This window comes from Centroberyx gerrardi, chromosome 1, assembly GCF_048128805.1.
Source record: "Centroberyx gerrardi isolate f3 chromosome 1, fCenGer3.hap1.cur.20231027, whole genome shotgun sequence".
Lineage (NCBI taxonomy): Eukaryota > Metazoa > Chordata > Actinopteri > Beryciformes > Berycidae > Centroberyx > Centroberyx gerrardi.
The window spans coordinates 28877247-29021425 of record NC_135997.1 but is presented as its reverse complement, the minus strand read 5'-3'; the positions used below and the strand labels follow the sequence as shown (position 1 = coordinate 29021425).

At 42.4% G+C, this 144179-nt stretch overlaps 4 protein-coding genes and 1 pseudogene across 7 annotated transcripts in view; 2 read left to right on the top strand and 3 right to left on the bottom strand.

Moving 5' to 3' along the window:
- eprs1 (glutamyl-prolyl-tRNA synthetase 1) overlaps positions 1-22374 on the bottom strand; it is a 31927-nt gene extending 9553 nt beyond the window's left edge. Inside the window, exons 1-21 of one of the 2 annotated variants that reach the window (XM_078283181.1) lie at positions 22234-22374; positions 19260-19344; positions 18555-18654; positions 18300-18456; positions 17502-17638; positions 16957-17057; positions 16396-16522; positions 15319-15511; positions 14818-14989; positions 14143-14376; positions 13829-13913; positions 13184-13243; positions 6683-6793; positions 6016-6152; positions 5519-5726; positions 5198-5310; positions 4721-4838; positions 3056-3253; positions 2430-2597; positions 1721-1948; positions 106-393 (exon numbers count right to left, since the gene is read on the bottom strand). In XM_078283181.1, the coding sequence (XP_078139307.1) occupies positions 106-393; positions 1721-1948; positions 2430-2597; positions 3056-3253; positions 4721-4838; positions 5198-5310; positions 5519-5726; positions 6016-6152; positions 6683-6793; positions 13184-13243; positions 13829-13913; positions 14143-14376; positions 14818-14989; positions 15319-15511; positions 16396-16522; positions 16957-17057; positions 17502-17638; positions 18300-18456; positions 18555-18654; positions 19260-19344; positions 22234-22276 (3063 nt within the window). In that variant the 5' untranslated portion in view covers positions 22277-22374. The remainder of the gene's footprint in view (positions 1-105; positions 394-1720; positions 1949-2429; positions 2598-3055; positions 3254-4720; positions 4839-5197; positions 5311-5518; positions 5727-6015; positions 6153-6682; positions 6794-13183; positions 13244-13828; positions 13914-14142; positions 14377-14817; positions 14990-15318; positions 15512-16395; positions 16523-16956; positions 17058-17501; positions 17639-18299; positions 18457-18554; positions 18655-19259; positions 19345-22233) is intronic. The other variant, XM_071922141.2, reaches the window with a different exon arrangement.
- A 1314-nt stretch (positions 22375-23688) lies between these two features.
- tdp1 (tyrosyl-DNA phosphodiesterase 1) lies at positions 23689-33079 on the top strand. Its single transcript, XM_071922142.2, has 16 exons — positions 23689-23692; positions 24990-25574; positions 25752-25795; positions 25905-25960; positions 26149-26245; positions 26455-26489; positions 26913-27005; positions 27100-27270; positions 27736-27814; positions 28798-28974; positions 29277-29325; positions 29642-29708; positions 30563-30670; positions 31299-31401; positions 31850-31955; positions 32802-33079. Exons 2-16 carry the CDS (start codon positions 24992-24994, stop codon positions 32873-32875), a joined length of 1842 nt encoding a protein of 613 aa, XP_071778243.2. The 5' UTR covers positions 23689-23692; positions 24990-24991; the 3' UTR covers positions 32876-33079.
- Positions 33080-36094: 3015 nt separating this feature from the next.
- On the bottom strand, positions 36095-44210 carry LOC139929283 (chymotrypsin-like elastase family member 2A; annotated as a pseudogene).
- LOC139924504 (homeobox-containing protein 1-like) lies at positions 43470-57313 on the top strand. 3 transcript variants are annotated; one of them, XM_078283260.1, is made up of 10 exons: positions 43470-43602; positions 48303-48794; positions 50667-50752; positions 51275-51385; positions 53082-53238; positions 53450-53532; positions 53801-53896; positions 55390-55478; positions 56066-56149; positions 56490-57313. In XM_078283260.1, the coding sequence occupies exons 2-10, from the start codon at positions 48304-48306 to the stop codon at positions 56835-56837; spliced, it is 1545 nt and encodes a 514-aa protein (XP_078139386.1). In that variant the 5' UTR covers positions 43470-43602; position 48303; the 3' UTR covers positions 56838-57313. The 3 variants fall into 3 exon arrangements, with proteins under 3 accessions (XP_078139386.1, XP_078139385.1, XP_078139384.1); XM_078283259.1 differs by having other exon boundaries at positions 55387-55478; XM_078283258.1 differs by having other exon boundaries at positions 55384-55478.
- Positions 57314-70490: 13177 nt separating this feature from the next.
- Positions 70491-122705, bottom strand: kif13ba (kinesin family member 13Ba). Its single transcript, XM_078291251.1, has 38 exons — positions 122636-122705; positions 113207-113300; positions 100948-100960; positions 99993-100053; positions 99734-99826; positions 99003-99183; positions 96648-96735; positions 94748-94882; positions 89638-89750; positions 89218-89329; positions 88141-88353; positions 87377-87487; positions 86785-86919; positions 86005-86135; positions 85826-85912; positions 85225-85415; positions 84681-84957; positions 83933-84095; positions 83652-83807; positions 83135-83284; positions 82315-82440; positions 81861-82034; positions 81044-81201; positions 79552-79684; positions 79226-79381; positions 78912-79011; positions 78649-78775; positions 77834-77889; positions 77363-77487; positions 76877-77152; positions 76125-76277; positions 75918-75995; positions 75253-75303; positions 74878-75034; positions 73829-73926; positions 73409-73468; positions 72502-73090; positions 70491-72031 (listed from the first exon to the last, which is right to left on the bottom strand). Exons 1-38 carry the CDS (start codon positions 122703-122705, stop codon positions 71826-71828), a joined length of 5397 nt encoding a protein of 1798 aa, XP_078147377.1. The 3' UTR covers positions 70491-71825.
- Between the last annotated feature and the right edge of the window lie 21474 nt (positions 122706-144179).

Below are 144179 nucleotides of genomic sequence, written 5' to 3'. Positions count from 1 at the left end.
TCGCAGCAGCGGCCCAAAAGATTCAGCAGTGGCACTACACCAGGAAACACTGGTAGTAGTTAGAGTATTAGCAGCCATACTATTAGTTTCAGTACTTAGTCTCACCTTGGGGGCTTTTTCAGCCTTCAGTTTCCTGACCATTTCTCCCTGGTCAGCGACCTGCTCATAGAGACCAGTGGCAGCTGCGACTGGCGCAGGGCTGTTCTGGACTGGGGCGGGTTTGTTCTGGACTGGGGCAGGTTTGTTCTGGACTGGGGCAGGTTTGTTCTGGACTGGGGCAGGTTTGTTCTGGACTGGGGCGGGGGCAGCTCCAGGTTTATATTCCTGGCCTGTGGCCTGTTTGTACTCTGCCTTCAGGGCTAGCAGTTGCTTCACTGCTGCATCCACCTGGTCCTGGAGAAACAGAGGAGGACACTTGAACTGGAGGGAGATGTCAGATTTCTTTGCAATTAATAGCAGGTTCTATCTCTCCAATTCACTTACAAGCAGAGTTCTGACACTTATTTTACATGTTTTGAATTACATGCCTGAAACTGTATGCTTACTTCTAACATTAGCAAATTGTCACTTAATCGCACAGAGGCTTGAAAGCTAGCAAGAAGATGTTGATGTAAGCTTTGCGTGGCGAGACTGGTGAGAAGTTGAAAATGTCTCGCAGCAACTGTGTTACAGTCTGACCGGTTGAATTTTAGCCTACTCATTTTTGTTGCATTTTTCCATAATACTCCAGTAATTTTTATTTTTCATTTTACAAAAATGATCAGCTTAGTATCAGTATTTAAAATTTGATTAAAATTTAAATTTAAAATTTGACATGATTTTTCCAGAAGTTTCATGACATTTTAAAATTTTCCAAAACATTTCCAGGCCTGGAAAACATTTTCAAATTACATAACTTTTCCAAGATTTTCATGACCATGGGAACAAGGGTGTAACATCACAAAGTACATAATGTACTAAAATAAGGACTTAAATAAACCTGACAAAGGTGTTGCTGAGTGACAGCAATTTTCTGCCATTTTCTTTACTGATATTATGTTATGTTGCATCTCATTGAATGCCACTTCCAATTCTTTCCAATAGGTTACTACACAGGTTAATACACTGGAATACATAAAGTCAAGTTTTTATTTTACACAAGACAAGTGTTCCCTCTTCGCTGATACAGCTGGTGAACTTCCACCATTGCTAGTGAAAATTGAAAAAAAAAAAGACAACACATTTTTCCTACCTCTCCCTGAAACAAAAACTAGTTATTGTTTAGGTGTCCATACCCAGGCAGAAAACTCTTCCCTGCAGTGGCCACAGTGGCTGTGTATTCCAAAATTCAAAAGTTATTTTCCTCACTGAACCAGGATTTTAGCATAGAAAAGAGTCTGGTTGGATTCCTCTCACAGTAGCTGTTAGAGTAGAGCAGTGATTCTCAAACTGGAGTCCAAGGACCCTCAGGGATCCTCAGATTGTCTCACTACCATTATCTTCTCATGTACAATGTAGACAGCAACAGACTTCAATACTAAATCAACAACAAAAAACCTCTTATATGGGTTCTCTGGGACAAAATCTTATCACAAGGGGGCCCACAGGCCCTAATGTGTGTCTGTTTGGGCATTGTAGACAACAACCAAAATGTACATTTTGAAAACATTCATCTAGAGGCTCACGGCCAATCACCACCCTGACCACTAGAGGTGTTACCTCTAAAATTGCTTCATAATACCTTGGGGGCTTTTTCAGACTTCAGTTTCCTCACAACCTCCCCCTGTTGGGCAACGCGCTCATACAGGCCGGAGGGAGAGCAGGAGGAAGAGGAGGTGGTGGTGGCAGGAGTAGGGGCGGAGGAGGCGGGGGTGGGCGGGGTCATCCCTGGTTTATACTCCTGACCGGTCAGCTGTTTAAACTCCGCCTTGAGAGCGAGGAGCTGCTTCACTGCTGCATCAATCTGATCCTGGTACCGTCAACAAATCAGCTTATAGTTGCACTGTACAACTTACACACTGGTAGTTAGAGATAAACTTTACTGGTTATGACACTGGGGACACGAGCAGTGACTGGACAAATGACTTGGGACGTGAGCAGCGATTGGACAAACAGATGAGGACGGGAGCAGCGATTGGACAAACGACTGGGACATGAGCAGTGATTGGACAAACGTATGAGGACGGGAGCAGCGATTGGACAAACGACTTGGGATATGAGCAGTGATTAGACAAACGACTTGGGACATGAGGAGTTATTGGACAAACAGATGAGGACGGGAGCAGCGATTGGACAAACGACTGGGACATGAGCAGTGATTGGACAAACGTATGAGGACGGGAGCAGCGATTGGACAAACGACTTGGAAAACAAGCAGCGATCGGACAAATCAGCTGTGACTGGACAAACACATGCGGCCATGATTAGTGATTGGACAAGTGTCTGGGTACCTTGGGTGCCTTCTCTGCCTTCAGTTTCCTAACGAGCTCGCCCTGCTGGGAAACACGGGTAAATGGGCAGGAGGCGGAGTCTGATGATGGAGTGGGAGCAGCTGGGGCAGAGGTGGGAGGAGCCATGCCCGGCTTGTAGTCCATACCTGTCTGCTGCTTGAACTGAGCCTGTGCAGAGAGAGACATCGAGAGTAAGAACAACTAAGAAAAAAAAAAATCAGTAAGTACACCAAGTACCTTAAAGAGTTATGTCGCACCCAGTTTGAGTTTCTTTCCATCTACTGCGCAATTTTGAAAAAAAGCAAGAAAGTGGTCATGAAGAGCGGGGAGACAATGACATATTTTAGGACAATTGTCCTTGAATGTGGCTGCATCTCTAACTGGACACTGGATGTTCATTTTAGCCACTGGAGGGTGAACTGAGCCAGGATTAGTGAGATAAATTCAGCACCAGCACGTTGCAAATGTTGACAATATGACCACCATTGTTGTATTTCATAACTAAATCGTACTAAATACCAGTTTACAACTAAAAAAAAAAAGGGTTTTAGGTTGGAATTACTCTTTAAGCTGCAGTTTAAGTACTTAAGGTTCCAGTAAGATACTTTTAGTTCCAGTTTAAGTACCTTCAGGGCAAGCAACTGCTGAACGGCCTTGTCCACTTCGTCCTTGGGGGCCTTGGCAACCTTTAGCTGGCGAACAGCTTCACCCTGAGCTACGATGCTGGAGAACACATCACCGGCAGGGGCTGAAGGTGAGGCTGAGGCTGGGGCTGGGGCTGGGGCTGGGGCTGGGGCAGCCTTGGCCTTGGCAGGGGGGGCCGGCTAAAGACAGAAGCAAAGCACATTTAGAAAAGGGGAAGAAGGGCAAGAAGTGTGCCTATGTGTGTTTTTCAAGTGAGATAGCCACCCATCTATAGCCACCCATCTATCCCAGCAGTTGAGAAGAAAACTGCAGCAGAGCTTTTTCTTACCATGCTCCCGTTCTTTGGAACAGTCTCCCTGCTGCGACTAGAGAGGCAAACTCTACTGATGTCTTTAAATCCAGGCTCAAAACCTTTTTTATTTTCACTATCATTTGGTCGACCTTAGCTTTTCACAGTTACTGGGAGTGTCTTTATAGACTAAGGTTAGGCTAGCACTAGCTCGGGTTCTTGCCGATGGGAATTAAGTTTGCTTGTCCTGTTTGTCTGGTCTGTGTGCACTTGTTCACTCATGTTGATCTTGTCTGTGTGCGAGTGGGAGTGAGTGAATGAGTTTGTCTGTTGTGTGTACAGGTGCATCTCCTATATGTTTCAAGCTATGGCTGCAGCTGGGCAGTGCTGCCGCCCTTGTTGACCCAGACTCTTACAATAATGGTGACCGAGCTGCTGCTGATGCCCTGCACCAGATCCAGACGCTTCACCCAAGGGTTCTACTGTGCTTACTTGGTGTATTTTGGTTATGTTCCGTTTTGTAATCAACATTTAATCTTTGTTTGCACATTCTCGGCACCCACGGCACGCCTGACCATCCTGGTCTAAGTAGCCCCAAGGTAGCAAGGTTCCTTCTATTTTTTTTCCTAAGGAGTTTTTCCTTGTCCTCAGTTGAGGGTCTAAGGTTGGGGGATGTCATGTTCATTTATTGTTTCATAATGTGGGCCTTGTGAAGCTCTTTGAGACAGTGATTAAGGGCTATACAAATAAAGTTGACTTGACTCTTCTGATATGCCTGAAAATCCCCTCAAAATAAGATAGTCCACATTATAACATCCTAATCACTGTCAGCTTAGATCCAAAGTAAGAGTAAATGCACAGAACCAACACATCAAACAATGCAAGCACCACCCCCCGATTTCAAGTGCAGAGCTCTTGATAAAAGCTGAAATAGTTTCAACTTGAAACACTTGAAAGCCTGAGCGCTGCAACCATGCTAAGCTCTCAGTGCTGTTGGGGCATTTCGTTTCCCACTGATAACAGGGCTGATAAAAAACAAAGAAGCAGCACTGTAAGGAAAGGATCCCTTAGGACACACAGCATGTAATGCATCTGGCTCAAAAAACTGAGATGAAACTGATGAGTCATCATTATTGATGGTAGCATTGCAATTTTCAAAGCAACTTTGATTCACTGAAGACATTTTTTCAGCACAAAAACTTCAAAGCTCTCGCAAAAAATGGGGTAAAACAACATTCGGTTTAGTTTAATAATGCATCGCAACACGGTGCAGCAGTAAAACATTCTCTCATTGAAATGAATGAGCTTCCACACGAGTGGAAGGCATTGACTGATCTGGGGTTAGAAAGCCACTCACTGTGTTGCTGGAGGCCTGGCTCTTGCTCTTGTCCTTGGATCCAGCAGTCGGCATCTCCTTGGTGTGTCCATCAGGAATATAGAGCAGAACACAGGGACTCTCCTTACAGCTGTTAGGACTACAGACACAACAATGGTTAGACACACAGACCGTAGTACAATCAATACACACATCAACATGGCTGGACAACACAAAGTAGTAGAATGAATACACACACTTACAGATGGTAGGACAGTGAATAGACATGAGCCAGGTTAAATTTGAGTAATGGTCCCTTCTCCCTCAACTACTACTGTCAAGGCACCCTTGAGCAAGGCACTTGACCCCTAACTTCAGTAGCAAACATTAGAAGACTGTGGTGGTACTGGGCAGCTCCCAGTGTGAATGTGGTGAACTGCATGAATGAGAAGCAGGGTGGGGCTCCGTCACCGGTCCCTTAAATAAAATCACCAATGTGCCCTCCCTCCACGGCCTCACCTGATTGGCTCATAGGGCTGGTCGCAGATGTAGAAGCCCCGCCTCTGGAGCTGGATGATGTCACCTTTCTTCAGGTTCCTCAGACAGGGATCACCCAGCATCCTCTCCTCCACCTGAGAGGGAGACAGACCGGGAGAGAGTGAATGAGACAGTGAGGGAAAATAGAAGCTACTGTATGAATGAAAACAGTAACCAGATATAAGACACACACACTGACCAGTACAGATGTACACATACACACACAGTAACACACAATGTCTGACACACACAGACACACTAGCGTGAACACACCAGCACACACACAGATGGCAGAGTGCAGACCTTGCTGTCTTTGTTAATGTATTGCTTGAAGTCTTCCTCCTTGGTCAGGACAGCTTTGGATATGAGGTGTTGGTAGTTGATGCAGACGGTGGGCAGCAGGGGGGCACTGGGCGTGTCGGCCAGCCACGTGATCTTCGTCGTCTTCTTAAAGTCTGTGTTCTCCAGGTTCAGACGAGCATCCATGGACAAAACCTTACCATCAGCGCCCCTGTGTGGTGAGAAAGGGTAGGAGCATGAACTGAACAGCTGCATTCAACGCAAGGCAAATGGCAAACATGATCCCCACCAACATTCAGTTGTCCTCTGGGCAAATCAGGAACAAATATGTCACCTTCCTTTGACCTGTAATTGCAGCACCCACCCTTGGGCCAATCAATTTTGAAAATGTCAGAATACAGTGGTGAGATGCATCACCCGTCCCCAATACTCATTCCTGGGAAAAGTAACAGTATTACTGTAATGTGTCACTATCCAACTCTTCACTAGTCCACACTTACTTGTTGATCTTGGTAATGATGAGGTTGCCCCAGTTGATGAAGGTGACCATCTCTCCCTCAGAGAAGGTCTCGGCATCCGCCCCTTCAACCAGAACCCGAGGGCCGTACCAAACCTCCTTCATCCCCACCTCCGCATTCTGGATGGACACATGGACAGCCTCAGCACATATTTACTGAGAAACACGTCTTCTTCCTCCAATCACTCCAATATGCTCTTGTTGTCAAGTAAAATATTTTTTTTTCTACCCTTCTCCTTAACTCTATTACTGCTATAACTGCATTACTGCTATTACTGCTTGTAATCTATGAACTGAAGCCAATTCTACTGTTGACTTCATTAGAAGTCTCTCTGGATAAGTGTCACAATAATAGTGTTGCAGAGATAGGCAGGATGTATAGCAATGCTTGTACATTTTCAACATTCCAACTGGTTTCCTGATCCATTTTTTTTTGTGATTAATGAAACCAAAATGCTTGATTTGCATCAGGTTTTGTTTACATCTGGTTTGTTTGTACCTTTGTATGTGAAAAAGTGTGATGATTGGCCAAAATTGCATGCGTTCATTATAAGTTAATTTGCATTAATTATTACAATCACAAATTCCTAGAGGGGCTGCTGATCACATCCCTTGTGAGAGTGAGAGGGTGAGGGAGAGAGATGTATGACCTTGGGGTGTTTGGCCGCCTCCTTCATCTGCTCCTTGGCTTCTGCGACGGAAACAGGAACCACATAGGAGCTGGACAGAGCTGTGTATCTGGGAGCTACCGGGTCAATAACCTAACACACAGACAGAGAGAGAGACACACAGACACACACACACACACACAGTGTCATTACAGGTCAGTATAAGGAACAGCAGACCAGCGCTGTAGGATAACATTCACATACACAATGCTGAGTAATGGGAAGACATGATGGACCATGATGCAGCCTCATTCATAAACTGTTTTCTGTCAAAAGAAGAAAAAAAAAAAATGAAAAGCTAAAATGCCCAGACTCTACCAAAGGAACTGGGTTTAAATGAAGATAAGTGAGGATGCAAAGAAAGACACGCAGGAAGATGGGGATGGAGAAAGCAAGGTTGATTCCACTGGTGAACCATGTATAGGAGGATTGTATGCAGGCCATGAAACTAGCTTTTATTCGTAAAAGGCAAAATCCACCAACCACGTTCACCAATTTATCCGCCAGCTACTGTAGATGCTTAGAATAGGACTCCAAATGATGATCGATTACGCGTAGAGTGGGCTAACAGACAAATGTTTCCCAGCCTGTATGGGAGGCCATTTTGTTTAGAGTATGCCAAATTATCAGCAAAGACAAAGTGGTGAACGCTTTTATCCAAACCTCCTTACAGTACAATGAGTGCATAGATTTTCAGTTTGCGTGGCCCCAGTGGGAGTTGAACCCCTAACCCTGGCAGTGTTAGTGCCTTCCTCTACCCACTGATTATCAAAGACCTCTAGGATAAAATGCGACCAGATGAAAACCTCTGAGTCTCTTCATACTCTCACTACAAAATTGTATTGCCATGTTATTTCACAAAAACAATTTTTATCTAGTTAATTATCTGACCGTCCAAAAGTTTATATATACCTCAAAAGTAAGACTAATGACTCACAGAGGTGCTTACTGCTGACTCACTAACATTGCTACCAGACCATTTTATGCCAGTTAGCATTACAGAGTTATCACTTCTTATCATTTAATAGTCTGTTGACAGTGGAGACAGAAAACGAGTTTTGAATTTCTCTACAGGGAGCAATAGAAGAGCACTATGGCTCTGACCCTTGACCTCTTTTCTACAGGTTGCTTGTAATGTTGATCTAGGAATTGAAGCTTATTCGACTGTTACACTCATTGGAAGTCTATCTGGATAAAATTCACATAAATGACTGACATGTTAAATGTAAAGAGGCTTCTCAACAGCTCACTACAGAAGCTGCAATGAATGGAGGATGAAGTGTAAAGTTGTAGATGGAGATGAAGAGAAGGGCTGAGAGGAATTAACACTGGGGATGAATGTCCTGTAAAAATAAAACCCAAGAGCTTTGACTGACTACCATTTCTACTGGATGGACTGCTGAAGTTTTGAATTTATTTGTTGTTTAAAGCTGCACTAGGCAAAATTTTTATGTAAAAATCCACCCGTCTTCCTCCCTGTCTCATCAGCCTCTGACACAGGAAGCGACAAATCAAAACGGTCTCCTAAACAGCAGTGAGTGAGCGCTCCATTCAGGAAAGCTGGACTCACCAACAATGGCTGAACTTCTTCACCACCTCCACCCAAATAGCCACCAAGAAGAAGTTTAGTTTACTGACATCACATTACAGGATTTCTGGGTAATGAAGTATTCAAATTCAAACAGTTACATTCACTGCCATTTCGGGCCACCAACATGTAAAATTGGCTACCATCGCTTTAAGAATCTATTTTTCAAGGGAGACATTTTCCAAGACGGCAGCAGCATGACAAACATAAATGTTGCAGGCAAGCAACGTACAGTAACGTACATGAGCAAAAATACAATCAACATCACATAAAAAGGTAAGAGCAAAGCCAACATTTACTACATAAGTTCTGGAGAAGTCGACAGTCCAGTAGCAGAGCGTCAGGATCAGGCCTGAATAGATGTTGGCTAAACAGAGCATAGACAGCTCCTCAAAGAGTTTACCTCAATATGAGTGGGGGGAGTGATAGGTGAGGAGAGCAGCACACAGGAAAAAACATGGAGGGTGGGAAGATACCATCAAAACTACTTTACCAGCCACTTTAGTAATAATGATTTTGTGCTCCTCTACTATTACTCCTTGTATAGAAACAGTCTTTTCTCTTGCCCCCCTCTACAGGGAGGTCAGAGGTCAGGGTCAGCTACAGAACAGCGGCCCAGTGTGTTGCTCAAGGACACTTCAGCAGGGTGGGGGTTTGAACCCAGGTCCTCTGGCTAAAGGACCACCTCTCTCTAAACACTACACCACCCTGCTGCCCTTTGCTCCCTGTACTTTGGCAGATAATCAACCAGCATTTGGAGTCCCGTGCTACTCTAAACATCTAGTTGGCTGGTAAAATAATGAAAGTTGCTAGTGGATTTTGGGATGAACCAGCCCAGGATGCAAGGATGGAGGGAGGGAGTGGGTGACACTGAGGAAGAGGAGGAGGTGGAGGAGGAGGAGTACCTTCAGACAGCTAATTGGCAGCTTGGAAACAGAAGAGTGAGATGCTGTTTAATGTCAGAAAGGGGGGAGAGAGAGGGAGGGAGAGAGAGAGGAAAGAGCTAGAGACACATTTACACAGAATGGATCGTTACATCCCCTTACCACTGCTTCCTCCATACAACTATTAACACCTTTCTGTTTTTTCTCCCTCATACTCCACTCTGAGCCCAACCCTGATACATGCCTGTCACTCTTGTATGGAGAGAACATAATGTCAAACTCCATCCAAGATGCTATTGTGTAATGCAGCCTTTTTAAAATATGTGTACCTGGTAGAACCTCAACAAGACTGAATCGTTAGGATCCACAGGTACTTGCAAAACACAAGTGATCCACTAAGCAGCTTGTTATTTCAATAAAATAAAAAACTTTTTTAAGTGGTTTGCCTGTTATGCCTTTATCTTCTTTGAGTCCAACTTCAGGTCATAGACATGGAAAATAATGGACAAAGCAGGGTTTCCCATGTACACACATTATAAAATCTAATTTTTCCTTACAGAGCTAACTATCAAAAAAGAAAAATCACTTTTATGAATGGTAGGCTATGCAACTTGATGTGAGAGCACTGTTGTTTTTGTTGCATGCTGGAGAAAGTTAAATGTGACAAACAATTCCAGAATTCGCAAAACCGATGTGCCATCTGCTGATTTGAAATGTGCATTTAGGCCAGTGTAAACATGTGGTCCTTTGATGCGCCAAGTGTTAAGACTGGGTCATGCTTCATGTGGAAACGCACGTGGCAGAGTGCATGTGCTCAAAATGACGTAATTGCCACCAAAACAAGCAGGCGCATTGGAGTCGCACATGAGGTTGTGTACCACGTGAAATCTGAAACAATGCGGCTGGTGGTGCCGCATGGCCTCCATCGGTGAGCAAAGAGGAATCGAACGACTGGCCGATTCCGATGGGGTTATTTTTTCTTGTTGGGTGATGTGGAGAGCTGATTTTTCCTACAGTGCAGCTAACGTGCTGGAGATTTCAGGTCGTCATGAGAAGCACGAGAAGCATGAACACCAAGTTACAAGGATGGCAACATCTGCGCCTCCACATGTCCAGCCACGCAAGAAGCATCAGCCCTTACCTTCATTTCGTCCACGAAATGCTTGCCATATGTTTCACAAAATGGATTTCGTCCCACAAAATAACCTTTGGCAATGTCAATACAAATTAATAAATCTATATCAATAAATAATTACATTTAAATATATGCTTATTTCATCCACGAAATGAAAACCGTGTTTTCATTTTCGTCCATGAAACCAAAAGCCATAAACTCAATTTCGTGCATGAAATGGAAGTGTTGTTTCTGCATTTTGCGGACAAAATCATTCTTGGGTTTCATGGACAAAAATGCATTTCATGCCACAAAATCAATTTTGTGCATGAAATTCACAAGGTAACATTTGGCGCCCCATGGTGTGAGAAATGCTGTACTGCTGGATCATTTTTAGCCCCTCGACAGCGGGGGCTCTATGGATGGCATTGTCGGTCGGTCAGTTGCTCTGTTCACCACTTCATGGGTCATGTGACTGCAAACTCTCAAGCAGGAGACCCGAGTTCGATTCTCGGCAGACACGCTTCCACAAAATTCAACGTTGCGGGGCTGTTAGACTCTTAGTCTTGTTTCCATGGAGGTTTTAGAGCTTGTAACTGGCCTTAAATTACTTTACTAGCATTTGTGTGGGGCACTAGTGAGCACCTTCTTCTTTAAGTAGACATTTTATACAAATACAAGCCGCTTAGTGGATCACTTGTATGTTGTAAGTACCTGTGGCTGCTAACGATTCAGACTTGAATGATGCTCTATGAGGTATGTAATACTAATACAGACCAACACAAGCTATGGCAACCACCAGGGGGTGGAGCTTACAGTGGCTTCCATATGGCTGATGTGTCGGGCTGATCTGATGACCACAGTGGAAAAAAGTCACTGATTTTTTTTTAACCTGGCTTGTTATTCCTGTCTGTTATTCTAGGCTGTGGTTCTGATTAACCAACACTTAGCCTGTGCATGCAACTGGATGGATGAAATGTATACATTAGAAACTTTCAAATAAACTACAGTACTACAATATTAATATATTATAGGTTAATCACTAAGTCACAATCAATCATTCAAATTGATCATTCTGCAGATCATAGGTATTCTGGACCTATTCTCATTGAATTCAGAGTAATTTTTTATTTCCATTGAATTCAGAGTAATTCAGAGCGTAAGCTAGACAGTAGACAATCCAAAACCCAACAACTGCACAGAATTGAATACTAGTGTATACCCATGTACTGGTAAGGCAACACTTTAAATGCTGCCAAGATAAAGTGAGGGAACTCAAACGCAGAGGTTGGCAGCCTGACCACCAGGAGGTGCTGCAACATAAAGCAAGTCCACACAGCAGAGAGAGAGGAAGAACCTGAAACTGCCTGGAGAGGGTAGGGAGGGGTGGGTTAGTTGGGGGGTATGAAGCACTGATGTGTACAAAAAAAAAATAGATGCAGTCTCTTGTTTGTTGCTAAATCTCAGCCTGAAGCCAGTTTTCATCACTACTTCTGCTCTTGCAGATGTTCTACTGTAGCTTGCTCCTGACATCGGTGGCATTCTGGGTAGGAGAGTCCCAAGAGCCTGTAGTCTGCTCCACCAATCAGAAACAATGTAACACTAGCCTGTAGTCAGGAATCAAATCTACTTATGAACTTAAACTGAGGCGATCAAGTAACTAATTTGTGCTTTTACCAGCATTAGATTTACATTAGTGCGTGCTGGGTCTGACCACTACTGCAACATTCCCCCAGTTCCGTGAAATATGTTTTTTTTTTTATTTTTAACACGTGGCTTCAGAGATACGCCTCCTTCCTGATTCTGGGATGAAACAGCGAGTGCCAGCAAGGAAAACACACATGAAGCAACACTGACGTCCAGACAGATGAAAATGGGGAAAACCATGTGGTATGAATACAAATGAATGAAGGACTCGTAACAAAGCAGCTGGTTTGGTTTCTGAGGTTTTCAGTGTTGGGAGTTAATGAGGGGAGAGCGGCGATGAGGCAGGAAATGAGGTGATAAATGAAAGCAGTTAAAAAATAACAGCAAAACAGACAGAAGCCATGCCAGCAGTGAGCCAACAACCAGTTCTCTGACCCTCCGTCGATCACAGGCTGCAAACATTAACATGCAGGCCTCATGTCATGTATTCATGCAATAATCCTATAGGCAACAACAATACTACCTAAATGTGATACCCAAAAATCTATTCAGACTGTTTCAGACTGACATTAATAATAATTGCATTGAGAGATTCTGGGATGACAGAGCTTTGTGTTTGTCCTTCTGGAGGTGTTGTGGGACCACTTCCAAACATCAGTGATGGGACAAGTCCACCTGATAACCTGATAACCTCACCCACCACCACTTTTCCTCTAACTTCCAAACCAGGTTTCTACATAGGCGCTCACCCTGAAAACTAGCTTACTAGTTGAATGCAAGTTTATTAAAATAGGTTTTCAGTTGCGTCTTCAAAGAAGATGCAGTTTGCTTGTCTTAGTCTCAGGCAGATTGGTCCAAAGTTGAGGGGCCCTGATCACAAACGCTCCATCACCTTATGTCTTTTCATCTAGAACAGTCAAAACAGCTTTGTCTGTATATCTGAGACTGCACTGCTGTACAGAGGGAGTTAAATGCACCATAATAAAGGTTGGGGGCCTGCTTTAAACGTAATCAATAAAATCTAAATTTACCTGGAAGCTAATGGACCATTGCAGTTACCTTGTAGGATGACAGAGATGTAATGCAGGGGGGCATTTTAATTGCAGGTATAATAAATATATAATAAATGTGATTAAACATAATATTTGTGTATTTGAGTTGGGCTCACAGACTAATCTGTTGGCCCTACAGTGCAAACCATGCCTCAGTGTGACACGAGGGGGAAAGCAAAGGAGAAAAATCAAACGTACCTTCTTGTTGAAGGCCCAGATCTTGTCCCACTCCATGTTCACCACCGACCTGGATCCACCCTGGGAGGACCAGAAATGTTGAATTAATAAAACTGTCTTTTGTATTCTATATACACTATAAAGTAGCTAAGGTTCCTTAATTTATAGCAAATTTGCAGATTTCAACTAATTTATTAAGTCCCTACTTTTGAGATCATGACATTTAATGTTGTAAACTAAAAATTATACATGATTAATTATGCAGCTCTAGCCAGGTGTCTGCAAGTTAAAATTATGACTAAGACCTATGCCGCAGTTGAAATAAATGTGAAAATGAAAACAACTTTCGATCCCATAAGAATATACGTGTGCATGACTGGGCCGATTTCTCTCCAGATTCTTACATTTCTAAAAACGCAATTTAAGACATAAAGTGCTACAACTTTATGTTTAACTTTATTGGAAGCCTTTTAAGGCCTTGAGTTTAGTATACAATTGTAATTTATAATTTGAGATATTTAAGGACTTTTACAGGACCTGCAGACAGAGTTGAGTGCACTATCACTCTTATATCCTTTATCAACTAGTCATTAACTCCCATCTTTGTTCTATAGAAGAACCCAGGCTGCTCCCCTAACCATGTCTAACCATAACTGACAGACCTACCTGAGCTGCTATGAACTGTTTGAGACCCTCCACAGTCATTCCTCTCCTCAGGACTCCTCTGACCGTGGGGAAACGGGGGTCGTCCCTGGAGGGAGAGGAGAGGAGGAGTGGAAGGAGAACACGGGAGCACAGAGGAGAAATCATTCGATTCATGATACTCAAGGACCCGAAGACACTGTACATTTTTAACAGTCCACCCAACAGTACAAAACCTAATCATCAACAAACATAACCCACATAAAATAAACTCATTGTATATTCTCTAACCAACTAATTATCAACATCAACCAACACATAAACCAAACTAAACCTACCATCCGTCGACGTATCCCTGGTCGACGAACCAGGTGAGTTTCCTCTTGGAGAGGACGGTGTTGTTGAGGTTGAGTCGCGCGTACTCCCAGATGTAGGGCTTCCTGAGGCGCAGGGCGTTGATCACCCAGTAGAACTGGTCGTCGCGGTCGTGGTACTCGGTGGTGCGGAGGGCGTGGGTCACCCCCTCCATGCTGTCCACGATGGGGCAGGCGAAGTCGTACGTCGGGTACACCCTGGGAGAGAAGAGGAGGACTTTAATGGAGGCAGCCTAGAGCTTAGTGAAGCATGCTTATGACCAGAAAATTGGTGGTTCAAATCCACAGCCTGGCTCCCAGACCAGCTGGACAAATGTGCGAGGTCTTAGGTTTTAGGTCTACACAATAATTTATTATATATTTTAGTTTCCACAATTCATATTTGTAGAATTTCTGAATATCTGCAATACTGACAAATTTTACTTTGAACTTCCACTGTAGTTGCAAATAGTCCAGAAGATGATATAAGATGATATTTGATATAAGACAGCGCTCGGCGTCTCTGATCTTAAACTATTGAGATCATTTTCACAGTGATCTTGCAGCCCTAGTAACACTTTCCTTTCCTCAACAATTATCATACAGGTGGCCTTGTACAAGGCACTAAACTCCTCCCCTGATCTTATTGAGGTTAAGTACTTGTAGGTGCTCCCGGTGCGAGGGTGGGGGGCGTTTTTGCAGCGGTAGAGGGTGGGGTCTCTCATGCAGCCGTTGTTGGAGTTCATGTCAATCTTGGCCCTCATACAGCAGGTCTGACCAAACACCGACCCTGCCTTCATCTCCGACCACATCTTCATGTTCTGCTCCACCGCTACAGGGAAGAGAGAAATAGGGAGGAGAGAGAAGAGAAGATGAGATACGAAGGAGGAAAGCTTCAGACACATTTTCCCCATTTTCAAATCCCACAGTGTTCTCAGATTTTAATTTCTTGCCTGGATTTTAAGATTTTGTTGGGTTTTCAATCTGATAACGGCTGACAATATGACTGTCAACTAGACCATATCACTCTATAGCTGAACATTATTCTACACTACTATTTATTTATTGTTATTCAATGTCACAAATTTATACATCGTGGTTTTAACATTCACTGTGGCCAGAGTTATTCTTTCAAGTCGTGTAGTGTGTCCCCAGCCTTACTGTTGCTGCGGCATTTGGACTCGGTGCGCTGCTCCCTCTCCTGCTTCATCTGCTCTGGAGGCGTATCATCGATGTAGGCCTTGCCCTCGGCAAGCAGCTGCTCCGCCAAACGCAGGATGGTAGGGAAATGGTCGCTGGTGTAGGTGAACTGGTCTGGATGGATCTGGAGCATGGCAACGTCCTCCAGAATCACCTGTGAGGAAACACAGACACACAGAAGAGAAAGAGGTACAAATGAGAAAAAAAGCATTCATCTTTTTTACCTTTATTTATCCAGGGAATGTTGACTGAACACTGTGGTCTTTTTCAGACCCATCTGCTTCATATTCACACAATTAAGCTGCCCAGTACAACCACAGTTTTCTACTGTTGGCCACTGAGCAGCTCCACTGGAACAGCTGGAACTGCCTTGCTCAAGGGCACCACAACTGTTATTTTTAGGGGTGGGTAGAGCATTACTCATTTACTTTCCCCACCCACATTTTCCCAATGGTCCTGACACTCATGCTGGTGACCTTCTGGTCACAATCCCATAAGTATGGATTGGAGAAATAAGGTGAGAGAGGAGTGGTGCATTCATGTGCTTACGGATGTTTTGAAAAACAACTTGCCTACTTGGTAGTTGCAAGTGCCTGCAAATTGATTTTCATATCATAATGAAATTAATGGAAACGAATGGCTGAATGTAGGAAAAATGCATTGAAAAATCTAAAACCTTAAGATACGTTTTGGAAAATGCTTGGTAGTAATGTATATGCATGAAGTGTAGTACATGGGCTAAAACAAAAAAAAATACAGTATGGTCCTTTAAGATTTGTTACAAACTACAAAGCCCTTACTCACCATTGTACATTGTATGCTAGGGCTGAGTGGCCATTCTTATCCATATGTAGGCATATCTTCATCTATAAGCTTATTCTAGGCAAACTTGACCCCTTATTTATGCGCTTATATTGCTCAAAGTCTTGGTAAGCATTATAGCCAAAGGTCACATAATTTATTTTTGTTAAATGTCCCCAAAGCTCACACAGAGCTGGGAAAGGAAGCTTTTAGGTTTGTTGCTCGTTGACGCCTCACCTTCTCAAAGTCCTCCTTCTCCTTCTCGGGGTTGGTGTCGTCGAATCGCATGATGAGCTTGCCTTTAAATGTGACCTGGTAGTGTTGGTTGAGCAGGGCAGCCTTGGCATGGCCGATATGCAGGTAGCTGGCCACAGAGACACAGTGAAGAGGTCTCAGGTTAGGAAAGGCAAGGTTTCAGAATGTGAACCAGGCACAAATAACTACAATGTCATTCTGTCCTAATCAAACCCTTAGGTTGCGGACACACTAGAAGACTTAAAATCCAACAACACATTGCATCACACACAGGATTTCACTGACTTTTTTTGTCATTAATATATCTCTTCCACCTCACTGTAACCTGGGCTCTCGTTGACTATTGGCCATTTCTGCTCTTTGATTGAATCTCACTCTTCAGGACCCATCCAGACATTGGTCGTAAATATCAAACATTTTTGATTTCCTAGGGATTTCCCTCCCTATTGTTGGAATGTCCAAATATGGCGTTAATTGGCCCGATAAGCCTCTGATGTATCTCCAACCTTACAGGGCAGTTTGAACCTGAAGAGTAAGCCTCACCCGCTGGCCTCGGGAGGGAATCGAACCACCACCTTGCCCATCTCAGCTCCCGGCAGGTCCACGAACTTCCCAACATCCTGCTTCTTCTCCTTCTCCTCAGACTGGCAATCAGAGACACAAACGGTCACAAACATGATAGGGTTGCATTCATATCCTAGCCATTTCTGTGACTCTCTTACCCAGAGTGACTTCCAGTAAGGTTAACAGCAGAATAAGCTTTAATTCACAGATCACCAACATTACAAGCAACCAATTGTAAAGTAAATACTGGCATGAAGAACTATCAAAAGGATTGCAAAAATCTAGTGTCTATACAGGGCAGCAGCTTGTGTTGGTATTATAAATATATGAAAACATGTGCAGCATATGACAGCTCCAAACTGAACATTAACCAACAACTAGTTTTCCACAGCAGAGTTATACTTGCTCTGCCAAAAGTATCCTAAGGTAAAATTGTATTGTGACAATCCTAGTAGTACAGAATACAATACATATTATGAAAAATTTAAATATAACACTTGTGAATGGTAAAATGACATATTTACATTGGATTTGCGTGGTGGAGCTTTGCTACTGGCCCACTTGTTGCCCACAGCAGTGAAGGGAACCTGGGAGCCCAGGAAGGAAAACCAGCGATTGACATGAGAGAAGGATTTCGCCTGGCCTGGCCATTCCACATGACCTGTAGAGATCAGACAAACAACCACAACCAGTTTAACTCAATTTTAACTTAATTTCTGTTTCATTCCACAATAAGAGAGAGGGTGAGACAGAAATATAGACTAAAGTACTGAAGAGATAGTGCTGGATAGACAGTTGATAAAGATAGGCGATAGAGATGATGGTGATAGAGACAACTGTGACATACTCTGATAAAATTATTGCTGGACTGAAGATAATCACATTACTTAAAAAGGCATTTCCACGTTTTTCTCGTACTTAACATTTTTCAAACGACATTACCATAAAAACCAGTAGATATGAACAACACCTGGAAATCGTGATCCATATTGTGGATTGTGATACTGCCTGGAAAGATTGTGACATTTTAGCCATATTGCCCACCCCTACTTTGAAATATGAACTGACGAATTGGTTGGAAATTGTTTTTTTCCAAAATAGATCTCTACCATTTTAGAAAGAACCCCTTCATTTATATGGAACTTGGCTTGATGAGTTGATGTTCAGATAAATACAGTAAACAACAAAATGGACCCAGAAATTAGATTAGAGATACATCGCCAATAGCTGTTTTTTAATGGTGTTTTAGGGTGTACTTTCCATTTAAGTTTAAGTTCAACCAGGCTGCCAAGTTTAAGTTTGGCAGCCTGGTTGGGACTGACCTTTGAGGGCGGCCCAGACGCAGAGGTCAGCCAGGGTGACGGCGTGTCCAACCAGGAAGGTGCGGAGGGAAAGGGCCTTGTCCAGTTCACCCAGTGCCGCTGTCAAACCAGTCTGACCACAGAGACGCCGAGCGCTGAACTCCAACCAGTGGTCGACCTGCAGAAAACAGACACAGTGTCTCCAGTGAGGACCAAGAACACCAAGCTGTTTCAGAAACCCGTCTCTCTCTCTCTCTCTCTCTCACACAGACTCACCTCAGTCTGCTCCATCATGTTGGCTCCATAGAGGCCAAGGGCGGGGGCCACCCGGGCCAAGTAGCGAGTGATGGAGTTCACATCACTGAACTGGACTGCACTGGGGGGGGGGGGGGGAGTGATGAATGACTAATAACAATAATAATAATAATAATAATAATAAGAAAACATTTTTGCACTTCCTGTAACTTCACATAGGCTATCTGTTTTCTACATATTCTTATATCCTTCTCATTTGTTAGTGTATACTGATATTTCATTAATTTTTTCTTTGTCTTTTCTTTTCTTTGCATTGTTTTGTTCTACTGCTGCTACTTTTCACACCCTCATAATACTGTAATACATATTTTTCATTCAAACATTTCTAATTAAGATGTTCTAGTGTGACCTGTCCAGGCTGTTTCCCTGCCTTCTGCTCAATGTATGCTGGGAAACGCTCCAGCCCCCATGACCCTAAATAGCAATAAGCGTGTACGGAGAATGAATGAAGAAATAAATGAATGTTCTAGTGCTGTAATAGTCGGTTGTGTTGTTTAATACCCTCCATCTGCCCTATTCTAATTTCAGTTCCATTTTCTTTACTGCATCTTATTCACCGCTGCTGCAACGACACAATTCTCCACACGGATCAACAGTTTGATCTCATCTTGAGATACACGGTGCTGTTTAAGCTGGCCTGAGGTATTTGCTATTTGTGTTACTGACTCTGAGACGTGAAGCTTGGTGTCTTTGCCTTCCTCCACTGACAGCTTCACACTCCCCTTCACGTGCTCTGCTGCCAAAAGCGCGCCTGCAGGACAGAAGAGAAAATGAACAGTGTTAGCTAGTGTGTGAGAGTGTGTGTGAGAGACTGGGTAAATGCAGCTGAGCAGCCCGAGCCTGCTGGCTGAAAATTTGTTTCTCTTTTGTTAGAAAACCTGATGAACACGTCTTATAACACAACAACCACACTGTAGTATTTTACATATTATTCTGCTCAACATTTTAGGTATTCAGCACACACTCTTATCCAGAGTGACTGAGCAGGCAGGCGTTCAGTTCAACACTCAAGTACACTTTGGATGACTACCCTCACATGCTTCAAGTCATTCAATAGTTGAATCCTAATCCCTGCTCTGTTGACTGAACAGCACAAGAAGGAATGTCTCATCAAACTCCATTGTGAGTTCTGCCTTGCTCATCAGCAAACAGACCAGTAGGCTACATACTAAAGAGAATGGTGGCAGCCTGAAAGCAACATAATCAGAATCAGAATCTGAATTCTTAATAACAGCAGCTGGAAGACCGCAGACGTGCATACAGATAAGGAAAGGTATAGGCAGATAGGACTGTCCCCAGACATCCCACCCCCTCCCAATAGAAAGTGGTGCAAAACATTAAGGTACGCAATGGCTTCATCGGCCCCAGGGCCAAACAGAGTCTCCGACTGGTTATGTAAAAGCGCACCAGACGTGTTGAGATGTGGAAGTTAGACGATACACCTGGTGTCTTAACCACTGTTTAGCAGCAGCAATTGAGAGCAAGCGAATAGAAATTAATTCATCAGCTGACAGGAAGGAAGCTAGTACTAGGAGTAAAGATTTTCTAGGCAGGCACATTGAGCTTGATTGAGCTTACAGTGGGAGGATACAGTAGATGAGGCATATGGAAGGGGAATGCTTAAGTATACTTGGTTGGTAGCAGAGGTGGACCAGTGGGTTTGGAAGCCTAGACTACACCCCTTGGAGGTTGGATGCCGAGGGATTTTTAGCCAAGTCCACTTTAAGACTTAGGGTTGGGCCGATGTCTGCTCACTGCATCAGACAATGTGCACCTCCAAAACCTGCCTCTCTGTCTCTGACCAGCAATCTGCTCGGCCATCTTGGGTGTCAAGCGGGGTTATGGGACACCAGAAATCACTGTTTCTGGCCTTCTGGAGGTGTTGTTTCTGGCCTTCTGGAGGTGTTGTGGGCCTAATTCAATGAAACATCTGTGATGGGAGATGTTGGTAACCCCAGTGACATACGCGCACTCACACACTCATTACACTGCCATGGGAGTGGACCATACACATGCAAACAGCTGATTATTAAAAGTTTAAAATATAAATGGTATTTGAATGTAATTCAGTGTGATTCAGCGCAAAACTAAATACTCAATCTGAAACACAATTACAAATACATCTAGAAAATGTGGTCAGTAGAGCACAGACCTCCACCATGTCTGACAACACCTCGCAAGGCTTCACCCAGAGACATTACAAAAACCGTAAGAAGGCATGGCCCAGTGGTTCTTCCCTGCACAACCTTTTGTCAAAGTTGTAATATTATGTGAATCTGTTCTGAAATGCACCTTTGTGTGGAAGACCACGCCCACCACGATTACCCCTTTTAGCCAATTGACATGAAGAGTTAATCAGTTCTTGGCCCATAACCAACCTTCATACCAAGTTTTGTGTAAATCCGTGCCCAAAGTTTTGGGGATTTCCTGGTAACGGACGGACGGACGGATGGACAAACACAGACACGGGTGAACACATTACCTCATTGGCGGAGGTAATTAACAAAATATAAACAGATAAATTTACAGAGACAAATCTTCAAAAACAACCCTCCTCTTCTCCACGTTTCAACATGCTTGCATCAGCTTGCTGTACTCATTACAGACGCATGATGGCGCTGTTTGGCCGCTTTCAAAGCTAGTCAGTGCTTTAGCTTATTCATGCTACAAAGCATTAATCCAGTAACCTAGCAAGCCATTACCAGACCGAAATGAGCACTGTGCAACGCCCTGTCAGATATTAACCAAATGAGTCCAGCTATAGATTAATTTTAGATGTAACGCTACACATGATCAACCGCTAATCCATCCAGCACAGAGCTAAAGTAGCTAATGTCGGCGTGTCAATTGATCCATCATGTGTTGTCCATGTGTAATCTTCAAGTTCAAAAACGACTTTATGCAAATAATGAAGAATCATTTATGAGAAACCCAAATACGAAGCTACAATTCAATTGTAAAGTGTACGCTAAATGCTGACACTTGGCTAACATTTTAATGAACTCTTCAAATGTTAGTAGTGGTTACGATGTGCCACGACGACAAGCTAGCTAGTTTTAGCCAGCCTATTACAGCAGGCTAGTATGGTTAGCTAACCCCTACGTTCCACTCGCCCTTATATGGACAGAACTCAATTAAAAATGCTGACAGTTTAATATTGCCTTGTTCATCTGCAAACGCAAATATCTCGTTTACTTAAGAAAGATTCATTAGGATTCACCCTTCAATTCGGCATGCATCCATTACACCAATCGGCACTTATTTAAATAAAAATTCAACTTTTAGAATTGGTCCGCCTCGTATTCCAACAATCTTCCTCCACCAAAACACACAGAGGAGGTCGGTAGCGAACAGTGTGCACTAACTCTAAAAGTTGAAATGTTAATGAAATATAGTACTGCTTGGTGGATCACATGCATGCCGAATCTACCACAAGGTCCTAATTATTGATCAGAGGTCTTAATTCATGGTATACGAGATATGTACGTTTGACTATAAACAAATGATCATTAAACTGGAAGGTTTTGACGTTGCGTTCTGTCAGACGAGAGGATGACAGTGGCTAACCGGCTGTCATTGGGTGCCGGCGCTGTCGTCTGGTTAAAAAGTATTTATCAAAATACTACAGCCTGTAACTCACCTAGAGGCGGGTTGTTTGTGTTGATGGTGAGGTTTAACGCCATGCTCTATACAGGTGGTGATACCTTTTCACTGTTTCAGCAACTGAACTAAAGTCTGCAGGCAAAGTAGCTCTCCAGACTCCACCAGCTCTGCAGCGACAAGCTCACTACACGAGTGAAACCAAACACCCAAGACGCCTTCTTCTCCTTTTCATGTTATGACGGTTGGCAAACAACTCATTGGTGCACTACCGCCACCAACTGGACAGGAGTATAAACTGTGCTGTGAACTCATGAGTTTCATTTCTGATGCATCTCTTTCCCAAACCCATCCAAAGCTTCTAGTCATTTAACTGCTTTCCTCCCAGCATGGATCTGGGATCAAGTTTCTTCCTTCTCATCCTTCAGTGCATGAATTCTCTTCTACCTCTACCCGTCAGGCTGGTATTGGAGTGGTTTTGTGGGCTCCACAACAAATCCTCAAGGCCCAAGCTTGAAATCACAGCCAGCTTTATAAGGTAACAGCTGAGTCAGTTAACAGCTGAATCATCTCCTATTTCCTTTTGTGATAAAAAAACAAGAGGGTTTTTTTTCTCTACAGAAAATTTGAAACCCCATTTAAAAGACCATTCATGTAGGACTCTATCAATTGCTCACAATATATTCTGTATTTCTTCCTCTTTTCCACAAAGCCCCATCACATGTCATCAGTCTTAATAGAAAATAACAACAGCTAATCACACTCCCCTGGGGCATACCATTCTCTACCTGATAATTTAGAGAAAGATTTTGGCCTATTCTCACTTGAATGGACCTCCCAAAAATAAAGTCTCAGATCCAATTTATCTTTCATCTCTATTTAAAATAAATAAATCAGTGTAAATCTCACAGGCCTGTTTGTTAGCCTGTTAACACTGAGCTGCTGAAGAAATACAACGTCTTTGTATAACTGCTAAGTGTTTGGCGTTGACTTGTTAAATAAAGTAGGCTAAATGTACTATATTAGTATATTAATATTAGCAGATATACCAGAACCAAAGTTTACTTTGAACAATTAGCTGCACTGAGCAAGCTGTGTGGAGGGAAAGTCTGTTAGCTAGGACCGTTTTTTCTTCGCGGGCTGCTCCTACCCATGGATTTGTGTGACAGGAACTTAACAAAAATTTAAAGACTTAACATCTTCATTATGTTGTTCTGGAAGACAGGCAAATATGTTAGGAAGTAGCCAACTACCTTTAAGCCACCAAGAGGAGGAGTTAAGGTAGTTAGCCATGTCTCTCGACTGTAACTGAGCTGAAACCATTGGACGGCTAAACACCCGCCGTAGTAGCGGAACAACAACAGAAGACCGAGTTGCAACCCGGTCGCATTTTCCATATGCACCGCCTAGATTCAGGTTTCAGCGGTGGATTGTGGATTGACCAGAGTTTCTACCTACAGTCACAACAGTCAACCTGTGTTGCTGCTCAATCAGACCTGGTAATGCAAATATCACGCACAGATTGCACATACTTTATGCTGTAAACATCTGTTTTCTTCATGCTCTCCTATCCTTCTCGTGTGTAATATATTGCATATATTATGTACATATCTCTCTATAGTTTCATAATTTCTCACTAATTTTATACTAAACATGTTTCCTGTTTTGGGTATGTTTTCGTATATTTTATATTTTTGGTGTGTTTTCATATCGTGCATATTTTTCATTGTCTCAGTATGTTCTGCTGTTATTTAGCACACCCTGCATACATGCTGTAATTGTTAGATTTAGTGTTACTGTTGTTGCATTATGTTTAATACCCCCATTTGCGATATTCTCATTTACAGTCTATTTTTCTACTATATCTTGCTGCTGCAACGACCTAGTTTTCCCACGGGGATCTGATCTGATCTGATCTTATTTATCTTATCTTGATTTGTGCAGATTAGTGCCTCAATCTGTTACTGCTACAACTAAATTGCATGCATTTGGTTTGCAGCAACAGAGCTAAAATAGACATTATTTACATCTGTTCTTTGCATAATCTAGTTGAGCAACACATCGTGAGAGAGACTCGTGCAGCCTGGCAGAGTGGGCGTGTCCTATAGGCGCCTGGGGTAGCATACAGGCAACTGGAACCCCAGCAAAATCAGGATTAGTTTAATTTCACTATTATTTATCCCCATAAATGCTCGCTCAATGAGAGGATGTGTAAGGATGACTATTCTGGTCAGAGGTTTCACTGTCCCCTCTCTAGTTATCACCCCACTTTGACAATTCTGTACCAAATGATATCTAACCAGAAAAAAATTCTCAGTTTGCTTGAGACAAAGTCTTATCAAGTCTCTTATCAAGGCACATCAAGTCAAGGTCTGTGGACTAATGCAGATATAACAATATTAACAATAATAATAATCATCATAATAATAACTAGAAGGTACTTGGAGAGCGCAAACCTGTGCCAACGTTGAACAATTCTCTAACTTCCTGTTACACCAAAAGACATCATTCCTATCACTTACATTTTACATTAAATTGATTTCTTGACCCTGCAAACATGCCCTTGGCCCAAGGTCCAATTTAATGGAAATCCATTCATAAGTTTTGAGATCTCCTGCTGGCAGACAAACTAACAAACTAACAGGGTGAAAACATGAACCTTCTTGGCGAAGGTCACAAAGTGGGCAAAGTCAGGGCAAAATTGGAGCGTCCTTGGCATGAGAAAGCTTTGGAACGTCTGTACACCGTCAGTCTCTGGCGGCACCTCTGACCTTCGTCTCCCACTTGTCTTGCCAGGCATGTCTCAGGACAGTCAGCACGGCAAGTGGTGCATCTCCAGCAGTGACGACGATGACGAGGATCTTCCTCCATCTCAGCCCCGCCCACCGGCCGACTCCAACCACAGCTCCCCCCAGGCTGACTCTCCCCCCAGCTCCAAACTGGAACCGGTAGCGGTGGTGAAACCAGAACCAGTTAACGCCCCTCCATCCTCGCTTGCCATTGGCTCTGAGGCTAGACAGGCAGCCCAAGCCAGCCAGTTAAATCCGGTGAAGTATGAATCCAGTCCGTCATTGGCCGGAAAGCGGAAGAAGGAGGCGACAGACGACGCGGGCTGGGCTCTCTCAGACAGCGATGGTGATGATGATGGAGGGGAGAAGGGGAAGAGTGTCAAAGATTTACCCAGGAGTCCGAGCCCCAAAGCCAAGAAGCCGAAGGTGGAGGAGCGCCCTCCCAGCCCCCACGGCCGGCTCTACTATATAGACGAGCCACAGGACTTCTTTGAGGCCAGTGTTCCTTGTCTGAACGACACCTACAGGTTCTACCTCAACAAAGTCACAGGGCTGGACAGGGAGTACAACACCGGGGCTCTGCACATCAGAGGTGAGGAGAGTTCAGTTTGGTTTGGTTTGGTTTGATTGAAGATAAAAACAAAACAGCCAACAGGCCCATTTGGGGACAGTGGTAACCTAAAGATGATAGAAGCAGGATTTTGACCTCTTGCCATCAGTCCTTTAAACATTAGCTTGTCTAATCATCTTTATTTTGTCATTCATCTAGACATCCTCTCTCCGTTATTTGGGACGTTGAAAGAATCCGTTCAGGTGAGCGATAATACACACTATGGAAACGCTGTTTTTATTGTCTCTTTTTACAGCTATCTGCCAGGTATGGAGGAGATTCCTGTCATTTACCTTCTTTATTCTTTTGTAGTTTAACTACTGCTTTGATATTGCCTGGATGGTTCAGCAGTACCCGCCAGAGTTCAGGTAAGGCCTGCTTTCTCTCTGCTATCGTCGTCTTATCACAATACTATCCTCATTATGTTGATTATGGGGATGCCGGTGATGTGCCAGTGAAAAACAAGTACAAGTTGAAGAATTTGAACATGGTGATGCTGATGACAATGATGCTGAAAATGGCGACTCAAAACTCTTGGTTCTGGATGTGTTTCCAGGGATCGGCCGGTTCTGATAGTCCATGGGGATAAGAGGGAGGCCAAGGCCCGGCTGGTCCAACAGACTCAGCCCTTCCCTAATGTTCGCCTCTGCCAGGTAACGACTCACCGCCACAGGTTTTCTGAGTCTGCAGCTGATACAACACAAACACATGATTTCCTGCTGTCTTTTTAATGTTTATTCTTATTCTTATCAATGTGGGCGATGTAGCCTAGGGGCCAGCTGCTGCCCTTTACAAGGGACTATTCCTTGAGGGTTTTGGATTCCCCCTTAAAGTGGACTAATGGTGTGATTTTCCCTTACAGGCCAAGCTGGATATTGCTTTTGGAACTCACCACACGTAAGCGTTACCCTTCCTCCCTGACATTATTCCTGTCATCTTCCCCATTAGTTTTGGATGTTGAAAAAGCTGCGTTTTTTCTTCCGAGCTGTTTTCCTGATGTCCTAAACTGACACACAGTGGGTTTGACACTTGTAAGTCAGTCAGGAATAAGTCTGCATGATTCTGACTAAAATGATAATCAGATATTGTGATCGCAGTTATTAATCATGATTATTAGTCTAAATGATTTCGCAAACAAAATTATTTTACTGCACAAAATGCAAAATTGGGATATACGGTTATACATAATTAATTGGAAAGCACCAGCACTCTTGTCGTCATGGCGACTTATGGTAGATATTAAGGGTCTTGGCTTGATCACTCGTCATTGTTGTTATAGTTATTGTAGCAAATAATCGTCCTCCATCTTTGTTTGTGCAGGAAGATGATGTTGCTGTGGTACGAGGAAGGCTTCAGAGTCCTCATTCTCACCTCCAACCTCATCAGAGCCGACTGGTACCAGAAAACACAAGGGTGAGTCCGTCTGTTCAGTTTTGAACCTTTATATAACCAGGGAAGGGTGAGAGAGCCCCATGGTGATGCTACTGAATTTGTTCCTCCACACCAGGATGTGGATGAGCCCGCTGTTTCCACGGTTACCAGAGGGCAGCCCCGAAAGTGCCGGCGAGTCGCCAACCTTCTTTAAAAGAGACCTGCTGGACTACCTGGGGTCGTACCGCGCACCAGAACTCGCCGACTGGATCCAACGAATCAGAGAGCACGACCTGTCAGAGACCAGGTTAACACTAGACACATACAGATACACATGTACACACAGATATACACGGATACACATATATACACAGGTATATAGACTATACACTACAGATGCACACACACATATACTCACAGACACTTATCTAAACCAGAGTTCACAAAGTGTTTAACAGAAGAAATAGTGCAATATATGGAATAGGAATAAATAAAACAAGGCCACAAAAGAAATGCAAAAATAAAAACAAGTCCCACACACACACACACACACACACACAAAAACATGTGCACACAACCTCCCCAAATTAAAACTTTTATTGCTTTCATGGGAGCTCAGCTCAGGTTTAGACAGCAGTGCTACAGCTGTGTTTAGCTTGTTGTGAATCTAGAAGAGTGTAACATTTAGATTAGGTGGCTGGTGAAAGGGTCTCCTGTCTGATGGTCCTGCAGATTAATGGCGGTGTGGTCTGATGTTATTCTCCGTCATCAGGGTGTATCTGATCGGCTCGACCCCGGGGAGGTACACTGGTTCGGACATGGAGCGCTGGGGCCACCTGAGGCTGAGGAAGGTGAAGACTTCTCTCTATCTTCCTCTGCTCCCCTCATCTTCCCCTCTTCTCTGCTTCACCAGTTACTAACAGCAGCTTTGCAAGCGAGTGAACTACAGAAAGAAAAAGTAAATAGCTGCCAGTAGTTTCAGTGAGGCTGACTACACTGTGCTTGTACTTATTGTAATTTGTTCACACATGGATGGTCAAGGAAAGCCTTATTTTTGAGTGTGTTGTGATCTACAATTAACAAACCTGAAGGCTACTTTCTACTTGGTCAAGTGGTTAGTAGGATAACTTGCAGGTAGACCAATGCCACCAAATAATTTATGCGGACAGAATCGTTACAGTTGTAAGAACTGATTAAATACAAATTTTTAGACCATTGCATTATGATAAAGAATAAAAGTTTTTCTAATTATAGTTTAGATACTCATTTATTTCCATGAAAAATAGTGGAAAATAATGTGAATGTTCACACTGAAAGCTGATTGGTTCCCAATTTGTACCTTAGCGACACTGTTCAGATCACATAGACATTTTCCAAAGTGATATCTATGGGTGTTTGCTTGCTGACAGTGTGTCAGGAACAGGTGTCAGTCCATCAGTCCATCACTAACGGATAGAGTTGCCATTGGAACGGTATTATGGCAGTTTATCGCAGGAAGGGAAATAGTTGGCGTTGCTTGTAGCCAGTAGGAGGGGAAGCACCTGACAATGTTTTCAGTTTGCCTGACTGCATAAAAACAGAACTATTATTAGCACTATTCCTGTTAACAGTTTAATGCAATTATTCTCGTGATTAGGTGATTTGTGTGTGTAAATGTCATCACAGGTTATATTTCCGTGCATTGTCAGTTTTGCTTTGAAATTGACAGAACTGCTCATTGATGAACGGTTTCGTTTAATTTAGTAGAGTAGAAATTCTGTACCATGACGATATGAAAAATAACTGCATTTCATTCTTTTGTTAATGAAACTCCTCTCCTCTTATGTTTTTATAGCTGTTGTATGACCACGCACATCCTGTTCCCAAGGAAGAAAGCTGGCCTGTGATTGGCCAGTTCTCCAGCATCGGCTCCATGGGACTGGACAAGACCAAATGGTTGGCGGGGGAGTTCCAGCGCACCCTGACCACGCTGGGGAAGTCCTCTCTCCGGCCAGACCCTCCCGTTCACTTGGTATGTTTCCTCCAGCACAAACTTGATGCAATCCACTGCTAGTGTGATGCTGCATTCAGGTCCTATTGGAATTCTTTGTGATCCCGGCAACAGCCAGTGTGTTCAGTCTTTGTTGAAGTGTCCTTGAGCGGGACATTGAACCCCTCCCTGCCTCAGGAGCACCGCTGACTCTGAATTTATCCATCTGATGAAATGTGTAACTGTATGTGTGTCTCCAAGAGATATAACAAGAAACTAATCCCTCATTACACTGAGTGGAATTAAGATTAGAGAGCTCTAAATAATTGATTGGTGGCTTGCAGGTGTATCCGTCGGTGGAGGATGTGAGGACTAGTTTGGAGGGCTACCCAGGTGAGTTGAAATGATCCCCATGATGATGATTTCCACTGACACACTAATTCATAATGTCGTGTGTCACATGAGCCATGGAAGTCACATGAACATAGAAACAAGTCTAGCCAGGGTGGGAAATGCCCACCAGCCACCAACCAAAAGCTGGTAGATTTTGGCCATAGAGGGCATGGCCACTTTGGTAGGTTATGTGCTTGTTTGCTTGCTTATTTATTCATTTTGTTCATCTCTTTATTATTTAACGATTGTTTCATTGATTGATTTAGCACTTAATTAGTGTGATTGTGGTTGTGATGTAGCTCCTTCTGTTCTCCAGCGGGAGGCTCCCTCCCCTACAGCATCCAGACGGCTCAGAAGCAGCTCTGGCTCCACTCCTACTTCCAGTAAGTCCACTCCTAATCTCAGAAAGTTTAGTCCTTCTCACAAAAAGTTCACTACTACTTCCAATATGTCAGTCCTACTTACAGTAGGTTAACTCCTGATACTGCTGCAGTCATTGACTCATCTTCTTGGTCTCCACAGAGCAGCCATCATCTTTGTTTTTGCTTCATTTTCCACTATAGAGGCTTGCAGTTGCGCCACAAATCTACCAACTGCTGCCACCATCGTGGTCCATTGGGCTTGTGCTCAACTAATGGCTAAATATAATCTATAAATATATATATGAACATATCTGAAAAAGATTGTTGTGGTGTGACTGTAGGTCTATTCAGTAATGTCCTAAGTAAAAGTGAATAGTCTGGTAATAAGGTAAATTTGTTTCCAAATGTAGGTTACTGTGACACAGTGTTTGTGTCACACAGAGTGACACAAACACTCTGAGTTGTAGCTTGAGAAGACTCAGCTCAGAAATGAAACTGAACAAACTGTTGGTTTTTGGCTTTGCTAACTAGCCAGCAGGCTAATTTAGCAAAGCAACTAATAATAGTGTTAACATGCTGACATACTACTAATTCAGCACAAAAGCTTAGCTGGTGCACAAATCAGATGTGTTAACAACAAGAAATTAGGCCTGTCAATTCAACACTGTTGAGACCGCCAAGTCCCAGGTTTGGAAACCTGTTCTCAGCCACTGTTGCCAAGAGCTGTGGACCTCCACTATGGCTGCCAGAGGGTGCATGACATCACCTGAAAGCCCTCTATACAGTCTGATCACAAATTAATTAAACAGATGAATTAGATACTGTGTGTGTGTGTGTGTGTGTGTGTGTGTGTGTGTGTGTGTGTGTGTGTGTAGCCGGTGGAAGGCGGATTCAACAGGGAGGAGTCATGCCATGCCACACATAAAGACTTACATGAGGACGTCACCAGATTTCACCCAGCTGGCCTGGTTCCTCATTACAAGGTATATATGTGTGTATGTATGTGTGTGTGTGTGTGCTAGTCTCATATTTATTCATTTTTATCTATGTAATTCTGTACTTGTCTTTATTTAAATTTTCTTTCTTTCTTTTTTTCTTTCTTTCTTTCTTTCTTATAAGTACTGGTACTGTAAAGGTAACAACAGTAACAGATTTGATAAACTGTAGCATACTAGAGTTCTTCCAGAACCAGAAATCCATTTTATAGTGTTTCACATCATATTTATTATTTATTAACCTTTAGTAGTTTAAGTTCCAACTCTTCAAAAAGAATTATCAATGGATGTTTGATGGACAACAAAATAGAAAATTAATTTAATTGTGTAATTATTACACTTTTGTAAAAATTATTTGTGATTATGTTAATTAATTAACATCATTAAATCAAAATTGTTTCAATTTTGATTTAATTGTGTATTTGTTGATTGATATAATTATTTTTAATGCTGTGGTAAGAGCTTGGCTGGGCTCCTTTAGGTGCAAAAGTTAAAACACTTTTATTGTCAATAACTAGCCAATACTTATCCACACTGCTGTACTGAAACATCTAACTTTTGTGTGTGTGTGTGTGTGTGTGTGTGTGCGTGTGTGTGTGTGTGTGTGTGTGTTCAGTGCCAACCTGTCCAAGGCAGCGTGGGGTGCGCTGGAGAAGAACAACACTCAGGTGATGGTTCGTTCATACGAGCTGGGAGTCCTCTACCTGCCTTCTGCCTTTGTAAGAACAACACACACACACACACACACACACACACACACAGGTTCAGTTTTTGTATTTTGTGCATACAAATAAAAACACAAGCTCCATTCATCAATCAATTCATTCCGGCAGCAAATTGTAATTGAATACAATAAAGATAAATACAATAGGATCACAAATAGAACAAAAGAAGGTTATATAAACATACACATCACTAGAACGTGTTAAGTAGAAATGTACGGATGGAAGTGTGAAAAGGTATGGATTACAGCATTAAGAGGATGTGCAAAATAACAGGAGTAATTTTTATTGAGACCAAGAAATTGGAAAACAAATTGAAAAATTATAAAAATACCAATCCTATGGAATATATACCAAAAAGAAAAAATCCTCACTTTTCTAAATGAATGGAAGTGTGTTGCTGCACAAAGCTGGTTTACATAGTGTGATGGTTCTCTCCTTCTAGGACATGAAGACCTTCCCTGTTCATAGAAATCCATTTCCTGTCTCCTCCTCCTCCTCTGGTTTCCCCGTGCCCTTTGACCTCCCCCCTACACACTACTCTAGTAAAGGTACAGGAATGTGTGCTGTGTATGTTTGTATGTGTGTTTGTGTAGTCTTCTACATGTAAGCCTATATGTGTATATGTTGGAATGTTCTTTGAGTGTGTTTTCTGTGTGTGTATTAGTGTTGTCATGATCATTTACATTTCAATCCTACTTTGATAACATTGTGGAAGATTGAATTCAATATTGCATTTTGTAAACATGCAATACTTTCACCAAATGTATTCTGCATGCTGAAATTCCATGTCAGTGTCACCTCCAGAGGGCGTACACATTCAGATGGGATGTGGATTGGAATATTTAAAGGAATGTAGCAGTTTTTGGGAGATTGGCCTGTTGGTCAACTTACACATTAAGTAATGAGAACATAGACACCAAAATCATCCATGTGTCCCTGGTAGATCATTGGCTCTGAGGCTCCATGCTAACACTCAACAAACATAGTGTATGCTAAAGTGTTAGCATGGAGCCTACTATCACTCAACATAGTGTATGCTAAAGTGTTAGCATGGTCTATGATGTCATTACTTATTGGATAAGTTGACCAATGGCCCAATCTCCCCAAAACTTGTGTGTTCCTTTAAAAGAAGAGGGATTAGAACAGACAGCAGCAGTCAGCACAAAGTTCAACACCGTCAAACAGCTGAAAACATCAGCTGACAACAACATCAGACAGTCAGCCAGATCTTGAACTGAATCCCAGTCCACCTAAACCTAATTTTTAGATATTAAACTTACTACTGGTATCAAACTCAAAATACTGGTATCCTGACAACACCAGTGTGTATTTGTTCAGTGTGTGTGTGTGTGTGTGCGCGAGTGTGTGTTAACATTTTTTTTCTCTGTTCTCAGATCAGCCGTGGATCTGGAACATTCCATACAGCCAGGCTCCCGACACACATGGCAACATCTGGGTTCCCTCCTGAACACACACACACACGCACACACACACACACACACACGCATATACACATATACCTCTCTCTCTCTCTCTCTCCATGTTTTCTCTAGCTTTATCCCAGAGTTTCGTCCATACTTTAAGACTGCTATGGTTATAACTGTCAGTATTGTGTTTAGTTGTCAGTAGTCATGTTAACATTATGTTTTATATTTTATACTGTACCGTAGACTCACAAGTTTTCTACCAATGAATAAAACCATTTTTCCAGTATAGCCTATTGCGGCGTCATCTTTCACCTTGTCTTCTTGCTGCTGTGTCTTTATATTCAGTGTTTTCTGTGTGTTGCAGTGTATGGAGGACCAAAATAGTCACAATTAAATAAATAAATATGTGTCAGTGAAATAATTACATAAATAAATACAGAATACATAAATATATTAATAATTGATTGATTGTTTTCCTTTAATTTAAAAAATATTAAATAATATTATTTCATAATTATAGTTTTCATAATAACATGACTATATTTAATTGTATTTTTATTTAATAAAAACTAGGTTTGTGCTTATGGACTGCCCTCTTCAATTCAGACCGCAGATTTTCACTAGGGTTCTGGAGACAAGATGGTCATTGCAAAACATCGATTTTGTGTTCCCGTGACCATTTCTTTGATGATTTTGATTTATGTTTATGTTATGTCGTTGTCTGGTTGAAAGGTCCTTCCACGGCCAAGTCTCAACCTCCTGGCAGAGGCAACCAGGTTTTGGGCTAAAATATCCTGATACTTAGTGGAATTCATTATGCCATCGGTCTTAACAAGATCTGGACCACTAGCAGTAAAACAGCCCCAAAGCATGAAAGATCCTCCACCATATTTCACTGTGGGCATCTGGTGCTTTTCCTTGTATGCAGTCGTCTTTTGTCGTCAAACATGCCGATGGTGTGCATGGCCAAAACGTTCCATTTTGTTCTCATCTGACCACAACACACAATTTCAATTGTAGTTCCAGTGATGCTTGGCAAAGTTCAGACGCTTCAGTTTATGGGTTGCACTCAGTAAGGGCTTCTTTCCTGCAACCCTTCCAAAGAGCTTGTTGACATGGAGGAGGCGTCTAACTGTTGATTTTGACACTTGATAACCTCAGCATTCCTCACTGTGCAGTTGTGAAACTGTGATCCTCGGGTTCCTCTTTGCCTCCCTCACCATCTTCCTGCCTGTTCATTGGGACAATATGCACATGCGTCCTCTTCCTGGTGAATTTGCAACTGTTCCAGATTTCTAAAACATTTTGATTATTGCTCTGACTGTGCTTAGTGGTATTTTACCATCTGTCTCCCCTTGAAATCTCATATTTTGACCCCAGTGAAACAGGAACTGATGAAAGCAATACAGTTTCTGGATTCTGAGATCAATAAAAAATAAATATAATTTTATTTATTTTATACAATAAATTTTGCTCATTTTCATGAAGGGTGACAATAATTCTGGAGTTGACTGTATGTATATGTATCATGCAATTCCTGTATGATAATTTCTGAATTTTACAGCTTTTTCTCAGCTCAAAATCTTTACAATTTAACTGCAATAAACAATGCTCACATACCTTGATGGGTCTATAGATGACCCTTTCTCCTTCAGTCCAGTCCATGGATGTTTTGTTACTGGATGACAAATCAACAGCAGAAACAACGACACAATAAAACCAACTACCAAACTCACAACTACAAAACAGATGTAAAAGCACTCAACTACAGAACAGATGTAAAAGCACTCAACTACAGAACAGATGTAAAAGCACTCAACTACAGAACAGATGTAAAAGCACTCAACTACAGAACAGATGTAAAAGCACTCAACTACAGAACAGATATAAAAGCACTCAAACACAGTTGATACTGGTGGCTGAAATGAACTGAGGGTGTTCAGGGAGAAAGTTTCTGTGGGAGATGGAATGGACTTATTGTTGAGTCACTGGGAGTAGAATTCAGCTCTTTATGACAGACAGATTCGGTTTTGGTTCAGCTGTTCAGGCAGAGATGACCAGGGAAAATACATGTCTGGGCAAATATGATCAAAATCGATCAATAAGTTGCCTTTGTAGAAGTGGCAGGAAAGTTGAGACGGACAACTTCTCTCGTTGACTACACCAACTCGTGTGTCTTTTATTTTAACCACAGAGCAAGACAATTTACTTCGCGCTCAAAAACACAACATACGTTGAGCTGACGTCAGACTCAGAAAACCAGACTTTCTTAAAGGGACCGTGTCTCCTTAACCCTGAGAAGCACACAATATAACTGTGTGTTAAACATACCCAAACCACAGATTATGGTGAATAATCTCTATAGAGTCCGCCACACCTTTACATTTTTTATTTAATCACACAGGAATGTCTTTTTGCAAGGCAACACTTGAATATATGTTAATCCTGTGTTTTGACTTGGTTAGTTGGTATTGGGAGTGTAGCCTACATTGCCTTAAAAAACTGCTAGGTGTATCAGCTCTTTTATATCCTTGATACACACACTGTGTAACATTTTGGTCAACATTGCAGGATTACACAGCCCAAGTAGATGGATAAACACTCTCACATTGTCTGCATGGCAACTTCTAATGCTATAGTATTATGCTGCAAGTCTGACTTCAATTCCTGTTGACCGACACGTTGCCTTGTCATCTTCTCCAAAATGTTGCTTGTCACAAGCTTTAGGTCCAAGATGCACAAGCAACATTTTGAAGCTGTGGAGAAGGGAAGTATTGCTTCCAACAGGGATGGGATTGGCAAGCAGGACATGTAACCTAGGAGAATAATGAAAATATTTTACTTACATACTTTACATTGCTTCACAACACTTCCCATGTATCATGGCCCTTATTCCTCCCTCTTACACATTACACTGAATTGATTTATTAAAAAGTAACTTTTACTTTGAGTATATTTTAAATGAGCTACTTTTCTTTTTAATTGAGTAGGTGTTTACACCAGTGATTTTCCTTCTGCTTAAGTAAAATCTCAGCAGACACTTCCACAAAATTCAGCGTGACAGGGCTGTTAGAATCTTAGTCTTGTTATGCTATGGCCTGTAGGTTCATAACTTATAAAAACAAAATCTCAATCTTCATCACTTTAGCTTTCTGGCTAATTCTGTTTACTTCAATAGGTATGTAAACAACAATCAAGTTATGCTTGAAGTCTCACAGGAGTGCAACAACCAACAGCAACAACACAAACCAATCCATGTCTTAGTTCCTGGTCATCACCTAGAAAAAGGAAATCATAAAGAGATGTTCTAAAATGCTATTCCAGAGGGAAACTGGACTGGATTAGCCTGATATTCAGACTGAATGTCCATTTTGTTTCCACTCCATTATTCAGTTTGACATTGCCTCCATGTTAACCGTTTTCTGTGTTTGGGGGTGGGGGGTGGGGGGGTAATGATTTTCCCCGAACCAATCACTAGTGACTGACGTAGCCGGCCACTCTGACGTTATTTTCAGTTACACTGATGCTGGGCGTATTTACTAACTTTACCAACCATGTTGATAGTTTTTGACAAAAATATGTTTGTTAAGGAATGATTTCAACAAATATTATTCTGCCGAAACGTCATTGGCCCGATCATTTTTCCGATCGAGAAATCGCTGTTGAATAGAGCAACACCAGACTCTGAATCGCTCGACCAAATCTGAAGAGTGGGCGGGTCGCGATTCAGGAGTCTGGAACCAGGCTAGGACTGGATGCTTCTTAATCATAATATATCTAATCCACACTCATCTAAGCCACACATACTTAAAGGACTAAAAGTGAGATTTAGATTATATTATTCTTGTGCATATAGTTTATGATAATATGTGTATTGTGTTTGCAATGTATTTCATTCTGGTAAATGACTGTATTTCCTATGCTAAGTTTGAAAGGAGGATTTTATTTGCAACATGAATATTCATGTAAAGAATACATAATAGGGCACTCCTACCACTGACAATTGGTTTTTGAAGTATGCTGTCTAATGTCACTTGAATGACACTTCAATGATAGATATTCTACACCTGTACGGCAGGTGGCACACTCCTACAAATTTTAAGTGTAACTATCTGCCACTTGAGTAGGAGTTGAGTATGAAACTTGGAATTTCATGAACATTCACATTTTAACACTCAAAGATTTCCTTTTAAGTAAAACCATTTTCCTGCTTTTATTTCAGCCCAACTTTAAGAGCCACATAATCACCACCAAGAAATGGCTGCCCATCAATAGCTGTGGGTTTTAACATTAATTGCCTTGTCACAAAGACAGTAAACCGTAAGTATGCTGAATCTATCTGCAGAGCTGTAAGCAATAGAGAGAGCACTGCACTAACACTGTCAAGTGGAGCCAAAAAAACAGTCTATGCACTGTACTGTAAGGTGCTTTGGACAGAAGCGTCCACTAAAAGGTACATATTATATTAACAAATACTGTACAAGCCCATTTCCACTCACATTGTTGATCCAGGAGATGTAGGCGCTGACGCGGGTGAAGACGGAGGGCTAACCCTAGCTGCAGCCCATGCTGGAGCCGAAGCTCACCACACCGTGGACGTCCCAGGAGCCGTCAGGGTTTTGGCAGTTCAGGGGGCCACCAGAGTCTCACTGAGGGGCAACAGAGCCAGACGAGATGTTCAAGCAAAAGATGGCGAAAACATTTAGAAATTGTACATAGATAATTATCATTATGGCACTGTGTAAAACTATTCTAAACTGTAAGGCTGGTATATTTTCACAGGAACTCCATTTCTATATTACATGAGACTGTAGAATAAAATGCAGGGGTTGTGGTAAATGAATGTGACTCACGTTGCAGCTAGCCAGCTGTCCATCTCCTCCAGCACAGATCATGTTCTTGGTGACCAGGCTGCCCCAACAGTTAGGCTTGGTGCAGTTGGAGTGGCTGACCACAGGCAGGAGGGCCTGCTGCAGGATGTCAGCGATGGGACCTCCAGCTGTGGAAAAGAACAGGGCATTCAAATTTAGCGCTGTAGTCAAGACCACCTTAATCGAGTCCAAGTCAATTCCAAGACCAGGTCCTGTTGAGTTCAAGTCAAGACCAGGTCCAAAGGGCGTTGAGACCAAGTCAAAGCCAAGACCAAAATAGGCAATAAACAGTGTACATGTCTTTCCAAATGTAAAAATAAAGCTCAAGGAGTTTCTTAAGGATCAACAGAGATGATAGCTCTGGACTATACCCTTCAACATCCAACTAATTAATGTATTTTTTAACGTCATTTGGCCCATGGGGCAAGACCAGCCTCAGAGCCAGGAAAAATAATTCATTGCAAAGGATTACCCAATCAGCAAGTAGATCCCGCCCCATTCACTTTGATTGACAGACGGCTGAGACATTATGAAAAGTGACATTATGAAATGATAATAGTCATTAGAGCAATGAAAAAAGAAAAAGGGAAAAGAATCACCTTGAAAAATGTAATTCTGAATAATATCATGTAATTGAAAATAAAAGCCATTTGAAAAATAAAAAAAAGTTTTTATGAAATAAAAATACAACTAAATATAGTCATGTTATTATGAAAACAATTATTATGAAATAGTATTATTTAATTTTTTGTTATTATTATTATATTATATATTTCTGTATTTATTTATGTAATTATTTATTTTACTGACACATATTTATTTATTTAATTATGACTAATATGGTCCTCCATAGTAGCGTGACTCAGATTTCAAAGTGCATGCTTCTTAACTTTTCATTGATACGTTTTGATTGTATTATATTTAACCTTTTCTTTATTCAGGTTGAGATCCCACTGAGATTAAGAATCTCTTTATTTTTCAAAGGAGGCCTGTCCTAGAAAGCAGCATCAAACAACATACAAATATGTACATGAGCAAAAGTACAATCAATCACATAAAGGTCTGCATTTACTATATTGGCACTCAATGTGATAAATTATTAGACGTTGGTGACCCGACCAGGAAAATTGGTCCTGAATGCTCCCTGATGATCCCTTGATGTTTTAGATATGGCTTCCAAATACATATCTGGCAATTTCTGCTTAATCTTTGCTCTCCATTATAATGATAAAACCATTACATCCCTAGATAGGGTTGTAGGGAGAGATGGTAGGAGGTGAGAGTATGTTTTCACTTTGCCACTGATTCTTGTCTCCTCTTCGCTTTCTTATTCCAAATAAAAGCAGTTTATATGACACCTCAACAAGAGTAGAGCAATCTAACACGAATTCAACTGAAACTGCAGAGTGACCATATAGGTGTTTTGTAGTGATTATGTTCTTTTCTTGAGGCGTATGTGATATATAAAAACTCTATTTACCCTATAGCGCTGGAGTTACTAATTAGGAGATGACACAATAATTTAGTTTCACTTTTTATTGATGAAATTGAAATGAAAGGATAAACTGTAGTGTGTAAACAACCTTTGGCACACAGCCATCATGCGACAGGCTAAACTGTGGTGGGTCTACCTCCATAGGCACACATATTAGCCTTGAAATAAGTCAAAGGTCACTGTGAATAGTGAGTGATTTGCAAAATGCTTTGTACTGCTACACCTATTGCCAGTCTTATACCTGAACATAGTGTGGGCACAGCCCCCTCTCCTGGTTACTAGTGAGAGTACAATGCTACAGGTCCTGAACCTCTGACATACCTTCATAATGCTCTTCATTCACTTCTTCCCAGTTCACATGTCCCTGCTTAGCTTGAGAAACAGTTTTGGTCCATCTTGCCTTTTGCCTAGTGATGTATTTGCTTTGTCACAGTTCTTTTTTTTTTTTTTTTTTAAAGATGTTCCATGTAGGTTTGCTTGTGCCACAATCTTCGTGCCTGTACCACTTGCAATATAATATTCTTATGTCTAAATGCCAATTATGTTTGCTCAACTGCTTCTTAAGGGGTCCAGTTGCTAGAGCCGGCACTAAACTTCTTATTGTTAGCGTCACCTCTGGGTTTTGCATTTGAAAATTGAAGACTTTATTGCCATTCAAATCAAAGTTTTAGAAATTTGCCTCTGTGTTTTTACAGGATTAAAGCAAAAAGATAGACATGCTTTACATGCAAGTGAAAATATGGTGGTCTGTCCAAATGGCATAATTCTCTGGCCATTAAAAGGTATTGGAATTGGACATGCTTTGGATAAAAAAGTGGGTTAAAATTAAATGAATGCATTGGAATAGGACATGTTCAATTGCAATAGTTTTGAATTGGGTAAAAAGTTATTGAATTGGACCGGCCATATCTCAGCAATGGAATAAGTTAAGAGTTGTGAGATTTCAGTGTTACCATCCCCTAAACCCAGCCTTTCAGTCCTGTGAATTTGGAAGATTGGAGATTGGAATTTCGACCCAAAATGGTCTCAGAGTCCTCTGACTGATTTCTGACCAAAATTTCAACTTCCTCCAATCTTTCAAAACTTTCAATATTTATTGTTGGGTCAAAGCTGAGTATACGGGTGCAGGTTTTGTGGTCCTATGTGGTTCTGTCTGTGCAAATGTGGAGGAATAAAATAAATCTATGACCTTTTATGTAACAAGTGATTCATTAATAAACAGATAAAAACAAATAATTAGTAGTAATCACCATTTAATTATATTCTCCATATCTAATCAAAGTAGATTTAGCTAAAAACGAATTATTGTGTAACCAATTTGTTTAACATATCTACCTCATCTAGGAAAGACCAAAGTTATGTGTTCTGTTAACTACCTGAAAGATTATCTCTGAGTAACATCTGTTGTTCACATAAACCCCTTACCTAACCTGTTTGTCTGAAGACCCTTATTTGACCTGTTGTTTTGGTCTCTGAGACCTCTCATGTATCAAATCCTAGCCTCGACTTGGTTAAAATCATGACCACACATGTGTTACTCCCTGATCCTCACAAGTTGTCTTTGTTCTCAACCAACCAGAAATGATCTCTTTCAAGGTCAAGTGGTCAGGTGATGCTGTTGTTTGTTTCACTGTATAAATTGTCTGCCCTATCTCAGAGGGTCTACCTTGTCTATCTTGTGAGATCCTCTCGCTCTACACTGTCCCATGCACATGGGCACTCCTAACCCAAGTCTGAGTTTTTGCTGATTTCCTCAACAATTTGGTGCCGTGACATGGATGACAGCATATCTTGAAGGTGACTCTTTTCCAGACGGCAAACCGGCATCAGTGACTTCAGGCCTACTGAATCAAAGGTAAGGGATCCCTTTAAAAATCCCAATATTGTCACGGTATGTTAGGTTGAATGTCTGTGTTAGAGTGCTAGAGAAGATTGACGTCATCCGATTTTATTGAGTTGTCCACTGTGTGTTTAAAGAGAATAGAAGTGAAAATGAAGAAGAATGAAGAAGAAAAGGCCTAGAAAGAAGAAGAGAAGATAAAATAGAATAAGAAGTAAAGAAAAGAGAATAAATGTAGAAGTAGAAAAAGAGATGAAAAGAAAAGGATCCTAAAAAAAAAAAAAACAGAACAAGAAAATGGGAAATAATAGTAGTGAAACCTCGGAAGGAGGGGGACCTGATAAAGAGTTACCAGGACCAATAAAATACACGCTCCATCATTATGGAACTGAAGGCATTGGGCAAAACTGACTCTTTGACTGTCAAATGCAATCTCAAACAGAATCATTGAAAAAACAGAAGATGTAACAGCCAGAATATGTAACACAGTGAACAATCTAGTCGAACAGAAAATTGACCTTTCACCTCTAGCTGGCTGCAGACAGCGAAAGGATGAGACACCCATAGAATTTAAGCCCAATGGAGACATTAACCCATCAGTGTGGTCTGACAGAGACTCAAATAAACAGCCTACCCCCTGGTTATGTACAAAATGTGTTCTGCCAGGGACTGAGTACCAAAATAAAAGAAAAGGTTGTTTGAAAAGGAATGGTCGTCAAAAGAACAAAAAGGGGACAACATCATTATGACAATCAACAGACGAAATTGGAGAAAGTAGGAGAGATAGCAACAGTCATCTACAGTCCCTAAGAGGTCTACCCCGATGGAGTCTACCCCGATGCCCTGTGGTGCCTAAGTCCTGGAGATTCCCTCAAGGCCCAAAGGTGACTACTTTTCACCTCCTGAACAGGGCGCTGGTGAAGTATGGCAATCCATACAGAAGTCAATCCTGGTACATAACTACACAGGAAGGGTTTAGCCGTGTGATGGAGGAGCCTCCAGTCCATGGAGGAGGTGTCAAAAGGCCGGACATCCCTGCAATCCCAGGCCCTGTATGTAAGTGACGCTATGAACCTGTTGTTGCACCTCAGGGAATTCGAGCCTCAGCTTGACCTGTGTTTGAGGCCATAACCCCACCTCCACCAGTTACTCAAGAGGCTTCAACCATTGACCAGGCCAGCAGATCCAGGGGTCACAGAGGTCAAGAGAGAGCAGAGTTATACCCTCCTCCATTAGTGGCCTGCTCCAAAGGTGGAAGCAGGGATTTCTGCACCCCTGACTGAGATGTGATCGATGCTTCACCTGCTGAGAGCAAGGGGGAACCGTGACGGCAGCCTATCAGCATTCAGCAGCACCCAAGATTGGAAGAAGAGCCTCACTTAGAGAAATATGGATTTTCCCTTGAGTGAGGCAGAGATACATTTATTACTTTTATACAATAATGCTAGCATTGCAATCATAAACAGTCATAATTTAATGTGTATTGTGTAATCATACTGTGTAACTATGAAGAAGTTAAAACTGTAATGCCAAGAATCATAATATTGTGATCATGTTGTTAACTTGTTACTTTGAATCAGTGTTATGGGTCGATTAAGGTCAGTGTGGAAAATTCCAGTAATAGTAACACCCTAGTTATAGATAACTTAACTGAACATTGAGGATTAACTGGGTAATGATAAACAACTGTAAACTTCAGGAAACATCTGTCACTACAAGGGAAGTTAGATGAATGTTACTTCTCTAAATTTTAGGGTGAATGGGTGACTGGTATTGATTCACCTGAGATAAAATTACTAACAGCTGAGCTCAGCAATGGAAACTTCTGGAAATGGATAATAGTTTGATTGACCTTATGAGTTTGCCAAAAAACATGTACTTTTGATTTGGATGACAATTTATAGTGACTCTTTCACTGCTTTCCAACAGACTAACCTCTTCGCTTGGCTCTCCTTGACGGGCATTACGCCGCGCGCGCGCGCGCGCGCGCACACACACACACACACACACTAGGCAGGGGATTCACTACCATAGCTATTTGGCTAGTCAAATGGTGACAACTGTCTGGTGAGTTTTGGGATGAACGAGCCACTGTGGCCGGTGAACTATGTCACTCTCGACTATATCAGATTCCAGACTATTTTATTTTTGTCCTCTTTGCATCTTGCTGGTTTTGTAGCGTTCTCTTGGTTTCTGTTGTCCAGTTCACCTGTATCTGCATGTCGTCCAAATTTGTATTCTCTTTTATTTTTTGGTCTGAGAATTTTTTAGAAACCTCTGGGCGTTTCTTGTCTCACCTCACAGTTTGTGTTCCCTCTCAACTAAACTAAACTAAACTAACTTCGGAAAAACTGCAACACCCATCGTGCTTTGCGTCATCGTGTCAACATGGCGCCTGTCTGTCGGACAAAAGGCGAATCAGTCTGACTGTGAAATGAAAGCCAATTAGAAACAGAGGAGACATTTTGGGGAAACTGACCGTGTCCGTGTTTGCCGGCGCCTCCAGGCAGCAGATATATGGTTAAATAAAATCTGTGGAGGCTCTCAGACTGGAATATTAAGGTAAGACCTGCAGCTTCAACTACTGCTGGGTTAAAACCTTCCTGCTAGCCCGATACGTTCCCTTCTCTCTTGTATGGAGAGACCGTTACGCTAGACTCCTTTGAAAAATCCGGTAGTTCAATGTCGTTTTACTTATCGGCAAGCGTACATACCCCCTGGAATATGAATCAAATGCTTTTTTGAATGGTAAAGAGCCATTCTACCATTCGGCATAATATGATCCACAAAGACGCACTTAATTACAATAAAATGTCAACTTCTAGAATTGGTTCACATTTAACGCTACCGCCATACACAGTGTAACAGTTAACGTGTTTTAGTGGAAGAAGATTGTGGGATAACAGGCGAATCAGCACTAAAAGTTGACATTTTATTGTAATTAGTGTTGTTTGGTTTGTTGGATATATGCCGAATTAGAGAGTGCCTCCTAATCATTCATGTAATGTCTTAAGTCTCGTGCTACCGGGTATGCATATTTTCCGCTAAGAGTGACAACATTAAAATACCAGATTTTTAACGGGGTTTGACACTCAAAACACTGTATCGGGGTTACCTGCCGGCTGGAGCAGATGGTCTTTGCACTGCCACAGTGTCGTCTCTGGTCTCATGTCAGCCTGTTTCTGCGGGAGTTACATGGCCAGTTACTAAAAAGTTGCCTAGTCTAGTTAAATGAGTTTTGTCTTTGTGCTTTGCCAGCGTCTGTCTGCAACCGGGAGTCAACTTCTACCACCTCTGGTTTAAGAGGTAGTAACGTTAGTCGGTTGTGATTTGGACTGATGGGCGTTGGGTTCAATAATAATAATAATAATAATGCATTTGCAGTTTTCCTTCGAAGCAATAATCAAAGTGCTACAATACAACAAAAAAACTAGGTAAACAAATAGGCAGAGAGACAGCCTGGTCGTCCATAGTGTGGAGTTTAGTCCAGGAGCAAACTTGATGGTGGGAGTGGAGGTTTGTGGGTGACAGTAGAGTCAGCTGGAGAGTCTCTTGATGTGATCCTCTATTGCTACCTGTAGGAAAACCCTCTTTTCTCTCTTCTCCCTCCACAGGGAGGTCAGAGGTCAGGGTCAGCTGCAGAGCAGCAGCTCTGGAGATGGTAGAGCCAGCTTGTCTTGCTCAAGGACACTTCAGCAGGGAGGGGGTTTGGACTTAACAGTCTCTGTAACCACTAACTGCCCTACTGACCCAGTTTGGGCCCACACAGCTGTTAAAGCTTTACATTGCTTATAACTTGTGTGTTTTTTCATACATATCCATTCTCCATGCTTTCTTCCCCTGCTGTTTCTGCTGAGCAGAGATCTCTCAAGGAGTTAGTTGACCAGTGCCAGTCAGCACTATTTGACTGCCTGTCTCTCTCTCCCATCATGTCCAGTGTCCAGGCCAGCTTCTGAAACATAAGACTGGTCAGAAAGAAGAGTTCACATAATCACACATAACACACAATCTCTGTTCCAGTGTCATCACTATCAGCGAAGGGAGTTTGGCTGCTGTTACTCACTGTTATTGTGTTGTAGACACGGCATGAAACTAACTTCTCTCACCACCGGCCAAGGTCGCTGCATCCTAATCCCAAATGGATGTGAATAAACTAAAGCCTAAACCTAAAGCAGATCTAGGAGCCACTGTGGTGGATGGATAAGAGTTAGTTTCCCGCCCTGATGTAACTTGATGTCAAGGAGACATGGAGTGTTGGTGGGATTCACTGCTGTCTTCAAGGCTATGATGATAATTTAACTTGTCTGAATTTTTCTCATGGCAGAAAACAAAGTTCTGTTGCCTTCTGGTCGCTTGTGGTAATTTCCCACACTGGTCTTGTTGCTGTATGTACAGCAAAGTGCATAGACTGTGTTCAGGCAGACAGTGTTACATCCTTTGCTAGCCTGGTATTACCATGTTCAACTGTATCATTTGGACCCTTGTCCAGACTAGTTGAGTGCTTTTAGGGTTAGGGCTAGGCCGCAGGCAGTTGTTGGCCTCAGAGAACTAAGAGAGCTGATTTGAACTATAGCTGGAGGCAGAGATGAGGTCAGTGTTTTCAGCAGTTATCTAATCCTTTGGATCTAATGTTGACTGATAAGCCAATTGACTTCCATGCTGATTTATAAGCCTGCTGTGTGTGATAGTGATTGATAAGCCTGTGGTCCACTGAAGGAACACAATGTCATATTCTATGAGCAAAATGTCATGTTTTATATAGTAAACACAAGTGTTTGTACACTAGGCCTCTTGATTTTAGGAAATTTACTCCATATTGTACATTACTATCTGACTCTGTCTGTATCTGCTATCTGATCATGGCCCACTGGTCCAATAACACTGTTTGACTCATTTACAGCTGCAACCTACATGATTGCACTAGTATCGATACCAGAATTTTGAGTTTGATACCAATACTAAGTTAAATGTAGAAAAATTTGATACTACTACAATACCACAGCAAAGGAAAACTATCAAGCAGTGTCACAGAGCAACAGTCACTGAGATTTTTTGTAAGCTTACTTGTTACCACGCTTGACTTGATGGCTTCTTAGCAACTTTGCTACAGGTTTTAATGTCAGTTGGGTGTCAGTTCTGTAAGCGAAATCATTCCATGTTTTGCTCTGGGCAACAGTTTGTCAATTAGTTCAAGTACGCTGGGACTCGTGGTGGGGCAGAATGAGGCGGGGTGAGACGTAATGAGGCGGGGTGGGGCAGAATGAGGCGAGGTGGGGCAGAATGAGGCGAGGTGGGGCAGAATGAGGTGAGGTGGGGCAGAATGAGACGAGGTGGGGCAGAATGAGGCGAGGTGGGGCAGAATGAGGCGGGGTATACATTATATTGTTTTGTGAGATGTAGCTGTGACGATCATCTTTCTTTTTTTGTGTAAACAATTTGGAAGCAATTAAGCAAACAAGTCGGGTATCACTGTTAAAAATCACACTGCAGAGTGCAACATGCACATCAACAAGCTAGCTAGTTGACATCAAAATGTCAAAGATGGACGCAGGTGGCGAGCCTAGACAGCTAAAAATTCCACCCTTTTTTTTATACAAAGTAATGTTGGAGAAATGGTGGACGCTGCGAGCTCCTCTGAAAGTTCAGAGTCATCTGCAAGTGCAAGTCGGCCAGCATCAGCCACTCCTTCACAAGCGGCTGGTGAAGAAAACAGGCACACCTTCCATAGGGTCTCTTTTCTTTTCTCCTTTTTTCGCCTATTCCCCTATTTTCTCCCAATTTTGTTGTTGCCAATTCCTGAAGGTCTTCACGGTCCCCGTTGTGTGACCCCCTGACGGCTGGGGAGGGTGTAGACTACCATGTGACTCCTCCGATACATGTGGAGTCCCCAGCCGCTCTCTCTCGTGTGTGTGGGTCTTGTCACTCTCCCCACAATGTATTCATAACGATGTAAAAACAGTAAAGTATTTCTGCATGTCTATGCTAGCTAAGATCTTTCCCCAGTGTAAACATATGTTGCACATGGAAGCTGAACTTCAAAATAAAAGCCCCACGTATAGTGCACCTATTTGCCTTACTGACACAGGTGATTTCGGGTTGGTATTACAGGGACGATGAAGAGGTATAAACATTGACCAGTACAGCTTTTCATTACAAGAATGGCTATCTCTTTGAAAATGTTGTTTTAGTTCCAAAAGGTGGATCATTGTATGTCATTTGGAGCTACTTCGGTTTTAACCAGATGACGGAAACAAATACAGACTTTCTAGGTGCTGGAACTTTGAGAAGTACTGCACTGTTAATAATTAAAAAGTGAAAATATATGTTAAGGTGCAAAAGTGCAATAAAAAAATGTTTCCTGAAACCGAGACAAATAATTGTAATTAATAATCATGATCACAATATTAATAAAAATAGTCTGAATGATCAATTGTGCCATCATTGTGCAGCCCTATATCAACCCCATATATCAGTCTGACTCTATACACCATGACTCATCCTCCTCTGCCTCAGAGAGAGAAAGTATGGAGCTTGGCTGCCTGAGATGGAAATTTTTCTTGGCATTTCTCCAAGACACACAAACACATGCACACACGCACACAGACACACACACTCATGCACACACTCCTCCTCTATATCTCTATATAAGTGTTGACATGCCTGCTGACTTTGATTCTCTACTGCGGCCTGTTTTTTTCTCTGCATCAAAAAGAAAAGCTTAGAGACAGATGTGTTATCTCATTCCCCCATTTCTCTCTCTCTCTCTCTCTCTCTCTCTCTCTCTCTCTCTCTCTCTCTCTCTCTCTCTCTCTCTCTCTCTCACAGTTCAGTCACTTTATTGTCATGACTGTTTATCAGAAATATCACAAAAGCAGTACTGCATTACAAAAAAACACCAATCAACTGTTTACACATTAAACCCTTATTGAAATGAGTATGTATTTGGTTTGAAAACATGTACTAAATAATAAAAGTAGCCTATATAATAGATATTTTCTTTAATCTGACAGAGGAATTCATTTCATATCTGGATAGCAGCTGTTTGCGCAGTGTGTGTGTGTGTGTGTGTGTGTGTGTGTGTGAGAGCTGTGAATCTGCAGGCATGAAGCTACCAGGCCTTACTTCCATTCTATTTTGTGATCATCTCATTGGTCATGTGTCTTGGGATGTGTGATCCTATTGCTACTGGCACCACCCATATTACAAATGTATGCACTCATGGTACTGTTATGGTGTCCTCCTCCCGTCCTGTCCTCCTCCAGGATGTCCCAGCAGTGTGAGGAGCCTCGTTTCACCATTGAGCAGATTGACCTCCTCCAGAGGTTGAGGAGGACGGGGATGACCCAGGCTGAGGTCCTCCACGCCCTGGACACCCTGGACCGCCTGGACAGGCAGCATGGACACAAGTCAACCCACAGACCCTCCTACCTGCCACCTTTGTCTTCCTCCAGTACCGTCGCCGCCTCTTCCTCCATGACCTCCACCGCCACACAGACCAATTTCCCAGAAAACCGACACTCGCCATCACCCAGTAACAACTACAACACTTCCCCACCCCTCCCAATATCAGTTCCCGGCCCTGTTGCCATGGCAGCAGTAGCTCAGAACGGTCTAGTCGCTGTGACCAATGGGAAGCTGTCACCGCCGCGGTTTCCTGTTGCTGTGGTTAGCGGCAGCATGGCGGCGCCAGGCTACGGATTTGAGACTAGCGAAGAAGACCTAGATGTCGATGATAAGGTGGAGGATCTGATGAGGTAAGACTAGACCAGACAGACCAGACTGCTTAGATGGCCATGGGCTGCACTTTTTGGCCAAATCAGTTGTGGCAGACTGAATCATTTGAGTTAATTAGTTGAATTAATTGTATAAAGTTTAATTACGGCTACACCTGGTAGTTTTTCTTTGCCGATTCTGATTACTGATTTTGCAATTGTGTGAATGGCCAATCAGGGATCCAATCGCCAATTGAAACTATGCATTTTGCCTGGACTTTGTACTATGTCAATAGAGGGTGCTAGGGCGCCGCCCCTCCTGATCTTACACGGGGGGGAAAAAAATTCAGAAAGATTTTATTCAACTTTTTACCATGTAGATCATATGGGATAAAGGCAAATATACAAATAAGGTAAATAAAAATGTATTTTTCCTTTTTTAAACTCTCATTTCTGGCAGTTCTGGCTGGGCCGGCTGGGCAAGGCTGTAACTTCCTGCCCAGGGGCTTACCCTAACCCAACGGCTCCATTGAATATACATTGAACGTCTGGCATGCCCATAATTTACTCTTTGAAGCCAAACAAACACGAGCTTGAGGGGTCAGCGGTCGTTAACGCCCGTGGCTTGTGGCCAGTAAATTAGATGTGTTGCCTCTTTTGGCGACACAAACTTTTAAACGTCTTTTGCGAATGGCTGCAGTAATATCTTCAGGTTCACCTTTATCATTGGCTTTGTGGGCAAAATACTGCCGTATTTCACTTTGTGTGGCCTACTTCTCTACAAGTTGGGGACGGGCACGTCATCAACCGCTTCCATTTCCAACCTCCTCTCTCTTTCTCTGTGAGGATACTGAGTGATGCAGCTAGCTCTCTCACTTCCGCACACAGACTGAACATTAGGCACTCCAACCATGTCACTGTTCCCTTGAGTCCTTAAGGCGGGTCTTTATTTTCCGATGGATGGCATTCAGAAAGTATTGAATTTTGCAAAATGCTGGTATAGTACCATTTTAAAGTGTTTGTACCGTGGTACCTTTATAGTACCGGTATTCCCTGCAGCCCTACATGTAAATGAATGCACACAAAGACTGCTTTCTTCTTTTTATTTTTTACGATGTGCATACTTAAACTTACTTGCATTAAGCTCCTCAAGTCAATATTGTTTCAGTAAAACTTTTTATTTCTTAGTACATTTTGGCATTGCTTTGTCTTTTCCTTTTAATGTTTGGCCTTGGTTGGAAGTGGGATATGTGTGGTGGGGCGCCCCACCTAGATAAATTGGCACCAGCCGCCACTGAGCGGCACATTATGTAAAAGTTGCAGAGTAAACAAACAATAAAATTTCAATCGACATGTAGCTCAAACTGCAAAAATTGTAAAACTGAAATGAGGATCACTTGTGACACACACACACATACACACACACCCTCCAGTGCCTCTCATCTGTAGTCTGCAGCCATACAGCAGCAATCAGAGCAGTATTGATTTGAGGATGTGTGTGAAAATGAAATCAAACCAGAAGGATGGAAGGAGAGCAGAGAATATTACAGCAGGATCTGGCCCCTGATTCCTGCTCACATTCAGCTTCAGCAGCTACTAGCATCTATATGTAAATGAGACAGTATTCTACTGAAAGAAACACCCTGTGTGTGTGCGTGTGTGTGGGCGGGGGTATGTTTAATGCAGAACCAGCTTTTTAATAATTCTCACACATCCACCTTTGTATTCCCAGTGTTGAGTGTGTATTTATGTAGAGTGATATGTTGGTCTGCTGTTCTGTACCTGGTGTGACAGCATGTACTGTAATACTTTGTTGGTTGCCAGTATGTTTCTGCACCAATGTCACCAAGGTGTATTCCTGCACATTTGCTGGACTTGGTGATAAGTAGCGATTCTGTTCTTCTCTCCCTCCAGACGGGACAGTGCTGTGATAAAGGAGGAGATCAGGGCCTTCCTGGGGAACAGGCGGATCTCTCAGGCTGTGGTCGCTCAGGTAACAGGTCAGTGTCTCCACTTTCTCTGTACTTTAACTGGGCTGGTAAATCACCACCAGAGAAACACTGGTAAACATTTCTGTTTACTCTACAGGTAACCAACCATCATTTGTCCTATTCTAAACGTCTAGTTGGCTGGGCTTATTCATGAAGTAATTTCTAGATGATTTTATTTCTGATACAGAGTATAAAAAACCTACTCAGCAGCTGACAATAGAAGACTGGTTGTACTGGGCAGCTTCCACTGTGAATATGTGGAACTAAAAGGGGATTAAAACTAGTAAGATGGAAGGGTGCTTGTAAAAACATCTCATATCAAAACAAACAAACAAAATCATCAAATTCAGATAAGCAACAGGACACAGGACTGGGTATCAGAATCTAGATGACAACAGGACAGAAAATGACAAGTAGGGGAAAATGAGACATCCCATAATCCTCTGATCAGTCTGATCAGATTAAGTTTTATAGAAACAATCACTTCTGTAACCTCTAGACAAGCTCATTGGATGTCTCCTCCTCCTGCAGGGATCAGTCAGAGTCGGATCTCCCACTGGCTCCTGCAGCAGGGATCGGACCTCAGCGAGCAGAAGAAGCGAGCCTTCTTCCGCTGGTACCAACTGGAGAAGACCAACCCTGGTAACACCAGCCTCCGCCATCAGGCCCACATCACTACCTCCTCCTCCTCCTCCTCTTCCTCCTCCTCCTCCATCACCACCTCATCCTCCTCCTGCTCCTTCATAACATCTTCACCCTCCCCCTCTTACATCATCACCACCTCTTCCTCCTCATCGTCAACCTTCTGCTGTAAAAAAAAGTGCTGTAAAATAAACGAGGACAAAACAAGCATTTCATCAACCAGTCAGCTATAAGACTGGCAGTGTTGACTCCAGTAACACCCTGAGCTCAAGCTTAAAGCTGACTCAGCAAATCTCAGAAACCATACTGAACTCCCAACAAACAAAGGAAGAATGCTACTACATAATAAGCGAAGGGACAAGCTATCAGTTAATGCACGGTTGTAAAAATGAGTTTTCTGCTGCGTCTTGAAAGAAGATACAGAGTTCACTAGCTGTGTTTCCTCAGGCAGGTTAGTCCAAAGTTTACATGCAATAATTTGCTCACAGATCCAAATGTGTAAATGAGTGAGCTAACCAAGGGGGCTGCACAGTCATCTTAATAATAATTATTCACACTGAATAATTAACATATCATTAGAATCATCATTAGAATGTCTGGACTCATTGTGTGGACTGTGTATTTACCTCCACCACGATGAAACCACGATGTTGGTGATTCTTTTATTTTGGCGTTTTCCTGTATATGATCATATGTGTAGAGAGTAATGTTGCATGCATTCAATGTGATGAATGATAGTACATACTATTAGAAGAACATGGTTAAAATGATGACATTACATTGAGAGGATGCCAGGTTGCATCCTTCTTGCTTTCATAAGTTGCTCCGGATAAGACCGACAGCTAAAACACTTAATTTGTATGATGTTTATATAAGATGCCAAAAGTGCAGTAAAATAATTTTGTTCCTCAAATCATTGAGATTTTTAATTGTGATCACAATATCTAGTAAAATAATCTGGATTATGATTTTAGCCATAATTTTGCAGCTCTGGTTTGGCTCCCATCTGGTTTCTGGATGACAGCATTGCAGAAGTATCATAAAATGTTAATGGAGTCAAAAAGAGTCTATTTAAAGAATAGAAACCAAGGCACTCTCTTTTGTGCTAACATTCAAAAGCTTTTATTGGCATCTCGAGACGTCCCTTGTTACAGAAATAAAGGCTTTGAACTGTTTGGGCATAAGAGAGTGCCTTGGCCCTCATCTCTTTAAAACAATGACTGCATTGTTTTAAAGTAATTATGTTTAGACCAAATAAAAAGCAATATTTTTAAAGAGGGAGATGCATTAGTGGAATGTACAGTTTAAAAACATCAGCTCAGTCTAGTTCAAGAGGACCCCAGTTTCTTCACATGCAAAAAATAGCCAGGAATGATCCTTTAATCAAAATCCTCTGACTTCCATTGAGCTCATTGTCCTGATGCTCTCCAATAAATAAACACCAGGAAGTAATGTTCATAATGGAGGTCATTCATACAAGGTTACTGTTTGTCCTTACATTAGATTAACATTTAATGATTCGTGTGGGGAAATCAGGTCATTATTGCAGCATTAAATAGTAATAGGACACAGCAAAAAAACAAAACAAAACAAAAAATACAATTTAAATAAGAGTGGACATAAATGAGGAAAAACTTACTGAAACAAATGAAAACGGTTGAAAGCAGACCTGGCTGTCTGGTGGGTGTGTCCTCAGGTGCCACGCTAGCCATGCGAGCCGCCCCATTGGCTCTGGAGGACATGATGGACTGGCACCAAGCCCCGCCCCCTCTCGGCTCCGCCCCCGGAAGCTTCCGTCTGCGGCGAGGGAGCAGATTCACCTGGAGGAAGGAGTGTCTGGCTGTTATGGAGAGGTGAGGAGGAGGCGGAGGAGGAGGAGGAGGAGGAGGAGGAGGGGAAGGAGTGTTTAGCTGTCAGAGGGAGGAGAGGAGTTGAAAAGGAGGAGTTGGTGTTTGGCTATTGTAATGTAACAAGAGGTATAACGTTTAATTGGCTTTGTAATTATAACATGTTTTCACAACCCTGACCTCACATTGTGTGTGTTGTGTGTGTGTGCGTGTGCAGCTACTTCGGTGATAACCAGTACCCTGATGAGGCCAAGAGAGAGGAGATCGCCAACGCCTGCAACGCTGTCATCCAGAAACCAGGTAACCAGACCTGCACCATTGTGGCACCACTGTCCTCAATAATTTGAGGAACAAAATTATTTTATTGCACTTTTGGCATCTTATATCAATGTTACAAAGTAGGTGTTTTAGTTGATGTTCTTATCTGTTGCATCTTTCATTCATTTCTAATGGGAGAGTATTGTTTTCCACGTTTTTTTGGGATAGAGAGGAGGCAGCCTCAGAGTTATGATCTGTCTGAATCAGTGTCTGATCTGTGTGTGTTTGTGTGTGCGTGTGTGTTTTACAGGAAAGAAGCTGTCTGATTTGGAGAGGGTCACATCTCTGAAGGTCTACAACTGGTTTGCCAACCGCCGCAAAGAGATCAAGAGGCGTGCTAACATAGGTAATATCTACCTCCACATTGGAGATCTATGTGTGTGTGTGTGTGTGTGTGTGTGTGTGTGTGTGTGTGTATGTCTGTCTTTGTGAGAGTATTTACAGTAGTAGCCAAGTTCTCCTTCATGTATTTATCCCACTTTAGTACTACAGACAAGTATTTCTTGACTGAATACAGTAGAACTAAATTAGTATATTTACCACAAAACTCGTGTCTCTCAACCAGCAAGTGAACAGACTATATATATTATATTATACTATTATATATTATACTATTATAGACTACCTTGTAACTTCCAATGGCTAAACAGAGAGAAAAACTTCCCTTCCCTTTGAGGATGGAGTGTAAGAGCAATAGTATCTTAGCAAGCATGCAGTAAAAAGTGGGACTTCTTCTAGCCAACTCACCGGCCAGTTAGAGTTTACATATCACTGCTGTTGGGTAAAAACTAAGCAGCTCCAATTTCTGTGTTTTTCTTCCATAAATGGAAAGTTTCCAAAGTTGCAGTCATTTATGTGTTGAGCGAGTTTCATGACTCTTGGACCCTTAAAACTGTTAAATCCCTTTATTGCACAGCTTTGTTGAATACTCAATTTTGAGTGGCCAGTGAACCACTATTTCACCTCTAATCAAATCACTCCACAGTCGAGACATCCAGTCGGTTTTGTTGATTTCTAATCATTAATTGGTAACACCTTGTGCCAAAATGACGTTACTCTTTGGTTACTGCAGACAGTCTGGCTGGACTATTCTTTTGGTGGGAACTTGTAAGTTAAATTTGCTTGTAATAAAATGGTTTTAAATCAATATTTTTGGTCAAATGATTAATGTCTTTGGTAAGTATCCGTGTAATAAGCGGGATAATTTATAATTATGGGCATTATTGGAAAATAGGCCCTGGCAGAGTGATGCAAAGCGGCTGCTGGCCAGCTTGCTGTATGTTATCCCTTACTTAACAACTGATGACATCCTGAACTGGAAGGACAGTGGAGCAGTTCTGTTTCAGCCCATATTTTTTCAGCACCAACAAAATACATAACATAAATTAAGCACCACTGGTGCTGTGCAGGGATACTCCAGCAGTCACTAAATAAATAAGTAAACAACAGTCTGCATACAAATAGTCTTTCCATGCCTGCACATGTCCAGCATCTCTGGCACTGCTTTAGTCCACATGCTCCTCTCCTAGTGTCGGCTGAAACACAGATATCAAGTCAGAGGTTAATCAGGTTGAAGCTTGCCTTGTTTGCCCCATCTATTGTAAAATTAGAAAAAAAAACATTGGCATCAATGAGGAATAAGTATTCCTTTCTTGATTCCTGAAAAACTAGCCTTTTACAGATGTCTGGTTTTCCCCAGCAGGAGAAGAGGTTTCCAAACTGCTTCATGTCCAGAGTAGAGAATTTCACTGTGCTGTTTGGAGGCGTCTGAGAGTTTGTCTTTATTTGTGTTTTTGAAGTTGATATGTTATGGTGAGGTTTGTGTTTTTGAAGAAGCAGCCATCTTGGAGAGCCACGGCATCGAGGTTCAGAGTCCAGGAGGTCAGTCCAACAGCGACGAGGTGGACGGCAACGACTTCCCCGACCAGGTAACACACTGACAGGACACACACACACAGAAGGCCCTTCTGTAACGGAAAGGTCACAGGGTCGATCCTCGCAACCCATCGGGTGTCCAGTAACAGCGATGTGTCCTGTTGAAATGTCCTTGAGCGAGGCTTTGGACCCCTACCTGCTCACTCGGTGAGAGTTTAGAGAAGCAGGCTTGTGGCCAGACGTTCGCCAGTTCAAATCCCGTGACCAGCTGGCGGGGAAAGTGAATCATAAAAGCTCTCCCCGCTCTCAACATCTACTGTCGATGTACCCATGAGCAAAGCGCTTAAAAGATAATACCAGTGCTCTTTTATGTTTGTGCCAATGTGTGTGTGAATATACATTTTACATACATATTACAAAATCCATTTTATTTTTGTTTCCTGTTTGCATAACCTGTTTGGTTTACATTTGCATTTTAGACATTTATGTGACACGCTTATCCAGAGAGACTTCCAGTGAGGTCAAGGATCAGAGGTCACAGCACCCAGACAATATGCCTGTGACCCTAGAATGATCATGAATAAGAGTGGAAGAGCTAGGAAAACCGTTTGTATAATGTATGTTTCCTGGTGTGTCACAGGGTTGTGATGTGTCAATGTTTGAGAAGAGAGCTGCAGCCAGGCCGTTTGGTTTCAGTCGAGTTGACCTGTCCTCTCCGACCCAGGTACAGCCCAATAATACTTCATCACCATCTCTACATTTACCAAAGATCTCAGTTGGAGAGATGACTGCAAATTTACAATCGCAGTGTTTTATTCCTGATTGTCTGCTATCATATTTGTTGAAGATTACTTCAGCAGTTGAGATACATAATGACATGGAGGCCTCTTAAAGGTGACATCAGCAGTCTGGGCAAACATGCTGTCATGTGTATATATTATTATGATATGTATTTCCTATGTCTTCATAACTTCTGTCGGCCCCTAGGAGAGGAGAACAGGACTATTGAGATGGAGCCACAAATCTACTAATCCCCTCCTCTTCTTCTCCTCTTCTCATCTCAGGTTCCCACCCTCCTCCCCACCTGGTTCGCCGCCCTGGGAAGAGGGGGCTTGGCCGGGCAGCGGGCCAGCTCTTTGATCGGCCGTTCCCTGGTGGCGGCGGCGGGACCTCAGGCGGAAGGTTCCAGACTGACAGGTGTGTCCTGGTCTCCCCCCTCCCCCTCCCTGCAGGACGACCCCACCAACCACGGCTCGCTCTCCGAGCCCCAGGACCCAATCGCCTTGGCCGTGGAGATGGCGGCTGTCAATCACAGCATCCTGGCCCTAGCCAATCAGGCGGCGGCGGCGGCGGCCGGGGCGGGGGGCGGCGCGGCAAATGACATCAAGACGGAGACGCTGGAGGACGACTGAAGGGGGGAGAGAAGATCTAGGAGATGTAGGAGTTATGAATAGGAACAGGTGTGTTGATATGCAAGCAGATTTTATAGGAATGTAATAAGTGATAAACGTCATGTATAGTCCAATCCTGAGATACCTCCCAACCCTACCTCCAACCACCAACTTGCTCTTCCACACTGTTAGAGGCATTACCAGTATAAAATAATGATCCTAATAATAATGATAATAATTATAATATTAATAATGATAATAATGATCAACTTTGATAGTAGCGTTTCCAGTGCTCTCCAACAGACTGACCAAAAGGACAGGAAATGATGCGCTGGGCAGATTTTTCTTCCAAACTGTGCATTTTCACAGCAGGACACAACTGTATTTGAAATGGGATTCAAATAGTTGTTCTTGCGGTGTGGTTACCATACAACTGAACAGCCTCAACGACGAATACATGAATTTGAAAGTTAAGCTAATTTTTCATTTCAGCTGATTGTTTCAGCAATATGTAGCATATTGCATCGCAGTACATTATCACATTTTCGTCACTGGCGCGGCTCTCTTATCCAGAGAGACTTCCAATGGGTGCAACAGTAGAATAAGCTTCAATTCCTAGATCACCAGTATTACCATTAGCAATAGTAATGGTAATGTCCCTTCGCCCAAAGGACATGAGTTAGTCAAACGATAGCAAACATTTCTCAATAGATAAGTATCGAAGAAATCTGAGGCTGTAGGCGAATTTGTATGAGAATGCAAATTTAGAATGAATTTATGGTATTCTTTATTCTTTGGCGCCCAAATGCCCGGTGGGGTAACCGAGGCCTGAGAACACTGTGAGTGATCTGGTGATCGTCCGTGTGGAGATCTGTAATCCTGGGATGGAGGAGAGCCAGGTGAGCTGCTGTGATCCACTCACTCTCTCACCTGTTGTCAAGAAACTTCCACTCATCCTCCGCCTTCATTTAGTCTCTCACACCATTCAGTGAAGTTAAAGTGGAGTTCTGATCGCCTGTCGATACTCGTGATTTTCCCTTCAATAGTATAATAATACTGTTAGAGAATAAAGATAATAGTGTAGAGTGAATGCATACATATACACGTGTGTATGTATGCATACACACACACATATATACATACAGTATATATAAACTGTGAGGGTATGTGTATATGCCCTAACCCCTATCTATTTACAGTATATTGACTGTAGACAATATTAGCTTCAGAAACAAAAGACATGGTCGGTGATAGAGAGAATCATTATGATGGAGTCTTGTTAGTATTGGTGAAAGGTGACTGAAGCGTTAGCCAAAGTATTAAGTTTGAATTTGTGTATTTTCTGACTGTATGATAATCATGGATGGAAATAGGTATTAGAGATATGCTAATCAACGGCACATCAGATGTGTCATATTATTGCAAGCAGAACGCATATCTGTCCTCTTTAAGTATATCTATATATGTGCTTGATATGCCATGTGTTCTAAACACATACTTTTATGGTTTTGTTTAAATTGTATTTTCATTTTAAATGGCACTTTATGGGATCAGTACCATGGTGCTTCTGTGTCCCCGCCCTCTATGGTTTTCATTGGTCAGTATGAGCGACTGACAGACCAGATAGACCAATAGGAAGAAGTGAAAATGACCTGGGACACCGCTGGTTTCCCCAACGAGCTCAAAGTTCCCATTTAGTGAGCAACTTAGATTCTCTCTGTAAATCAACCACAGCACCAAGTAACAGGTTTACAGTGACCGGTCGTCTCTAGCTGCAAAATAACAAGTTTATTAAACTAGTCAAGACAAAAGTATCTCTACAGTTACAGCCATTGCAGAAATCACTCCCTTTCCTGCCTTTTCTCTGATCTAATGCTGCTCTTTTGCTCATCCTCAAGAGGCGTTGTTTGGAAAAAATAAAGTTTTGCTCTGTTTTCAGCCATCGTATGTAGCATAGTCTGGTAACTATTTGGTTTAGAAACACCAGAGTTTTGTGCTACGATATACTAATTTGGTTCGACTGTACAACATCCGAGAAAGAATGTTAAATCTTTAATCATTTGCTCAATATACGTGTTTGTCAGTTTCAAATTATGATTGCTAGTTAGCAGCCTCATAACTTGTGATCAACTTGTTTGTATGTTAGGTGAATAATAAGTCAACTTCTAATTAAAAATGAAAATTATAATAACATGATGGAAACCCCTACAGTCGATTGTCTAAAAACGTAGTAAATCCTTCCAGTCATGGCCGCCTCTTGCGTTTGCATCAGTGCAGTCAGCTGCTTACCTTTTGCCACATAGTAAAATCACATGAACACTGACACTAAAAACCTCACTAGTTGAAGAGTGAATAACACTGGAATGCAGTTCATCAGTTAGTAGATACTATTAAACACTCGTAAACATGACTAGACTGATTGAACTTCAGTTCACTACATTAGAACAACTCATGACCTTTGATATAACTCTTCAGTACTACTTCAGGCAACTTGCAGTTTTAAGGCAGCAAGGACACTTATGTTTTTAAGTTGAAGTGCCTTCATATTTTTTGCAGTGTACCAATGCAGGATAAATACATGGGAGGATGACTTCTGCAATGGCTACCGCTGTACACAATACTAATGCAAGAGAAATACATGAAGTTCTATAATGGATAAAATATATACATAAAACAGGTTCATCACCAGGTGCTTTACAGGCTAAGCTACTGACAGTTTTGGTAAAACCTGCGTTTACTGTCACAGGTTTAAGAGTTCAAGGTTTGAGTTAAAAACTCAACATAAATACCTCACTTCACTCCCCCTCCCTCTGCTATAAGCTATTCCCCCCAGTTCCTGCTCCGCTGCTTCAATGTGAATCAAGTTTCAGAGTTCAGAGACTATTGAGACTGAACTGTAATTGTAATTTCTTCAGAGGAGACTTTAGGTCCGATGTGTCAGCAAACTGCGACGGGGCTTTTCTATGTAATATGACGGAGGAATCAACAGACGCTTCCCCCTGGCTTCTCTGGGACAACACACAGCTATTCAGAAATGACGGTGTACTTTAAAAAGGGAAATTCCACTCTAAAATGCGATTCACTCATATAAGCCCCTGCATCCGCCAGCCTCCTCTGGTTTTATCCAGCAGCGCTAAACAGATGCATTGTGGGAAGCTCCTGCTGTGGATTTAAAAACCTGTTTGTAGTGCGGCGCTTCTGAAGTAAAAGATTCAATATTTCTCCATAATATTGGAGTGAGCGCTGTCATGCAACAGAGCAATATTTCCATTAAAAATAAGAAAAAAATCTGTCAAGACATTCCTGAGATTAGATGAAACTAATGATCCCTGATTGCTGCATCAGCAAATAGTGATAGGTACAGCAAAGAAAAATAGAATATAAATAAGACCAGATATATACTGTAATACATGGTCAGACAATAGAAAAAAAGGTTAATACTTTGTAGTGTCCTTATTGTAGTGTATTAACCTATGGAAAAATACAATAAGTACACCATAATACTTTGTTAGTACTTAATGAAAAACTTGTGAATACATAATGTACTTAACAAGGGTGTAACAGCACACCCACGCATAATTAAAGATAAGATGAAACTTTAATGATCTCTGTGGGTAAATTGGGATAAATTGAGCAGCAACTAGTAGGATACAGCAAAGAAAGAATAGAAATAAGAGTAGAGAAAATGGGGATTATATAAACATACACTACTGACAGTTACAACACTAGAACTTGTTTAGTAGAAATGAGGATGTGCAAAGTAACAGCAGTAGATATGTACAATATGAAAATATACCAAAAGTGAAACAAATGTCTGTACTTCCTTGAAAGTACATTATGTATAGGAGATTTTCATTCACTGTGAGCTCACTTTATTAATCCTTAAATACTTTTTAGTTAACAGACTGGAATAAGGCCACTGTAAAGTTAACAGATAAGACAGTGGACTGCTGCTTCCTTAGTGGTTTACTCCACATAGTGACCTCAGCTGGTCTTCATCACACACCAGTCTGAAGTGTCAGGATCTTTCTTCTGTTTCATTCTTCTGATCATTGAACACTTGAGTCAAAAAAAGTAATTGCTGTTAGAAAAAGTTGCCTGAAATAGTTTTTCCCCACCTCGGTGGCTACTAATCCAACTCAGACTGACTGTCTGATAGAACTTGAATTTTGTGGTGGAATGACTTTAATTGACTGGCAGCTAAGCTGTCCGGGGCTTCACTGCTTTAAGAGTTTATAAAACTCTGAGGCGTCACTAGCCAGGTGTGTAGTACTCTGTCATCCGTTTCAAATATCTACACCAGAAGATAAATACTATTCTGTCAAGAGTTAGAAAAACATTTTTTATTATTTTTTTTTAAATCTGCCAAGCAGAAGCATTTCTGACGTGAATCGTTGGATTCAGTCATACATCAGCATGTTGTTTTGAGATTGTTTCAGGATTTTAAATCGTGTCTGTTGCTGCCTTCAAGGCCTCCTCATAAGCTTGTACTTCCGAGTTTGGAAGCTGTAAATTGCTGCACTCAAGTGCTTTTGTCAGAAATAACCAGATGGAGCCTGCAACAAAAGTATTTTTTCAGAGTCTGTTTTATTTCCAAAATAAAGCAGCATAGAGGGGCAGAATGAAGAGGAGAAAATGCGCATCATGTAATTGATATTTGAATTCATTTAAAATGCACGGCCATGAAAAGCTAAACAAAGAGTGAAACAGAAGCGCACAACAATACCAATTATTTCAATAAAAAGCCAAACAATAACATAATATAATCCATCACTTTGACCATCAGTTGTTGGCATGGCCTCCTTGCTTCCTGCCCTCTAAATGCCACATCTTTGTAAACTGGTTATCAGAAAATTCTGACTTTTACGGTTGTATTCACCATTTTATTAGGTTGTTCATGTCCGCTCTACTCACCGCGATATTTCCGACAGTACTTGAAGGCAGCATGTCTGTGTGTTTTTTCATTGGTTAAAATGCAGTAAACCCGTCTGCCTTTAGTCTTCCGTTGCCATGTTGAACTGTTTGTTTCAAAGGAAGAGCTTCCTTTGCTGGATCTCGACAGGAACCAAACAGCTGAGATCTGATCTGAAATCTGACCTGCAGGCTGTTGAAACAAGTTGAAACCAGTTTGAGTTAAAAACCAGATTCCCTGTGGTTTCAGTTGCTTCATGGCTCAGTGATGAATGTGAGTGTTGTCTGTCTCTCTTCTACCTTGTCCAATATTGTGACTACATGAAATGCAGTATCACAACAGAGTTCTATTCCAAAAAGCTGTGAATTCATTTTGGGGGGAAAAAAAGCAAATAATTTCCTGAGGTTCTTTAAGTATTCTCCTTTAGTCAGCCAATAACTTAAATTACCTACCATCATTTGGTTCAATTGTATGGTATCAATCATTTTGTAAGAGTCTCTTTTTTTCTCCCAAATGGATATCTGACTTTGGAATGAAACTCTTCAAATTCTCTATAAAAATGAAAAAGAATATCAAACCTCAGCAGGAAGTCTGTTCTATCAGTTTGAAATGATTTATATTCCTTCTTCTCTTCTATTTCACAATTTAGTGCCTTTTTTGGACGGTAGACTGTTCAGTAATTGCTATGTAGAAGATCTACATATGCCTTTTGTTACTTTTTTTCATCTGTTGGAAAAACCTTATTTGTTATTTTTAAGGTGTGTTTCTATTGCTATTCAACCTACGAGGGAATAAAAACTGATCAGAGTCCAGTGTGTCTTGGTGTTGTGTGTAACTTCATGGGCAGAGCAAGGCACTAGCACTGCCTGGGTGAGGGCTTCAGGGCTCCACCTAAAAGTCTATGAACTCATGGTACTGGATAACAGTGTCCAAGTGGTTACCTCATATTTCTATGAGGTTTTAGGGAACATTTTAAAGCAAAATACTGTCTTATAGTACAAGTATCTGAGTGTATCTGGGTGGCTGGTGGGGGGCCTAGAGGTTGGTTGCAGGTTCAATTCCCACAACAACCACATGGCTTGTCAAAGTGTCCTTGAGTAAAAACACTGAGCCCCTTACCTGAGAGCATCAGCTGAAGCAGCCTCCTGGTTGGAGAAGCTGGCTTGTGACTGGATTACCAGTTTGAATGTCAGGCTGGCTGGGAAAATTCCTCTACCCATCTCTTCATGTACTAGAGGGACTAGTTGATAAATTGGGCTTTTACCGAAACCCGTTGGCAAGACGCCAAATGCATCTTGTCCCCAAACAAATGCTTTTAAAAGTGTTTGTATACTGATCAGGTTTTAGTGCAGGTATAGCTGTATTCAGATTCTTGATAAATACTTCCAATATCGCAAGATCAGTGTTTACATTTTCATCTGACATTGCTTCCTCTGAACTTCAGACTGACTGATTACATCATCCAAGATCCTGCCCACAGATTGAATAATCCAATCAAAATGCCAGAACATCCCAGTGATCGGACCCCCTTTGACAAGGAGGTGACCAGACATACGAAGAGCCCAAAAATTCAAAGTAGGTGTGGTTAACATGTGGAAACAAATACACAATTCTGAGGAAAAACACATAATTTAAAATGACTTGCCATTTAGCTTTGGCGCTGCTACAAGTTTTTGTCTCAGTTTTTTGGTAATGCTAACGGCCTACTATCATTCACCATGCTGTATGCTAAAGTGTTAGCATGGAGCGTCGAGTTAATGATCTACTGGGGACACGGGGATGATTGTTGTCACCACTTAACAAAGGTTGACCAACAGGATAATAACCTAATAAACACAAACATAACTCTGTAAATCTTTCATTTTTTTTATTTTTTCTTACCAGGGAGATTATTGTTCAGATGATAAAAAAAAAAAAAAAAAGAAAATTATAAATGCATTATAATACATGTTTATTCTTTGGATTGCAGCATAGAATTACATAAAACAATTAAATTAATCAAAACCCAAACTTGTGCTCAGATTTTTTTTTATAAGTCTTAATATGCGCATATATACACACACACACATACACACACATGACACAACCACTCTGACAGTTCATTCACACATACAAATAACACATCAAGACAAACCCGCTCCACAGAATCAACGGTAGCAACAAACATGATTGATGATGATTATTATAATGATCATGATATAATACTGTCGTCCGTTTCTATTGATCCCACCTGGAGTCCGGGACGAGGCGGGGGGGGGGGGGGGGGACGCACTAAACCAGGCTGGAAATTCAAGGCCGCATTAAAATCATGTTAAACTATTAAAACCTTTCTTTCCTGCTACAGAGGAGCGGTTACTTAGGGATTTCAGGGGCCTTTTTTGCAACAGCAGCCTGGTTCTACTCCAACTCCCTGGCTAGATGGTGGTAATGCAACATAGTACGGATGCCAACTGCTGTTAAATTGCAAGAAGAGGAAGAATAAATAGAGGCTTTGCAGTTGTATCGGAAATTTCCTGCCAACCACAGCTGGCTGGCGGGTGAAATGATCAGTCCCCGGCAAAAACGGCACAAAAAACTCACATCTATTTAGTGTAGAAATGCAGTCAGCTGCTGCGCCCACGAGCTGTGGACCTCCAACATGGCCGTCAGAAGGTGTGTATTGCTTCTGTGTGTGTGGTTCATTCTCATGTTCTAACACAAAGAAATGGAACTGAATGCACCCAGTTCAGTAGCGATGCAGTTCCGCCTCCTGTCAGCTAAAAGGCCTCAGGGGAGAGTTAAAGAAGACGCAAACGCTCTGGACGACCAGGGCCAGGGGTGGAGGTAGTAACAAGGTGACCACTAACTACCAAGGCAGGAAAATTACTTGTTTTTGTTGTCCAACAGCTACAAACAGCCACTTTCTATTTTACCAGCCAACTAGATGTTCAGAATGAAATGGGACCTCAAAGTTGTGGCTGATAGAGTGGAAAGACTTTACCAGCATTTGGCTAGTATACTTTGTTAGCCCCGTGGTGATAACCTCCAGTAGGCAGACGCTGTCGGGCAGTGAGTGTTGGATATGTAGTACTGAGAAGGAAAACTCGCACTGCGGCGCACAGTTAGACTTGAGCCACATCCAGACGTCTTTCCAAAGCAGTAGGGAAAGTGACAACTATCGCCCCCCACTGGCTGCGTTCATTCCTGAGAAATTCCCCATTCACCTTTGACACTGCATGAACTTTTGTTTTCGAGTAGATAAGGTTATAAACTCACCGCGATAAAAGCAACCCACTAGTGATTACCATCAATAAACAAAGAATGGCTTTATATGGAAATGGAAAACCACCGTCATGTTTTCTTCTGTGTACTCTGCATTTTATAATTTATTCAGAATTTATTGTATAATATTATATAAAATTCCCCATGTGGAGGTCAAGCCTTTTCTCACTGAGCTTTGAGTGTAGCCACTAGGGGGCGACACCATGGCGTTCCCTCCACATGTTCCCTCAGGCAGGTAAGGAGGCAGTAATACAGGCGGTGCACTCAGTAACAGAACTGAAGAATTTCATTCCAAAACCCATTTGAAAAACTGTGATAAAATAACTGCTGCCATTAAAGTAAAACTCACTGTTGAAAGTTCCCAGCTGTCTGGAGCCCTTTACTTACAAAATAGTAATAGTTTAGAAGATGTGACCATCTGTACATTTTTTTTTAGCAATGGACGACAAGTAACGTTTTTTTGGATTTTCAGGATTTTGGAATGAAACTCTAAAGTTGTACAGTATAGTTCAGGTAAGAATACAGCATTAGCGTGTTTGATAAGAGACTGGGAGGGAGAGTTATTACTGTTAAGACCAGTGTGGCTCGGGGCTGAAGGCCACATTAAGGCAGGAGACATATTGCTCTGGACCGGTGTTCCCATAGTTAGCGGTGCTACGGGAAATGCATTAAGAGGCGAATGCAACCAAAGGCGTGAAGATATGGGACCAAAGCTGAGCAAAAAACAAAAGCACTTTAAACAAAACAAAACAAAAAAAAACATTGGTGGGGCAGAAGAAGTGTACAGATGAATATAGAGTCTGAATATGTTCGGACACAAATCACATCAAAGCAACATAAATAAAACTCAAACGTGGTTCAGATGGTTGATACAGTCACCAAGATAAATAACACTGCAGGAAATGAAGTCATGACGATGAAGTCTATTCAGAGGACTGGATCAGAGGGAGCGATACAGTTACAGATGCTAGTGTTGCAGTTCCTTATTGAAAGGGATCTTGTTCCTATGTGGATGCATCATGTAGCCTACGAACTGCACTCCATTTTCTATCTAATGCCGGCATCACACTTAAACAGGAGCCAGAGCCGGGGAGGGATGACGTCGACTTCGGCTCCATATGTAGCTCAGTAATGTTCAATAATGAAAATTGAAGAAATATGCGGGTAAAGACAATGAATGAATGAATAAAATTCAAGATAATCGATCCAAAATGAGATATGCACCATTAGGAAAAAGCAACAATTACTCTTACAAATGATTGACATCACAAAATTAAAACACATTTCAGTACACTTTAAAGGACAGTAGGTAACTTAAGTCCTTGGTTGACTAAATGAGAACACTTTTACAGACTGGATCCTCTAGATTTTAGACACATCGAATGATGAACTCCAGGTAATGATTTTTTCCCCAAAATGGATATACAAGTGTAGTGGAAATGAACTCTTCAATTACCTCTGGAGTATTTTGTGCATATGAGTGTGAAGCGTTGATATGAAACAGTGTGTGGAAGATAATGATCACATGGTTTCTGAGGCACAACAACATAAAGAAAGATCCAGAAGCCTGAAGTGATCTCAAACACTCAAAAGTCTCCAAGCAAAGCCCAAGACGGGAAACTCCACCGGCCACAAAGACTGGTTTCACCAGCCACTTTCAGTACTTGACCAGCCAACTAGATATTTACGATGGAGAAGGGCCTCCAAATGTCGGCTGGTAGGGGTCGGGCTCGTCAGCCCCAGCCAAAATCTATTAACATTTAGCTGGTGGTCATTTCCCACCCTGGACATGACACCTGGACACAATAAATCAAGGCCAGGTCCATCCCACATTCACGTTACACACACACACACACACACACACACACACACACACACACACACACACACACACACACACACACACACACACACACACACACACACACACACACACACACACAAACAAGGAAACTTGGTTCCTTTCCTTCAATTACCACATAAACTTTATGAACCACAATATAGATAAACAATCATAACCAACCAACCTCCTAACAACCAGAGAGCCAATCAACCAACCAAACAACCAACCATTGAACAAACCACCACCTAACTAACAACCAACCAACCAGCCAACCATCTAACAACCAACCACCTACAGTAACAATCAACCAATCGCCCAACCAAGCAACCAACCAAGTCCAGGTCCTGGGCACTGAGGCTGTAATGAGATCAGACAATAAATAAAGATAATAACTAGATCATGGTGCTATCTCCCAACTACACTTGCCTCCTCATCAGCCCATACTTCAACTTCAAAGCAACTCCAACATGATACTTTTTCCAATTCCTTTCTTTGTCGATTGTAAGCAGACAGTACATCATGTGATAGAGCCAATTATTTTCTGTCAGTGTAACCAGTTGATTTTCAATACAAGTGTCATCAGGCTAGGAGGAAAGCTGAGAAGCAAACACAGAAGCAAACATTTTGAAACATTACGATGCCTTTTGACCACTTTTAACGCCTTATAATCAACATATAACTGAAAACCGATGCAGGAGTGATAGATATGGTTTTCACTGGCATCATCTCCCATCATCCCAGACTGTAGCAGACTGTAGTTTGTTGGATTGCATCCCAAACTATACTCCCATTTCTCCTTCAAGGCTCAACTGGCAAAGTGCCTCATTTTAGGAATTTTGTTTCTTCATACAAACAATATTAGCTACTGAACCAAAGCAATGACTTGGTTTAACTTCTCCGATTTAAACAAACTACTGTACTTTAAATTCCAATGTAGTATATAATAAGAGTCAGGACTCAATGCTCTATCATGATCTTAACATGAAGACATCTAGATAAATGATTTGATCCATTTACAGGTACACTTACAATGCTAATAGCAGCAGCAATTTTCATAGAATCATTTGTGCAATACTCATTTAAAAAGGCTTTATCAATTTTCACGCGATAAAGGCATTTGTACAACCATTTAAATATAAATAGTAAATTTACGCCTCTCAGATTAGGAAGACAGATAATAAAAAGTAATGACAAAAAACTTCTGCGTCCATAAAGATGATTATGGACTAGTGTTTGGACACACTGAGTGCATTTACATGCACAGGGTATTCCAGATAATGTATTTCTATACATCTTCATATCCTCAACACATCAGGAATCTTTAAAGATCCCTCGGTATACATGGATAAACTGAATATTCTGAATGTCAGCATGGAAACAGCTTACACAGCCTGCAGAAACCTGCCTCAGTAGCCTGGCTAATATCAGCTAGCATATTCAGGTCTGTCATGATCAGGATATAATTTACCATGGCTGTGGGATATGATGTTATTATTGGAATACTTAAGTATCCCAAACAATATTGGAATATTAATGTGCTCTATAAAATCCTATGTTCTTCTCCACACAGCACATGCCTATTGCTCACTTGGTGAGACAGTGTCACTCCTATTCAGGACAGCTCATGCCCGAGTCTGACAATTTACGATGGCCTTAGTCCAGTTTATTAACTCGTCGCATAGTTTTGGAAGTACATGATAGTTCTTAATGAGTTCTTAATGAAAATCTCTCTAATACATAATGTAGCCTAATTGTGTTGTTACACCCTTCTACGTACATTTTGTGTTAGGAAGATTTTCTTTAAGTATGAACACAGTATTATGGTGTACTTCCAACACTTTTCCATAGGTTAATACACTGGAATAAGGCCACTATAACATAACGTCAAAGTCCCTCTGGAATGTGATGCTCAATAAAAAATGGATTAAAAAATCCCAAAGTTTGCCACATCTTCTCGTATAATCTTCGTCAGATGGACCTGGAATGTGCAATCAATCAGAACTGCTTTTATGTTTAATTCTTTTCCAAAAAGTACAGCTTGTTCTCCCAGTTGTGTCAGTAATGTAGAGATAACATGGATAAAAACTAAGCATCACAGATTCTCTAAAACTGATAAAATGCATGGACGCGAATCAATTCTCCACTGAAGCTTAAAATACCCAGCAGAACGTCTCCACATCCCATCTCACTTCCTCTTCCTCACCATATGCACGTGCTTGTTACCACCAAGCCAACACAACACAACACAACACAACACAACACAATACCACAATACTACACTGGACAGGAAAAACCTTCTCTGTCCACCGGCCACCCCGGCTCCCGGTGTCCAGGTTTCACCAGCCACTTAAAATGCTTGACCAGCAAATTTGCTTTTTGGAATAGAAAAGGAAATCCAGACAATGTGTTACCTGCTAAAGTGGCAGTTAGAGTAGACAAACTTACCAGACAGCCAATGGTCACCGGCATTTGACTGGTGGTTATTTCCCACGGCTACCTTCAGCACCATCCTCTTCCTCATCTTTCTCTTCGTAGGTAAGCGCAAACTAAGGTCTCCTGAACCAACAGAGCATCGCAGCCACTCCAAGTGACTGACACTTCCAGAGCAGAGGGCCTCAACTGACAAACACTTTTCATCCTGATCATTTTAGCATTTTGGCATTTACATTTTAGCTGATGCTGCTATCTGGAATTAATTACTATGAGTCATAACTTTTATGTGACAGGTTAGTTGGGGCCAAATCAATGTTTTGACTAGTTTCAGCCAAGATTAGGCACAATTATCCAGTTACAACCCTGTAATCTGTCTTGGGTTAACAGACTATATCAAGGTCATTGAACCGCCCACTGGGATGGAAGGCTAAAATTGAAAAAGGTTAAAATCTTTTTTATACATCACATTTCCACAGATATGAAGCTCAGTAGGTTCAAGAAATCCTTTTAGCTTGCGTCCACCAAAGCAGATAACCAACACCTCTGTGCCTCGCTGCATCATGACCATAGATTCTGTCCACATCCTTTCCACATCACATTACATGGAGGGATTACGGACTTCTCCAGTGCAATATCTACTTCCAAAGCCCCTCCCATAGAAACAGCTCGCTCCCATAGTGGCTTAGTCCAATGAGGACGACTTCTCCTGCTCCTAACATCACATCTGTGACACCAACACAACGACTGAGACAAACTGAACTTGAACCATATTCATGCATGCAAGACTGCACGACACACACACACACACACAAACACACACACCCCTCCTCGTCCTTTCATGACCATTTTCCCCTCTGCAGTCCCTGAGATCACCTCACACTTAGCACAAGGCATTCTCATGACCACAAACACAACTAATAGAAATTAAATACACAGAAAATAAAAGAGAAACGCAGCCATGATGAAGGCACATTCTGGGAGGATCCATCGCTTCGAAAGAAAAGGATTCCAGGAGGGGAGAGACGAGTCACACACAACGGGCCAAAGGTCAGTCTACAGACTGGACACATACAGTTCTGGGGAGTGGAGGGGTGGGGACATACACCCAGGGGTATTCTGGGACAGCAGACAGAGGAGTTGGTGTCCCAGGGATAACAAACAGTCTCAGAACGGGAGAAGCCCAGGTAGTGATGTCATATCCAGGGATGCAAACACATCAGGGGTCAAAGAGGGGGCAAAAACCTGAAGACGCATCATACCTATGGGGGGTGGGTTGGGGGGGGTATGCTCCTCTAGACAGAAAAATAAACGTAAAATTGGTGTTTAAAAGCCTACAATTCTGGTAATTTTTTAAATGAGAACATATCAAGAACTACCTCTTTAGGTCAAGTTACTGCAAAACCATTCTGAGGGTAAGTTTGGTTCAAAGGATTAGCAGTTAAAAACAAAAGGGACTGAGCAGAGCAGGGTAAAAAGAAAGAAAGTATCAAGTGCATCAGTTTCATGAACACTTCCAAGTTGCTGCTTTGAACCATCAAGTTGCTACAACGAATATTCCCCCTTCACATGAGGGGGGAGTCGTACGACATGGAGAGAGGAAAAAAAGATGGCAAGGATAGAAACACTAGAAGAAAATTCAATATTCTCAATTTTGATTTGGAGGAATGGAAAGTTTCCCCCTGGTCATAAAACGGCCGATACCCCCCTCCCCCGTGTTTGAATCGGTACAGTACATTGTTACATTCCTTGTAGTTACGATAGTCACTGCAGAAGGAATGACAGAAGTGACGGAGAGAATAATGAATATTTCTAAATAATTAATAAAATAAAATTAATATTAAATTATTATTCACCAAAAATAATACTGGAGTGGGTAGAAAATGGGGGGAAAAGAGGCGACAGGAGAGAAGGAAAAAAACAAGCACTCCTATTAGAGTCTCTGGTCTTCTACAGGCTCACAGTCTGTCTACTGTCTGGAAAACCAGCCCATCCAAATGATTTTCACACCGAATTAACACGATTCACGTGGGTGACCCATTTCGGGATCGAAAAAGCGTCTGACCAGTTTGCATCCCTGCATATCAGTTCAGGAAGTAGCTCTGAGGCATGTCATCCAACCCGCAGTGTCCAATCCACAACCCCGGAGAGCTTCTGCACTCCGCTAATACAGCACAGTCTTCCATTCATTCTCAACAGTCTTCCCATTGACTGCCATTCACTCAGCATATCTTCCCATTGACTTGCATTTACTATAAATAGTCCTTCCACTGACTTCCTTACACTCTGCATAGCCTTTTCATCACCTTTTTTTCCCACTATAAATTGTCTTTCCGGACTTTCTGAATAGTCTTTTCATTGACTTCCATTTATTATAAATAGTCTTTCCGTTGCCATCCATCACCTTTGAATGGATGCACTGTGTGTGTGGTCTCCAGCCACAGGAGGGCAGGCAGTATGTGGGTTCTGTTGCATAGCTGGGAGGAAGAGCAGAGAGGAGGAGAGAGGAGGGAGGAGGGGTGTGGGGAGTCGGTCTCTCCCATCCAGCTCCGGCTCCTCTGTCTCAGCTGCTCCACGACTTGCGGTTTTCCCCCCGGCGAGCGGTGACGGCGTCTCCTCGCAGGACGGGGACGTGGATGGGAGCGCTAGGCTCTCCTGTTTTCCGACTGGTCCGATCGCGGCGAGACAGCCGGTCCGGACGAACTAGCACCCCGTAACCCGGTTTACAGTGGAAGTACTGGCGACCTCCGACAGAACCGTCATTCTTACCTGGAGGGAGGGAATAGAACAGGTCAGCTCCACAAGTAATGCAACACTAGCCTGTAGTCAGCTGGCTTGGTCCAAGATGGCGGTGCAGCAGTGAACTGTGGTCTACTGTCTGAGTTTGCACAGTTACATTATTGAATTAAGACAATGAAATGTACAACTCCAAATAGGATGAAATCTACTTACAGCTTAATTTTTTAAAAATTAAACTGAGCTGCTGAACTCACTAATTTGTCCTTTTACTGGCATTAAATTTGCATTAGTGTGTGTTGGGATTGGCCACTACTGCAACATTTCCCCACACTGTGAAGTTTTTTTTGATAGTTTCAAAGACATGCCACTTCCTGGACTGCCAGCACGCATACACACACACACACACACACACACACACACACACACACACACACACACACACACACACACACACACACACACACACACACACACACACACCTACAGTGAGGTCAACCCACCTGCAGGCGTGTCCAGCTCCACCCCCACCCAGACTCCCTCAGCGAACTCTGTGGTTCCCACGTAGCGTATTGTCCCCGCCTTATTGGTTCCCACGGTAACATAAGCCCCTTCTGTCAGCCAATCAGGCAACACGTCGTCACGGCTACGCTCTTCATCGTCCACGAGGATCTCCAGCCTCTCCAAGCTCTCGCCGCCTCCTCCTCCTGAGTTGACAAGCCTCTGGACGGAGAAGGAGTTTCCCGCGGCGACACTGTTGTGATTGGTTGAGCTGTGGGAAGTGGGTGGAGTGACGATGGCCATCTTGGTGTCATACTGAGAAGGAGAGGCCACAACATCGTTCCTGTCAACACCCTGCTGCTGGGGAATTGTGGGTAACGTAGTCTCAGCAGCCAGGAGGGAGGAAGATGAGGAGGAGGGGTGGAGAGCTTCAGACAGGGTAACCGTGGAAACGCTACTGGAGAAGTAGCCGCTTGACGACTGGCTGAGGGGGCTGAGGGGCGTGGTGTCATGCGGGTCATGCACAGGAAGAGGAGGGGCTTCTGGGAACTCCGCCCGCCTGTCTTTGGTCGGGGGCCGTAGCATAGCAACCTACGGGGAACCATGGCAATGGTCGCCACAGAAACACAGAGGGAGAGAGGAGAGCATGCAGACAAAGTAAAGACAACAACAAAACAACAATCAGCATGGCTTCCCCCACCAATGACACAATCACCCTTTGGGCCAATCAGGAACAAGAGCTACAAAGTTTCCAGTCTGTTATGTAACAATGCAAATACATTTCATGGGCCAAACTAAAACTGACAGGAGATCAGCTGATACTGATAGAAGCAGCATTGAGAAAACATGGAGGTCAACACCCAAGGGGAGGGAGGGAGGGAGGGAGGGAGGGAGGGGGGTTATTCTCACCGTCTCAACCTTGACTCTGCTGTCGTCCCCTCCTGGTGACGCCATGATACGAGGCATATGCTGCTGGACGACAACAAACAACGCCGGGACAAGGAAACACACACACACACACACACACACATATCTCTGTAAGGGCTGGAAATTCACTGGTTCCAAGAGCCTACAGCTAAATGGCAAAATTCTGTCAGGCTAGCCTACTGGCTATACTGGGCAATACTGGGCTGTGCTGGATTGTGCTGGGCTGTACTAGGCTATACTGGGCTATACCAAGCTGCATTGAGCTGTACTGGCCTGTACTGTGCTATACTGAGTTGTGCTGTGCTGGGCTGCAGTGAGCTATGCTGGGCTGAACTTGGCTATAGGTTGACCCACTTGCTGTACTGGGCTGTAATAGGCTATATTGAGTTGTGCTGGGCTGACCTGCTGGTTGTGTGGCGAGGGTCTCAACTCCTTCTTGTCGTCCCGAACTGGAAACAGAGACTTGAGCAGTTTGGGCATCTGAGGAACCAGCGCTTTAACTGAAAGATAAGAGGCAGCAAGTCCTGAACGACCTGGGGGGGGGGGGGGGGGGGGTTGGGGGGGGGGCAGGTGAAGGAGGAGGAGGAGGTGGAAGAGAGGAAGGAAAGCAGGAAAGAGGAGGAGGAGGAGTTGTGGGAGGTAGAGGAGGTGTGAAAGATTAAGACAGGAAGTTGAGAGCGAGCCCAGAAATGGTACAAATAAAACCCAACACAGCGACAGACTGAGAAGAAGACATTAGCAGGCCACAAGAGACACTTACTGACAAAGATGGTTGATTGAGCTATTACAATGTGATTAAAAAACAATCATTATAATCACTGGATTATAAAATGCAAATTAATCAAAAATGATTAATTCCTGTGAACGTTCACAAAACGAGCAGCATTATACCAGGCTGCCACACTGACTTGAATTCTGACTGACATAGAAAAGAAATCACTATGAGTCAACTAGCTGACACAGAAATATTCAGATTGATCAGACAAACACAAGACTGAAAAGCTTTGGCAATGGAGATGAGAAGAGAGGAGGAAGAGGAGGAGGAGAAAAGTCCACAAGTTAAACTGCATGGAGATAGACAAAGGCGGTTGTAGAAATGGATACAGATCACTCCCAGTTGGAAAAAAAAGGAAGCGAGAGGAGTAGAAAGGAGTAGAGAGGTTTACATATCACTTTCATTGGGAAACGGTACGATTCTCAATGAAATGGGATTGTATTGCAACATGTATTGTATTGCAACATGTAGAAGTGGATAAACCCAGTTGGAAAAAAAGGACAGAGGAGGAGGAGAAGACAGGTGGAGGAAGACTGAGGAGAAGAACGGAGCAGTGGGGAGGATGAGAAGAGGTGGAGGAAGAAGAGGTAGATGGGGGGGGGGGGGGGGGGGGAATACAGGGGAGGGTCACAAGGCATTTTCTTGGAGGAGGGAAGACAGGAGAGGGGAGAGTTACCTTGTTCTGGGTCCTGGCTCTGTGGGGGGGTCACGGCAGGGGGAACAGGGGAGGAGGAGGGGGAGGTGGAGCAGGTAGGGGGGGAGGAGGCGGGACGGGGGAGGCTGCGGTAAAACTGGGAAGGCATGAAGATATCCTGCTGACTCTCCCATCGACCCTGAGAAACAGACAAGCAGAGAGAAACATAGGATATTAGTTGGGTTTAACAAAATATCACAACTGAATGTGTGTGTATTGTACTGCCTCAACGTGTGGAAAATGGCCTGTGTTGGTACTAGATGGAAGGGAGCTACATTCATACATGGAAGAAAATACTTCTTAAACTGAGGTGTCTACAGGCAAAGGCGTGTGTGTGTGTGTGTGTGTGTGTGTCACCTTGTCGTCCAGCAGGCAGGTAGAGGACAGGTCTTGTCTACTTCCAGACAGCTGAGGATGGAGAGACAGCATAATCTTACACAGTAATACCAGCAGACTTAATGAAAATCTGCAGAATACATAATGGACTGACAAATAACAGATGATTTTTTTGCCTTAAACAACTCTGACTGGTTTTGTTCAGAAGTCAATAAAATCTATTGTACTGTGCTATATTGTACAGGCTTTTCCCCTGTACTGTATAGAGGGCTTTCAGGTGACATGACACACCCTCTGGTGTCCATATTAGATGTTCCAACAGAATTCAATAGGCATGGTTAATTTCTGACTGATCAGTGCATCACTGGCGAACGAAGCCAAACACCCACTGTTTGTTCAGGTTAACTGAGCTGAGTCTTCTCAAGCTACAACTACATCTTTTCAAGCAGAGTGTTTTGGTGTTTAGCCCTAGTAGAGACTATGGCTAGACAAGACATTTGGAAACAACAACCTTTTTCTAGCCTGGTTGTTATATATTTAGACATTATTTGCACACAGCTAATTCTCCAGTGGCCCTCCACCAGCTGTAGGTGGAGTTGATGTATTGCATTATATTGTACTGTACTGAATTATGCTAACTGTACTGTATTATATTATGTTGGTATTGTATTGTATTAGTATTTTACCCTGTGGACAGAAGGAGAACTCAGGCTCCTCCTGTTGCTCCTCCCTCTAGAAGCCAGGTGCTCCTTCACTGCCACCTCCTAATACACACACACACACACACACACACACATACATACAACACACACATTACATTTTCAGGATATTGGGAAAAAACAAACAAACATGTCAATCTACATGAGTCTCTCTCCACGCGACTTTCTGTCTACCTGTCTGAGTCTGTCCAGAGTGAGGATGTTCTCCAGGTTCAAAACACTGCGGAGGTATTTCTCGATGGCGGCCTCTTCATCAGCTGATTGGCTGTTGTGAGCGCTGGCGGCCAGCCGGGCCAGCATCTCCCTGTCCTCTGAACCCTGGGCATCCTGATGAGACACAAAATCACAGAGACCCGTGTTCAAACCTCTGCCCTGCTGAAGTGTCCTTGACCAAGACATTGAATCCCTACCAACTCCAGGGCTGCTGTTCTGTAACTGACCCTGACCTCTGACCTCACTGTGGAGGAGAGCAGCAGAAAAGGCAATTTCCCTACAGGGAGCAATAGAGGAGCACATCATTATTATTTGGAATCACACAAAAACTGCACAGGACTGAGTACTGGTAGATGGCTGGAGGCTGCAATTTTCTCACGAAAGTAAATTTTTAACTTTTTGAACAGAAAAGTTTCAGCCCACCCTCCAATGTCTCCTATAGCCTATGACACCTATAACGTATAACACAACCTACAACATCCCCTATACCCTACAATGAGTCCTATGCCCTACAAGGTGCCTTATACCCTATAACATACCCTGCAATGTCCCCCATACCCTACACACATCACCTATATTCTACAGTGAGCCATATGCCTGAGAACATACCCTACAACGTGCCCTATACCCTGTAACGTCCCCGGTAACGTCCCCTGTACACTACATAAGCCGTATACCGTAAGTATCCCACCGTACCGTCACCCCCACCTTACCCCAGGGATGTTGGAGACCACCTCGAAGGTGACCCCGCAGCCCGGTATGGTGCTGCGGGTCGACATCCTCTTCAGCAGGTTGTGGGCGAAACCCTGGCGGCCCGGGTTAACATTGACGCAGATCCTCTTCCTCAGGACCAGCTGCATGTCGGCGGGATGGCTGAGCTGGACCACCACCCGAATCGTCAGGTATACCCGCTGCTCCGGCCACGCCCCCCCACGACTCAGCTGGGGACACTCGTGGACCGTCGAGTCCCACGACGCCTCCGCCTTCACCTGGGGATAGCCGACAGAGTTTTTATGAGTTATTAGAGTGGTTCCCAAAGTGGAGTCCAGGGACGCCCAGGGTTCCTTGAGGGGGCTCCAGTGGGTCCCCAGCAAATGAGGAATAACTTAATTGTCCACCAAGAAGGATGATGGACATTAACTTGTACATCATAGACAAACATACATACACCCTGCCCACCCATACAGGCCCATCCTTACGTCTCCGTCATAGTGTTTGACAATCTGAAGGTCGAAGAAGTCATCCTCGTCCTCTCCGCTCAGGGTGGCGTCCCAGCCTCCAGCCTCAGGAGCCTCATACTGTTCCTGGGAGCTCAGGTCTTCGGCTGGGGGACGACAGCAGAAAACACTCATGTAGACTCAGCACCTTGCAATATATTCCTGATGTTGAGGCGCACCCCCTTTTGCATAATCAATTTAAGCCTTCTTTAACATGTTTAAAATGTAAACATCGTTTTGAGAAAAGTCTTATACAAATAAAATTATTATTATATTAATCACAGTAAAGAACGAACTCCTCTGGATTAAAGTAAAGGACTAACTTAGAGAAGGTTGACACATAACAACCACAACAATACCAACAAATGACAATAACAACAATAATGACACTGAAAATAGAGAATGAATACAGAAACATATGTGAGCTGGGAGTGTATATTTGAGCTGACGTACCGCTGAGATCGAGGAAGAGGACGGGGGTATGTGTCTCCATGCCTGGCAGAGGAACCCTGGAAACAAACACACAGCATACTGATCAACAGGACAGGAGGGCTGGAGCGAAGTTCCTCATTTCTCAGTGCCTTGCTGAGCTGTGCAGGGAATGAAACCCATTCCCACTGGAGCCATTCATACTATGCCCTAATGATATTGTGTAGTGCTTTGGGTCAAATTGTCTACCACAAGGAAGATAGATGATTCTTCTTTAAATTTTTTAGCCTCCATCACATGGTGGCAGAATAAGGGGCGGTACAGATGCCTGGTAAACATGAGGTTTGTCACTGGCATCCTTTACTCAAGAGCGCTAAGGCAGATTGCTCCTGGCATTACTATGCAACCAAAACCAACTGGTTTTCAGAGGGATAATCTCCATTAGGATTTTTTACAAAGTCTGTTTGGATTACCATCAGCACAAAACCCTTGCAACGTCTTTCCTTTTTGATCTGCATATGCAGCACAAAATAATCTCACTGTCTGTGGGTGCATCCCATTGTAGAAGCCCAAAAAGTAGGAAGGTCTGTGTGGATGTGATTGGTTATTTACTGTCACATGAGAAGTGGTGCGCTTTATCTCAAAGCACCAAAAAGGTGCCCCGGACACACACACAAACACACACACTTCCATACATGTGATCCCCGTTTTAAGTTGGGTGGGGGTTTACCACACGGGGCAATTCAAGGAGTGCCATGAAGTTTAGACAATCACAGGAAAGTATTTGAAAATCAAATCAAACATGCACACACACACACACATTCCACCATATGCCGTACCATTCGGCGGGTGCTCCAGGGATGCCGCTGCCAGCAGACGGCACCATGACAGCGTTCCTCTCCTCCGTCAGAGTCAAGCGCCACTCCAGCAGCTGGGCTTCCCTCTCCATGTCATCCTCTGTCTTCTCTGTGGAAGAGAGGCCAGAGAGAACAGTCTCAAAAAATAGTAAGGTTTTTGAATGTATAAGCGTGTGGTTGTGAATGTGCATCTATGTGTCTGTGTGGGTTTTGTGTGTGTATGTGTGTGTGAGTGAGTGTGTTACCTGCTTTGCTGACCAGGCTCTGCAGGTGTTGGTCCAGGTATTCCTGTCTCTTGGTGAGAGCATCCAACCACTGACGCCGCAGACGCTCCAGATCTCTCTCCTACACAACAAACCAGTCAGTTAATCATCTTGGTTTCAATTCAGCTGTAATAAATAGATTTGATCCTACTAGGAGTGTTACATCACAGTCTCTCAATTGAATGATCTGATGGTTCAAAATCCTGCTGCACTACTGGTGTTAATATGTTGCTTCTGACTGGTGGATCTGACTACAGGCTAGTGTTACATTGCATTACTATTCTATTCCAGTCTACCTGATAGCTGTCCATCTCATCTCCTTCCTGGTTGGCTGTGGTGGGTCTGATCTCCACACAGCCAACCGACACCGCCAGCACCACCTCCGCTATCAGAGGCATGGTGCCCGAGTCCTGAACCGAGTGCACCTCCACCTGGATTCGCCTCGACTGACCCTGGAGAGGGGGGTACAGAAGTTGGCTTTTGGATGAAAGGTTGCTAGTTCAAATACCAGCATGACTGTGGCTGTACTGGGCAGCTCCCAGTCACCAACAGTAGAAAACTGTGGTTGTACTGGAATGTGTTGAACTGGATGAACGTGAAGCAGAGTGGGGATCATCCCTACCTGTCGTAGCTGGAAGACTCCCCCGGTCCTGACGTCTCTCGCGGGGATTACCTCCACCGGGATGAAGTCTCCATTCTCGTTAATCTCCAGGATTTGGACCCACACCTCCAGACGACGTGTTACCTCACTCCACCTGCAGGGGGTGACAACATTAGTCTGATCCTGACTGATCAGCATGGCTGCGGTCTTAGTTCTCCACATGCAGCAGGAGACATAGGAGGAATATTAGTTTGTGCTCCTCTATTGCTCCCTGTAGGGAAACTGTCTTTTTTCTCACCCCTTTTTTCTCAATGCTTGCTGACATGTGGATTTGAACCCACGTCATCCCGTTGAAGGACGGTCTTCACACATGGCAACACACACAACAATGCAAAGGAGCCCAAATTATAGTGAACGTTGGCATTGCCTTCCAAAGATTAAAAGCACCCCAAGATGAGAAAAGACTATGAAGAGCAATGCAGAGATGGCTCTTTTTCTTTAGGGCTGGTATGTTTTGTTATTGTTTATTAGGCCCAGTCTACATTGAGTGTCTTTATCATTATGTTGGCCCAGTGCCTACATTAAGTGCAAAACACCAAAGCAACGACCGCTTATCACTAAAGGTCAAAATCAAGATAAACAAGAATCTTGTGGATTATCACTTTAAATACCCTGCTCAGGGTCACTGGCCCCAGACTAGTGGCTTTGCTTCCCTCTAGTGGATAAGCAGATGATAACCTTAGACAGGGCTCAAGGAAGCCAGTTGATGGGTGTGTACTATGCAAGCAGAGAGCCTGTGTATGTCGCCAACTTGCGTTAGCATATGTGTGTCTTGCATTATGTGCCAGCCTCAGCATCCAGTGTCATGCTCATCTGGCTACTGTACGCTTTCTTTTGATATTGATGTTGATATATGTGATGTGCGTTTGTCATTATGTCATTGGTGTTAATTGCACCAAGAACTGGAGCTATCATGCACTGTTTACTGAATCAGCTGTTTGCGGCACCTGCCTGCTGGATGCCAAATGTTTGTCACTGGAAGGTTTTTGGGAGAAGTGGTTTCAATGCATGTGTGTATTCTCTTTAAAAAAAACACTTAACTTTAGATTTTTGCAGATTGTTCCTGCCCAAGCATTGTACACAGAAAAACAATGGCTCTTTGATTCAGGTAGTGGTTCTATATAGAATCATAATGTCTCAAAGAACCCTCTCACTTGTTACAATAAAGAATGGTAACTCAGAATAAAGAACCCAATGTGGTCCTTTAATACTGATGATTTGGAGCATTATGTATGTTGTTAAATGGTTCTTTACAGCACCATAAAGGTTCTATGTACAGCCATTTCAGCATGGTGCTATAGATAACCTTTCTAACAGGGTTCTTCATAGATAAAGGGTTCTGCTGTGGTACAAGCAAAAAAGCCTAAAGAACAGTTTTTCTGGTACTGTATAAAACCCTTTTCTTTTACTGTAGAGTGGCTGTGTGTGTGTGTGTGTGTGTGTGTGTGTGTACCTGTCTCGTAGTGTGCGTGTCTTGGCCTGGATGATGCTGAGGTCCCACAGAGCGGGGTTCCTGCCTGGGTCAGCTTGTCTGTGTCCATACACCTCTATGGCCACTGCCCCTTCCGTCAGATACTCAATGAAATCCTCTGTTACTGACACTGCCAGCTCCTAGAGGACCCGAGAGAGACCAGTCTCAGACACTCTTCAACTGACCTTATTTCATCTTGCTACAGACTGAAGGTTAACTGCTATCTACTATTTTATAGGATATCTGCAGGTTTTGGAAAGCCAAATTTAGGTACTGTGCGACATTTTCAAATAAATAAATGTCAATTTTGCTACTCTCTAACACCAATCAATATAACACAGCAGTGATTCAACCTATATCCAGTTTATGAAAGCTTTTCCGTTTGCTGTTCTAAACACCTGGTGTCAGGTAGGTCTTTCCTGGGAAAAATCCTCTGGCACACAGGAAGAGATGGATTTTATGTACAGTTTGTTTGGAATAAACAGAAGAAGAACTGGGCAGTTAGCATGAGCAGTGATAGCCACCATGGCTGAACAGACAAAGAACAGAGCGCCACCTACAGAAACTCAAACTGCATCAACAGAAAATCCAAGGAAAAAGACGTCACAGTACTGGACACACTGTTTGATAGACAGGTGATCTCTGGGAAGTGCAGCGCAGAGACACCACAGCAATGAGCACTTGGTACCAAAGATATATAAATAAATAAAAAAAACTCAGTAATTTCAGGGATGACCACAAACTGATCATTAATTAGGCCTAGATGCTATTGTGGGACTATACAGAATCTGGTCTTCACCTTGCAGCTGTCGAACACCACCATGCAGTGTGGGTCCTTTGTGTTGGGCGACGAGGCCGATGGGTCCACCTCAGGAGCCACAATGATGGGCTCCGGCTGGTCCCAGAACGAGTACTGACAGAAGACGAAGTTGGACAGGTACTGAGGAAGACCCGTGGCCTGCAGGATCTTAATCTGCACAGGACACACATGTCAAAGACTACAGGTCACCAATATGACAATATACGTACATGGGTAAAGGGAATGAGGTGATGAGGTCATGAGCTGTTTCAACACACGTCTGCACAACCACACATTATGTATGGCCTTCTGTAGACCTATGCAAATACAGTGCATTATTTATTTATATTGCATTTTCCTTTGCTGTATCCTATTGCCATTTGCTGCTGCCAATGACCCAATTTGCGTGTGCATGTGTATCCACAGACAAAATCAGTCTGTTTGTCCGTCTTACCATGCAGACCAGTTTGCGGTCCTCGACCTCAGTATCTTGGTTGTTGTCGGTTTCCTCTCCTCCGGCCATGCTGTCCTCCAAGCCGCCCCCAACCCTCACCACCTCCACATGGAGACGCCCTGCCACCTAATCACAGGGAGGAGGGGAGACAAAACAAACAGCCTTAATCCCAATCAGCAAGGGAAACGTCAGTCTGTGGCTAAAAGTTTGTGTAGCCTCCAGGTAAACAACCGCCATTTGGAGTCCTATTCTAACCACCCAGTTGTCTGGTGAAATAGTGAAAGTGAAAAATTATTTTTACCTTCTCTTCTTGGCTCTTATGTCTTTCCCTAGCACTCCTCTATCATACATTATCATTATAGGGACACAAGGATATTGTCTGGGTGCTATGACCTTTGACCCTTGACCTGTTTTACTATTGGTTGCTTGAAATGATGGTGATCAAGTTTATTTTACTGTTGACCTCAATGGAAGTGTCACATAAACTACTAAAATGTAAATGTAAAATCTTACTGGAAGTGGCTGGTGAATTTTATAAACTGCTAGAGGACAATACATATATAGAATTCACAAAACATCCAGACCAGCTACTGAAATCTCTGATCCCTTATTGATTTACATGTTAAATCCAATTCAGTCACAAAGGAGAAATGGAAATGAAGGAGAGGAGACACTAAAAAAGGAGAACCTCAAAAAAGTTTATTGGGTTATGGATTGATTAAAACGGGGAGAAACTCAGTATTAGGAAGGTGTTAATGTTTTCTATGTTGAGTGTATGTGGTAGTGTGTGTGTTGTATGGTGGGTGTAAAGTCTCCCTACCTCTCCTTTCTGGTTGATGATGGGAATAGCGTACTGCAGCTTGACGTCGTAGAAGAGACAGGAGAGGAAAACGTTGGCAACGCCGATCAGACTGTGGTTCTCCTGCTCATCAAAGAACGGGTCGGCTCGACGGAAATATGAACGCATCACCTGGACGAGGAAGGGAGGAGGAAGGGAGGAGAGCATAAGAAAGGTCAGTGGCTGACAGAGAGAGAGATTTTGGTGATTTGTTTCTCCAATTCTGAAAATGTTCAAGAAATCGAACTGTACTGTACTCATGGGGTTGTCATGGCTATGCCAGGTCACACACATTACAGACAGGATTTTCATGGTTAGTGGCAGGCTTGTCATGGTTACTGGTGGGGTTGTCATAGTTACTGGTGGGTTGTCATGGTTACTGGTGGGGTTGTGATGGTAACTAGTGGGACTGTCACGGTGGCGGGATTGTTGAGGTAACTGACATGGTCGTTGGGGTAACACACAGGGTTGCCATGGCAGAGTTGTCAAGGTAACTCACGGGGTTGTCATTGTGATGAAGGTGGTAGTCCTGCCACTCCTGGTAGAGCTCTCTCATGTCCACCAGACGGTTCTCCATCTTCTCCAAACTCCAGATCTGCTTCCCCCGACACCGACGACGAACCTGAACCGCTGGTTCGCTGAGCACCGCATCCCTCTACACACACACACATACACACAAACACACACACACACACACACAGAGGTGGTTGAGTATGTTTAGAGAATGGGGCTGTAGTGAAAAAACAGGACAGGACACATCACTGTGTGTGTGTGTGAGACCTTGCGGTTAGCGTTGAGGTTGTCTGCTGGGATCTGCAGGGTGACTCGGTACTCGGTGTGTCGCTCCAGCTCGTCAGCGATGAAACTCGCCTCTTGCACCAGGAGGTTCGCCCTCACTACCTGCTCCCTCAGCCTCCGCAGACTCCTCACCAACACCGCCTCCCTGCAGGAGGAGGAGGAGGCGGAGGAGCACAGAGGGGGGAAGAGGAAGAGAGGAGGGGAGAGAGAGAGAGTGGAGAAGAGAGGGGAAGGAGAGGGGGAAGGGAAAGGAGATGAGGGGTTACAAGAGGAAAAGGAGGGGAGGGGAGGAAGAGAGGAGAGGAGAAGGATCAGAGGTGGGAGTGGAGTAGGAGAGGAAGAAGTGGAGAAGCAGGTGTAGGAGGATGAGAATAGGAGGTGGAGGGGGGTGGGGGGATTAGTCTCAATTAGTCCTGCTGCTATTTTGCACTCCCTCTTGAAGTTGTAATCCATACCTTTTCATACTGTCATTCATACATTTGTACTTCACACGTCCTAGTCTTGAAAGTGTTGGATATGTATAATCATATAATCCCCCATATACTATATTCTTGTTTATATTCTATCTTTGCTGTATCCTAGGTGTTTGCTGTATACCGTTTGCTGCTGCCAAGACCCAAATTCCCCACAGGGATCATTAAAGTTTCATTTCATCTTTTATAAGCTTTTTATAGGCCAGAATGTGAACCCAAGATAACACACACACACACACACACACACACACACTCACCTGTCCTCGCTCCACTGCCTCAGTCTGCTCTGAGCGCTGGTCGAGTGGCTCATCCCTCCTGTGCTGAGTCTCTCCAGGCTACGGTAGTGAGGCTGCTGTCCCGGACCCGGCTGCCCAGGCGGCGGTGCTCCGCTCTGGGCCGACTGACGTTCTGGGTTCAGCCTCCGCCGGAGCTGCTGGAGCTCCTGCTCGTACATCTGCCTTTGACGCTCCAGAGCGGAGCGCTTCTCCTCCTCATGCTGCCTCTCCAGGGACTGGAGGACGGCCTGCATGGGGTCTGATAGACAGGAGGCAGAGGAGACGACTCAGAAAACACACACAGGTAGAAAGACTGACTGATGTTGTCTATGGAGGAATCTGAGAAGCAGAGAGGGAGGTTTAAGAAGGTAAAATTCTCAACTCATGGAGCAGCATGGAAGCAAACTGAAGTTAAAATATGGAAAAACTGTAAAACAAAGGAAAATAAAAAAAGGAAAAACTGTTACCTCTATGTTTCCAAAACAGTTATTTTCCTTACTATTTAATTCACCTAACTCCTCCTTACCATTGTTGCCCAGGGCCTTCATCATGACCTCTGTCTGGGCAAACTCGTAGGAGAAACTGACTTCGCTGGACACTTCGCTGGCCGAGTCACCGTCTGCATCCAGCTGCTCGCTGCTGCCGCTGCTCTTCATCACCCCACCCTCACCATCCTCATCCTCAGCCGTCCGACACCGCCGCTTGGGCAGGTTGATCCTGGAGGGAGGATGTCCAGTTAATTCACTCTGGTATTAATTGGCTGATTTGGTATTAGCATTGATGTCAGTGATTGAGTTAGGTTAGGTGAAACTTTAATGTTTCCCGTGGGGGAACTGGGTCAATGAAGCAACTGAAAATAGGATGATTGAACATAAATAAAAATAGGATATAACTAATAATATAGCAACAAGGTGTATTAAACATAACATATTAATTAAAAATATATAAATGCAAAAATATGAGCATTTTGGAGGGTACGCAAAATTACAACAAGCTGAAGCAAAGAAAATTAATTATAATAACTATGTATGTATGATATGAAAAGGTATGAAAAATATGAGAATATTTGAGGTGTGAAAACAAAACAGAACTACATAGAAATACAACGGGGAACTGTATAAAATTACCTGAAGAAGTGGTTGTTTCCCCAGAGGATTCGGTCGCCATGGTGAAGCTGCAATGCGCTGGTTACCGGAGAACCATTAACACACGTCCTGTAAGACCAGTAAAGACAGTGTTGACATTAACATCTGCTGTTCAAAACCCCTTACTGGACCAGGAGTGCGTACATTACGGCGTTCCTTACCGAGAGTTGCGGTGGGGGGTGAGGATGACGGCAGCGTCCAGCGCGATGTCGATGACACAGTGCTCTGCCTGGATACCCATCCCACACAGCTGGATGTCCTGAGAGTCTGCTGAGCCTACCTTAGTGTGTTCCTGAAACACAACATCCAACACATTAAAACAGTTAATACGAGCCAACATCTGACACGGTGCATTAAAGCCGTCTTATCCCACTCATTTAACCTTATGAAAAACTTATGGGAAGTTCTTTAAGTATATCAAACAATGAAAGTCCGGACACTGTAGCTCCCTTTTGTTGCTTTATTTGCACCGCAAAGTCAGTGACGTTTCGAGCACACTGCTCTTCTAAAAATAAGTACTTTAAGTACACAGCAATACTGTAGAAGTTTTAAACACAATGTGACAGTTGGGATAAAACGTTATACTAACACAGTACTCACACAGCAGTATTTTGTACATTACTTCACTGTTGGGTTGCAAGACAAATCATTGGTACATGCTGAATGTATGAGTGCATGTTTGTGTGACAGAGTGCACGTACGCATGCAAGGCTCTAAAGTGGCCATTTTATTAGCAAATGTTACCAAAATTGACATTGTGCACTTTTGGACCCACAATGTTTGTCGACAAAACACTTGGATGATGCCGCATGAGCTATTTGGAGAAATGTGATGGACATTTTCTGCTATTTTTGGAGCTGTAAAAAGATGGCCCTGTTAACTTCAATAGTTATAATAGCCTTGTGGCGGTGGTTGTTGGTGGGGTGTGTGTGTGTGTGTACCTTCAGGTAGTAGACCAGCAGTTCGTTAAGGGCGGGGTCGGCGTTCAGGTTGACGAGGAAGCTCTTATCGTCTCCGACTCTGATCCCCGAAGACTGGAGAGAAATACCCAGACTCTCCAACTGCCTCTGACGTTCCTACACACACACACACACACACACACACACACACACACACACTCATTCAGTATATTCATACAAAGCTGAATATAAATACTGATAACAGCAGGCATATGTTGCTGTGCAAAAGTAATCACCCCCTGCATATCTGCACATTCTTCCCAATTTGGTCAAATGTTTTTGTGGTTTTAAAAAAAAAAGCTTCCCTCATTTGTTTGGTGTGTAAAATAGTCCAACATCTAATCTCTGTGAAAAAGTATTGGACTACCTTGCACAGATAACTAATGACAAGCATTTTTCCTCTCAGTCTTGATAAACTACTGAAACGAATTTCAATGTGAAAAATGTGCACAAATGGACAGAATCGAACAGGAGGCGACAGCGTAGATCATTATCTTTGGTTAAATAATTACACAAATGCTTTCAGATGGATTGTGTGTGTGTGGTTAGTGTGTTTGCTGTGTGTGTGTGTTACCTGTGCAATCTCCTCAGTTTTGCGGAGTTTCTCCTCCCAGCTGACAGTCATCTCCAGAATCAACTTCTCCGACTCTTCTAGGCGCTCCTTCAGCTCCGGAGCCTTCAGAGACTGGAGAAGAGGAGAGGAGAGGAGGGGAGGAAGAGAGGAGGAGAGGAGGGATGAATTTCCCTCCCAGATTTCTGTCTGTCTAGGGAATTAAACAGGATTTGTAGCATTTGTTTTAACCCACTGGAACTACCAGGTGGGTGGGTTTACCACATCTGAACCATACAGTGACTGCAGGGAAGTTTAGAAAACCGCAGGAAACAATTTAAAGTCCATTCAGTTCCTGGATCTAGTTCTCCACTATCTGACCTGACCTGATGTGGGAACTCCAACCATCTGCCACTGCAGGTGTGGTGTCCCCCCCTTTATTTCTCCAGGGAGGGTTGACAGCTTGACTGGTTCTCCCTGCTTCACATTCATATAGTATCACATGGTCACACTGGGAGCTGCACAGTACAGTCTTCTACTGTTAGATATGTGTCTTGTTAGAGGGCACCTAGACTGTGTTTGTTGAAGGAGCATTACTCATTGACTTCATTCACACAAATATTCCCAGCCTCTCGCTCTCTCTCTCTTTTTCTCAGTGTGTCTATGCCTGTCTCTCTTTTTCTCACGCTTGCCTGGACCGGTTCTTGTAGTTTCTCTCTTTCTATTTCAGTGCGTGTCTCTCAACTCTGCCTGGACACATTGTTCTCCTAGTTTCTTCTCTCACTCACCTCGGCCTGGGTCAGTTGTTCTCGTAGTTTCTCTACTTCCTCTCGGAGCTCTCTGATGATGCGAGCGTTGGGGTCTTCATTAACGACAGCGTGGTTAACGATGCTCTTGGCTCGGTCGGCGTAGCGCAGCGTCGACAGTGTCTCCTCGTAGTTGTCTGCTGCCGGGCTCACCGTGGCAACCATCGCTGTGCGACTGTTGCCGCCTAGGCTGTCCTGGAGACGGGCAAGCGAGCAATCGAGAGAGAGAAAAGACAGCGAGAGAGAGAGGGAAAACAGAGAAAGAAGAGAGAGAGAGACAGAGACAGTCTTTATATGGGGGAAAACATCAAACTGCATGGTGAAGACTCATCAGCAAACACACACACATACTATGGCTGCATGATATGGCCCAAAAAATTGTTATGCAAAAAACCCCCCAAAAAAAGATTAACCTCTGAATATAAGGAACATTTCTAGCACGATAAGTATATCATATTTTCTAGCACAATAAGTACGTCATATTTTCTGGCACAATAAGTATAAAATATTTTCAGGCCGAATGAGTAGCCCTGTGATGCGTGTAAGGCTGAAACAATTCCTCAAGTTACTCATCATACTCCAAAAAATATTCCAAAAAATCCTCCTGAGACTAGGGATGGGTCATAGAATAATACATATTTGAATATCTGTTCATGGGGGTTTTAATGTTGACTTTTGTAATTTGTCTGTTAATGTGTTTTAAAATATTGAGATACATCATTAAAATAATTTTACCAGAGTGAAACAAGTATGTAGTTAAGTAGTTAAGTATGTAGTTTAAATGGAACGTAACATGGCTTCACCACAACAATGCTGAGTCATCTCAAAAAACATCCAGCTATTTCTACAAGCCAGGAAGATGGACCTAACCAAACTAGTATGACAACATTTATGCAAGCAGACAGCAGAAAGTGATGGAAGTGATGGTTTTTCTCCATAATCTGGCACACACCAAATATTCGAATATTCATTTAGACCACGCACGGAATAGTCAACCATGAGAAAATGGGCTTGTGCATGTCCTAGTGGCGCGTGTAGGTGTGTGTGTGGTGAGTGTACCTTCAGCAGCCATGTCAAAACAGAGTCTCTGTAGGGAACAAACTTGTTCTTGTTCTTGGCGGATCCCTGTTCGGCCAGTGCTGAGATCACCAGACCTAACGTGGTCAGAGACCTGACACACACACACACAGAGACACACACACACACACACACACACACACACACACACACACACACACACACACCATACCACAGGGTCAATTGCTTTTCATTTCATTGAATTCAAAATGTGAATTTAAACTTGAGAGTGTGTGTGTCTCTTTCGGTCTGTGTGCCTCTTTGTGGATGTGTACCTACATTAGTCTATATCGGTCTGTGTCTTTATGTTTGTGTGTGTATGTCTGTATATGTGAGTGTATCTGTGTGAGTGTGTGCATGTGTCTGTGTGTGTGTGTGTGTGTGCGCGCGCATGCGTTTTACTTGTTGATGTTGCTTCCCTCCTTCAGCCGTTCTCCTGCTGCTCCGGTCTTTGCTGCTCGTTCACTTCCAGCCAAGTCCACCAGACTCAACCGACTCACCTTCTCCCCACTCGTCTAGAGAGAGAGGGAGAGAGAGAGAGAGAGAGAGAGGGAGAGAGAGAGAGAGAGAGAGAGAGGGGGGGGGAGAGAGTGTCAGTGTTTCTTTCCACGGATTTAGCTGCGGTGCCCACCACAACTTTCCGACTTTCCTTGGAGCTGGCAACACTGTCATGTAGTTTCAGTAGGTTGGTTGGGCAGGAAACTAAAACAGAAGCCGGATAGTCACCTGTAACCTCACAACCTGCTATCGGTTGGTGCTTTGTTTTTCCATCCTCCAGAAGGACTCAGAGCGGTAGGGAACCACTCTCATAGTGTTAACCACTAAAGGTCAGAGGTCACAGCACCCTGACAACAGATGGAACAAATATTCCTGTGACTCTAGAATGATCATAGATAATAAAGAAGTCCTAGGAAAGGAAAGAGCTGAGGAAAAAATGTAGGAAAGATTTTTGTTTTGTTCAAGACTGGAGCAGCTTCTACAAACTGAGTCAGTGTTTTGATTTATCCCTTCTTTTTCCAGTGTGGTAGAGTGGACAACAATATACGGTACGGTACAGTAGAGGGGTGTTATACAGAGTACCGGGACTGAGTAGGGAAACCATCCTTCAGCTGGCGGACAGGGGTTCAAGCTGCCTGCTGAAAAGTCCTTTGAGCAAGACCTATCATCAGCTTGCATGAAATTCACATTCACAAATGTAAATCCTTGTAAAAACTGTGTATTTACACACAAATTAAGTTCACGTTTGTCTGACATTGGAGAAAATCATGCTCCACATGACTGTAGATAATCATATGCTCTGTGTTGCTGACTATGCCATTTTGGTGCTGCATGCAAGAGCGGGCAGGCAAGTTGTGTATCAGCAAATTATGACCTACGGCAACAAGGTTTTGTAGTTCTTGTTGTTTTTGTAAGGACACTGTGGCCTTTGACCCTTGACCTCCTTACAATTGGTTGCTTGTGATGTTGGTGATGTAGGAATTGAAGCTTATTCTACTGTTGACCTCAATGGAAGTCTGGATAAGAGTGTCACAGAAATGACTAAAATAGACATTTAAATCTATTCGCAAGAGTACAGGACAGTAGACACACGCACAACTCACGCTCTCGCACACATTTAAAATCTCAAATGCTGCAGAGGAGGAGCATTCAGTGATAGACAGGAGGCAGAAAAGGAGGAGAGGAGAAATGCTGCAGGGGAGGAGCTTTCAGTGATGGAGAGGAGAGGAGGGTGTATGTATTAGAAAAGAGAAAGAAAGTGTGTGTGTGTGGAAAAAGCAGGGAGATCACAGAGTGTTGTGAAAACAAAGGCTGCCCTGTCCAGAGAGAGAGAGAGACACTGAGAGACAGAGAGTGAGAGAGTGAGTGAGTGAGTGAGTGAGAGAGAGAGAGAGAGAGAGAGAGAGAGCGAGAGCGAGAGAGAGAGAGAGAGAGAGAGCAATAAAGCTACTGGCCAACTCATCACCAGCTACTGACTCTCTGCAACAATAAAAGCAGATACATCTGTAATTGGCTTGAGGAAAATCAATATAAACAGCAAACGTAGCTGCTATAAATCTTGGGGAAGATATTATAATCCAATAGCTTGTCTCAGTAAAATACTTCAAAGGAAAATACTCAGAGTACTGAATCAGACACCACAACTTGGCAACTGAAAAGTGTGTCAGAAGAATTCATGGCGTCTCTGTTCACACTGCGAAGAACGGAACGATACTGAAGATGAGACTGGTAATATCGCCCTATGAGAGATGTGGAGGTTATATTATTTGAGTGAGTGAAACGACATTGACTTTAAAAACTCCACTTGTTAACACTAAAGTGCTGCGGTAGCACAGTGTTGTAACCAAGAGAATCGCTGAACAAAATATTTAATTTGCGGGTTGGCAACTTGGCCACTACAGTTAGTAAATCACAAGCTACTTCCTGGTATTTGGATGTAATGTGGGCCAACGTAGAGCGTGACTTTTACCATACTGCCTGTTTTATGAGCGCACACTGGATTTTCCTTATGCAGGGGTCTTAAGGCTCTGCACCGCCTAAACAGTGCATACTGTAATTCCCCTGTAATTCCCCTGTATACTGTAAAAAACATTACACACGAATGAACAAACAAACAAAAAAACGCACACACGAATGAAGGCACACACAGAGCCCGGCCCTTATAGAGGTGCTCCCTACGAGCACCTAATAAATCATAAAATAAGGTCAGAAATGACTTCTAACCACTTCTGCTCCCAGTGCAGTGAGGCATGTGGAGCATCAGTCTAACTGACAGAGAGGGAAAGCTAGCTTTTGCTTAGCTCTCCTTTCCATACACAAAAAGCTACAATTTAATCTAATTCCAATATTATTTTATGATATATAGATCATCATTTCCATGACCAATATTTGCCAGCCCTTATGTTTAAATGCTGTGTTGATTTTGTATTAAATACCTGATTGTCCTGTTACCTGGGACCAGGCTGGGAAACAACTAACAACTATCAGACAAATGCTACTACATTTAGGTTGTGTCTGGTAAGTTAACCTCTACAGGTAACCAACCGTCATTTGCAGTCTCATTCTATTCTTAACATCTAGCTGGCTGGTGAAATAGTGAAAGTGGGATTTAGCAGCCACTGTGGCTGGTGGACAATAATGCCTGTTTCCTTCTCAGTGAGGACTTCTGTAATCAGAGATATGATAACTGGGTTATTTTTCCTCCATAAGTAACCAGATCAGCAGCAGACAGGCTGGACAGGCAGCATGTCGGCCTCCTTGGCAGCAGCCTTATTTAACCAGACCCTCAGCCTCTGTTCCACTATTCACAACACTGGCTGGGCCACTAGGGGGCATAAATTAGCTCAGAGGGCCATGACCTCCAGTCAGCATTTCTCTGGAGGTTTCACACAAGCAGCACAAGCAGCACAGCTAGAGGGAACATGAAATTAACCTAACAGAATTTAACTCCCCACAGCTTTGTAATACTGAAATGGATCTATAACATAACCTCAAACTGCTCCAATGGAGCTTCCAGACATGATGAAGCAGTGTCTCTGGACAGAGCTTGTTGGCACCTTAAGAACTCAAGTTGGAAATGTACTCAAAATTATCTGTTGATTTTCACTCTGTTCTGTTTTTTGAATATGAATGAGAAGTAGAATGAGAAGAAGAAGACAACAATGGCACGGGAAACAACCGCAGCTTTCAGTTACAGTAAGATACAGTAACACTGAAATGCAGAAATAAAGAATGCTGACTCATACAGATAAAGGATGGATCAGCTGACTGACTGATTGGCTGACTGATACACTGACTGACTGACTCACTGGCTCGCTGACTGACTGACTGACCAACCGACTGATTGGCTGGTTGGCTGACGAACCCACTGACTGATTGACCAACTGAATGACTGACTGTGAGTGCCTGGTGAAAACAGAGCAGGCTGTATCAGCTGACTGGCTGACTGTCATGTCAGTTAATTATTAACAGGGTTTGCTGGTGGCAAGTCCGTCTGGAAACGAGGGCAAGGAGCAGGAGAGGCAAAGTGGGTCAGCGAGGACGCAGAATGACTAGTTTAGGTCTTTTCTTAAGACTGGAGCGGCTGGTCAGACATCTGACGTCAACTCCTTGGGCACACAGTGTGCAGACTTCCAGGTACAACAGAAGACATGAGAAATAAATCTTGTCATTGGATCCTGTTTCCCTGAGGAAGATTCAGCCTGGGTACAACAGCAGGACAGCATGTACCATTTTAACCTCCTGATACACACATCATGATACACATTCCTATACAGATTCAATAAGGGAAGGAAACTACCTTTTTGCCCACCGGCCACAGTGGCAGAGCACTTTAGTTATCTTACCAGTCAAAGAATTCACACACATTTGTTGTCTGGTTGAGAAGAAAACCTTAACATTTAGCAACTTCCTACACTGACTAGTGATGCTACCAGTCTCACTTTATGCATGTTACCATCACAAAATGATTAACGCCTGCCATTTTAGTCTGTCGACAGTGGAGACACGCAAATATCTAAAATTTTGGCACAGATATTATCACGACAATTTAACAGAAATTCAATATCCACATTTAAAATAGGTTAATAGGTCATTTAAAATACATTTTTACCTGTGTCTAACAAATTAGTCTACTCTCTCTGGATTGTGGCAGGGATTCTGGTGGTATACTGGTTTCCATTTTCTCTGCTTGGCCCTGCCTCTCACTATGATGCATCTATACTAACAGACTGATAGGAGAGAGAGAATCCTCTTTTATGCTCTAATGTTTGATGAGATGAAGGTAAATTCAAAGAGAAATTTGGTGGTGCTGTAGCGGTAGGTAGGGACTGAGATGTAGGGGAGAGAATCTGGGACAACAGAAGGAGAGGGAGGGAAGGTGTTTAATGTCTGCACACATCATGGTGTAGTAGGGGTGAAGGGGTGACGCACAGAAAGAGGCTTCTGCAGAAGAGTCAACGAAGAAGGTTTCATCAAAGCTAAAACCTAACCCCTAACCCTGACAAGACCAGCAAAACCTTCTGCACTAAAAGACGGTAAAACTTAAGATGATAAACCCTATAAATAAATAGACTTGTTATGCAAAGAGAGCAGCTTTAAGCAGCACAGGCAGCCATTGTAGAGGTCCTACTTTTACGTTTGTTGATCTACTACTGCACTTTTTCCTCACAAGGAAAATCTAAAGTTTTGCACTTTTTGAACTTTTGTGAGAACAAGTATGCCATTGGGGTTATCTAATGGGCTCCTCCCATCAGATGATTGATGGTTAAATTAAACCCACCACACATCCAGAAGAACCAACAGAAAGTTCAGGTGTCCCAGAACCCCCTTTATGCCTGCTATCCTACGCTACCCTGACACTGCATATATATTGAGGCTTACACTTAGCCTACAACATCTCACATAGGAATTCCCAATGTTGTCATCCATTTGATTAAGAGTTTTCTTCTGCCTCCTTGTCATGAACACAAATCATGTGTGTGTTGAAATCAGTGTGAGTTCCCAAGTGTCTTACCCCAGACTGCAGGTCTTTGAGTGTGTGTGTGAGGATGATGTTGAAGACGGCGTGCGACCGACTGCTCTCCTCGTTCATGTTGGTGGCAGCGACAGTCCGAGACTTATTCCCCTCCGACATCAGAGACTCAATGTCCTGTCAGCACAATAATAATAACAGTATGATATTAAATATATAATAAGCTTGGTTTATGTAGCACTTTGCAAAACAGAGGTATAAAGTGCTTTACAGACAAAGAATAATGAATATGGCAGTAATGAATTGATAACAGGGAAACAGAAGAATAAATCTGGTGGATAGGACCAGCATAGAGCAGGTAAAAACGAGTTTAATCCTTCCAGCACATTTTTCAGAATAAAATATCCCATGTTTCTTAACAAATTGCCTCCTTTCACCTCCACCATGCCTCCCCTTCCTTCCTACTGCTGATACGGAGAGCCTCCACGCTTATATCACCTCCAGACTCCACTCCTCCTCTATGGACCCACCACCAAACTCCTCATCAAACTGCTGCATCGTCAAAACTCTGATGCCGGAATTTTCACCAAAGTTTCATCCCATCTCATCACTTTAAAACTGGTGGTGAGGTGGGGAACACTGGAATACTCTCCCTAGGGAGCTCAGGGATGATCCCAATATGTCCACGTTTAAACGCTCCCTGAAGATTCACCTTTTTAAGATTGCTTTCAAAGATTAATGTGTGATTTATTTGTATAGGAATTATCATTAGATTTATTCTGTGCATGTTTGTACATTTGTTTGCCCCCCTTCAATTCATGTAGTGCATCTGAACCTCTTGGAAAGCAATATACAAATAAAAAATGTCATAAATTATTATTATTTCTTGCATTCTTATAGCTAGCCTTACTGCAGTGTGATTTGGTGTGACCACGAAGCAGACTGGTGCCAACATGTGAGCGGCACCTTTCCAAATCCTCAAAGATCAAAGCACTTTCTATAGTGAGAGGGAATGCTCGTATTAGGAGATTTCATCATTCATATAATAAGATCTAAGATTATTTAGATGATGAGACTGAGACAGATATGCTGGGCAAACAGCACAGTACAGGTGTGAATATTTAGGTCCAGACTCAAGACAGTACAGATTACAACCTAAATTAATTATTAATTTATTAACTTCCACCTTAACAGCCATCCTTTCCCTTTATCTCCTTCAATGCAGTCTGTCATTGGGCCAGGTGATGGGCTGGCCCCATTTCTTTTGTGATTTACTTGTTCCATCTATTGTTCTTATCATCCTTCAATGTTTTATCTCTTGTTATCTGTATCTGAAGGGCTTCCTTCCAAAACAACTACATATCCATTTCAGAAGAGTTGTGGTAGCTGATCATCAGCTATGAAAACACAGATAATTGTATCCTAAAAACAGAACTATTTTGTAAGTAAAGGCCTTGAAATTACTATGACCTTAACAAAATGATTGCAGGCATGAAAGTAAAGCATATTATGAGTTCTTACGGGTTAAAGTAGGCATCATTATTTTTCGAATGGTGAACTGTTTACTTCTTTGTTTTCTGTAAAGCGTTATATGACCAAATTGTTTGGTAACAGGGTATCTGGAGCCAAACTAAGATTTTTTAAGACCTTTTTAATGTTACTTGGAATTGGACACCAATTTAAAAAGTACAATAAAGAGACAAAGCTGGGAAAAACATCCAATTTCTGATTAAATATAGCCAATGAAAGTTCTGAAACTATAAATTGACAGAATAAGAAAAAGGACACCACAAAATTAATTGTGGAGGGACATGATGCCCAGGTGTGTTTTTAAAGCAGATATGATGAAAAACAAACCAACTAATTCCAAGAAACCTGCTCTTGCATGGTGAAAAACGTAAGACTTCAAATAACTGCATATAAGACATTTTAATATTTTTACCTTGTAGCTGGCCACAGCTAGCCGAGACAGACCGTCGACATAAGGACCCAAAACTTTATGTTCCCTCACCCTCAGAGCCTGTCTGCTCCTGGACAGAAAACAGGTTTAAAACACAAAAAAGATGTCAGTGTGACTGTCAGTAAAACTTTATTTATCAACAAAAGTGATGCACATCATCAAAACCAAGAGGAGAAAAACATTTATGCATGTATGTATGCATGTATGTATGCATGTATGTATGTATGTATGTATGTATGTATGTATGTATGTATGTATGTATGTCTATATGTAGCTATATGTATAGTCAACTGTCTATATGTAGAGTGATATGCATAGTCAACCATCTTTACCAGCCAATAAGAAGGAACATAACATTAGGCTTCAGTCAGCTCCACCAATCAGAAGTAATGTATTGACAGGAGAGCCAATCTTGGCTCAGCTGGTTTCGTCCAAGATGGCGATGCAGCAGTGAATTATGGTCTATTGTTTGAACCATTTGACTTTTTAATTGAGGAAATGTAATGTAAAACTCCAAGTAAGCTCAAATCTACTTATTACACTGAAATAAAAAAAAAATAAAATCAAGATGATTTACTCAATAACTCGTGTTTTTACTGCCATTAGATTTGCATTTGTGTGTGTTGGGTCTGGCCACTACTGCAACATTCCCCAACTCCAGAGAGATTTTTTTTTAACACTTGGCTTTCTGACCCTGATTAAAACTCCTTACAGGCCTCAGAGCTTCATCATTCTGCGCTCCGCAGCGCAGCCCATATGGCTGTCAGATGGTCTGCTGCTCTATGGCCTGTTTTACTGAGGTTAAAGGTCATGTAGTGAGTGAAGGTCAGAGGTTGTGCTGTCTGGGGCTGCAGACAGAGGCCTTGGGCTCCTGATTTACTGCTGACCCGCTGAACATGAGCCGCTCTCCAACAGTGACTGCAGGGCAGGAGGCTAACCTTTTCTTCCACTGACCACAGCAGCTGGTGGTACCCAGAATCCACCAGCCACTCACCAGCCAACTTGAAGTTTAGAACAGAGTAAGACTCCAAATGATGGTCGGTTACCTGTAAAATAGACTAACATACCAGACACAGACAATGTTTCGGTTCGCTAACCAGGTTGGAATGATCATGCAAAAGGTTGTTTACCTGTCCAACTGGCAGAACAGAGAACATTTACCAGCATTTGGTTTGTGGATGATGTTGATTTCCCAGCCTGAGCCAATGTATGGGAAAAGAGCATCCAATCCAAGTATTGTTTTTAACGAGCTGCACTGACTACACAGGGAATGGAACCACTAATCCTGATAGTGTCAGTGCCTTGCTCTACACACTGAGCAACACACGACCTGGTCAGTCCGTATCTACCTTAACTTGTCATTAAACTGTTGCTGTCTTATGTTTCCAGGGCATGGACCTCTGACTTTTTTTAATGCCAGTTAGAATGAAATTTAAGACCAATTTCACAATTGAAATACATGTGTTAATGAAAACAGCTGTCCTATCGGTCTGCGTAACTGGCCAGATTTTGCACCAGGAAACACCATTCTTAAGACTTCTAAAACTGAATTTAAGACTTAAAATGCGATATTTAACACCACTGAAGGCCTTTTTAAGACACTACAGGCACCCTATTCTTAGGGATCAGTCAGTACAAACCATCTAACCTGACCAACCCAAACTATTTTAACAATCCAACCGTCCTTCTGGAGCTCTCTCTGGCCTGTTGGCCTTGGCTGAGTGAGTCACACCACATCCCAGTAATCACATACAGCTACAGCTGAAACCGCTGGACAAGTCCACTTTTCACTGGATGCTGGATGAACTACTGCTGCACTTTTGCTCCAGCCTCAGGAGGAAAATCAAGTGTTGCTCTCAAGAAATCATCTGATAGCTAGTTTAGTTGATAGACACTTTTGTGTTGAGAAGTAATTTGGTTCTACTGTATAACATTCAAGAAAGAATTGTCTGCAGTACTAACGTCGGCTAGATACTGGATAAATACATGAAGACACAAGTATAGATGCTGTCCAGTCCCACAGCACCCGGCTAGGTGTGCAGCATCAACTGTTGCTGTAGTTGAAGTGACTACAGTCCTGGAATAATCAGGATAACCACAACATTTATCAATGTATTGCCAAGAAGAAGAGATGTTTGTCTGTGCCTGGTAGGTCAGTCCTCTCCACAGGTAACCAGTCGTCATTTGGAGTCCTAATCTATTCTAAACATGTAGTTGGCTGATAAAATAGTGAAAGTGGTGAGTTTTGGGATGTAACAGAAACACTGTGGCCTGTACACCAAAAAAAAAAAAAAATTCCTTCCCTTTGTGCATTGAAAGATCAGGCTGTGGTCGTACCCTTTGGGGTCGAGTAGGTCTCGGACCTTCTCGTTGTAGATCTCCATGTAGGAAACCTCCACTGTGAAGCTCTCCTCCTCCCGCTGCTCCAGCACCGTTCGCTCAAACAGAGCACTGCACAGCCTAGGAATCAGACCTGGCTGGTCCACTGAACCCATCATGGTGTACGACTTTCCCGAACCTGTCAAGAATACACACACACACACAACAAGAGACAAGAAAAGCATGTCCTTAAGTAGACAGTTTTGGTAAACATATAATCGAATGGAGAGAATGACACTTAATTTAACCGTCATTCAACCAGGCAGTTACATTTAGATGAAGAATATATTTTGTAGAGAGACCTGGCTGTTGAAGACAAACAGCATCTAACACAGTACATAAACAAGTGGTGAGCCAAAAGCCAATGGAAGAGCATAATTAACCAGATTAACAGGGTTCTCCATATAATTCCATGACTATTTGATGATGTATAGCTCAACACTTCCATGACCAATATTTGCCAGCGTCTATGTTCAAATGTTCTATTGTTTTCTTATGGCATGCAGTTATGTTATAGACCCTGTTATGTGCTACAGCTATGTTATAGACACTTTTATGTTATATAGTTATGTTATAGATCCTGTTATATTATATAGTTATGTTATAGATCCTGTTATATTATATAGTTATGTTATACACCCTCTGGACTGTCAGAACACAGTGTACAGAGGTGTTTAATGGTAGACTACCAGTTTGTCCATAGGCGAAGATACAGGCGTTGTAGCCCAGGAAGGCGTTGTGGAGAAGACTTTCCCCAAGGCACTGGAACACCACCTCCTGACCTGAGAAACACACGCAGAAACACACACACCATTTCCGATAATTGTGAATATTTTATTGTTCTCTAACTGAACTGTTTGTACCCTTTGTTGCTCTGTAAGGCACTTTGGTGGTGAAACCTGTTTTGTAAAAACCTCTTTAGAATTGGATTTATTTTGATAAACTGACCTGCAAATTTATCCTTTTCCGACTCGTCCATGGACCAGAAACAGTAATCATAGGCAAAGACCTGAGGGACGCATGGATAGACAGCAAAAACAGCAGCAATATGAGAGACAGACAGACAAACAGTCAGGACAGACTGACAGAAAGCCTGGGGCTGGTTGTTACACTGTCATGTTAACATTAAATGAAGGGTTTCACTCCAAATGGCATATATCAATTTTGGAAAAAAATATGTGACCTGATGTTCACTGCACAATATATACAAACACAACAACTAACTACTTTTACTTTCATGCCAGCTATCATTTAATTAGGTGACGTATTTTTTAAATGGTGCATATCTCATTTTGGAAGAGAACTCAAACACTGCTGCTAGATAAGCTGTGAAAGACATTTGGCGTCTTGCCAGTCAATTCACTCTCAATTCAAAATGGAAATTTGAAATAAGTTGCCTACTATCAGTCAACAGAGTGTATGCAAAAGTATTAGCATGAAGCACTGGAGGCAACAATCTGTCGGGGACACATGGATGGTTTTGTTGTCTATATTCTCATTACAAGAAGAAGACGAGGAAGACTTGTAGTTCTTTGAGGCTTCCTTAGTTACCTGTAGCTACAGCACACCTTAGAAATGTTAGGGTGGTGATGCGCTAAGCCATTCCTTAGCCAATGTGCTGTATGTCAGCAACCAGCAATAGGCAAAAAAGCGAGCCACAAGGTCAAAAATGTGTTCAAGTGTTTCCTCTTATGGGATTAACGACATTAAGGCAACTCCTTAGGCAAAGTTGCCCAAACCATTACTGTGTATCATTGCCTGTTCAGTTGCCGTCACAGTTCACAGGCTGAGTCAAAGAAAATACAGTGGTGTCTTTGTTGAACATGGAGATGATTCACAACCATGGAATTAGCTCAGTGTGGAAAAAAGGGAGCGTGTCTGTGTGTGTGTGTGTGTGTGTTACCTTGGACTGATTCCTGATGATGTTGAGAGAGAGGTCACAGTCCACAGGAGCATGTGGAGGAGAGGGAGATAGAGAGATGGCATTTAGAGCATGGTATAGAGAATATGTGGGACACTCAGATCTGGTTGTTGCTTTAGGTTTCATCTGTTATGCAGACTGGAGAATGACTGCTCTGTAGATGAAATCCCCCCAACATACACCCCACACACAGAGGAGGAGGGTGGGGCCTCAGGCTTTACGTGTCTTCACCAATCACATTAACTCACACTAGACTGGATATCAACCATGTTTTTGTGTGGCTTGTTTACATGTTGTGTGTCCTCTCACACATCAAAAAGATTTGCAGGGAGGCAGTGGTGTGTGTGTGTGTGTGTGTGTGTGTGTATGTGTGTATGTGTGTATGTGGTGGTGGTGTTCTTTGCAGTGCATTCTGGGAAAAAATAAGCAGCTTTTGATCAGAAAACCACCAAGTATGCAGCCTGAAGCAGTAGAAAATGATTGATCTCTGACTCTGTTTATACAATGGTATATTATGATTTCGAATAAAACAAATCTGAGTGGTACAAATTGAGTACTTATGCAATATGCAATGCAATGCATTATCTTATAGTTCAATACAATTTCCCCAAGAAGGATCAAAATGCCCTCTGGTGCAGTTGTGAGGGGTAGTGGGTGGTGGTGGGGTGGGACTGGGTGGCAATGGACAGGCCAGTTACATGTACAAGCGTGCACACACACAATACACATGAACAAATACAAACATGTTAACATTTTAGGCATTTAGCCAACATTCCTATCCAGAATGACTTACAATACACACACACACACACACACACACACACACACACACACACACACACAGGAGGAGGAAGAGCCATGTTAATCCTTTAAAAACCATCTCCTCAGCTCCCACCTGACAACATTTCCTCCAGTCAGTCCGGCTGTCTCTCAACTATCTGAGGAATTTTAGTGCGTCCAGCCCAGGACCAGGCTAGTATCAACTAAAATTAGATATAATATAAAGAATAAAAACAATAAAATAACAAATAAAATAATAACTATAAAGTAACTACAGGTTCTCCTGTACCCTCATCTGCAGAGGGAGGTGTGTTGACCAGTAGTCCACTGGTCCAGTGTACATCAGAAGGTAGAATGACAAGGAACACTGAATAGAAAGACATGCAGGAAATAAGCTACAAGTGCACCAATTTGTCACAACCAATACGAGTACCAAGTACTTTATTAGACAGATCACCTGATATGAGTGAAGACCCAAGTACTACTCTGCTTACAGTCATTCACCACACTCCAATCCTCAATCAAACACAAGAAAATAATGCTAAAAACCAAAACAGATATAGCTTCTAATTAAATAGATTCACAGATGACGAACAGTGCAGTAGGTTATATCTAATAAAACAGAATGGCATTTACCCTTCATAGTCAAGGCTCCTCCTCAGTATTTATACATCAAGAGACATTTTTACTCCACCCAAAAATATTGCACATTATCAGGACAACTCCATTTGCTGATCTGAGTACGAGTATTTGGGAGGTGGAACAGCACAAATCTCAGTCAGACAGATACCATCAGTCCCCATCGAAAATAAATGATATTTTGAATGTGAATACCCGTGGCTATTTGCCATTTTGCTGTCAAGAAACTCTCCTCTCAGCTCAGTGTGATGCAGTTAAATGCCAGAGGTCTAGTCCCTGCACTGGCATATTAATTCACCATCTGAACAGCCGGGCACAGTCAGTCAGCAGCCGTTCACTCAGTCTGCTGCCAAGTTCAGAATCAATCTGGCTCGAAACACAGCACCAGACATGGGTCAAATACTATTTCCAAATAATTCATCGCATTTGTCTTGACCTGTTGGGATTACCAGATGGGTGGAGTTTTGTATTGCGACAATTCAAATCAGGCAGGGAGGGAAATTAGCACAACCCAAACGCTGGCACATTTTCGCTGTCTGGGAAGTCTAAGCAGGACTCTTTCCTGTACATTCACTCAGGCTGGGAAATCAATACCATCCACAAACCGAATGCTGGTAAATATTCTCTATTGTGAAACTTGGACAGTTAACACATCATCATTTTCATCCCAACCTGGCTGGTGGACCCAACCTGACCAGCCAAATACTGGTAAATTTAGGCTGGTACGTTAGTCTACTCTAGCAGCCACTTTGACAGATCATTTGGAGTCCTATTGTATTCTAAACACCTAGTTGGCCGGTACAAGAAGGAAAGCAGCTGCTGGAAGTTACCAGTGAAAAGCAGAATGAAACTGACTTTCAAATGCTTTCCTACGATTGTCAAAAATGTCTGTGATTGTCACCCATCTGGTACCTCAGTAGGCTACAACAAACACAAAGAACTATTGCATGTTCAAACATCATGCACCAATTTTCATTGGAACATTACCATCAGCCATTTGGTGGACGCTATTACTCAAATCGGCTTACAGTACTATGACATCTTTAGCCTGGGTTGCCCCAGAGGGAGTAGAACCCCTAACCCCGGCAGTGTTAGTGCCTTGCCCTACACACTGAGCTACACAAGACCCACATTTGACGTACACAGTCCTCTATATCAACTTTCAATTCATTTCTATGGTTTATGGAACCATCTCTTGTCCAGCCTGTTGTCCAAAGCCCAACCAGTTCTGTGTTTCTCTGCTCCCTTTCTTCTGTTCCTCGCTAGAGGCTATTCTGTATTTTGTTTTACAGACCTCCCTCTCCTCCTCCTCCTCAGTCTGGGCAGTGTTGGTTCCGCCCACAGCGTGAAGGCAGCTGTCAGTCAGAGAGCTGCGTCAAATCAGATGACAAGGCCAGAGGCAAGAAAGTACTAGCAGGTTTACACACACACACACACACACCCACAAACACAGACGGTATGTACACACACACACACAGGCGCATGCATACACACACTCATAGCACACACACACACACACACATACACATGCGCACACACAAACACACATACACGTGTGCACACTCAAAGTCATGCTCACACACACAAGATATATATAGAAATGATGACTTATCAGCCAACACAGTAGACAGTGGTGGAATGTTTCTCAAAGCAATTCAGGCTAATCATTTCTCAAAGGCCAAACACACACACACACACACACACACACACACAGACAGACACACCTGTTTCCCTTTACCCGTGCACATTCTTTACAAACCGCCAAAGCTGCAGTTCTTGCGCTGGCAGACAAATAGCCAGCATCCAGGCCAATGTGTAACACTTCATATTTCGCTGACGTTCCACAACTGGCGTGCTTCACTTAGAGAACAAATACAGGCTGAATGATTCCAATCTGCTGCCTAATTGATTCCAGTAGATATTCAAACCAGGCTCTCATTAGGTTTGTCACTTCACAGAACTGAAAGCTTATCTAAAGCACAGGCTCCAAAAGTGGAGTCCCAGGACCTCCAGAGTCCAGAGTTCAATTTAGTTTATCTTCACTATTATTTAAATGTCTAGAAGTTAGCAAAATGACAGGATGCGTCTGGATGATCACATGTTTCACTCTCCAAACAACAAAAGTATTCCCAGATGGGGTTGCCTGGGGCAAGATCTTATTAAATGGTCCCTGGTTTATCATGCATCTATTTGGGGGGTCCTTGATATGAAAAACTTTGGTAATCCCTGATCTTCAGGTAGGAGGGTAATTTATATCCTCTGCCTTTTATTTGGGGAGCAGAGGGCTTTGAAGACGACTCTAAAACCGACCTGTTTTTCATCAAGCAATGTTTTTTCTTGTTTTTTCCACATTCTTTTTGCATCGCCATCTCACATTCTGAGGGGTTTTTAAATCATCCTACATGCCTGCTATCTCCCCACAGTCATGTCTCCAAACACTTCAGGGTTGAAAGCAGCGTGGCGGGTTTTGACGTACGCCATGATGACAGCTGTCACGACCGCTTCAAAGGCTGTAGGCGAGAAGGGGCACCCATGTCTCGCACCCCGACACCCAATAACGAACCACGGGGCCCCTCTGGCCAATGAAGAGGGAGAATGAGGCGGTCAGGAGAGCCGTGAGCCCGCCTCTCTCGGCCCCTGAACACTTCCACTCGTCCCGCCTCCCTCCATCCCTCTCCTCCGCTCTGATCAACGTCATTTAAAAAATAACTTCATGCATGGCTGCTTCCCCCTCTCTTTCTCTTCTGTTCTGTCATTCTTTCTTTCTCTCTGGGACTGTACCATCCGTGGCTGGGTAGGGAAGATGGGGGAATGGAGGATGGGGAGAAGGCTGAAGGTAGCCAGGGGGGTTGGTGAGGAAAGAGGCTGGGCCAGAGACTGGAATGTTAAGCTGAAGCAGAATCAGCATCAGAATAACACAATACTGTACATACTGGTGGTACAGGAAAACAGGACCTCTAACAGACTAACACAGTTACATACAATATCACTCTACATAAGAAAGACTACATACTGTATATATATACTGTATCACTCTACAAATATACATTCAACAGCCAATATTCTGTAGCTACATGTGTTCTAGCAGCAAGGAGCACTGTTTCTTGATATAAATAAGATTCAAATGCTACAGATGCCATGTCTAGGCAGCCATGTTACCACCCATTCTGAGGCTGGCTTTATCCACACTGCCAGAAGAGAATGGCTCTGGCAGGCTGTTAGTTTTCGCTTGCATTTAGTTGTGCATCATGTTGTTCAAAATATAAAAAAAATTGTATTTGTTTCAATGTGACGCAAGTATACCCAACATCTGGATTTGCATGCTCCCTCTTCACTGCATTGCAACACAAAATGCGAGCTGGCAAAACTAACGGGTTTCCATCCTTAACATTCGCCATCTCGTGATCAAAATCAATCAATCAGCCAATCCATCAACAAACCAATTAATTTCTCTGGTATACATTTTCCATTTATACAGGCAATGAAACTACCACCAGCCACCAGCCAAATACTGGTAAATTTTGGCTGTGGCCGGTATAAGCAAAGTGGCATAGTGTGCAGGCATTCTTCAACCTGAGGATGGTGTGTGAACCCACTTCCTGCTGAAGTGTCCTTTAGTGAAACACTGAATTCCTACCAGCTCCAGCAGTGCTGTTCTGTAGCTGACTCTGACCTTTGACCTCCCTGTGTGAGGGGGGCAAGAGAAGACAGGATTTCCGTCACAGGGACTAAGAGAGGAGCACAAGAAAAAGATAATAGCCACTCTGCAGGTAACCAAAACTCATTTGGAGTCCTATCCTAAAAAATCAAACCAGCTGGTCAAACAGAGACCGTGGCTGGTGAATTCTGGAAAAAGTAATTCTCTTGACTTCAAAGCTTGTTGTTATGTTAGTGGAATATGAGGGAATCCCATCAGCCCCTGCTTGGTTTTAGTTGGATTGTTTGAGCACTAGGCCTCAGCCTCGGCTTGTACGGTGTTGCTGTGATAAACTGACATGATAAATCCACTCTGGCATGATTGCGTCCAAATACCATCCTTGATATTAACATATGGAACACACACATTAACAAATACAAAATTGCCACACAAACACCCACAAAAAACTGTGTGCTCACACACATGCTGAAAACAACACACATACACGTACAACATCATTCCAACATACAGGGACATGCACAGCCTCTTCTGTGTATTGTCTTGGAAACCAAGCTGGTTGTGTTTGCCTCGCTTACATCTGACAGGAGACAGATCGCTGTTGAAGTGTGTCAACATCCAGCTTCACCAGTCCAATGCAAACAGCCTTAAGTCACTATGCAAACTGTAGTGTCAGACCACAGGGCTGCAGGGAGGTTAGCTGTCTGGTTATCAGACAGACTAGAACACACTGCCCTCGCACGACGGTTCGAACCCTGGAGGTCGGGACACCCCGGGAGGTTGCAAAGAGATTCAGCGAGGGCGGGTGAAAAATGATTTATGAAATCTAAGAAAATGTGAGAAGGAGGTAAGACTGGTATTATTGTGACATTTTAACCATAAATTATGAATCTTCACACCTTAGCTGCAACTTTTCACACAACTCCCATAATCCTCTTCTCAAATTAGAAAGAACTACAGTATGTCATCGCCACAAATACACCATGGGACTGGACACAATCTGGACGTTAATGTTTGTGATAAATGCTTTTTTCTTGTGAAATAACGGATATTTCTTCCAATAATTAATCAGTAAAAAAGCCTGAAAAAGGTAAAATTAAAATAACCATTTGCCCTCAAATTTCACCATTCCGCACACTGACAACTGCGATATGAGGTCACGGGTAGGCATCACTTTGTTTTTGGGGGGGCTCGCGAGCTGAACAGGTTGAGAATCACTAGCTTAACCCACATCTGACCTCTGGATGACCCGGCCAAGTCTGACACAGAGGGTCAACATCAGTACTAGGTATACCCAGGCTTGACTGGGCTAACCCTAAAGACTACACACACAGCTACATCTCTCTGTCTCTCACACACACCTACACATGCACACCTAAACACCTGCTGATGTTTTCTCAAAGTTTGAATTTTCATACATCTTTTTACCCTGGAATGCTCTTTCTCTGTACACAAGATAGCTTTCTGATGACAGACAACAAAAAAACTCAATGTAACCCATGGTTGACAGAGAACACAAATCATAGCGTCAATGTTTTAGTGCTGATCTTCCATAAGTAGTGTTTAAAAAAAGCAAAATAACTCATAAAAAAATTTCATAAAACGAGACAAACGTCACCACTGTAGTGAGTCACTGAGAGTGGCAGCCTGAGGAACTAAAACCTGGCTGGTCCCATGTGTGCTGTTTGGTGGAAAAACTGAATCAGACATACATGCAGAACACCACACTGACAACCGAAGAGTGAAAAGAAAAAAAAACAAAACTGGCCTTAAACTGAGGTGCTTTGGGGTTATTCAGGGTAGAGAAATAAACTACAAAAATGGGCTGTGGATGTTTTGATCTGGTTAAGCATAATGACACTTTTACAGACTAGAACCTCTGGATTTTAAAGATATGGAATGATGAACTTCAAATATGGTTTCTTAATTTTTGCCTTTTGGAGATAAAATCTAGCATTTGTCTATATATGTTCTAGTGTTTGTCTGTAGCTCTTCCTCCCATCCTTTAGCTGGAACCTTATGTGAACATAACAGTATGTGGTAGAGGAGCAACAAGTAGGTCTACACACTGTGCAGACAGGGTCTTTGTATGGCCTCTTATTGTGTGTCAGGGTTGTTCAAGACTCGGTGCTGAATAGATGCTGTACATGGCCTTGTCTGCTTTCCACATCCCTGATTGTCTCAGTGAATGGACAGGCTTTTGAGAACACTAGACATAGTCATTTCTCAGTAAAGTTAAAGAACATGCAGTTCAGCGGACGGGAGAGCAACAAAGAATTACCAGGAACTAAAACAAACAGTATACAGAGCATTAGGACCACATTCATAATGTTGAGTTACACCTTCTTCTCTTTAATCCACATCTTAATCATCTCAAAGTTTAAAACTCCCTCTTTAAGCGGTCTCCTACCCATCATCTACTGTCTCCTGACCTCCTACATCAGATTTCACCAGAACATAAACCAGGCCAGCAAACACTGCCAAATGTTTATTACTCTACTCTACTCTACTCTACTCTACTCTACTCTACTCTACTCTACTCTACTCTACTCTACTCTACTCTACTCTACTCTACTCTACTCTACTCTACTCTACTCTACTCTACTCTACTCGTAAGCAGCCATCATTTAGAGTACTATTCTATTCTGTAATTCCAGGTGGTTTAAACTGGATGAACAAATGAATGTGAAGCAGGGTGGCACTGAAAAAGAGCCTGAAAAAGATCACGGGATAAATAAAAGGTTAAAATAAATCAGCACAAGCATATAGTTAAATGACACCCACAACCACCTCCAGTAGGGATGTCCAGAGCCGATATCAAAGATCGAAATTCGACCTGATCATGGCATATTTTGATTGATTGGTATCAGCTACACAACACCCAATCAAATCCCAATCCATTTATTTAATTTCTTCCCCTCTGCTCCATTTACGCCAACTGTCATGGAAAATATATGTATAAATGGTCGTCATCCACCACCACTTACAGCAGTGAGGCGCATGGCATGGAAGGAGGCCAGTCGCACCATCATGTCTGCATTGTGGAATTATTTGCTGTCTGTCTGCAACTGCAGACAGACAGCAGCCCACAGCTACGTGTAACGCTTGCAATGCAAGTATTTCAAGGGGTGGCAGCAACAGAGCCGCTTTCAATGTGTAATGGAAAGGTATCTATTTTTATACTTTAGTTTTTGAACATGGTAACAATGGCAAAGACTATTAAAGATAAAAGAAATGTAGCCATGCTGTAGGCTATTTATTCTTAATGCAGTTGTTAACTGAGTATTAAGCGTATCTTTCCTCGCTTGACTTTACTGATTTTAGATCGAGAGATGCTTGTAGTACGCAGCTGTTTGTTTAAAAAAAAATAATGACAAAAATATCAGATCAGGACTCGTATCGGCAGATACTACATTTTAAATGACTTGGATCGCAGACCAAAAAAAACAAGTTGATCAGGACATCCCCAACCTCCAGACTAGTCAGGACTGTAGTCTTTTCCATCTGCAGTGTGTGGTGGATTCTCAAACTCAGCAGCCACTCCCACTACTTGACAAAATGCTTTTTAGAACAGAGACGAGTCTGTCAAAGTGACTGGCAGAGTTTTGGAAGCTGCCACACACTAAATTTACCAGCCACAGAAAAAGTGTGCCAGCATTTAGCTGGAGGCTGATGGTAATTTCTCAGCCTGGGTGTGACCAGGAACACAAAAAGCAGGAGGAAAAAAAACAGACAACAGCTTCCATTAGAAATAAATGGGTGCTGCTGTGCAAAAACTGAAACATGACATCTGTGCTAATGCAGGAGCTGCAGGGCGTTCAGCCAGAGTCATAATCTACCAATAACTCAGTTTCACTGAATGTACTGGCTAACCAGCAGTAAGCTCTACAGCAGAGACAGTCGACACCAACAAATGTGTGTTCTACTTCCCAGCTGTCCTGCACCATTTACTGCATTACTTTTGCATCGCATTTATTTCTGGGATAGAAAGTTTTTGAGCACAACAGACAGACTGAGCTAATCCTAAACCTCAGCACCCCCACAGGAATATTTACTCCACCGGGTGCTGTGACCTCTGACCCTTGACCTCCTTACTATTGGTTGCTTGAAATGTTGGTGATCTAGGAATTGAAGCTTATTCAACTGTTGACCGCACTGGAAGTCAGATAAATGACTAGAATATAAAATATATATGAAGGTGTAGAGGAATCTGAGAAAGGGTCTGTGGGAGCAGATCATTATGGGAGAGATGGTTCATGGGAAAACACCCACCCATCCATACACACACACACACACACACACACACACACACCACAACAGTATCTCCAGTGCCAGCAGCCCTCACAGGTCGAGTAAACACATAAATCCAACCCATCAGACCATCCTCTTCCCCATACATTCTGCAGCCCCCAAACACATCACACTTCACACAATATCATTTCTGAGAAAAATCAATGCTCTCCAACCTAAGGTACGCAGAGACCTTCCCTTTCAGCATTGCCACAGAGTCTATGGGAGAAAAGCTTTATGGGAGAGAGGCTCTCATCAGCTGCATCCCACTGTAATCTAGGCCTATGTATTACTGTATATTAAAGCACATTTTTGCACAGCTTGTAGGCTATATCGTTTTCTTCACAATCTAATTTTTTCTCTCATTTGTTATATTTTGTATATATTGATATTTTTATAACTTAATTCCTATTGCATATATTTTATATTGTTTGTCACATCATACATTTTTTTTCTTCCTTCATCTCAGTAGGCTGCGGATGCTACTGCTGCTATATTGCACATCCTCTTAATGCAATAATCCATACCTTTCAGTGTTTCCAATACAATGTAAATATCTGGGCAGTCTGCCCAGGTAAATTAACAGCCTGCCAAGTACATTTTTGTTTTGGATTCATTTCAAGTGCTGAGATGCATGAAGCTGGCGATTCTCGCCGGTGTAGTTTTCAAACAATCAAGATTTAATGCTGCGAAGCGCTGAAAGCGTGAACTACAGTGACCATAATTCATTGCACCTATGACACAGCGCATCTGTGCTCCTTCCAGTCGCAGTATATCTGCACCGACAAACTGAATGGAGAGACAGTCTGAAACGTTGCCTTGAGAATCAGTTGGAAGGATAATAGTCAGCTAATGTTGCAATGCCATTAGTTTATACTAGATTGAGACTTTAGTGCCTGAAGAAATATGAGCTACAGGACTCACTAAATGAAACATCAGTAAGTCGTCAGTAACCCTCTGTCCCAACGCCGCCAAAGTAAACCGACAACTTGTGGGAAACACTGCCTTTTCATTCATACATTTCGACGTAACATGTTCTAGTGTTAAAAATGTCAGCTGTGTATGTTTATATAACCCTCTTTTGGTCTATTCTTGTTCATATTCTATTATTCTTTACTGTATCTTATTACTATTTGCTGCTGCCAAGACCCAATTTCCCCACGAGCATCATTCAATTTCCATCTTATGTTGAATTAGTTGATCGTTTCTGTCTTTCTCTAGTCTGTGTTTCTATGTATGTAAGCTCTTGAAAAAGAAAACTCCAGTGTGTTTTTCAAGTATGAAAGCGTCCTGGTGGCCCAGTTGGCTAAAGCCATACCATGCATCCTCGACGTCCTGGGTTTGAATCCGGCCTAGGACCTTTGTTGCATGTCACCCCCCTCCTCCACCAATCCTTCCTGTCTCTCTCTACTATCGAGTAAGGCAGAATGCTGCGAATATAATCTTTAAATGTAATATGGAAACAAAAAACTGAGTGTCTGCTGGCTGAGGGCGGCAGCCGGCGGGCCCGTCCTCCTGCATGTTTAAAGCCTGCTGCCTCCTCGAGCCTTTGTCACCCACAGACAGAGACAGAAACGATAGCTCTGCTCTTGTTTGGCCCTCCACATAAAAGTCACCGGGGGAAGTTTATGGTCGACAGATGCTCTAGCAAACGAGGGTTTTTCCCCCCTCTTCCTTCGTCTCCTCACTTGGGGAAGAGGCTTCACGGTCACCGACGGTGACCCGGGGTTAACCTCCCTCTGTGTTGCCACGGAAACGGAAGGGCTGAGAAAAAGGGAGGAAGTCAGGCCGTGGAGAGTTATGACCCAACACAGTGCGGGAAGAGAGGAGTGGAGTAGAGTCTATCTCTTCATGTATAATTCTCTCCGTCTGTCTTTCTCTCATTCCTGCTGTCTGTTTCCCAGGCAGAGACACCACTAACATCAAGAAACACATGCTGCTTCTGTTGTTTGTTACCAAATCTCCGCCTGAAGCCAGTTTTCATCACTACTTCTACTCTGGCAGCCGTTCTACTGTAGCTTGTTTCTGACACATTAGTGACATTCTGGGTAGGACAGTCCCAAGCGTCTGTAGTCAGCTCCACCAATCAGAAGTAATGCATTAAGAAGACAGCCAATCCCGGCTCAGCTGGTTCGGTCCAAGATGGCAGTGCAGCAGCAATTATGGTCTTACTGTCTGATTTTGAACCTTTTGATTGCTGAATTAAGACAATGAAACATAAAACTCCAAATAGGATGAAATCTATTTATTATAGCTTAATTTTTTAAGTTACAACTCCCTCTGTCTGTAGAGGGACTGAGAGAGCTGAGAGACTGAACAGTCCAACTAGACTGACAGCAGAAACCAGTTTAACCCACAGACACAGAGATACTGGTTTATGGTCACATAGAGAAAGACAGAGACAGACAGTAGCTGTGTTTCCATCCAACTCTCATGCAAATTGTGAGCAAACTTTGTGAAAAATAAAATGCGAATTAGGTGTGGTTCCATCAGCGGAGTTGAAGATAATAAATCAGCTTCCTGAACACAGAACAGAGCAACGCCAGAAGACATCTACCAGAGAAATGGAAAGAGTCTTTGAAGTATTGATTACTATGTATTAGTATTGGACAAGTTGTTCTTGTTCTTTGGTGTCAGCTAATGTAGGTCCTATTTCATGCTGTCTGACAATGTAGGTCGTATTTCATGTCATCTGAACTTGGCAATATTCTAACTAATGGTCATACATCCAGAACAGAGACTTATATATGATAGAAATGACAAGTGTGACATTTCTTTTTTTAAGTTCCATTCAACCTTTCTAATTCAATACATCATAATTCACTGAATTCATTCAATAGAAATACTTGGATATGAACTAGCTAGCGACAGACATACCTGGAGTCTCCCTTGCCCAGGTTACCTCCTGAAGGGTGGAGGATGGTCTGGTTCTTCTCCATCTCCACAACACATTTAGTGTTTAATTCCTTTTCTGTGGAGCAGACAACACACAGCGTTAAAACCACAGCACTACGAACCACAATGCAAACATGTCTGAGTTTGCTATCCTTGATTCCTTTTACATTATTAATTGAAGATGTCCTCTGACTAGAGCATCCCCAATTATATTTTCTAATGATTATCACATAAATTAGATTAGATGAAACTTTAATGATCTCTGTGGGGAAATTTGGTCATTGCAGTAGCAAATAGTAATATGATACAGCAAAGAAGAAAAGGATATGAATAAAAATAGACCAAAAGGACGGTTACACATAAGTATGGATGTCAGCATTAACAGGATGTACAAAATAGCAGCAGCAGTATTAGAAGCAGCAGAACTCTCTGAGGCAGAAAGTCATTGTGAAATATATGCCTTATGAAAAAGGTGAAAATTGTAAATATATAAAATACTAATATGTAAACAATATATAACAATGAGAGGAAAATGAGAGTATGAGAGGACAATATGTGAAAATTTACAGCATATATACAATGTGTGCAAATGGATGTGTAATATGTACTATAAGATGTACAGTTTAGCATATGGAACCAGATACATGTAGTGTACATTGAACACTTATAATCAGACCATATATACAGAAGAAATATGAACTGTGCAAGCAAGTAAAAAATAAACCTTTAAGATGTATTTAGGCCAACAGGTGAGCAGATAGGACAGCATGTTGGCTCTGCACTGCTCTAAAACTTAGTCACATATTACATATTAGGCATGTAGTTGACACTCAATTACAATGAATAGGCGGGTCAATCTCTTGCTCAAGGACACAATGGCCATTATGGGGATTGAGACCTTTGGGTTGTGGGATAATCTCTCCAATCATCCCCCAATAGGCCGCCCTGCTGCCAGTCAATCCACATAGTAATGCAGGCCTAACCCAATACTGCTTCAACATGGAACCAAACACCTCAACAGACTCTAGATTTCAGATTTAGTACCGCTTGTATTATAAGCGCTCACTTCATTCGACTGGACTAACAGGACTTAGTTTTATCACTGACCGGTGCAGACACAGAGCTTTCTGTACACACTAAGTGCACAAAACAGAAGAAACATATCAGCCATTTGGTGGACCCTCTTATCCTTACAGTACCATGAGTGCATACATTTATAGTATGGGTGGTCCCCATGGGAATATAACCTATAACCCTGGCAGTGTTAGTGCCTTGCTCTAAACACTGAGGTACAATTTCTCTCCTTTTTCCATAATTCATGTTTCAATCATCTCAAGATAAACCGTCCTTCATCTCCATCTCTCCTTCATGACTTCATGATTGTACAGTAAATCAGTAAGAGATCAGAGATTACACCTGGATTCCCTTGGCCAGTCTGATTCATGGAGACACCAGCTGGTCCTGATACAGAGTTTGGGTATGAAGTGCCAGGTAACTACGGATATCACTGTATCATTGTCATCATCAGGGCAGGAAACAAACAAACCTTCTTTGACCTCCGGCCACAGAGGCTGGTAAACCCCAAAATTTACTTGCCACTTTCCCTATTTTACCAGCCAACTAGATGTTTAGAATAGAATAGGACTCCAAATGATGGCTGGTTACTTGTAGAGTAGACAAAAATTTACCAGTATTTGTCTGGTGGATGCTGGTTATTTCCCAGCCTGCTCTGCATTAGTGATGGAGGAGAGGTTAAACAGTGTAATATCCCAATACTGAAACACTGACTCTGAAAATGCAAATGGCCTTTTACCTTGGACTGAGCATTAGGCTAATCAATAACAGAGGACCAGCCCAGACAATCAATCCACACACACACACACACACACACACACACTGACCCTGGACTGTTTGCATCATGATGCAACACTTGGCCTACAAAACACCAACTGGCCATTTCTAACTCAGCTTAAGGAGCGGTGCTAATGATTTGTCCACTTGGTGTATGTACATCCTTACGGTTACACAATTTATCATGTCTAGTACGCTTTCACTGGGCCAGCAGGAAAAAATAAAATAACCAATTTCCTCCTAAATGTTCAGAATGCACAATAGCAAAACAATACAAAGTAAACCGATCAGTTGTGAATACATTTCAAATGGATTATTTTTAACCACTCTGTAAAATTCACTGCACTTACTGTATTCATAGCTGAAACTCATAACTAACTGAAAACTTTCCTGAGCTCTTCTGTAAATGTAACCAGCAGAGGCATTGGGGAAAAAACATTAACAAGAGTGGAAATTCATGAGACTGGTCAATCTCTCCATTCATCTGTCTTGCCAATACATTAATGAGACCAGAGACCTAATGATAGTTGTCCACATACAGGCTAGGTGCTGCCAACTTTTCATGGGCATCCAGTGTGTGCTTGTGGTAATAGCCTGTGCTTTTAAAAATGACTCAAGCTGCCTTACTGGGAAATCACAGACAAACAGTACAAAACATTGCAGGGATTGATTTATCATTTTCAACCAAAGGAAACTGTTGCTTCCATGAGGAAAAAATGCAGCCTTTTCTTTTTGCTTTGTAGTTTGAAGTAGCTGCCACCATGTTCACTCCACACAAGTCTGACCAGCTCTGAAGATAACAGGCTTATCACAAGATGACAGTTTTTTTTTTATTTAGGGACTGGCCCTGGTCACTGGGTCACTGACTGGCCCAAGTCAGCGTATTACAGGCACTGGGCCAACAGGCAATCCTCAATTAATAGGTGTAGACTGTTGTAAAATTCACTATTCACTTTCCCTATTTTAATAATGTGCTCCTCTATTGCTCCCTGGAGGGAAATCCTCTTTTCTCAGAGGTCAGGCTCAGCTACAGAACAGCAGCCCTGGAGCTGGTAGGGATTCAGTGTCTTGCTCAAGGACACTTCAGCAGGGTGGATGCTTGAACCTGGGTCCTCTGGTTCAAGGACAGTCTCTCTAAACACTACAATACTGTGCCGTTTTTGAAAATGCAAATGGTCTTTATCTTGGCCTGAGAATTAGGCTAATCAATAACACAGGAACTGGTCACGTCACCAAGACAATCAGTTCACAAACACACACACACACACACACACACACACACACACACACACACACACACACATGCAATAACAACACGTCTCACGAAGGAGGACCCAGTCACACACTGACCGTGACCTATTAGAATCATGATGCAACACTTGGCAGGAGGGAAACATGTCACTTCATTCAGAATGTCCGCTGTAGTTGTAAAAAGGCAACATGTTGATACAAGAGTCAAAAGGGCAGTACACACACACACACACACACACACACACACACACACACACACACACACACACACACACACACACACACACACACACACACACACCTTCCAACTGGATGCTGCCTCAAGACTTTCTTTCTTTCTTTCTTTCCACTTTTAGCGAGTATGTTCACATGATCTGAAGTGACACGATTTCTCCAATAACCTGGTTTACATGGATTCATTTAATAATCGGTCTATATGTCTAAAGGTCCAAGCTTTCCCAGCACTTCCTCTCCTTTCTTGTCTGCGTCTGCTGACCTTTGACATGTGCAGCTTGAAAAAACCCCAAAAGAAATCGGACTAAGCGTTTAAAACGGCCTAATAAATTGAAAAATTGAGCAGAAAGAAATGTGTTAATCAGGTTATGCTCACTCTGATTATGACTTATCTTACTCCAATTAAGATAGTTCAGTAGTTCATAAATAGTAGTATTGTCATTATCAGGTTCAGTGCCAGCTTCTACTGCTAGCCCCGATTTAACCAGCCATGTTGACTAAGGGTCTGTTGGTACTGGGAGCTGCAGTTCCCAGTTCAACCACAGTCTTCTACCATTGGACACTAAGCAGCTCCACTGGAACAGCTGGAGTGGAGTGCCTTGCTCAAGGGCACCTCAGCAGTAGTTGTTGACTGAGGGGCAAGAGTCACTCATTCACTCTCTACACCCACATTTTCAAGAACCGGCAACCTTCTGGTCACAAGTTCAATAACTCGGATCACCCCACTGAGTGTGTGGAGAATTTCCTCTGCAACCTGGAGGCTCATTTTTACAGTAAAACCAGCCAAGAAACTCAATGACAGATTCTTGTTATTTAACCTGGTTGATAAGATAAGGATGTGGCTCACGTTTCTTTGCCCTCCTCTATTGCTCCCTGTAAAGGCCCTGACACACCAGGCCGACGGTCGGCCAATGTCGGGCCGTCGGTAAGCGTCTGTGTCCCTAGTTTTTGCGGTGTGTCCCGCACCGTCGGCACTAGTCGGACCCCTGTTGGAGGCTTTTCGGCCGATTGAGCATGTTGAATCGGCGGCAGAGCCCGTCGGTGAGAGAGATCACTCTGATTGGTAGTTCGTGTTTTGCCTCTTGATGATTGGACTGATAAATTCCTTCAACATGTGGAACTGAACAAGAAAGAGCCGAGTGAAATTTTTAAAATCGGAGGTTTCATTTATCTCCAGCTCTCAACACAGGTTCGGGAAAGCCCCTTGAGCCTGTCGCTGGAGTATTCATGATTTCACCCATCTAGTGCGGTTTCTCCTTATTTTTCGCCTCTGCCTCTTCCTTTCTTCTTCCACAACCAAAAGACCAAGGGCTGACAACGCCAGTGCCATTCGCAACTTCTTATCAGACATATGGTATGGAGAGTTATTTCCCAGAACGTACGTGCTAGTTGGCCGTTGGGTGTAGTCTTTGCGGTGTGTTCAAGTGCAACTTTTTGGACCAGACGCAGGCGACGTGAGGCGACGCAACAGTCGGCCTTTGTCGCCGCTGGTTCTTTGACGCCGGTTTGGTGTGTCAGGGCCTTAAGGAAAGCCCCTTTCCGGTTGCCCCCGGAAATTCACAGTAGTGTTTCAAAGTACCAGTACTTTTTCAGTTTTTCCAGTTTCTCATCATATTTACCATCGTCAACTTGCACAAATTTCACACTCAAATGTAAATCCTAAAAACGTAGCTATTTATATACAGATTAAGTTACATTTGTCCTAGAAAATCATGCTCCAGATGACTGTAGATAATCATATTCTCTGCTTTGGAGCTGGTATGTAAGAGCAGTCAAAGAAGTTGCATGTCAGCAAAATGTGTCTGCAGGAAAAACTTAATGTACTTTCAGTTCCCCTCTTCTATAAGAACTATCACTGGCCGTTTTCTTGCATAATTATTGTTTTTTAAAACATTTCATGTTATTTTATGGTTTCAGTTGCTATTTTGATGGTGGCATCATTTTAAAATAGAAACCATGATAGCTGAGCAGCTATTGAAGTCAGAATTTTGGCATCATGATAACACTATTTCACGCCAACTAAACCTATAAGCTGTTCCCACGTTGTTGCTGCCGTTGCTGTTTGTTATTTGTCACAGCCAGCTGTACTGCTAGCCTAGACATGGACTCTCTATTGACACTGTCAGCTTGTTCATGGCAGTGCGCACTGTCTCTCTCTCTTAATAAGTGACAACATCCTAACGTAGGTTAGATGTTGGATGGTTAGCTTGTTTCTTACCATCTCCATGAGGCTAACATTTAATCAAAAGCAACTCATATCGCTATGTGCCTCGAAGGTACAATATTCATAACCAACATCAACATCACATATACATTGTCAGGCTGGGTAATGACCACCAGCCACATGCTGAATTCTAGTAAATTTGGGTTATGGCTAGTAAGCTAGTGTACTCTACAGGTAACCAACCATCATTTGGAGTCCTATTCTAGTTGGCTGGTAAGTTTTGGAATCCATCAGTAAATATAGCCAGTGGCTGAAAAAGTCAGCTTCTAACTGCAAACCAAGTATTGTGTATTAAACCAAACGATTAGCTAGATGTATCGTTACATCCCTAATGACCAGCATGGTCTTGTTTTCCTAAGAAACACAGAAGACCGGAGCATGGGACTGACGTTTTCATCTAACCACAACAGCTGGTGGATCAAAGAACTCAGAAGCCACTTCACAAGTTTGCTACCTGCCCAAAGTAGACTAACTTACCAGCCACAGCCAAAACCTACAAGCATTTGTCTGCTGGGCTGCTGGTCATTTCGCTCCCTACAGCACAGGGAAGCCCAACCTGAACAGCTCTACGGCAGAGAAGAAGCTGGTTGTGTCCATCCACGCAAACCAGGCGAGCTGAGGATTTGAGGCTGCAGAGAGCACTGTTTAGAGAGGCTGAATACTCCTGTTCCTGCCAGGAACATGGGGGCAGAGCCATGGAAACTTTGTGGCAAAGGTCACAGGACCAGAATCTACCCTCAAAGTCTTCTGCTGTCAAGGAGACTACAAAGCAAAAAGCATGGCGAGAAAGAGTGAGTGAAAAGCAAAGAAAGTGAGAGAGAGCATAAGAATCAGAGAAAGAGAGAAAGTTAAACAGAAGGACTGACAGAGAGAGAGAGAGAGAGAGAGAGAGAGAGAGAGAGAGAGAGAGAGAGAGAGAGAGAGAGAGAGAGAGAGTGAAAGTGAGAGACAGAGACATAGAGGGAGTGTGAGACAGAGCTCTTCCATTCTGCCTTCTCTGCACCTGCTGCTAACTACATTACCCACGTGCCTCTAGTGCTGCAGCTCGTACTTCCTGCTTTGGAAAAGGGAAAGTGTGATGCGTAGTGGTCACAAGGATAAAATGTACCCATTGTTATCTGCCTCTCCTTTCTCCATAACCTGCTCCCACTTTCCACTGGCCTACTCTCCGGTCCTTCCCTGGGCTACCGGTGCTGAGGTTTGGCACAATAGCCCTGACATCAGCCAGGAAGCTGATTGGCCGTGGTGTTGCCGTTGCTACGCCGGGGGTTGCTCTGTTCTTCGAAGGCCACAGCCATGGGAACATGGAGCATTACGCAACATTAGCAAATATTCATTCAGACTCACTCCCTTCCTGCCTTTGTCCAGCCAGGCAGCTACACCACCTCTCCTCTTCAACCAGAGACACATGGGAGAGGGGACAGAGGTTAGAGCAGGCTTGTAGCTCCAAGGTCACAGGTTTGAATCCCTGGACCGGCTGGGAAAATGCGCATGAGGAAGGTGAATGAGTAACACTCTCCGCACCCACAAAGACTTGGCAGGTGTGTATGAATGGGAATCAAGGTGGAGCTGGAAAAGACCATGCACAAATGTCCACAAATTTTCCAGTGCTAGTAAGTGTTGATTTTTCAGTGACAGTTATTTGGAGTTGAAAAGTGTTGACTGGAGAGTTGTTTGTCCACTCACAGAGCTGATATGGCTCTGGGGGGGGCTGTTCAAAATTTTTTAATGTTAAATTAACTCTAATGGGTGTAGACTCACATAAACACTGGCATAGTATTGATTTTTTCACTCTCAGACTTAAAGTAACCCTGACAAATTGCTGCGTGGAGTTCAATCGACTCTCCTTGGACATTTTCTTTTTAATTAAAGAAAACGCAGAGAGGTGGTGATGGCTGCAGTCAGAGGTAAATATGGCTTCCTATCACCTGAGAAGCTTAGACTACTAAATGTCTCCTGACTCACGGCTATTCTGCAGCCCGGACACTGACAGCAGAAGAGGAAGACATATAGGGATGTGGTCAGGAACATGAAAAGGCAGGAAAACAGTTGTCTCCCATTAGAAATGAATGGAATGTAATTAAATCCCCACCTCTATAACTACATGTGATGGGATTGAATCCCATCAGACCTTTATCTCCTGAGTCTCTCTTGCTCTATATTTACCCTCTACTTAATAACTGTAAAATAAAATACCCAAGATAAATGGACTGTCCACGCCATTTTTGTGTAAAAAAAAAAAATAAAAAAATTTATCCGACAATGAAAAATGCCACGCTGAGTGCTGTGTGTTTCTGCAGCAGGGTGCATGGTAAATCTCTGCCTATGGGAACAGAGTGTTGATCCACTGCCTTGGTCTTGTGACCGACTTCTCCGGCTCAGAGGGGGGGAGAGAGAGGGAGACACGTGATTCATTCTGCCGGTTGTCGGTCACCCACTCTGCCTCAGCAGCTCTCCTCCTCCTCTTTTACGGGGACACATGGTATCCCACGGCCAAACCCGACTTGGCACTCAAACAGAAAATGTCATCGCCGTCTTCCTGCGTGCAGCATTGAAAATGTGCAGTATAATTGACCGAGCTGTTTGAGCGTGCATGCAGATTCATTAAACGGGGAGGCGTGCCACTGTGCCTTCATTACTCGGTCTCATGTTAGGAGAAGTGTGATGACACATGTTGATGTGTATCAGTGTGATATATAGCTCCGCTACTGAAGGCGTTTCCAAACTTTTCTAATGTCAGGGACAATATATGTGGTCAGGGACCTCATTCTGAAAATGATTTTTGTTGTCAGATTGTTGTATAGAGCGGAAATGCATGTTGGCCCACTGCTGGTGGGGAGATCACAGGGCCAAGAGTAAAACCTCTGATCAGAAAAGACGCCACCTTATGCATTCTGTCCTTCTGTCTGTCATTGTGCAGCTAATTTCTAGAAAATGAAACAGTAAAATTAAACCATTCCTCATCTTGCTGGGGACCCACTGGGACCCCTGCAGGTCCCCAGACCCCACTTTGGAAACCAGTGCACTAATGCCCTATCACAGGCTCTGAGAATAATTTTTCTGTGTTTGAGGTATTGCTTTTGACCTCATTCAACCAAACCTGTCCAATGCTATCCCATCAATATAATCTACTGACTGAGCCTACTGTTGCAGCAAGTCATGCAGCGACTGGCATCGGTATCAGACAGTGAAGAGACTGTCCAGACGCTCTAACAGTAGATCTCAGCTTTAAATCTAGCCTGGATGACACGCAGCCACGAGGGAAACCCGATGGCAGCATTGTCCGACCATGTGCCGCCCAGAGCCAGCAGTCGGCAGCTTTTCAGCCTACAGCAGCTCATTTCACTAATGGATGGTGATTTCTGACTGGCAGCCCATTCCTGAGTCTTCCCAGGAAATTAAATAGGGCATACTGAAGTCAAATTAGTGCCCTGTTGATAATGTCATTCTGAGATGCAGTCTGTCCATAATATTAATCTGAGATAGTCTATCTTTAGTATTAGTCTGAGATGCAGTCTGCCCATAATAATATTAATCTGAGATGGAATTTATCGATAATATTAGTCTGAGATGCAGTCTAACCATACTAACATTAATCTGAGATGCAGTCTATCCATAATATCATTAATCTGAGATGCAGTCTATCCATAATATCATTAATCTGAGATGCAGTCTATCCATAATATCATTAATCTGAGATGCAGTCTATCCATAATAACATTAACCTGAGATGCAGTTTATCCATAAGAACATTAACCTGAGATGCAGTTTATCCATAATCATATTAATCTGACATGCAGTTTATCCATAATACCATCAGTCTGAGCTGACAGCAGTCTGAAGACTCTCACCTCTCCTGTTCATGGGCCGAACACGAACAGCCACCTTGACATTGGAGTCGTCCAGGCTGGGCTCCCCCATCCTGACTCCTTCAGCAGAGAAGGGAGGTAGTGCTGATCCAAAATAAATCAGCTCCCCGGCTCAACAATCATCCAAAAGCCTGGAAACGTTGCGCTAGCCGGACAGTCGGCCAGCTAGCTCCGCTCAGTGCTGCTCCACAGACCAGGCATTTCCACAATAAAACAAAAAGCCTGGGGAAATCCTGCAGGAAGCCAGCCGCTGCTTATCCTCTGCTTCTGCTCATCGTTCAGGCTAATATATATCCGCAGAGGTGTGGGAGCTGAAGGGAAAAGGAGAAAAGTAAACGCGTTTAGCTGGATATTACAGCAGCTGGTGGATTAGACTGAGCAAACACATGCTATCTGCAAGACAAAAACGGGCTAGCCTGCTAATTTGCCAGGCAAAGTGAGAGGGAGGCTAAGTGTGGGAAAGCAGCAGGAGGAAAGGAGCATGTTTTCACCATTTCCTACCATATTACTATATTAACGTGCCCAGACATTAACCAGCATTTAACCGACATACCGTGGTGGATTCATCCCAGAGGTGACACCGTTAACCGACACATACAAGCGAAAGATTTCCCTAGTTTTTACTGGCGTTTATCTACAGCTTCCCAATGGAATCCGCTCTATCCTCCCTGTGTCGAGCTACAAGCAGCTAGCAGCACCCACCCTTCCGGTTGGCAGATTTCGCCTTCAAAGTAAAAGCGCGAAAGTTGTCGCTCGTAAGATGCTAAGTTTCACTTTTATCTGTCAAACTGGACTGTACCGGTAACTTTAGCCCAAGACAAGTCAGACAGAAACTGTTTGGATCAGTAACGTTTAAGCTGTGAGTGTTTTCTGCTTTGTGGTGTACCATTATAGAAACATGGCTGTGTGTTTTTCTGTTACTAGTTGTGTTTTGTGTCAGATGCGTTAACGGTCAAGGAGGTTTTCTAACAAGCTAGCAGGGAAGACGAAAACGGGCCTCTGTCAAGCTAGGAGTAGTACAAACCCAGCTTCCGGTCACAAATCTTTCAAAATTAAATCTTCATTTCAAAACTATGTACATTTAGAGGTGAACTAAATGTACATAGTTTATAATACCTGAACTACTTGCAACTGCAATTTTCATTATTTGTGTTTTCTTCATATTTTCATATTCCGCCCATTTATTGTATAGTTCATATTTAAACGTTATTACGCTTTAGCTACTTATTTACCTAACGTTACTTACTGAACATACTTTTTTTTTTTTATTCTACTCCTACTACTGCTATTTTGCACACCCTCCAAATGCTATACTTTTTCAATACTTGCATTTGTTCATGTAGACTTAACATGTTCTAGCGTTGAAATTTGTCGGTTAAGTATATATACATAATTCCACTCTTACCTTTTCCATTCTCTATTCCTATTGAAATTGTTATGGGTTTTTTTGCTGTGTGTCTTATGGTCTGCTGCTGCAACGACCACGACCCGGTTTCCCACTGACGGGGATCATTACCGGCTGACTAACGTTAAATAAGCGAATAAAAGTAACGGTCAGGCTGGGCTAGTCTGCTGTCCGGTTTAGACTCTACAAATAATCCACGAGAAAAAAATGGAGTAAACAACAGCCGTCATTTCTTTAGATAAAACATGGAAAAATGTGTTTATTACCAGCTGTGTTCAGTCTGCGTCTGGTTTAGAGCCCCCAAATCACGCGACACTTCCGCTCACTAGTGTAAAGCTATGTACAATAACACAGAGCACTTCCGATTATAACTTTCAAAATAAAGCCATTTTTACGAACATTGTTGCAACTTTTCAATTCAATTCAATTCAGTTAAATTCAATTCAATTCAATTCAATTCAATTCAATTCAATTAGATTCAATTCAATTTAATTCATTTCAATTCAATTCAATTCAATTCCACTTTACACAAGTGCACGGCAAAATAAAAAACTTTATTGGGGTCACAGCACATAAGAGTAAAAACGAGACAGTACAACAAAACAGGACAAATGACAATACAGTACAACAATACAAAGTGCCTAAGTGGAAATATATTTAAGAACATATACCAATACCACACAACTTGGAAAGATGTCTAGTATCTGGTAAAGTCCATTATAATCCTCAGAAGTGGGACAACAGTTCTTGAAGGCTACAGAGAATGGGACCTCCAGTACCTGATGTCAAGTCAGACAGAATTAATCACCACTGAAATGCCTTGTAGTTGCAATATACAGTACTGTATGGTAGGTATTAGGCTGTCAAAGATTAATCAAGTTTGTGAAAATGTATCTTACTATCTATCTATTAACCACTTCTGTAAATATGTAATACAAACTTTGTCATGTCAATATAGAAACTGGGACTATTATTTTGAAAATCAAGTACCGGAAGTAGACACATCTTCTTCCCTTGCAAATGGAAATCTGAACATTAGAGAGATTAGAATGTTTCTGCCACCTGCTGAACACTGAAGGAACTACAGTTTTATAATAAACTAGAAATTATAAATATAAAATGTATATCTACATCAATTGCTAATGATATAATGTATATAAATGATATCATGTACATTATTTATTTATATCATTAAGTAATGATATGTTACTAAATCAATTATTCATATGTTGTATCATAACTGTGAACACATTAAATCAATTACTTTTGATTGCCTTAGTTAACAAGTAATTTGTTATTTTCCAGTTTAAAAACTTTAAAATAGTTTAAGTAGTCATAAATGAATAACTAATGAATTATAAAACATAAATTAGCATTTTGCGGACTGCTATTATAACGCGGCAAATTAAGTTTACAATGGTTAGTAAATGGTTTATAAGTGGTTTGTAAAACATAAACAAACATTGTGTGGGTCCTTATGAAGTTACATTATAACTGACGTTCTATTTAATATAGAATATTATAGCGCTTTTGTTCCAAATTTTTATGTTGTTTCTGAGAACTTGGAGAAGAGGATCATCTTCATGAGAACAGAAGTGCCCAAACATTTAGACATGGGGGGTCAAAGGTCGAAACGTCAGCACGGCCCTCAGTGGGTTAAGACTGTGGATGTACTGGGCAGCTGCCAGTGTGACTGTGTCTAACTGTATGTGAAGCTGGAGAAATAAAGGTTAAAAAATTAGGAAAAGGACGATGATGGAATCCATGAACAACATACCAAGAACAGCCTGAGGAATGTAAATCTAATGTGAAATACAACGCTGGATTTAAGCCTTCCTGCAAGCACTGGACTGCAGCAAAGCAAGTCATTTATAATAAAGATTATGGACCACTTCATTCATGAGATTACACACACACACACACACACACACACACACACACACACACACACACACACACACACACAGCAGAGCAGTGCTGATACGCCTTTGAATGAGTTATGAATGTGGATGAGCTTTGTAGAGGGCCAAATTCGTCTCACACAGGCCTTAATGTAGGCAGTCCTGCATTAGAGGAAAATGGTGCAGGTCAGGATAACAATGAAGACACTCTGGGGGTTTAGACTGTCCTGTAATGGAAAGGTCACAGATGTGATCCTCAGAATGAATCCTTGAACCCCTAGCTTCCTACTCATATTATAAGTCGCTGCGGTTAAAAATGTGTGAATGTGGCCTACTCTATCTCAGTATTTAAAATTCATTTATTTTATTTACCCGCGAGGGCAGGGGGACCAGTCCACTGCAGAGAAGCATTTAAAATGTAATGTAAAAATGGAAGTTACTACAAGTAAAAGTGAAATATTAGTTGTGATATGGCACCCTCTGTTGGCCAATAGAATCCCTTCGACCTCCAGAGAGTCTGGACCAGCTTTCATGGTTTAGTGTCATTTCCAGGCTAAACTCTATTTTTCCACACTGTTTTCATTCAGAAATTATACAGCTATTACAGCAACACACAAAATGGATTTACAGTTCAACTCAAAGGGGTTTTGCAAGACACGAGGACGTGAAGTTTCAACTTTTTGGGCATGTAGTCTTGTTTTCATCAGGAGGAAGCCTCATGGTGTGGATGACCAGACTTCTCTGCCAATCAGAGCTTCACTCAAGCCTGGTCAAAGAAGGCTTCAATTCCCGGCCTCCACCCCATGTAAAGACGAATTAGTCTCTTGGCAGATCCCTTTTTAGAGTACAGTGGCACCTCCAAATGACGGTTGATTACCAAACTTACCAGTCACAGCCAAAATGCATCAGCAATTGCCTGGTAGCTGCTGGTCATTTTTGTTTTCAAATGACCAGCAACAGGATGCACAGGCTGTTGAACAGAAGGATCTAACCAGTGGAGCAGTTGAGACCAGACTGTAGGCAGCAGTGTGTCGACACCACTAGAGGACACTGTGCTGCAACATGTAGCTGCAGTGTGGCTGAAACTAAGAGGCTTACCTTCACATAACTCTTCATGGCATAAATTCAAAGTTTACATCATAAGATATAGTATGAAACTGATGTAAGTTATAGTTTAAAGGGGAAAAAATAATGCTTTTCTGAAAATATAATTGATTTTGTTTATATTAGTGGTTGTTTGCCTTGGGTTAGGGTTAGGGTTAGTTACCATCATTTTTATTTACCACTTTATCACCGGACCTCAGTTAAAATAACCCCCTTTCCCCACGTGAACTGGGACCTTCTCAAGTGGCGGATGGAAAAGACAGAGTGTGTTCAACTGTTGTGGTCACACAGTGCTGCAGAGCAGAGGCAGAGAGGAGGAAAACGCAAAGAGATATCACTCTGACTCTGTTTCCAGGAACCACAAACAGGCCAGCGTCTGTTCTTATTGGATACGTTTAAAATGCTTTTTGGCTGCGTTTATATTTTACTGGGCAGCTCCCAATGTCCAACTGTAGAAGACAGTCGAATGTGGGTTTGGAAAATGAAAGTTGCACTGAAATATACAGCAAGAACTAAAAACTACTTGTAAAACTAACGAGAATAAAATAAATATATATGTGAAATGTTTTTAGTTTTTGTCTTTTTGGTTATGCGCAGAGTAAAAAAAACAGTAAATTTTGGGCAGAGAATTTGTGGCTATTTTTACTGAACTGAACACTCATTGAAAATGTTTTTTGCTGGTGAAAAACTATTCCCTAATCAGAAGAGAGTAAGGACAAAAGCATAAATGTGTATTATTTCCAGGCTGGGCTGTTTGCTGATCTGCTGTTCAGCTAAATGCACCACAGGTCTGTGCCTTCCTCCAAGCTGGTTAATTTAAAGTAAATGTTAGTGTGTCTGAGTTCCCCCCGACTGAGGGAAACCTGGAGGGATGAGAGCCACTGAGACCCTGAGGGGTTTCCCTACGCAAAGGGCAGGGGCTTTGAAGATTATTATGGATGCTCCTTTTTAAATTGCATTTTCAATCAGCGTCTCCCACTCAGTGTAATGAGGAAATAGTTTCTGAGACACAAATGCATGTCCACTTTTAAACAGGGAGTGTCTTGCTCAAGGGCACTCTGATTGGGTGTGTTAGGTCAATTAATTTGCATACAAATAAATATACATAATATACAGTAATAAGTAAGTACGTTTTTCACTGTTTATACACATTTTCTGAAATTACACTTAATTTTCTCAAAACTCTAAACTCAATACTAAAACAGACACAAAATGCAAAATTTCATAAATCTTTTGCAAAAGGAAGCATTACATTCAGACCATGTTATGTCTTCTCAAAAATGAATTTTGTGTTCAAAGGATACACACACTCCATCAAAAGAATAGATCTTTGTAACAACTAATTGTGCACTGATGTGCTCAATGAAAAACAACTATGAATACCTTTATTTACCAGTGGGCTTACACCTTCATTTTCGACGTTACACTTACTTTATTACCATGTTATTAGCCAAACACATAATCATAAATAGGGAAGGGAGTTGCCAGTAATGATAATACTGTAAATATTGATATTTTTGCATTACTGGCACTTTGCATATTATTTCCACACTTTTGCTGTATTAGCTAAACACACAAATACAACAACAAAATACTGTATACATGTCAGCAAATATGGATGGGGTATGTAAAGTGTTCTACATACAGAACACATAATAGAAGAAAATACAGAAAATAGGACTTCTGTCTGTGTGCATCCTGTCTGGGTTTCTGTCTGGTCACAAGACCTGGTCCACACTGACGCAATGTTCTCCCTGGCTAAGCAGCAGGAGGTATGACCTGGCATGATGGATCCAGACCTGGATGATAACCCCGGATGCTCCTCCTCCTCCTCCTCCTCCTCCTCCTCCTCTCACCGTCACCCTTCCTCTCCCTCTCTCCGCAATGTTGCCACCCCTTCATCTCCAGAACAATAGATCACTGATCTGGCCAAACCTCAGACAAAATTCATTCCTGTACTCAAAACCCTTTTGTCTTCCATCTTCCATTCTGATGGCACACAAAAGCCATCAAATGCCTTAACACTTGAAATACTTCTGAATACCCATGACAGACTGGTGACATAAACACTAAAAACACAGAACAACCAAACTCTATGCATTGTTCACTTTGCAACAACATGCTATGTAATCTACATAAATTATGTAAGTGTGCAAATGATGAACTCAAACAAGCAAGAAGCAACTTTTGAAGAAAAGTTAGAGAAACAAACAGGAATACAGTACAATACGAATAAAAATCTAAGTAAAAATAATTCTCAAGTACTCAACTAAAATAAAGGATATACAGTATATACTCATTGTTGGCATCCCTTGAGTTATAATGGCTGCAACTTTGTATATTGAGTGACAGTGCTTTCTATGCAAAAAAACCCCCAAAAAATCAGTTACCTGTGCTTTATGGAGAGACTTGGGTGTTGGCTTTTGCAAAATAAATAAATAAATAAATAAAAGTTCAACAAATCTGTAATTTGTGTGAAAACAGATGACTGAAGCTTATAGGTTTGTAGCTAATGAAATGTTTGGGATGTTTTATTCATACAACCAATTTCAGTGAGGAAGTGATTGTGAACAACTGTAAGAGATGGAGCTTCCCCCCCTCTTCTGCCTCCCTTTCTCTATCTCTGTCTGCCCTCTGTGTGTGTGTGTATGTGTGTGTGTGTGTGTGTGTGTGTGTGTGTGTGTGGGGTGATGTGAGTGATAAGGGCAGAGGGGTGGAGGGGAAGGCCTGACTCCTTATCAGCTCCTTCGTTAAGATGACACGATTACAGTAATTGTTCCGGCCACTAATCAGACAAAAGCAGGAGATGATGTGTGTGTGTGTGTGTGTGTGTGTCTATTTGTGTGTGTGTGTGTGTGTGTGTGTGTGTGTGTGTGTGCGTGTTGATTAGCTGAAAGACGGGTGTTGGTGTTTCTGAACATTACTTGAACTTTGTGCAGACTGACAGACAAGGTATATTATACAACAGGTATAGTTTCAACCAAGCAATCTGATTGGTCAAAGCTGTATTCCAACTATGCTGATGATTCCCAATTGTACGCTTGAGAATGTGTGTGTGTAAAACCACACTAATGCAGTTGGCCATAATCCTTATGACAGAATTGCGTTGCTCCAGTCCACTGCTTCTCATTAAGGCTCAAAAGATACTGCTCTTATTTAATATTGTACTTATTTTAAATTTACATTTACATTCCACAGAATTTTCTAAGTATGTTGATGATGTTTTCCATCATCCTTCACTTTCCTTTCCATGATTTTCATGGTTTTACCAGCTAATCAGAACAGGACTCCAAATGTCAGTTGGCTACCTGCGGACAAGACGAACTAACCAGACACAGACAACACTGACCGGTGTTTTACCGGTGGCTGCTGGTTATTTCCATCGTTCAACATCATTCAGCATCAGAACACGAGCTGAGCGAAGACACAGTTGAGCACTGGAGGGACGTGATGTCATCCTGTCCATTAGAGGAGGCGAGGCGAGGCGTCTCTCCTCCCTCATCCTCCGAACCCCAAACCACCAGCTCATTCCCAGCCAACCAAACCCTAATGGGATCTCAAATGGTTGCTTAATACAATTGTCTTTATTGCCTATTGGCTCTGTGCAGACTGCTACCTGCGTGGCCGGGGTTAGGGCTGGGGTTAGGGCAGTGTGTGTGTGTGTGTCTGTGTGTGTGTGTGTGTGTGTGGGGGGGGTGGGTGGGTGGGTGGGGGGTTGAGGTATGAGGCTGAAAGCCGAGTCCTGGGCCGGAGACGGGGGAGATTGCTCTTTATGGCCTCGGTGGCTCAGGTCTATGCCAGAATATGGCCGTCCATTACAGCGGCCTCTATTAGGTTAATGACTTCAGCAGCTTTATGGCCGTGGGCTCATTACTTAGGCAGCACAATATAATCAGCAAGCCGCACCGGTGACCACCGTCACAGCACACTGGATTGTGGGTAAAAATGGATCCCGGGGTTTTCCCCTCTGGGTCTGTGATGGATGCTCAGGTCAGGCAGACAGCAGGGTATTTAACTCAAAACACCTAATAACCAGGAGGAGCATAAATATTCATTTGTTCCTGACCACACATTGTAATTGGATGAGAGGCATTTCATGAGTGCTTATACAAATGTTGGGAATCAGACAAATATTTATCATTTCAGATTCCCCACTGAAAACCTGTTGGAGACAAATAGACAAATAGATCCCTATATATCTTCATGTATGTGTAAAAACTAGCATTATCTATACAGATTTGATCCTATTTGAAGTTTTATGTTTCTTTGACTCAGTTAAATAACTTAGTGTGTGTGTGTGTTTCATACATACACCGGAATAACTTATTTAAAAAAATATTGAATTATCAACAAAGTTGTGAAGGTTTCTGAAACTTTGCCTCAGCACTGTGTCTGTCAGTGTGTGTTTGTATCTCTCTCTCTCTCTCTGTGTGTGTGTGTGTGTGTGTTCGTATGTGTGGATCCACAATCTTTTGACCTCCATCAGGCAGGCAGACGGTGATGAAGCACATCAACATCATCGACTGTTCCTCCATCGACTGGCCAGCCTGGTACTTCCTGGGTCTGCGGTGTTCAATAGGGAGCTGCAGGGGTTTGTTTTATTCATCACACACATCAGCCATCGACGGGGTTATTTTAGTCCCTTACATACATGGTGGACTAGAGGTTAGTGAGGTTGTTCCTCAACTAGAGGGTCTGGGTATCCTTAAAGGAAAACTCCACCCTTGGATACTCTCACACTGTTGTGTATCATCAGTCTGTGATGTTCAACGCATTTCAGAAGTGTTTTTATGCTTTCCCTCAACCTGCCTTCTGCGTCAGTTAGTGATTTCCTACATTTCCCAGAATGCCTTTTGACAGAACTTGTTGCATTCAGCTGTGGGTTATACCTGTAGGGGGAAAGAGCGATGGCGATAGGAGAGTTTTTCCAGTCAAGAAACATTAAAGTCCACCTGAAAAACACAACATGTCATATCGCTGCATTCCATTGTGGTCTATTGAGGCTGCTGTCAGTCTCAGTCTCTTTTACAATGGACTTCTCCCTGAGTGATTGTTGAACATCGGTACAAAATAGTGAGTCTAGAAAGAAGCCCTCGCTCTTCGATTCTGAGGGACTGACACCAAAACCTGACTTTAACAATGATGTTTTAGATATATGTTTATATATATATAGCATATATGATATGTTTTATATGCCCTTGAGTAAAGAACCAAGTGTGGTTGTACTGGGCAGCTCCCAGGTGTGACTGTGTGGAACTGTATGAATGTGAAGCAGAGTGAAACTGAAAAAGAGCAGGGAGCTCGTTTTTCCAGACTTTACCTGAATAAATAAAGATTTTTAAAAAAGAAGAAGAAGAAAACACTAGAGAAACACCTTCATTTATGGATATGCTCATTTATAACCCTGATCACAGAGAGGTAGAGGTGCAGGGTGAAGATGGGTAGAGGCACGGCTCCAAGGGTCAAGAGAATATTACAACTCCAGGACCAAGCACAATTATCTTTCTAGTTTCTTGTGTGTTCCCTCTGTCTCTAGTTAGTCCACTCTGCCAGCCACTATGGCAGGTAACCAACCATCACTTGGAGGCTTATTCTGTTCTAACGACCTCTTCATCTGGTAGTGGTCAGCGGTCTTACGTAGCTCAAGGCAAAGCACTAACACTGGCAGGGTTGGGGGTTCAATTCCCTCTGAGGCCGCCCATACTGAAATGCATGGGACTATAAGACAGTTTGGATACAATTGCACATTTAACAGCAGATGTCAGTGGTCAGTAAAGTTAGTTTCCCATATAAAACTGAAGAGTTAGAGTGATAAAAGTAAAGAGTTGCAAAGGTCCAGTGGTGATGACGAAGGCACAACACAACCCAACACACACACACACACACACACACACACACACACACACACATGCACCGTCATAGATGTGGTTCAGTCCTAATCTGTCTTCACGCTCGAAGATTAAAGAGGATTTAACTTTATATTAAACGCTCAGTGCTACTCGCCAAATTCAAGTAAGCGCCTCCAACCCCGACTGCCTGTTGGTGTGTATGTGCGTGTATATGCTAGCATCTGTGTGTGTGTGTGTGTGTGTGTGTGTGCATGTGTTAGTGAGTGTGCTTGCCTGCATAAGTGAGTATCTGTGTGTGCGCTTGCCTTTTTGTGTGATTGTGTGTGTGTGTGTGTGTGCGTGTGTGTGTGTGCGAGACAGAGACATAGAGGCAGAAGTGAAGCCGTCCAGGGAACATTGGTAGATAACAGAGTGTTTCCGTTCTCCGCTCTACTGAACACCAATCACCTCCTCTCTCTGCGATAAAGCCCAGAGGAGTGTGTGTGTGTGTGTGCAAGGGTGTGGACGAAGAGTCCAACAGCATACTGTTTTAAGAACTCCTGTATCACATATTTCTGTGGTTCTGCTGATCCAGCTATCCTTGAGTCGGTTTTCTCATCTCGGTCCGGACTGACCTCGTGGCGGAAAAATCCCACAATGCTTTGTGTCGGGGAACCCTCGCTCCCTGATGCCTTGGCCTGGTGTCTGCTTCCAGATTTCTGGACTAATGGTTCTGACCTCTATTAGTGCCCCCCTCCATCACAAGTTCACCTCTTCCATCCTCCTCCTGCTCTGCTCCTGACTCCCTCTTTTCATCCTTCTCTTCTTAAATGCACTCCTTCTCTTTATCTATCATCTCCTCTCCTCCCACAAACTCCTTTTTCCACCTGTGGCTGATCCTCGTGTTATGTTGGCTACATCAAATGGGCTGCTGTTGTCTTGGTAAGTGTGATGCAGAATAAAGTGGCAAACCTGCTAAGAGTATTAGAGTGTGGAACTCAGGGTTTCATTGTAATGTAATTCTAATGTTAGAAATTTAGAGTCAGACATACATTGAGTGCAATGTATAGTGTAATGTGTAGTGCTACTGCCTCAAGTGTTGCTCTCTGATGGAAGTCATTCTCTTTAAATGCTGCAGCACTGCACTGCAATGCAGCTGTTGGTGATGCATATGTGAACTAAACCAAATGTTGTTTTACCCTGTTTTCTGCAAGATATTGGTGAAGTTTTCATGATAAAAACCTTTCATTGAGAATCAAAGTTGCTTCTGTCTTGAAAATAAATAACTTTTTAGTACTTTTATACTGTACTTTTATATTCTAGGGACAAATTAATCTTTGTTCCATTTATTGTCTGGGTGCGGTGACCTCTGACCTTTGCCCTTCTTACAATGGGTTGCTTGTCATGTTTAATTGGGAGCTTATTCTACTGTTGACCTCATTGTAAGTCGCCATCATAGCAAGAATTCTTTAAGGCAATCCTCTTTTTTATATTCATTGTATTTTTATTTAAATCCTTTACGTTTTTATTCATACCCTTTAGTGTAGCTTTCTCTTTCTTCTCCAACCTATACCTCTATCCTTTAATGTTGTAATGACCCAATAAAGTTAATCTAATCTTATTTTTTCAGATTCCAAAAGTTATCTTGCAACCCCTCACCATCAAATTCATCTCGTGACCCCAGTTGGAGTTGCGACCCCCAGGTTGAAAAACGCTGCTGTTGGTCAACCTGCTGTCTCAAACCTCCACCTCAGCCTGTTGATGAAAACCTTCAGCGCCATCGCTGATCTGTCTCCATACAGATAAGAAGCTTTACTGAGCTTCACTTAGGAAGAGGGGGAGAATACATCAGTCCATTTGACGTAAGGAAATCCCAAAGGTCTCACTGGAGCCATTTTATCTTAGAATGGAGGCACAAGTTAAATTCCCTCTCTCTCTGTTTTGTCCTCCCTATTTTATTCATCTTGTTCTCTCTCTTTCTCCAACACCATTCTATAGAATAACCGATGGCTAGATTATTGACGCTCTCTCCATTGACCAGCTGATGACGCCCCACTATGAACTATGGGTATTGCATTGAATTTACAGCCCCGTGCCAGCTCTCTGTCATCGTTAAACTCCTTGGATGCGACGGGCCGTCGCAAGACAGAGATGGAGAAATATATTTATTCAATCATTTCCCCACGATTTCCAGCTGATGTGTCCATCACCGTGTGGCTTTTAGAGGCCGATAAATCAGCCATTTGGCGGAGGCGGGATGGAAACCTAATCGGCTCTGGCTTTCACGTCTTCTGTTAAATGAAGCGGGCGGAGGCGGTGAGAGCAACAAAAACTAGCTGACGATGCGGTCTTCATCATCGTCATCATCATCATCATCAGTGTTTATCAGCCTGATGATGAGATGCGCCACTTCCTCTCATGTGACGCCTGCTCTGATGTCATCCAGTCATCAGAGGGACTGATCCAGACCATGGCGGCGTATCGACGGTAACGAAGACCTGTACTGTTTAAAATGGACAGATGTCTGCCTGGCTGAAGCGGAGAGAGGAGGAGCAGGGAGGAGAAGAGAAGAAAAGCGAAGAGAAGAGTTTGGAAAAACAGATATAGAATCAACTCCAGGTGCTGCAGCAACAGCTCTGTAATCATTCAGCTCCAGAGGTTCAAATCAGCTCCAGTGCTAATGGGATTTGTATCGCTTCATTAAATGACAAAGTAAATAATTACAATTAAAGCCTATTCTCCTTATTTTCTACTCATAAACACTGAACATGGAAGCATAACACATCAGATCTTCAACTAACAATCACATCAGTTTCCATCACATCAGTCATTTTGTGATCACAGCTCTTAAAATGCATAGCAAGACACAACTACTTGCTGGATTTTTGGTTTTTAATTGACATTGCATTGGTTTGCTGTAAAACATGAACTGAAATGTATCACTCACTACCTGGGTTTCCATCCAGGTATTTTTATGCAAATTATGATGTACCGAAATAGAAGAGCTGAATGGAAACGGAAAATGTCCATCAACTTTAACTCAATATTGCAAAAAAGTTTTGAGATGGAATGTTTTTTTCTTGATAATTAGAGTATGCATTGAATAGTGATGGAAATGCATTTGTTGAATAGATAACGACAGTTAGTTCAATCTCATTGCACAACAATTCAACACTTCAAAAGTGGCTTTGGATAGTCTGTAAAATATCTGTTATGTCCACTGTTTCTCCCAAGTATAAGTCTCCAGCGTGGTTGTATGGCTATTAGTTGATAAAATACAATACTGCCAAGTGCCTGTCTTTGTTTTTGCTCAATATGAATCAATTCTTGAAATACTCTCCATTTCTCTGGGGGATCTGGGTTTTTAACACTCAGGAAGCCTTTTTATTCGCTTCAACCCGGCTGATGAAAACATACATTGTGCTTGACAGTTGGATGGAAACATACCTTCTAACGTGTGTTAAGTGTGAACAAGCTGGTCAGGAGAAACCAGAGTCTACAGAAACATTAAATTATGCCGGCTTCTGGCGGTTCTGATGGTTATTCCCATATGATGTGAATGCAGCATTAGTTCCGGTCTGGGAAAAAAACAGTTTTCTGTCTGTCTTGTCAATCATCTCAAGTCAGAGTGACCTTGATGTAGAGGGTGAAGCTGATTGGGTCTGTTCTGGAAGGAACCTGTTGATTGACAGGTACGTCGATGTAACTGTTCCTCAGCAACACAGCCTACAGGTCTGCTTCCTCTTTCCTCTCATCCTCAGTCACTGCTGCCGGAAACACCGGAAACAAAATCACTTTGATCACCAAGTACAGTCAATGTACGGAATTTACATACAGTGTGCAAAGACAGACAAAGTGTTGTAGTTCAAGTGTTGTGTTCAAGTCCAATTCCACAGTCCACAGTTTACAGACACTTCCACCTGTCCAGCTGGTCAAACCTGCAGGACCTCAGAGTTCCAGTGCCAAAGACAGCCTGTCGACAAAACCAAAGAAGAAGAAGCGTGGCTTCTTTTCTTGGCTATCCCGCATATTCCGGGGGAAGAACAAGAAATCTGCTGACAACATGGCTGCAACAGCAGAGACGCCACTCCAACAAACCTGCCAAACAGAAGCAGATGAGCCAAAGCCCTGCTTGAACACCCTCTCACCTGCAGTCCACTTCTGAACTCCTGTCATCTTCCTATCCACTTTACACAACTGAACAACTGAATCATTTTATTTCAATACATTTATTTGCACACTACTGTTACAGTGTCTTTGCGCATTTCTTCAAAACACACCTTTATTCCTGCAGTTATGGGTAACCTGTAGCCTAAAGCAGCGAAGTGTAATGGAATTAGTAAATATATGTTGGCCGTCACATTTTCTATACCTCCATTACTAACAATATGATCAATATTTATTCTAAATGTGTCTGATTTTTCACTGAGAGTCCATTTTGCTTTTAATATATCACTTGTGTTCTGTAAAAAACAAACAAACAAAAACACATAAAATTATTAATGCAAATAGAGTCTTCCGCCATTGTACTCAAGTTCCGCATTCGAAAACCTCGCGAGATCATGCAGTGATAAAATGTAGTTGTTTTCCACTCAAAGCGATTACATGGCGTCAGAAGACTTGTAGCATTGTGCTGCGCGAGCTGCATGGAGAACATTTACGATCATTTTTTGACCCTTTTTTGGGTGCACTATTCCTTTAAAAAATGTGCAGGTAATAAAAGATAGGGTACAGAGACTTTGTAGTGTACAGGTCTCTGCAGTGAACATCATCATCAGATATGACGGCGGCGGTGGCTGAAGACCCATTAACCTTAATAGACAGCAGCTCAGACGGGAAAAGAGTCAGGAGTCTGCAGGGGAGAGGAAGAGGGCAGGCACAGTAACCTTTTTGGCTTCTCGTGGGAAGGAAAATTATATACTCTGATGCCTTTTAAATAAATCACACAAGTGACATTTGGTCCGTAGAGAGGTTCCTGGCCTTTTACATGTCGTGTTGCGGTGGCTCGTAACACCCCCCCCACCGGCAACGCAACACCAACCCCATGGCTGGCTTGGAGAACAAAGTACAGGAGCGATCTTTATGAAAGAGTTCATCATAAAAGTGCGACAACGTACTTTTCTTGCTTGACACCTGATTTGGTTTAGGAATGTGTTTGTTAGACCCAAATTGTAAGATGATGTGTGGGTGAGTCTTGTGCACCCATATGGGCTGGGCTGGAATAAAATCAATCTATCAATCAATGAATCAATCAGTACATGGTACAGCGACATTCTCTCTCCCACCCTCCAAACTCCTTCCTCCTTCCCTTTGCTCTCTCTCACTGTCACTGCAGGTTCATTCACCCTCATTGGAGGAAATGACGACGCTCCGATTGCTTTCAACCGCTGAGAAAGAAGCTAACTATTTGGTTTAGCTTTACTCCTCAAACTCCCTGTCTGGACTGGAACTTGAAAAGATGCTGATGTTAGTGAAAATTCCTAAATCCAGGTGTATTAAGTTGGTAGTGAATTATCCAAACTGCCGTAGCGCTGTTATCAAAGCAAAAGTTGCTTACTACTACGTTTTAATTGAAAGGCGTGAACATTTGTGAACCAAGGTGTTTTGGTTTTCCATTTTAAAATGTTGTCAGAAATGAGCAGCCCTTCTTTTCTTTTCTTTTTTACCTTGATTGTGTTGGTTACCAAATGAATGTGTAATTTAATGTTTTTTTTCTTTTTACCTGTAAAGTGTTTTGGAAATGAGCTCTTCATCTCTCTGTCTTGTCTATGCTCAAAGCTCAGACTGTGGTCCAGGGAATCAATCAGCAACCCTTGTCTTTCACCTAACACACACATACACGCATCCACACACACACACACACACACACACACTCTTTTCGAATGGTGGCTGTCTCATTTAGGATGGTTTAAATCCATTTTCCCCGCTGAAACACTTCACTGAGTCACTCTGAAATGAATCTCAGAACTTTGCTCGTGGAGAGTTCCTTTGTAAGTTGTGCTGCCAACTTCTGCGCCGCCTATTCCCAAAACATCACCTACCTACGTCAGCGCCACGCTCCGAGATTTGACAGGGAATGTTAAAAAAGAACCCCCCCCCCGCCCCCCACATCACCACCTTTGTTTTCCCCTGAACATACTTCCTATTGAGGCTTGGGTTCAGAAGTCAATGAATTCTTTTAACCAGGTCTCGATTGGATCAGGCCTCTCAGCGCCTGGCGGGGGGAAGATAAGACCCTTTATCTCCAGCCAACAAACCTGCAACCTCCCTCCGTCCTCCCCAGGCCGGGACCAGAGGAAAGGTAAAGAAGAATGAAAGAAAGAAAAGGCAAAATACATCAGCAGAATATCATTAACAATAGTGATAATAATGTTGCAAAGTGCCTTATAAGATAAAAAAAAACAAACAAAACAAAACAAGCACGAGAAATTAAGAAAATAAGAGTAAAATACAAAAAGCCAAGTGCTCTGTAATTAAAACAAGAACAGATTACGGAATACAGAAAGTTCAGAGTTCACATTTCGCCAATCATTTGCCAATGCATATTGTATATAATTCGATTTTTTAACTCACTTGTTTCTGTTCGTTTTTAAAATACAAATTTTACAGTGTCAAACCTAGCATGAAATGAACTGTTTTCCTGGCTAAGAAAGACACCCTAAATAAAAAGATATAGCTGTGCTAATAAAATTGTAATAAAATTGTCTCAGCTGATTGACAGTAAGCAGAATATAATGTAATTCAGCACCGATATGAAAACACTCAACTTGGGCAAAATGAAATAACTGTCAAAGAGAACAGGAATGAATGGCAACATTCGGCTTCTTCTGAAGGGAGGAAAACGAACCCCGATATCTCTAACTATGCTGACTAGCCCGTCGACTTGAGACAGTTCTGCCAATATTAGTACATCCTGACCAAACAGGCTTTGTGAAACATAAGTAATCATCTGACATTATCCGCCGCCTCCTTCATATTATTCATGGAGCATCCAATTTGCAGTCACCGTGTGCTGTGATGTCAGTCGATGCTGAAAAAGCGTTTGATAGGCTCGAATGGCCTTATCTTTGATATACAATGCATAATATGGGATTTGGTGATAAATTCATGAATATGTTAAAAATATTATATCACAACCCAACAGCAATGGTTCTAACAGGAAATCAGTGCTCTCCACAGTTTCCTATTGCATGCGGTACAAGGCAGGGTTGTCCCGCCTCAGCATTACTATTTGCGATTTCCCTTGAGCCGTTAGCTCAAAAAATTAGAATATCTGAGGCTCTATATAGACCAAGTACCTACAACACTCCCAGTCGTTGAAATTTTTACGAAATTTAGTGCAATATCTGGTTATAAGATCAACTTGACTAAGTCGTTATTACTACCTCTGAATGCAGCAATGACAGATCTGGACAGAAACACAGAAATTCCTGTTGTACAAATTTTAGATACATGGGAATAGATATATATCCATCTCTAGATAGACTTATAATCCAAAATTACAAAAGTATGTACAAGTCTATAAAGGCAAATATTGATAAGTGGGCCAATTTAACTGTATCATTAGCTGAACGCCTTTCAATAGTGAAAATGAATATTCTGCCAAGAGTACATTTTTTCGCTAGTATGCTCCCACTGCCACCTCCTCTTGGATTTTGGGATAAACTTCAAGGTCGTGTCTCAAAATATATCTGGAAAGGACAGTTCCTTAGAATTAGAACAACTATATTACAGCATGACAGAATGTCTGGGGGTCTAAATGTCCCAAATTTTGAATTGTATTATTATGCCTTCATGCTTCGCCCTTTAAAGAACTGGTTTAATGATAACTCAAAGGTGCCGTGGGTAGAGGTTGAAAAGCAAATAGTGTCACCCTTTTCACTTAAAGACGTATTGTTCTCTGCCTTGTCTGACCATTATTGTTCTGAACATTTTGGCCCGATTGTTGCTCATTCTATTTATATATGGAACTGTGTCAATAGCAAGTGTAAATGGTGCAAAAAGGGAAACAGCTGAAGCACTTACAGATGCAGCCGAATTAGTCAAACACCGTATATAATACTAGTGGGGTGTAAAGTATATTATACTGTATTGTATTGCATGTATGTATGCATGCGTATATATGTGTATGTATATACGTACATGTGTACTGTATATGTGCTTGTATGTAGACTATATATGTATATATATGTGTGCAGTGCGTGTATATGTAGGTGTAGGTGTGTGTATATATATATATATGCATGTATATGAAATACTTTGCATTATTATACCCCCCTTCCTTTTTTTTTTTCTTTAATATTTATTTATTTATTTTGCTTTTATTACTGTTGTACTTTACCGTGTTTCTGTCAATAAGTAATACCTAGGACGATCTTAATATGTTTCCGATATCTATTCCCATGGACTATGTATTACAGTTATACATTTACTACTTAATTAACCCAGCCTAATTATGTAAATGTTTTCATTAACGTACTATAGATGTTTTATAGATAATAGGTCAAACAACGTTATACTATTGATAGCTTGACACTCACATACACAGAACTTGTACATCTAAATTTATTTATTTATTTTTTATTTTTATTTTGAAGAAGCCTGAGAGGGGGAATGGGGAAGGGGAACGATAGCAGCCATGTATATGAATCAAGTCATGTATATGAATCAATAAAAAAATTGGTCATAAAAAAAAACTATGCTGACTGTGTGCAGACACCAGCAGGAAGAATGTGAAGGAGAGGGACAACCAAGACCATTGGCACAAACTTAAAAAAAAAAAAGTAGTAGATATGTATAGGTGAATGTATATAATATGGATTACAGCATTAAGAGGGTGTGCAAAATAGCAGCAATTGTAGCCTACTTAGTAGACCTAATTGAGACAAAGAAGAAAAACAAATAAAACAAATACAAAAAACATACAATATGAGAATATATAAAAAAAATTGAAATGTGCAGTATGAAATATGTTATAAAACTTGAAATTGAATAAAATCAGTTTTGTGACACTAGTGAAAAAAAATGATGAAACAGAGACATCCAGATATGCTGTCTTTAAAATCTAAATCAGCTATTTTTATAATGCTTTTTTACTTGTATTTTCCTGCTATATGCTTCAAGATGTGGTGATAACTTGTATTGTCTTATCATTGTGAGACAGTACAATGAGGCAATATATGCCAAGCAGTCAATGAGCCTACTGTATTCTATAAAGGATGATGTGGACAATAAACATCATTTTGGTTATTTAAGCAAAAAAAGGAAAAAGACTGTGCATTTCTATAAGGAACAGCAAGACAGCCAGGAATATTAAAGAAGAAAGCAAGGCGTCTTATCTGCATTTAAGCCTCGGCTCCACTTGTTCGAATGGAAATCACTTTGATGCTTCAATTTCTATTCTTTTCTTCTGCTGGTTGTTGAAGTAGGCTAAAATTAGCAGCTGTTGCGGTTCTGTCTAAATGACTGTTTAGCTATCAGCCATTTCCCGCAGGAAAAAGTCTTAACGAGCATTTAATTAATGACATTGATTCATTTGGTAGGGGAAAATCTGCTTCATGGATCAGACACTGAGATAAACACACAGCCACGTACGCTCTCTCTCTCTCTCTCTCACCGTTTCCTAGTTTTGTCTCAGTCGCTCACTCGCACACACTCTCCATTTCTTTCAATCTCTCTGTTTGTCGTGCCTAACTGCATTCTGATTGTTCTGTGTGTTTGCTTTGTAGTGAACCAAAATACCTCCGCGGGCGATGTTCGGCTTAATTAGAGAGCAACTAGCTGCAGCCGTCTCCACAATGCAAACTAATTGCTCATTTAGCATTTTGTGTCTCTGCTCAGATTGCCAAAACACCAGAATATGTAATCAGGGGTAGGCAACGCTCGGCTCAGTGAGGCAAATAAGTCAGCGTTGCAGACCGTCATTACTGTGTCAGTGATAGGATGCGGCTCCGGAGGTTTGATTTTCCTCCAGTTAGCTCGGTCTCTGAAGATGGAGGAGGACATGGCCGTGGACTGAAGGCGATAGGTATCTGATGACTCTGTTTCTGTTCTCATTATTACTCTCTGCTCTCTGTTTAATCTGATTTCTGCTTGATTTGATTTGATTTGATGTTTATTTGAGTTGAGTTGAGTTGAGTTGAGCTGAGTTGGTTTGACTGATTTTATTTTTCTGGCCACATGCCCACTTCTCTAACCTCCAGGCTACCACCGCCACCATTCATCATCTTTATAAGACCAACCAGACGAAAATGGATATTTCAGTTCACTGTGATTACTTCACAAGGTAATTACCCAGGTATTGACAATACACTAAAAGCATATGAGTCTCTGCAGTGAAGTTATGCCCTTAAACCTCAGGCAACCACAGAGGATCACAAATCATATAGCTGTGCTGCATGAACAAGCCCATTTACATTCAGGTCATTTATGTGACTCTCATCCAGAGAGACTTCCACTGAGGTCAACAGTAGAATAAGCTTCAATTCCTTTATTACCAACATTACAAGTAACCAACAATAAGGAGGTCAAGGGTCAGAGGTCACAGCAACCTGACAATATTCCTGTGACGCTAGAATGATCATTATGATAGAGATGTGACGTCTGTGAGAACAGACAAGCTGAGGAGAAGAGGTATATTTCTGACTTCAAGACAGTGGGAGTGGGTATCAACACTCCAGCTTCCTGAAGCCATGAATGCTTCCTGTGTTTCAAAGCCTCACAGCAGGCAGGGAATGATGACACGCACACACACACACACGGTCCGTGCATGAAGTATAATTCATTTGCAGTTGTTCACGTTGTATAATGAAAAATTCAATTTTTCGGGGTATTTCCTAATTTCATTGTCCTAAGACGTGCAATGCAATTCAGCGCGCCAAGCGTCAGCTTGTTCCGTTATCCAACTTGTACAATGAAAATTGAACAAGGAAGTCGAGAGCCGGAAACAGAGACAGCTCGCCTTCAATGTAAAAGTTGCGCGTTTTGAAGCGTGTTGGCTGCAGCGGTCAATTTAAGGAGAGCTAAACTAAATAAATAAACAAATAGCCTAAATAATGAACATAATTCATAACTGTTAAAGCTTCGCTCATTTTTCTTTTACACACTTTGGGGATGAAACGGGATGAAACTATGTAAAAGGAAGCAGAGGCGGCGGAACCAGCCCCGGGGATTTTCAAAGTAAACGCACCGAGACGCACTGAGCCACTGCAGTCATTTACATAAGTCAAACTTTTATGTGTGTTTGTGGTCTTGTTGTGTGCATGACTTTATCGATTATGCTGTCATGT

What these genes read in the sequence shown, in the direction of transcription:
- LOC139924504 (XM_078283258.1), top strand. Translation starts at nt 48,304, where the DNA reads ATGTCCCAGCAGTGTGAGGAGCCTCGTTTCACCATTGAGCAGATTGAC. An exon ending in AAGGTGGAGGATCTGATGAG is followed by an intron (nt 48,795 to 50,666) that starts GTAAGACTAGAC and finishes CTCTCCCTCCAG; the next exon opens with ACGGGACAGTGCTGTGATAA. An exon ending in CAAGAGGCGTGCTAACATAG is followed by an intron (nt 53,897 to 55,383) that starts GTAATATCTACC and finishes GTGTTTTTGAAG; the next exon opens with AAGCAGCCATCTTGGAGAGC.
- tdp1 (XM_071922142.2), top strand. Translation starts at nt 24,992, where the DNA reads ATGTCTCAGGACAGTCAGCACGGCAAGTGGTGCATCTCCAGCAGTGAC. An exon ending in CTAATGTTCGCCTCTGCCAG is followed by an intron (nt 26,246 to 26,454) that starts GTAACGACTCAC and finishes TTTCCCTTACAG; the next exon opens with GCCAAGCTGGATATTGCTTT. An exon ending in GCCTGGTTCCTCATTACAAG is followed by an intron (nt 30,671 to 31,298) that starts GTATATATGTGT and finishes GTGTGTGTTCAG; the next exon opens with TGCCAACCTGTCCAAGGCAG.
- kif13ba (XM_078291251.1), bottom strand. Translation starts at nt 122,705, where the DNA reads ATGGGGGAGCCCAGCCTGGACGACTCCAATGTCAAGGTGGCTGTTCGT. An exon ending in AACAACTGACCCAGGCCGAG is followed by an intron (nt 87,488 to 88,140) that starts GTGAGTGAGAGA and finishes CCTCTTCTCCAG; the next exon opens with TCTCTGAAGGCTCCGGAGCT. An exon ending in TCATCAACCAGAAAGGAGAG is followed by an intron (nt 82,441 to 83,134) that starts GTAGGGAGACTT and finishes CCCTGTGATTAG; the next exon opens with GTGGCAGGGCGTCTCCATGT.